The sequence below is a fragment of the Sceloporus occidentalis genome, unplaced genomic scaffold, assembly GCF_023333645.1.
Source record: "Sceloporus occidentalis isolate IW3139 unplaced genomic scaffold, rSceOcc1.0.p SCAF_3, whole genome shotgun sequence".
NCBI classification, from domain to species: Eukaryota; Metazoa; Chordata; class Lepidosauria; order Squamata; family Phrynosomatidae; genus Sceloporus; species Sceloporus occidentalis.
Genome location: NW_028316983.1, coordinates 50,084,320 through 50,223,690, shown reverse-complemented (window position 1 = coordinate 50,223,690; position 139,371 = coordinate 50,084,320). Strand labels below are relative to the sequence as shown.

Sequence of the window (139,371 nt, the reverse complement as noted above, 5' to 3'; positions counted from 1 at the left end):
TTCACTAACAAAAACAACATCTGAATAACCTCAGTTTCTTCCTCTACAAATTTGTAGCAGAACAGTATACCAGTTTCTTTTTGTACAAACCACGAGAGCAGTCTTTTTTACAGTATCATCTGTAACAATTGTCTCTTTTCCTGTTAACCCTGAGACTTTTGTCTACAGTGTCACTCGTCACTTAGTCCAGGAATAAAGTCCCTTTGCAGACATTAAGTCTGCTCACATGAGGGCTAAAGTGTGACTGAGGACAGGAGGACACAAGTCTTGCTCCCTGACTTTTGTATGCTTCAGACTAAGATCTGAAGGGAGGTTGTCAGCATGTGTAGATGAATCTGCCTGTAACCTGCCATCCAACCTCAGTGCTAAATGCATGAAGGACTTTAGTGAAGACTGCATGGAGATACATACACATACATGCATGCTTTAAGTCTCATGTGTGAACATGAACACCACCTGTATAAGGCTTGTATCTTCTGAAAATGCATTACTTTAATTCAGAGATAGGAATCATGTGGCCCTCTAGATGTTGTTGGACAAAAGTTCCCAGCATTCCACACTACTGGCCATGCTGGCTAGGGCTTACAGTGCTTGTAGTCAAACAACATCTAGAGAACTGCTGACACCCACTTCTATTTTAAAGCATTTACCAACTAAATAAAAATAAATAATGATAATGAACAGAAACCACTGTTAGATGTTCACAGACATAAACTCTAAGCTGTAAAAGAATATGACAGAGTTCAAAAAATGTTTACTTCTGGAACAAGCCAAAGCCCCTTTCCCTTAAAATAGTCTCCAGTGTTCATCACTAAAAATGTAGGCCAACTTGTGCACAAATTTCCTCATCTTCCCTCTCAAATTCATTGATTCTCCAAGACCTTAGCTTTCTGTTTCTTAAACATTCAGTTGGTGGTGCACTCCCTTCTCCACCATTTTATTAGAACTTTGAATGTCTGGCAAAGCAAAATTTTATGACTAGTTGGGTTTGACCCAAGGTCCTCTGTAGCAGATTATTCAACATCTGCTTATAAGAAGTGGTTGGACATAGTTCTGCATGAGGTAGCAGCATAACAGAGGTTTTTGTTGTTGTTGTTGTTAAGTGCCTTCAAGTCATTTCCAACTTATGGCAAGATATTAAAGTCAAGACCACAAATAGCCTTTGTCATCCTCAGATTATTAGCACATTTGTGAGAGGGAAAACACAGGCACATTCTTTACTCAGAATTCCCATAAAAGGAATGATTGACAAGAATAACATGTGGATACAATGAATAGCCCTGCTAATTTAGGCTTCATTGGAAAGGATTAATTGATTAATGTTTCATACCATAATGGTGTGGCCATGTACAAACTAACTGCTATAACCTGGATCTTCACAGACACTACAATTAGTCTTAACTGACAGAAAATATATTTTTCTGGGAAAGCTGCACACATTCCAATGCTGAAAACTAATAGTTGTTCAACTGCTAAAGGAAACCTCATATCTATCTCTCTGTTCATGTTCCCAAGAGTCTAGGTTTTCAAAAATGAAAATATCACACAAACCATGCAGGAAAAACTTTAAAACAAAACCCATAGCAAGGAAGTGGATAAATAGTATTTATATGGTGTTACTCAGTGGACATTTCCTGAAACAGGAATAAGTCCTGTTGAGTTCAGTTGAGATCTTGGCTGAGTAGATTCTCTGACATGTATGCATCCTTAGTCTGTTCGTGCTAATAACTAACTGAGAGTCAAACTGCACCAAGGGAAGGCAACTGTCCAGAGATCAATTTTCTGCCCTTTACATCCTGTTGGGGAAAGATTGCCCAAAGTGGGGGGAGGGGGGCAGGGGAGTGAACAGAAGTCTCACTCCTGTTTTTTAAATAAATATTTTCCACCTAATAGTCCCATCAGGAACATTATTATTACAATTTATAAATGGCAAACATCTTTCATAGATGGTAAGGCATCCACTGGTTTATAGCCCAATATTCAAACTTCAATAGGATCAAAACAGTTTGGTTTAATTTATGTGGTCTGTGGATTGAGCTGTTAATTGATAACTCTAATCTCTTTGAAAGCTACTTCACTGTTAACATTAGGCTGACTAAACATTTTTGCTCAAGAGGAATCAGAAATGTGGATAGCACTTTATTATCCATTGTCCCAGAAGACATTGGAACTGTAAAAATAATCCAGTGTGTTTTGGACCCATGCTAGGTAAAATGGAAGTGGTAGGAAAAGAAGAGGAAAACATTACAGGCGGATAGACTCAATCAAGGAAGCCACAGCCCCGAGTTTGTAAGAACTGAGCAGGGCTGGTAATAACAGATTTGATTGGGAGGTCTCTCATTGACAGGGTCACCATAAGTCAAAGTCACTTTGATAGCAATTAATAATAACAGTAGTCTTGCACATCAGATAGTTTAAGAAACACTGGTATAAGGTAGCTTCCTGTGGACATTCCTCCATGTTACCAATTCAACTATTTTAAATGACAGTAATATAGTGTATGTTGACTGGAAATGTCATTTCTTTGGCACTTTTGCCAGATTTTTTCATAAAAGAGCCCTTTAAATAACTGGTCTGGTGAAAAATCTAACAAGATAACCAGAGGAAGCCTTCAAAGGCCAGATATAAAGATATTCAAATGCAGCAAGTACAATGTGTGAAGGTTGCAATGAAAGCATCATGTGTCTGCCATTTAGCAATTCCTCCTGGTCTACCAGCTCCTAGGGCAGAGGTTAAGCTCTTCAATTCCCTTTTTGATCTACATCTATCTCATCTTTTCCATGTTTTTGGATTCAAGCTCAAGTCTTTGAATTACTGTAATGGAAAAGAGAGGCATTAGGCTAGCAAACCATTTCTATAGTTCCTGACATTGTGAGCTCCTTGTTAGTAAGGATAAAGAAGACTTCATTGTTTCTCAAGAGTTCAAAAGATTACAACTTCTTGATCTTTAAAAATTAGTCATGTTTTACATGTATTTATATGTTTGGCATTTATTAAAAATGTATCTACATTTTTTTAAAGTGTGAATCACATTGTTTTGTTTTTATGTGCATTCAAGTTGACTCAGACTTATGGTAACCCTGTCATAAGGATTGTTTTGTAAGATTTATTCAGAGGATTTTGTCATTGCCTTGCTCTTAGTGAGGTCAGTGAGTTTCCTTGGCTGAGTGGGGATTCAAATCCCACTCTCTTAGAGCCATAGTCCAACTCTCAAACCACTACAACATGCTAGTTTTCAGCCAAAGGGATAGGACTGCCCTGAAAGCTAAATGAAACAAACACTGATGACCAGTTGTTATGTATTAATTGTATTCTATTATGCTGTTTTTTCCATTGAGTTCATGGCAACATCTGCGCCACAGAGTTATATCACTTCCATGCCACTTTAATTGTCATGGCTCCATAGCAGGGAATCCTGGCATTTGCAGATCAGAGAAGTGGACTATAGTTCTCCAGAAGAAAATTCTAACTACCTCACCACCACTGTTATCCACCCAAAATGCCTGAGTCAAAAGACTTCTCTGGACCATGCGTTTCAGGACTCAACAAGACAGGACACTACAGGAAAAGTGCAGCATAATTAACCATTCCAAGTCATCTATTACTTGAGGCAAAATTCTCAATCTTCCCAACTGGATAGCTACATCTTTATAATACATTCATACTGATAAGCAGTGGTTTTAAAAAAAAACAGCCTGCTAGCTGCCCACAGAACTCAGCAGATAGTGAGCCTATCATGGAATTTCTTGGCAGAATTTGTTATTGCCTTCTTCTGAGGCTGAGACAGCGTGATTTGCCCAAGATCACCCAACAGATTTTCATGGCTGAGCAGGGATTCAAACCTGGTCTCCAGGGTCATAGTACAAAACTCAAACCACTACAGCTGGATCTTCTGCCTGCTGGTACAATTAAACAAAAAAAAAATCATGAAAACACCATTGTTACTCACCATTCTGGGAAATTAAAAATGGTGGACTGTAACAATGAGAAATGAAATGGAGTCCAGGTATATTTCATGGTCCCACATGTAACATTCCATAAAATATGGTCCAAGGTCTTTTTGGTGCTGAGTGCCCACCCACCCTCAAATTTGGCAAGAAATAAAAGTTTTGACAAGTACTCATTAGAACTGCCTCCAGACTATGTGACTGCTGGGGTTTGCTCTGCAAAAGTGAACCCTTTGATAAGTATTATATAGGATAGGGTGAGCAGATGTTTTTCTGGAAACAACTGAGCCAATACCATATTACAGATTGCTTTTCAAACTCCTTTCAGGGGAGAAATTGAGAAAATATATCCCCCTTCATTGTTTGTATTATGACTGCAGTTTCTTCTCTTCTTGAACACCCTTTCCTTTGTTAAAGGAAACACAGAAAGCCACCTCCTGCAGCCTGTACCACTCCCTTCAAAATCTATTTCCCCCCCACACACACACACACAAGTACTTCTCTGTCCTCATATTTCTACCCCAAACATTAAGACTCCAGGATCCCATATGCCAAAGCTTTGGGAAAACAGCCAAAAAACTAGGTGATCCTTTGATGTGCCTCAAGCGGCAGAAGCTTTTGAAGCTGGTATGGGAGCACTAGGTTGTGCTAACTGGATCCTTCCTTGATCTAAAGCATCATTAAGAACAATATCATATCAGAGGAAGAGTTATTAGGATTAGTGGCAATGCAGACATAACGTGGGACATCAAATTATTCAACCAAGTCATAGTTCATGCCCGAGATTTGATGGCACATGATAACTTTATGTGCAGAAGGTAAAAGCTTTTCAACAGGTAGTGCTCTTGTTGTTTTGAAAGCACTTCTTATTTCTTCTGTTAAAGGGTGATAAGAGAACTTCACATATTTGTTCCCAGACTGCTATCTGATGTGTATCTATGTGGAGGAACTTGGCGAATGTATTTATATCCATTACCGACTAATGAAATGTAACTGGCTGACAACAAGGTAAAGCACTGCCAAAATCAGACATGAGGCTTGCAGATGTCCCTGGGAATAGAAAGCAAAGCCTCCTTTGGAGGGGTTAGCACAGCACAAAAGGTTAGCCTTAAATTTGGTACAGATGCTAAACTTGCCATTTGAAATTCATTTTGTTAGTGGATGGGGGTCCTTTCGGAGAGAAAAACATAAATTCCCCTTCCAAGCCCAGGCACTTAACATTTTCTGCTGCCTCAAATTATGTGACTCAGGTTGTTTCGATACATTACAATTTGTCTCTTACCCAAGAGTATGGTGTGTGCCGAAGGATGGGGGGTGAGGAGGGAGGAAAGGGGGAGAAATAACAATTGACTTTGACTCAAGGAGAGAATAGGCTCTCTAGTTTATCATTAGTTGAACTAATATTGTTTTCTACTTGCAAGGTTAATGGTGGAATCAAATAAAGAGTAAATTGTATTATTTTCTTCCCTGGTGGGGGAAAGCATAAGTTAATTATTTGTGATGGGTGAGAAGAAATTGATGCTCAGAAAGCCAAATAAAATAAGGAATGCTAAGGCACTGACTAGGACACAAACTGGAATAGTTGCTTTTTTGAACCCTACGCCATGTTCATGTAGGTTGGTGGATTCAGTGATAGTTGTCCCCAAAATTATTCAACAGTTAGCCAAGCTCTGAGGAAATATAATAGAACTATAACCAATCTGTAGTTCACCCTTGCAATCACTGATGGCTGGCAGCTAAGTCGTCCCTGTCTATGGGTTGGTGAATCTGCTCTGGGTTTGGGGTTGAACTTTAATGCAGGATAGGTTTCAGTACTTTGGATAGCTAAAGTTCAGACTGAAACTCAGAGCAGATTGACCACTCAATTGAGATGAAAGACTTTACTTCATGTAGTGCTCATCATATGAGTATTACATCATCCAGAGTAGACTGTACTGCATGAGACCAAGAGCAAGCAAGGAGAAACAAAGTGGAAAGCTGCTACTGATACTTGTGTTGAACCTATCTCAGTTAAGCCAGACAACCATGCTGTGAGCTTAAAAACTGATGTCACTACTTGCCTTTAAGGCTGAAAGAATCATTTTCTTCTGAATTCCAAACATCGTCATTGGTCAGATCCTACCCTGAAAAATATGACTATATTTTTCCTCCTTGCAGAGAAAAAAAATGTTAGTACAAACAAATCAGATCCATTAACAGTGCCACTTCCAATTTGTGGTCCTCTGTGATATCTCAGAGGGCAGGTGTAAAACCCTGCTTGGGTTTTACATCATAAAATATACTCTTTTCCTCCCGCTAGAATGACTAACATGCAACATGTAATAGGCCCAGGCAGCAGGGGAGACACATACCTATGGACCTTAACCATTGCCACAGTTTCAAAGCAACTCGTAATCAGTGTAAACCAATAGGTTCACCAAAAATGCTAAAGGGTCCCTGCCATTCTGTGTCATTGGGAGAACAATAGCAGAAAGAGATATTGTGGGGAATTTTTTCTCTTCTCCCTCATATATTGGAAGAGTAGCCACATTATTCGGATCATCTGAGCTCTGTTCAAGCATTCACATAAACTGGGGATGGGGACATGACTACATACATAACCCCACCTCCAAACATCCCAAAGCACCTTAAAGTATGTCAGCTTGTATCAGGGCCCCAAAGATGGCAGCAGTGTAACTGCATTCAGCTGAACATGAATACAAAGCTGTGACACTGCCAGCAGCAGTCAGGTGTGGAGCCTAGGCCTCCAACATCCATTTAGCCTTCCAAACAGACAAACATATGGTCTTTTTTCTCAATGGAATGGAAGACTTTGAATCTCTTTGTGGCATCTCCGCAGGATCAAAGTCTATCACAACTGTATTTTAGCCTTTGCATGAAACTCCTGTAACTTGCTTTTTATGTAGCACAATATCCTGTGCATACATGATAAGGAGAAACAGAAGGCAGAGGAAGACAAACAATGAAAACTTTTTCAGCTTAACTTCTCTAGGGGATAAGTTTCAGAGTAGATGCATGCTCAGGGGCAAATGCATGCTCTTGGGCAAATTATGTGTGTAGGTCTTTCCTTCAACATTTTCAGCTATCAATGCCACTGGATTTAAGGAAATTGGGAAAGGAATATGTAAAAAGTAAGGAATCTATTAAGGTGATACTAGGCATCAGTACAGTATTGCTTGAAGCAATGGCAGGAGAAGATGGTGGCTTCCATGTCAGTGATGTGGTGAACTTGCTCTTGATTTTATTCTGAAATTTATAGGAACAACCCAAACTAATGAACTCTACTCTTAAAGTAGGTCCAGCCCCTTGGACAGCTCTTTTAAAGTTCAGACTCACAGGTGAAAGCAATTCATCATCCCACTGAAATGGAAACTATGAACTACCATCATCTATCTGTATTTATAGAATCATCGAGTTGGAGCCATCCAGTCCAACTACCTGCCATGTAGGAATGTACAGTCAAAGCACTCCTAACAGATGGCCATTCAGCCTCGGTTTAAAAACCTCCAAAGAAGGAGACTCCATCACATTATGAAACAGCATATTCCACTATCAAACAGCTCTTACCATTGGGAAGTGTAGGTGGAATCTCTTTTCTTATAGTTTGAATCCATTGCCCTGTGTTCAAATCTCCAGAACAGTGGAAACAAGTTTGCTTCTTCCTCAATATAACTTCCCTTCAAATATTTAAACATGTCTATCATGTCACCTCTTAACCATCTCTTCTCTAGGCTAAACATACTCATCTCCCTAATCAACTCCTCATAGGGCATGGTTTCCAAATCTTTCATTATTTTAGTTGTCCTCCTCTGGACACTCTCCAGTTTATCAATAATACTTTCGATTTGTGGTGATAATGGAATGGGTGGGTTTTTTGTATTGTTGGGCTATGTATTGGTTTTGATGATGTTTTTGTAAACTGCTGTGATCTGCAAAGAATAGCGGTCGAGAAATAAAATTTCATTCATTCATTCATTCATTCATTCATAAAGTGTGGGCTAGATGATAAGCTATCTCATGTAGGAAGCTGACAATGTTTTCCCCTAATGTTCCATAGGTTACTATCATCTTTGTGGCTATTTGTTACAATTGTTGGGTTTTTTGTTTTTGTTTTGTTTGTTTTTTAATTTAATTTAATTTTTTTATGGAAACCCACCATTGATGAGCAACTGGTGGCTCAGAGACCATTGTCCACTACTTTGAGTAGTACTGGGCTAGATAATATTGCTGTGTTAAGTGGATTTGTGTTTGGTGGACCATACCCAATGGTAGCTCAACAATTGCTCCTTGTGAAAATAAAGAAGAGAGATAAATGGGTTGCTTCACAGATCTATTCTGGGCCCATTGCCAATCAACATAGTTTATAAATAGTGTGGATTAATAAGGGATGTTCATCAAATTTGAAAATGACACTAAACTGAGAGGGGGAGCTAATACCTTAAAAGGAAGAAACTAGATTCAAGATCATCTTGACAGGATGAAAAACTGAACCCAGAATAATAACAAGGATATATTATATGTAGGGAAAATAATATTCACTGACATAAAATGAGTGGCACTTGGTTTGGCAGTAGAACAAATAAAAAATAACTGAGGGAATTTGTGGTTCACAACCAGTAGAATGAAGTAGGTTTTTTTAAAAAAATTAGAGACCTCACCTGGGGGTCTCTGTGTTCAGTTGTGAGCAGCACATGGAGATAATGACAACTGGAAAGCTGTGTAAGATATGGTGACAAAGCTGATAAAGATGATGCCAGGTCTTATGAAAAACAGTTGAAAGTGTTGGACATGTTAAGCTTGGAAAACAGATTATTAAGAAATTATACAACAGTCTTCTTCATATATTTGAAATGCTGTGACACATTTGTTTTCTTTTGCACCAGAGGATAGAACTTGAATGAGTGCATTCAAATTATAAGAACAGTGATCTTGATTAGCTTTTTGGAACAGTTCCCTGATAGTGTGAGCTGTCTGACAGTGGAAGAGACTGCTGTGGAACATGGTGGAATCTCCTTTCATGGAATGCACCTACAGAGTTATAGCTATATAACTTGAGTTGCCATGGCCCCCATCCTGCAGTATCATGGGATTTGAAATTTGATGGGGGAATTTAGAATTCTCTGCTAGAGACTTCTAGAAGTTGTTACCCCAAGGTCAGGCCCCCAATCACCCCCTCAATTGTGATATCAATTTAATATTAAAAGGGATGCTATGGTGGGTAACCTGGAAAGGCAACCCCACTGTGGAGACCTGGTCATCCCATATTTGGAAACCTGGATAGTTGCAGCATGGGAGGAGGCAAGAGCACCACAATGAGATCACCCAAAGATATCAGCATAATCCCTTTGTCTATGGAGGGCAACTCTTTTCTAGTAGTAGTAGTAGTTTCTCTTGTTTAAGATATTCATGCCAATTGTATGAACATTTGTCTCCCTTGGAAAAATCATTTAGCAGTGAAGTAATCTATACAGCCTGAAATGGTTGCCCCAGGACATGATTTTGTGTATATACACCACTACTTAGACAGTAGCAGTTAGGTCTAGTCTGAAGCAGGACAGAATCTCTATCTCTGTTACTAGATTCCTCAATAAGCCAGCCTCCCCACATGCCATGGCAGCTCTTGAGCCATCTCCATTTTGGACACCCCTTCATTGAAAACATCAGCACAGTATTACCATTAGCAAGGCCTCCACTTTTGATCTTCTCCCACTTTTGCTTCATTAGTTCTTGTGTGTGTGTGTGAGAGAGAGAATTGATTATTCACTACAAAACCTATCTGGAATTGCCTTTGGAGTTCTGTGTGATTTGTGAGTGGGTTCTGTGTGAAAGGATCCCAGGCTGAATGTTGTCCCAGTCAAGGTATTTTTATTTGAGCTATTAAAATTATCCTAAAACATATTAATCTGTGGGTTCCCTCTCAGGACCTCCAGCCTTTTGGATAACAAGGTGTTGTTCAAGGGAAAGGCACAAGATCTATGTACCTCACCAAACTAAAAATCAGACGACTCTTTAGGAGGGAGCCATGGCAGTTAAAATGGTATCAAGTTGATACAAATGATAATGTAGATACTGTACTTGTAGAGATTTTTAAACAGAGCAGGAAGGCCATATTTCAGAGATGCTATAGCAGCAGATTTTCTGCAGTGACAAGATACTGGAATAGATTATCTTCTATGTCCTTTCAGTTCTTTGCATCTATGGTTGTGGGACTTATAACAATCATAGAATCATAGAGTTGGAAGAGACCACAAGGGCCATCCAGTCCAACCCCCTGCCATGCAGGAAATCTCAATAGCAAATAATAACAAAGTTATTATAGCTATATATTTATATACTACATTTATATACAAAGTATATATTTATATACTTTGAACCAATGGGATTTACATAGGTGTTGTCTTACATTCAGCAATTGGTTCATTGAGTCTAACTGTAGCTGGGATTAGTAATCAGATTTAAATCGAAGAACTAACTGGAGTGGTATTTGTTGCTGCTTCTCTGATTTATGATGCATTATGTAAGAGCTAATCTTTCATATGTAGGAAGCTAATTCAGAAATAAATATTAAGAATCACATGTTGTAATGTCTCTATGTTGACTTCCAAAAACCAGAGAGAAACCTGGTACCTCAATCATTTCTCCTGATATGCCACTTTTCCACATCCAGGGAATATTTTGACAAGGAACAGGATACAAAAATGAATGAGCTGAACTGTGTTCAGAAAAACAGGAAAAGGATGAGTACTTTCATCTCTGCTAGTCTATGACAGTAATAAAGATTCTGTTCTAGTACTTTCATCATGCAACACATGTATTTTATTTATATGTGTAATTTATTTTTACTTTCAGATTTTGTAAAGTAAGAAAATAAAGCAAAGCTGCTCTTCTTTCAAAATAATATAAATGGCACATTAAATTATTTATATCACAACACAAAATGGTGGAATGTTAACCAACAATGTACAAAAGCTTTAACACCTCATCTTCTTTTCAATGAAAGGCGAGGAGAGAACAAAGAGGAGGTTTGAATATTGAAGGTACCGGACTCCCTGCGGTCAGCATCACAACGAAAAGATTCATGTCAAATCTTCCTTCTTACCAGTCTTGTAACATTCTTAGCGTATTTGGTGTCTTCTTTGGAAATTAGTATCAGATGTGATTGGAAGAACTACACATCGTATTGGCTTGCCATTTGTCAACTTCCTTCTGATGAAACAAACAACAGGCGGGGATTAAGGCAAAGAGATTTATTTCTTCTGATGGGCTAGATGTGCTCCTCTATTTTTCTTCATTATTCTTGACATGTGTCCTGTCATCTGGAAGGATTGGTGAAACACTAATGTCAAAGCAGGCAAAAGAAATAAGTAGTGGAACTATTCTTCAGTGTTTGAGCAACACAGATTTTGGAAACAAACAGGAGTGGAGTCAAGAATTAAGTTGAGTCCATTCAGAATTATATTGTCACTCATGTATTTTTTCTGAATCATTTTTAGAAATGTTTATTATCACAATGTTTATTACCACAAAGATCATCAACAGTTTTGCTCAGACTAATAGTCAAACTAGATCAAGTTTAGAACACTTTTTGTAGAGGTGTCCCTGCCCAAGTGGTGAAAGGCATCTGTTTGTCACAAGACATGTTTTTCCTCACCTCTGTATCTTTCACTGCAACATACTTTGTTTTGTCATTAGTCATTCAAAAGTAAATACCCGTTTGATTTGCACATCTGATTTCTGGCCATATGTCTTATTTTGGATATGGTTTAATCCTAGGAAATTCTCATTTTCTTGAAAATCAAGTTTGAGCCTTGAGTTTCATGGTCACAGAAGATTATTAATTGACTCTATCTATATTTTCAATATTTACAGATATGTTGTAACACCTTTGAAAACTGCTCAGGGTGGGAGTTGTGGTGACACAATATATAATTCATAAAAGTTTTAGAAATATTTATTGGCAAAGTCAGTCTATGAAAGCCAGAATTCTTCTCTTTAATCTACATCTTGAATATTTCAACTTCCTTTAAAAACAAACATCTATCTTTCATAAACTGGAATATTTGCTTGTTAAATTGCATATTCTTTAATATATTTTCTTCACCTGATTTTCATTTGAACAATGTTTCCTGCAAAATCCTAGACTTAAGACTGAATTATATGAGCATCCAAGAAGAATCTGTACTCAAGGCAAGCCCCAGCATTAGGCAATTGCCTCAAGTAGTAGATACTATGCAGTGGCAGCAGAGTGATGAAGGAGGGCCATGAAACCTGATCTATGTCCCCTAATCTATCCTAAAGCCATTAGTATGGTGGGAGATGCTCTTCTGTTGTCAGCGTTGAAGAAAGATGCAGCTACTTGTCTACTCAGCTTTAATATATGAAATAGAGTAGTTGCTTATTTTTTGCCACAGACAGCAAAATGTCTTGTGCTGGCTTTGCTGGTCCTTCTGTCTACCAAGGCTCCAGCATAAAGCAAGAATGTTTCTTGAAAGCAATAATAATAACAACAAGAACCACAATTTTCATTTATAATGCCCTTTTTGCCAAAGAATGGAACACAAGACATATAATGAAAGACAAAACAAGAAAACTAACACTACCATATACTAAAAATAAAATCCCCACCACCCCACCAGTTGCTACTCGTCTCAGCAGCCTTAAGCACATTTAGCAGCTTAATCTGGTGAATTAAAGAGGACAGTCTTCAACCCTTCACAAAAACAGGTAAGATCTCCTCCATCCAGCAATACAAAGAAAGACTGTTCAACAAATGTGGAGCCAGATCCTGAAAGGCTCACAGTCTTGACAGAGTCGTGCACATTGGTGAAACCACCAATAATCTTTTGCCTGTGGTTCTTAGAGTCATAGCTGTGCCTCAGGTTCCCTCACCATATGGCCAAAATTCTCTTGGTAACTTTCAGTAGTACAGTTGGGAGTTACAATAATATAAGTATGAGAGAGAGAAAGAGAGAACACAACTGTTTTGGAAGACTATGCAACAGCTCTCAGAAAATACTCAAGTGCTGTTCCACTTCCTAAAACCTGGATGATAAGTGCAACAATCATATGACTATCACGGTCTCTGAAACAGTGAATAGAATTGTTTTTATAGAGACTGATTTTTATGAGGCTTTCACTAATTCTGTTTTGTGCTGAACAATGAGTTGAGAGATATCAGCAGATCTTTACATTTGGGGCAGGGAGAGATTAAAAATAAATAAATTAAAGAAGCTTTTCACCTCACATAAGAAAATATTTGAAGGCATAGCTTTATAGAGAACATCCATCATACTAAAGGTGATGGTACTTGTTGAGAAATATAAGCAAGTCTGAAGTGTCTATGGATGACTCTAAACACTGTCTTCTATTTATCCTATGTGTCTTTCATGAATGTAAACCATGGCTAAGCCTAGAGACACTACCATTTCCACCACCTGTCAATCCAGCACTTTTCACCATCATTAAGTTCACTGTTTCAAAATGACAGAAGAGTCTGCAAAAACAAACATAGTCCTTTCCTGTTCTTGGACAATGGCAAAAAGTCACTGGAAAGGTATGTAAAATCACCTACCACCCTACAGATGATAAGGCTGTGTTTGTCTTTCTGTGTGAGGGCTCAGAAGAGTGAAATGGTGTACCTTGGAAAAGCCATGGGAGCCACAAAACTCCCTGCTTTGGAAACTATATGACTGGTGATCCATTTTGCTAGTATGAGAATAGTCAGTGTTCATTATATGTCACCACAAAAAATTATAAGGGGAAACATTAATGCAAATGTGGAAGTTCTTGCTCTTATGCAGCATCTGAGGCAGTGCTACTCAAAGTGGGGATGCTGGTCCCTGAGCCATTTCTCAAATGGGACGGGAGACTCTCAATTTCGAAAGAGAAGATAGTGCAGGCAATTCGAAAATTCACACAATTATGTGATTACTTATCACACCTTAAATTCACTGTAATGGCCTCCCTGAACGCGACCCAGGTTCTGTGCAAAGTAAGCCATCACATCGGTGGGTTCTTGCGCATGTTCAGTGAGACTCCAGATGACTGGAGTATAGCATATTTAAGCAAGTGAAAGAGAGGAACCAAGGAACCCCACAATTTACAAAAGAGGTTGAAGGGGGGGGGGGGCAGGAAGAATGCCTATTCACCTTAAAACAAGCATATATTCACTCTTGTCACGTTAAAACGTGAATATAATGGTTATCCAATAGCTCCCAGTCCATCCCTCTTAATTAGCAGGCAGCAGCCCTCCCTCAGCAATGCTGAAGGACAGGCGGAAGCAAAATTGAAGCGGAATTGCAGCGTGGCTTCATGGGAAACCCCCCTTCCAGATTGGCGGGGGGGAACCAGGGGTAAAGGAGACATGCACATCACACCAAACAACAGCACACTGAGTGCGAAGTTGCCTAGGAACAGGGTTTGTGACTTTGCTAGTTCACTGAATTTACTTAATTGTGGATTGACGCATGATTGCTGTCAGAGTGCATTCGGACTGCCAGCAATCGCCTTTCGCACAATAATGTGAATATGCATGATTCCGTTCAGGATAACACTGGATTATACTTCCAATTTCAGTTGTGTGATATTGTCCATTGGCAGTGAGTACCTGGTAAGTTCCCAATAAAGAAAGCATCAGCTGTAGCCAATGGACACAAATACGTTTGCAGTCCCTGGCAGACTGGGAAAAAATAATTGCAAGTCCATCACATCAAATAGCCAGAGAAGCACTGATCTAAAACATGGGTAGGCCAGAGTTTGGGTGACTGATTGCCAATCCTATGTGACCATAGGGGGCACCCCCATATTTTTAATTTAAAACAATAATACCATACATGCAGCCTCCTGGCTGATTTTTGGAGCTTCTGAAGCTACTGCCAGTCTCCTTAAGCCTCCTAACTCACGTAAAATATGTTATGTAATGGGACAATTTTCACCCAAGAACTGAATGCAAATCAACCCAAATGTGAAAAAAATGAGCTCCAATAAAAAAATACACCCCACAAAAAGCCCTCTGGACCCCCCCCCCCCAATAGTTGCACTCTCAGTATCTGTATCCAAGCCAAATTGGCAACCTGAAGTGATATGGCGTCATTTCATCTATCCCTCCAACTGTCCCATTTTGTCAGAGACAGTCCAGTTAATCCACTACCATCCCACATTTTCACTCACTTTTAGAATGTCCCAGTTTCTGTCTCCTTCCCCTGCATTCCCTCCTTATCCTGGACTCCCTTCAACTGCAGCAAACTGAATTCAAAGTGCAAAAGTAGTTTTCACTTAATTAACCCAACAATAGGAAAAGAGAGGAAGCCACAGCATCTTGCCCTTCCTGGTAAGTTCAGAAAAAGTAGACTGCTGCAACTTCTTCTAGCTTGTGTGTTCTTCCTTATTAATGACATTTGCCATCTTGAACAAATGCTGATGTTGCTTGGCCACAGGTATCATGGTTTACAGCTTTGAAATTTTGCCAATATGTCTGGAATATTGCTGATGGATGAGATTTGTTTGGGCACTGTGAGGTGTGCTGTGGCTTAAGATGGGGGGAATTGGCATCCAGTGCCCATTCACTTGTCCATCCCTGAACTACTATATGTTATGAAAGATATTTTAAAAGAAAACATGCTCTGAGGGGTCCAGAGTTATACAAAATGGACTTTCTGAAAGAAGAAAAAATAATTTTGATAAAACTAAGATGTCCTTGTTTTTAAATCTCTATATGGTTATTTAGGCTGCATCTGCATTGCAGAAATAATGCAGTTTTACACCACTTTAACTGCCATGGTGAAATGTCTGTCAGAGAGCTCTGGTGTCACAACAAACTACAAATCCCAGGATTTCATAGCATTGAGCCTTGACAGTTAAAGTGATATGAAACTGCATTATTTCTGCAGTGCTGATGAGACCTTTCACATTTTTATTTCAGAAAAATTGAGCACATGAGAGAACATCCCCAGACCATGCTAGGTGACTACTTCACATTCTCTGAGCCTCCATCTTGGCAAGAAAACTGATTTCCTTTACCACACAGGACACTTTTATTTAGTTTTGTTCACTAATTTTGTATCCTGCCCTCCTGCTAAAAACAGTGCTCATGATACAGTAGCTAGCAAGAAAAAAAACAAACAAGTTTATAATAAAAGTGAAACCCATCAATTAAAAAGACATTGAAGGGTTTTTTTTAATCCCATAAAATTACATTCAATAAGATATGAATGAAAATAAAACAAGAAATTAAAAACATGTTGGAAAGAAAGAAAGAATAGCACACACCAGGTTACAAACCTAAATCCACAGCAAAATCTGTTTAGATACCAAAATCTTGCTTCTATTTGCTTTTGAAATGAGTTCCAAATGCTGACACCAACCAGTATTTATGGTTTTGGTTTGAATGGGAGGAATTTGTTGGCATTACTATTTAAACTAGAGATGGAGAAACTGTATTTCTTCAGATTTTGTTGGGACTACAATTGCCATCATTCAGCAACCCATGCTGTTTGGGCTGATGAGAAATGAAGTCCAATGTCTGTGGGCCAGAGGTTCTCTGCTTCTAATTTAAACAGTAAGAGGAGTGCTCACCAAATCATAATGAAACTGCCATGAGGAATATGGTTATATGACTGGAAATCTAAGATAGAAAGAGGACCTTTTGAGCAGAAAGGTTCTGATGTGAGGAAATCAGTTTCGCAATCTTTCTGTTATGGAAAAATAGCTCAGATTTATTTTACACCCAATTCTATCCCATAGCTGTGTGAATAACTGATGCACAAAAGGATCAAATCCCTTTTAATGAACAAACTTGATGTTGGTTTAGCCATAGAGAGAGAAAAGGGACTCTGTGTATAAAACATGGGACTGTCAGTTCCGTTGCACATGCCAACCAATTCATTAGGTGAGAAGGGTTAATTTTAAATTGCAAGACAATACAAACTAGTTCCTGTCAGTATGAGGATATCGAATGGCCAGGAGGTGAATAGAACCACAGCCCAGAAGACATGCTATAAGGTAATGTTTATGCTAGAAACTGAATCAAGAAGCCTTGAGTTTAAATTTTAATTACAGTATCCCGTTTTCTTAAGCTTGACCAAGGCATGAAACTTCCTGAGTGTTAAGAGGAGCATTGTGCAGAAAGGCCCTACTAGGGAACCACACAGAAATTGTATCAACAGGAACAAAGAACATTTCCCACCCTACTTAAAGAGTAAAAAAACAGGCAGGAATTGCTTTGGATGTTACACTATTTAAGTATTCTTAGATGATTTCATTAAGATGTCCTACATATCTGAAGATGGCATGGACACAAAATAATTTCCTGTCAGTTCCTACCCTCTTTTAAAGATCAGACAAAAACCCACAGTGACTCAACCACCACCAGGTGCCTGCTAAGCTCCCTTACCTATCCTAAATGAACTTTGAGTCAATTCACATATCCAAACTAGGAGGTTATTCAGATAGTGAAAATAATCCTGGTAGAATATGGGTTGAATCTTTGTCATTCACATGCATGTTGAATGCATCCAAGTAAGTTTCAGGGTGGAGGCTGCCAAAAACCCTCCCACTTAATTCAGTAATTCAGAAATGGAATTAATATTCATTCATTTTATTTTGCTGTTTCATCTATTTATATAACAGAAAAGCCATCTAAATTATCTCAACAAGCATTATTTCTTACAGAAAGGTTACAGGTAGATGGGACTGAAGGGCACAACTGATAGATATAAAATTGGATCTACAAAATAGGGATATCTTATGTAATTTATGGCTACTGCTGAAGTTTGAAAGAATGTAATTCAATAGTTGAATCTATTGCATTCATAATGGCTGTGTATACACCAATCTTGTGTAACTGTCTAACCATTTTTTTAGCATTTACAGTTTTCACATTGAGATTATATTCATATAAACACAATAAGATCGAGAAAGAATCGTGAATTTCTGTCTGACATCTGACTGAGAAACATGAGCAGGTTACAGCTTCTAAGGAGATAAATTCACCAATCATCACCAGTCCAATTTATTTCAGATTTAACAGACCTGATATCCCAGAGGCAGAGGATAGTGGAATACAATGTAATACCACTCATAGAGAGAAACCACTGTTACAAACAGGAGATTATCTGCTTCTCTCATTGAAACCAATGGGATATCTCAAATATGTGCTACCTGAAGTGAAGCTGATGGGCAGGAAGGAGCAGCCTCTGGCTGCGCCACCTGCAATCGGCCGGTGACTGTGGCGAACAGATGGCCAGCTCTCAAAGCAGGCCACCATGGCAGTCCCCAAAGGGCCAAGAGCAAGGAGTGGTTTTTTGCCACTCATTTTGCTGGCAGCTTCAGGCCACCTTAGTTGGCCTCAGAGCAGCTTCGGGCTGCCATGGCCTGAAGTGGTTGGAAGCCACTCTATTTGGACTCTGTTTTGTGGGTCTCATGCATAATAAGGCTGAAAAACATGTGGAAATGACATGCCAATTAGATGGAAAACAAGGATTCATAAGGACAATATAGGAAAGTCACTGTCTCCCAATGAAATGAAACTTTTTTAAAAAACTGAAAAATATGAAACGAATTCAATTTCATTGATGGAAAACAAAATGGACGAATGTGGAGTCGAAAGCTTTCATGGTCAGCATCCATAGTTTTTTTTTTTTTTGGGGGGGGGGGTTGGGCTATGTGGCCATGTTCTAGAAGAGTTTCTTCCTGACATTTCGCCAGCATCTGTGGCTGGCATGTTCAGAGAATGCTTGCCTGGAAAGGAGTGGTGTGTGTGTGTGTGTGTGTGTGTGTGTGTGTGTGTGTGTGTATGTGTGTATATATATATGTGTATATATATATATGTGTGTGTGTGTGTGTGTGTGTGTACACACACACACACTGTGTGACCCACAGTGAATGCCATTGGATCCCCCACATACGACGTGGCCAAGTTTCTGGCAACACAATTACAAATCCATATAGCGCAAACCCCCCACTACATCAAGGACTCAGCTCATTTCATAGGAAAAATCAAGAACCTTGAACTGAAACCCAGAGACATACTAATTAGCTTCAATGTGGTCTCCTTGGCCTGTTACAGACCGCCCAAAAGGGGCGGTCTTGGGTCGCTGCTGGTTGCAGCGCAGATAGGGCTGCCATAATTGTCCACTTTTACCAGGGACAAAATGTAGGACAAATTCAAGACCAAACTGTAGGGCAACTGCAGGACAAAACTCAGCTCAAAATGTAGGACATTTAAGGTCCACCATTTTTCTTCAATGTCCTACATTTTGGGCTGAGTTTTGTCCTGCAGTTGTCCTACAGTTTGGTCTTGAATTTGTTCCACATTTTGTCCCTGGTAAAAGTGGACAATTATGGCAACCCTAAGCAGAGGAGTCGCAGCAGCCAAACCACGCGACTCCTCCGCACTGCAAAGAAGGAGCGCGAAAATTGCGCTCCTTCCGGCAACCCAGAAGAGACGCCGCAAGTGCCAAAGCACACACTCACGGCATCACTTCCGGGCAGCGACGTGCGGACGCAGAGCATCCGCTATGTCAAAATGGCGGTGGCCATGTGGAATGGCCGCCACCATTTGTTCCGGACTCTATCCGTAATAGGAGTAGGGGTGTCTAGAAGAGCGCCCCTTTTTCAAACCGGGACGTCCTGAGGACGTCTGAAATGGCGGTGTGTAACGTGCCCTTGTTCACCAAAGTCCTCATAATGGACACCATGACACCAGTCTGACAATTTTTTCCAGAAGACATCACAGCCCTGTTTGAACATTGCCTCCCCACAAGCTATTTCCAATAGGACAATGGATTCTGCGAACAGAGAGATGGGGTAGCAATGGGAAGCCCTCAAAGCCCTGTGATAGCAAACTTTTACATGGAATACTTTGAAAAGCAAGCCCTGGAAACAGCACCGAAAAAGCCCACAACTTGGTTCGGATACGTGGATGACACTTTCACCCTTTGGAGCCATGGAAAAGAAGATTTGGCTGTGTTCCTGAACCATCTGAACTACATACACCCTAACATCCAATTCACCATGGAAAAAGAAAAGGAAGGGACACTGCCATTCTTCATCCGCAAACCTAACCAACATTTGGGCCACACAGTATACAGAAAACCTACACATATGGACAAATACCTGCACAAGAACTCCAACCATCACCCAGGATAAAAAAGAAGCACAATCAAAACACTGGTAGACTGGGCAAAACACATCTGCGAACCCCACTTCTTGGAAGATGAACTGGAGCACCTGGACTGGGCTCTACAGGTGAATGGTTACTCCAGCTCAGACATCAGAAGGGCTGCCAGGCCCAGAAAAATCCAGAGGAGGGAAGACAAACAACCTCCCAAAGGGAAGGTATTTTTACCATACGTCAAAAGAGTCACAGACAGAATAGGAAAACTGGTGAGGAAACACAACCTTCAAATAGTTTACAAACTGACAAAGAAAATACTGCAAATGCTTTGCTCAGCCAAGGACCAGACATATCCTCTCACAGCTGCAGGAGTTTACCACATACCATGCAGCTGCAGACAAGTCTACATAGGGACCACCAAGAGCAGTGTGCAAACAAGAATCAAGGAACATGAGAGACATTGAAGACTGGGCCAGCCAGGAAAATCAGCAGCAGCAGAACACATTACAAACCATCCTGGGCACAAAATACTCTTCAAAAACACTGAAATTCTGGACCATGCCAACAGCTACCATGTCAGGATGCACAGGGAAGCCATCACCTGGATAATTTCAACAGGAAAGAGGAAACTCTTAAAGTAAACAAGGTTTGGCTACCAGTCCTGAAAAATAGCAAGAAAAAAACTCAACAAATGCAAATGAGAAATCTCCCAGGGTCAGGGGTTTCCCAGTAGACAATGAGCACTAATAAAGCAGACACTAATCCTCTTTTGCAGACCCTCCCTCCCTGAGGCCTGCCATCAGCAACAGAATAATATACATGCAAATCACTCCTGCCTTTCCAGGTCACACAATATATATACCCAACTCCTTTCTCTGAAGATACCAGCCACAGATGCTGGCGAAACGTCAGGAAGAAACTCTTCTAGAACATGGCCACATAGCCTGAAAACCCCACAAAAAACTAAAGTGGATGAATCTTTTAAAATAAAATGTATGAATAAATGAAACATGGGAGGGGGGAAAACCTTGAAAACCCTTATACGTTACAACTGTATAATTATACCACAGATTCTGTATGGATCACATAATAAAAAACCCTTGAGAATATCTCTTTCTCTGAAGACATAGGCAAATACTATCCCCTCAGTAGCCTCTTTCTGCAAACAGCAAAGTATATATCATACATGATGCTGTCTGGCTGAGGAGCAAACAGCTGATCCCTGTAGAATCACACCAGCAGTTTTTCCCATGTGCAAAAAGGCTTATGTGAGTTGCCCACACCCTGATATCTGGCCCTATTAACTGCCCCAAGAAGCTCTTATTGAAGAGCTGCTCTAATGAAAGAGCAGTACTGCCAATAGCTGGAAGGGAAGTCAAGGGGGACAGGTGTGGAGCAAAGGATGCTATAGTGCAGTGCTTATACTAGGAATTTGTTGAATAGATAAATCATGGATGGGTGAGATGTAGCTCATAGGAAATTATTGAGAGACATTGCAACTAGCCATGGTGACAATAGAATGTTGTTGCAGCATATCCAGAGCATTTTCAATGCACCTGCTTTAAAGAGAGGGTCTTTAAAAACAACTGTAGTTGTTTCCCTCTAGTGCTAGTAACAAGACCACATAAGCAGATGAAAAATCAAAATTTTAGAAGCTCAGGGACACTCTCCATGAATAGAACCAGCTCTCCTCTGCAGATTGTTACTTTGCATATGTAGAGGAGCTGGTATACTCCAAATGAAATTTTCATTTTGCAAAATTTTTAATTTGCTCATTTGGCAATTTAGCAATGTAGCAGTATCAAATACATTTCTATATTGCTTATCAGTGAACTAGTGCTCCCTAAGCAGTTTACAATGTGTAACCTAATTTCCCCCAACAAGCTGGGTACTCATTTTACCAACCTACAAAAGGATGGAGGCTGAAAGGACCTTGGATCGAAATCACAACCTTGTGGCTGCAGTACCAGTATTTAACCACTATGTCACTAGGGCAACTCGACCTCAATCATATGAGTCCAACCAGGATTGGTTTTTTGTTTTCTTTTTTTTTTTTTCTTTTTTTCCTTTTTTTAAAGAGTCCTGGATAGTTAAAGAGCACTGTGCCGATTATTTCTCCACGTTTTAGAGGAAGCAGAGATAGATCACTCTTCCATTTCTCTTTTATCCTGTGGTCACTTGAAGTCCTGTCCAGATGATTGCCATCAATAGTTCTGCTAAATATCGGGCTATTCTGTCTCTGAATTTCACATCTTGTAACTGTTGTCCCCATCCAGTTACATCCTATTGATTGACTGATTGGATTGGATTTATACTTTTTTTTTCTTGCTTCAAGTGTGCTTTACTGCACTGTGGATAGGCTTTCCTTCCCTCTCCATCACCCTCTCCATGCTCCTCCCCAGTAGGCAGTTTCCTTCTCTCCTTCTCTCATATATATATATATATATATATATATATATATATATAACACACAAAGTGTCTTAGTAAAAGAAAGGAAGGAACCACAAATAGACTGGGATAGCAGGTACATTGTATGGATTTAAAATCCTGAAAACAATACAACTCCCATGAAATCCTGAAGCTTTTGGCCAGTCTGCTTAAGCCCTGCATTAACCAAAGGAATCTGGCCCTTTGCCCACAACATGGTCAAGTCACTTGACATTTGTACTCTGCCAGGCGATTTAATCATAATTTCAAGTTTTCATATAGCTGAGCCTGTTCTGTTGGCTGTTGATATTTATCTTGAAAAGATGTCATCAGAGGTTAAAGTTATCTTTACATAACCATCAATACATTCTTATTTGACAATGTAGCTTTGAGCAAAAGGCCCTAAAGATCTGTTCAGATATAATGTGTTCATGTAATTCTTATTGTAATATTCTTGCAGTTTGACCAATGCCATACCCTGGTTACAAATACTACATTAAATAAATGTTATTAAAGTCAATTGTACATTTTTTTTCTTCCATCTATTGTTCTGACCCCAAGCCCCATGTATGTTCTGAAGCTTAGGTGTAGCTTCGCTGACCATATGGATTCACCATTAACTTAATCATAAGTGACATTTTCACAGAGAGAATCAAGTCTATTTGCAAGTGGTTTTTTTCTGAAGCCACATGATGCTGAGCAAAGGATACACTTAAGCTACATTCCTCTCACCTCCACAGGGTTTCTGGATCAGAGTGAATATGGTTGTTGTGGTGGTGGTGTGCCTTCAAATTATTCCCAACTAATGATGGCGCTTAGGTGACTTTATCATGGGATTTTCTTTGCAAGATTTCGTCAGTGGGAGTTTGCACTTGCCTTCCTCTGAAACTGAGGTGAAGGAATGTGACTCGCCCAAGGTCATCCAGTGGGTTTCCATGGCCAAATGGAATCTCCAGAGTCCTAGTCCAATGTCCAAACCACTATGCCACATTGGGTCTCAATATGATTAGGACACAGAAATGTGCAATTGCTGCATTTTATATATAGAGGGGCCAAGTTTCCTCCAATAACATGCCAGCAATAGGGGTTATGACATACATATCCCCCCATCAGCTTCTTTCTTTCAAATTTACCTTACAAATTTCAAATTTACCTTACAGCCTAGTAGTGAAATTGAAGAATGCAGTGTAATGCCTGCTGTAGTGAAATCATTTTCAACTTTGATGGAAATTAATATTGCTCAAAGTTCCTACAATTCTGTTCTTTGCTATTTAGCCTTACAGCTTGTTTTCAACCCAGTCATCACAGCAAAGGGGCTGGCGACCAGCCACGCAATCCTGCCCCATAATTCTTTGCTAAAAATGCTTGGCTGAAACCTTGCTAAGAGATATGACAAGGATGGAGTTGAAAACGTTTGCCAGACCCTTCATAACAGGCATGATATATAGCTTTATAACCTATTAATAACACACTACACAGGTGTGAGAAATATGTGTTTAAATGTGTGTATCATGTAGGGATATTTTGCTATGGGAGAACCCAAGAAGTGTGAAATACAAAGTACAGCCAGCCAGTTAAAACTAAAGATGAGACAATGACACTTTGGTCAAATCAAAACTTGATGGGAAATGTCCTCTAAAACTCAAGAGAAGCAGGAATTAGGAATTAAGATGTACTGAGGGGCAGTAAAAGTGAGGCAGATATGAGTTCTGCTATGGTACATCCAGATCAGGGATCAAAGCCTTGTTCTAATGGTGAAGCAGCCACTGAAAACTCAACAAAATTTAAACAACAGTTTATGTAGATATGTGGGTGTCTGAGTGAGATTATATAGCACCTAAAACCTCTAGTTCATGAAATGATGAAATGTAAAAAGAGGGGGTGGGAAAAGAGAGGGAGAGCAGAAACACAGTAAAGATTCTTGTGGCATCTCAAAAACTAACAAGCTTTATTTGGCACACACTTTCATGCAATGCAGCCCTCTACACCAGATGCAGCTGATAAAATACTCAACTTTTAAAACTTCCCTTCAATCTGTTGATTTCATTTTATTATGCTTTATTTGGGAGGAACTTTGTCAGTTAGACTGAGAGATTGTGGCTGGCCCAGAGACATCTTCTAAGCTTTGGAAAAACTTTAATTGTATTTTATCATGCTGTGCTTTAAGGCTCCCAGTGAACCATGTAATCAGAATGGTTTATAGAAATTTAGTAAATAAAATAGTATAATGTGTGACAGAGCAGAGATTTGAACGGGCATCTCCTTAGTCTAAATCCCAATCTGTAACCAATAGATGACAACTGCAGATCATACTGGGCATGCAAACCAAAGAAGCAAAGTCAATATGTACTCAAAATTAATCAGGCAAGTTGTCATCATATGAGAACAGACACAGAACAAACATGTATCACTGCCAACCAGTCATTTTATAATATTATGTAACAAAGTGATCAATCTCCCATTCAAATTCAGCCAACCACATTCCTGAAAACATTTGTCCCAACCTTTTGTCCTCCAGATGGCACCAGGTAGCCACTTCCAGATTATATTCTCTTTCTGCCCCAGTTAGAAACAAAATTAGGATGTGCAAGCAAAAAATAAAAAAGACTGACCAAGATAGAGGCAATAATGTTATACAGAGCCAGGTCCTGAGAAGTAGGTCTTCTAATTCAAGGGGAAGGAGAATAAACATTTTAAATAGTGGTGTGGAATGGAAGTTACATTCAAACAGAGGTTAGAAAAACTAATTATAGAGTACGCTTCCCAACCCATCAATGGCACTAACTTTCCATAGTGGTGGGACTACATGATCCTAGAAGACAAGGGACTGAGCAGTTGGTGGCATTGTTAGTAGTAGCTGCTCCCAAGTCAGACAGGCTTTTGCTGAGAAAACAAACGAAGGCGCGTTACAGACCGCCCAGAAGGGGCAGTCTCGCGCCGCTGCTGGTTGCTGTGTCCGGGAACCGCAGCATCCAAACTGCGCGGTTCCCGGACGCAGCAAAAAAGAAGCGCCGAAATGGCGCTTCTTCTTCCGCCCCGGATGAGATGCCGTGAGGCACTACTCGCGCACTTGCGGTGTCACATCTGGTGCGCGATGTGCGGATGCTATGCATCCAGCACGTAAAGATGGCGGCGCCCGTGTGTATAGGGTGCCGCCATCTTTACGCCCTCATCACGTGCTAGGGGTGAAGCTGGTGTGGACGCTTGGTCCTCAGCCAACCCCTAGCACGTAGCGAGGGCGCCGGAAGAGCCTGTCTGTAACGGGCCTAAATGTGCTAAATACCTTAAAGTGGTGAGCAGCAGAAGTAGTGGGAAGTGACACTGCTGGAGGATCTCACGGAGACAACAGCAGTGATACTTCAGTTAACAATTGTCAACAATATGCAGGAGGAGGCAATGGTATACCACTTCTGAACATTTTCTTTTCTTGGAAATCCTATGATGAGACAATCCAAAATTAAGCAAGAGTTAGTTCTAGAAGATGTTATTCCTACTGATGATGGTTGATGAAATTCTTTAAACAGCCAAGGACAGGAAAGGGGGAAAAGTAATTGAAATAATGTCACAATCCTGAATGCAACTGCTAAGAAAATATGGGCTATTAGGGACTGTCCACACAGGACAAAAAGCCTGCATCATCCTGCGTTCAAACAACGCAGGCCAAAACCTCAGGGGCAGGATAGGGGCAGATTCTGGCAGACTGGATGTGAATCCAGTGGATTTGGCCTGATCCTGAAGCAAAAGAGTCTTTATATGGGTCAAACTGACCTGCCATTTGTTGTGGAGTTTCTTGGAATCTCCATGGCAAACCCTGGCTGATCAGCCAGCCTTCTATGCCCCTTACCTCCGTTCATTGATGCTGCTAATGAGTAGACCTCTTTCAATCAAGGAAGCCAAAAAGCTAGTCCTAATCTATTTCTTCCTAATCTAATATGAGGTTGTTGTGAATACAATATGGAGTAAAGTACTTGAACTCTTTGGAGGAAGTGGGGAATGCCACTATGATGCCAATCAAGACCATCAACCCCATGTCATCCCTGATCACACTGCTATTCTGTTTGCCTCACCCCAGTCTGTCAAAAGCCTTTATTGTACAGCTTTCTCTTTGCTGGAGGACCATATGGGACCTGTTAGCTGAGAGCACATAAAACTATGAGCTGTGTTTGCCACAAGTCCTGATGTGTTTGCCCCACCATCAGGAGACACCACTTTAGCAGCGGGAGAATGACAACTGCTTGTATTTCCACTGTCAGTCCCAATAAACAAGAGTATATTTAATATAGCAGGAGACAAGGGTGGTCAGGAGCACTATCCAGAAATAACACCTTGGGAGCTTAGGGCCACTGCCAACCTAATGGCCAATAAGATGCATCACACTTCAGGGAGGTTAGTCAGTGGGATATAAACTGGCACCCATAAATCACTGACCCTTTTCCAAGATGTCCTTTTAACAGTGTTCCAAGATGCAGCCGCCTCACTGTTGCACATTTTTCAGCATGTAAAGGCCTTGGAAACATGTGCTATTAACATTCTCAAAGTGACATTGTTGGGATAAATTGGTTGCTGGGTGATTTTCTCAGATGATTAGGATTCATTCTTTGGAGGTGAGCTGGCATGGAGCCAGGACTGCCTCTTATGCAGACTAGTCTCATTCACAAAGGCTAGCTCCATTTCCCCACACCCTCCACTAAACCATCCAGGACTTCAAGCAATCCCAATGTCTGTGGTGCTGGAGAGATACAGACCCCATTAGAAACCCATAAACGGGCTGTCATTGGGAAGGCTCATAAAAGGCTTAAGTACTTGGGAGAGGTAAGATAAACAGAACTGAGCTGAAGGTACACAATGGCTAGGAAGTCATCAGCTTATTTAGACTAGTTCTTGCTGGATGAAGGGAATCATCCTTTGGCAGTTTTAATCAGTAAAGGACCACTTTCCCTGTTACAGTTTAAAGATACACACAAAGACCCGCCACAAGACATTTTCATGACTATGTCCTGTTGTAAAAGGTCACTGAGAGTCTGCTAAAAGAGAAAAAAAATCATTTTTCCAGGGTCTTGGGATTCATATGTTGTTTCCAGATTTTATATAATGCACTTTATATATATATTCAAAAAAACTTGTCACCTGTGGTCCACGTGGTAGTGGTGGAGTGTCTAATACACCACTCCAGGACCAACCCCCCCCCCCAACTCCCCTTGGAGGATGGGCAGCTTGTCATAAGAATCTTCCCCATACGCTCACCTTAAGGGGATGGCTGAAGGCACAGACATTATTTTCACATACTTTGATCCTTTCTTGTTCTGTTTTGAGGTTTCATCCAGCTGCAGAGAAATCCACAAGGACAAAATACTAGCATTCAGATGAAATAATTAGCCTCTTTCGTCTTCAAACTAAGGTTTTCACAGAGTGAAGCATTCATATGAATGCCTACAAGAGGGAACTAGACATCTATTATTTAAATGTTAATATGTATTAATATGTATTATGTTTCATTATTTTTGTTGAAAGTACGCCACAGGCAGATGTATTTTATTTTATTTTCTTCTATTTTTAACTGATTGTATGTATAGTGCTGTGTAAACTGACAGCACTTTATAAATAAATAAAGCTTAATAATAATAACAATAGTAATGAAGATTAATCTAAATTTGCACCATCCATTTTAATATAAAATGACTAGGTAAATGTAAATGTAAAGGGAGTCCCTTGACATGAATGTCTGGTCATATCCAACTTTAGGGGGCGGTGCTCATCTCTTTTACACAACATATACACATACATACATAGTTCTCAACTTTGTGAGAACATCAGCTTTGTCAACATCGGGAGCATCTGCATCTAGTTTGACGTATATCTCACACTTAGGACATTAACTTAATTTCTACTTTAATTGTCCTTTTTGCTGAAATAGAAACAATATGATAAATTCAATTCAATTCATTTGGAACCAAATTTCCCTATAAATTATCTTGGAATTTCAAAGCAGTAAAATCTTAGGCATGCTGAAATATTGTCTGGCCTTACAAAAATTGACCACAGGGGCTCCACAATTTTACAATTAGACCATAATAAGCTTAAACCATTTCCACTAAAATCAAGGAAACTTAAAAGTGCTTACCTTTGGTTGCACAATGTCCAAACTATTTTCCAATAAGGTTTCTTCTGACTGTGAAAATCCCAGTTACCTTCGGTCTTAGCCTTAACTACATCCACATTTGTGGATTTGTATCTAATCTGAATATCAGAAACAGATCACTTGCCCCAAAAACTTTGTACCAGTTTCTAGGCCTTGGAAATGAAGCAGATATGGCCACTGAAATAAACAGTTAAACTAGACTTAATGACTATGATTTTCCTTCAGTATTAGTTCTGGTTTAAATTAGACTGATGCACCATCATCAAAGCATATGGGAGCCACTTGTTGTGTATAGGAAAGGTTTGCTCCCACCATAAAACATTGCAACAGCTGTAGAAAAGAAAAATGGCTTCTTGTATAGAGTGCCCAATCCAGATGTCACCACCTCGGCATTAAGACCTTCCTTGTTTTTTTAGCCAGTAGGCTGTGCAGAGCAGAGTTTTTCCATGTGGATTTATTTGGAAGAGTTATTTGTAGATTGCATTGAACTGAATTCCCTTTCATCCTGGTAACAGCTTCATTGATGTTTACAGCTGTCAGGGCATCACAGTTATTTCAGCGTAGGGGGAGAAGGATAGGAGTGGAACAAGAGATTTACACTAAATATAAACTCTCCACATCACTACAGTCTGTATTGGGATGCACAGGGTAACAATGTAATTTTTTAAAAACTAATACCTATCAAAACTGAAGATTTTGGCACATCTTACAAACAATGGCTCTGTTATGGATGATGACAACCATAACAATGGTAAAGGTGGTGGTGGTGGTGATGCAAATACATTTGATCAATTGTGGGCTTCCTGTGAATGTATGTCATAAGATATGTTAAAGCAGTTTCTTCCTCTCTTCAGTCTTCTTGATTTACCAATAACCACACTTTGTAGTTTTTGTAGTATTCTGGTTTTGAAAAGCCAAGAGTTCTACAGCTAGCATACCTGCATTATGACTGGATGCTCCAGGGGTCCATCTGCTTGACAGAGTTATAGTGCTGTTATTCCACTTTAACTGCCATGATTCCATCCAATGAAAACTTTGACTACAGGAACAATAAGAACTCTCAGCAAGAGAGCTCTAGTGCCACCACAGACTACAAACCCAGGAATCCATAGGAAGGGACCATGGCAGCTAAAGAGAAATAATAGTGCTGTAATTCTGTAGTGTGAATGTGCCCCTGACTAGTCATAGAATATGTGGTGAGCCCAAACAAATCCTCTACAATTGCTCTCACCTTGGGGAACTCCTTTCTATGGGGGGCTATGCAGACCTCACAGTTGCCCTCTACCAGCAAGAAAGTTCCTATTTATTCATGCAGAGCTCCTGAAGAAGGGGCTTTTAACAGATTATTGCTCTCATTTCCTTATTGCTGTGCTTTTAATTTCCTTTAATTCAATTCTGTGTTAATAATAAAATTTGCTATAAATTGTTTTTAATATTATATATTTGTGCTGTTCTCACTTTTAATTTTCTCTTTAGTTATTCTTGCTGTAGACGAACAAGGGTTGCATCTACACTGTAGAAATAATGCAGTTTGGCATCACTTTAATTGCTATAGCTCCATCCTATGGAATCCTTGGGTTTGTAGTTTTATAAGTGCTGGTGCAGGGAGGAAGAACTGGAGAAAGCATCCGCCTTCTAGAAGTATCTATCTCTCTTCAATGATGCAGCCACCTGATGAAAAACCATGATCCAAGATTATAGCACCGGCTTTTTGAAGGGACATTCCCATTCAATTGACTTCAACAAAATAAGACCAGGACTTGTAAACATTACTTTTGCATTAGTGTACATCTCACAGAATCTCCTGCCAGCATGACCAGCTTTGAAAAGTTACATTTTTGGATGATACCTTCAAGGATCCTACTGCCAGTATGGCCAGTAGCTAGAGGATTCTGTAAGGTGTCACTCAAAAAAGTAAATTTCCAACTTTTGCCAGGACATTTGTAAGATAGTAGCCAAGATAAATATGCATTACAGTATTTTTAAAGCTGAATTGTACACATATCTGTGAACACACATTAGACACAGAATGACAGTCACACATACGCAGCACACATCTCAAAGCCACATACTGTAGATGCTTTTGCATATTGGGATGTATCAATTTGTACCTTTAAGTTAAAACCTACAGGCAACAGAGGCAGTAAATGCTGGGCAATTTCAATCTCCATCATTGTCTAATTAACTGGCCCATTGGGATCACCTCAGATGATCTCAGCAATTAGCCAAAAGCAAAAACAGATCCAGTTTGTAAACACTGAGAGATCTCCACTTCGAAGGAACAGATCTGACACACAGCCTGAAGCTGCGGTCCCTAAAAACAATAAACAGCTGGAGAGGCTGACAGATATGGAAAGAAACAGAACTTAAAGCAAGGCAAGGAGGAGACCAGAGGAAGTGGTTCAGGGAAATGGCAAACAAATAACCATCAGAAGTTATTGTTTCTTTTCCACTGCAGACAGCATTTCAGTCCAGGGTTGGCTTCTCAGTTTCTTACTGCAACTCCTGAGACACATCCCAAGAAAGCATAAGATCTGGAGCAGATAGCAGGAGGATCTAATGGAGAAGGGAACAATGAATATAGAACATGAAAAGTAACTAGCAACTGACAGTTATTTGCAGCTCTGGGACCTAACCTTCTCTTTGTCATCTACAGTATTTTCTTTGGCTATCTAAGCAATGGCATTCATGCAGATGGGGAGGACAGAAGACTGAAACCATGTAGTTTTCACTCACTCACTGTAACAAGGAATGAAAGTGCATCCTCAAAGTTTGCATTGTTGAACTGCAGCCCCTAAAATACCCCAGCCACATGGCTAGTAGCCATGCTAGCTGGGGATTCTGGGAGCTGTAGTCCAAAGAGGTAATTTTGCTAAATCCTGTGCAGTCTCCAAGCTCACTGGATTTTGCTCAACACTCTGTGCTATTCTCTTCAAATTAACCATTCCAGGGAAATAATCCATTTCTTTGGTCTAACTAGTTGTTCTTGTAACAATTGTGCTTATTTTCTGTTCCTAATAAACTATCTGAATTGTTCTTGGAACACAAAGTGAGAGATTTTGCTCCAAGCAATCCAGAGATGGTTCCAGGTGTGAGCTCCCCATCCTATTAATGATATACTCTTTGTGGGTGCTTTGGCATCATCCTCCCAGTGGGCTTAGAAGTGTTAGACGGAAGCACTGAATGAGGTGGGGGAGTATGTTTTGAGTTATCATAATTATTCACAGTGCCCTTTCATAGCATTACTCTCTGTCATTATGAGCAGAAAACTACTGGAATTGCTCAACCTGTGAGCTGTCCTTTATTACTTAAGGGGAAAAAAGTATAAAGAGCATTTTACATGCAGGATGTTAATTCATATAGAAATTCTCCTTTCCAGTAGGTCCCACATTTTACCAGAGGGAATAGCTCTTTCCCTCTGCAATGGATCTACAGGTAGATTTCTGATGAACAGGAATAGTGCTGGCTGCATGAAGGCCTTCTGTGGGGTGTTGTTATTGTTGTGTGCCTTCAAGTCATTTCTGACTTATGGCGACTCTGAGGCCAAAACTTTCATGGGGTTTTCTTGGCAAGATTTGTTCAGAGGAGATTTGCAATTGCCTGCCCCTGAGGCTGAAAGCATGTTGCTTGCCCAATGTCATGCCTTCAAGTTGCCAGTCAATTTATGGCAACCTCATGAATTTCATAGGATTTTCTTAGGCAGGGAATATACATCAGAAGGTTTGCCAGTTCCTTCCTCTGAAATATAGCCTACAGCACCTGATATTCATTGGCAGCCTGCCATCAAAGTACTAGCCAGGGCTGACCCCTGCTAGCTTTCAAGAGCAGACAGGATCTGGTACCTTTAGGATATTTAGGATCTTTCTGTGGCATACTCATCAAACGAAACGTGGGATACATATGGCCGAGCTACATCAAAATGTGGTTAGGGTGGCAAAATTATTAATGTTGAAGACTATATAGGATAGGAGCATACCCTCCAACATTTCACAGATAAAAAGTGGGACACATGTAGCCAAGCAACAAAAGATTGTGTTCAAACTGGCAAAGGTTATTAATGTGGATGATCACAAAAGCTAGGAGAGGCTAAAGCATTTTGCTTCTACTGGATTCTACTGGGACAGGCAAGATCCTATGACCTCTTCTCCCCACCCCCCCACCCCACTGAGGTGAGGGCAAACTACATTTGTACTTTGAACTAAGTTTGCACTAATAGAGGTAAGCTGAAGACAAAAGGAGAAAGGCAGGAGGAGGAGAAAGAAACTGGGATGTTTAAAAAACAGCTGAAAGGTAAAATGTCAGTGGATTGATCAGGACTGTCCCTGTGAAACTGGACAGTTGGAGGGTATGGTGTGCCCCTGGAGACCCCAGAGCCCTCACCATTGGCAAAGCTGTTTCTGCTCAGTAACAGATAATCACTCCTCTAGAGACCTACAAGTGGCATGATTCTCCGTTTAAATACTATTTCCCTTTCCTCCCCATTCCCCAGCCTTGCTTAGGCCCTGCATAGCATTTTGAGGAAACTGGAAAGGACTGGAATATATTGTAGAAGCACTTTGCTTAATTGCTTGTTTCACCTATATCTTGCCTTTCCTACAGTGAGCTCAAGACAATAAACATGATGCCCATCTTCTCCACATTCTCCTGACAACCATCTTATAAGGTAAAATGTGATATGATAGTTCTGTTGATATTTGAATCGTTGTCATATTGAGGATGGAACAAGCTTGTTTTCTGCTGCTCCAGAGAATTGGCCCCAAAGCAAACAAACTACAAGAAAAGAGATTCCACATCAACATTAGGAGGACCTTCCTGACAGTAAAAGTGGAACACACTCCCCCAGTGAGTGATCGAGTCTTCTTCTTTGGAGGTCTTTAAACAGAGGCTGAATGACCATCTGTCGGGGGTGCTTTGATTGTGAAGTTGGACTGGATGGCTTTTGTGGTCTCTTCCAACTCTATGATTCTATGATTCTAAGGTACACCAACCTGAAAGAGAGATTGATCCCAACAATTCACTGCTCTAGGGAATCTGATGCTGGGTCTCTCACATTTCATCCAATGCTCTAAGCAAGAAGTGAGCCACTGTGCAGGGGCCAGGAGCCAATTTTCTTTCTTTCTACTCTTCCAGTAGTCATTTTTAAGGAAGAAATTGAGGGAAAACAAGGAATTTGAAAAGGAACTGGACAGGTGGGTTGTCTGCACACACTTTTCAGGCAATTTCCACCCAAAATGGGTGGCGTTTGTAGGGTTATTGGGGACTGGTGGGGTGGATTCAGAGGCCACAAAAGTGAGGTCCAGGGGATTTATATGACCCTTTGGCCACACATTTCCCACCACTACTCTGAGGACTACTCCAAACTGATGATATTCTCCATATGTTAATGGAGATCATAACCATTGCTACTATACAATACACATATATTATTCTGAACAGCCAGTGTTCCACATAGTAATGCAAATAGTAATAGAACACAGACAAGAAATATTATTGCATGTTGCATACATGCGAATTTCCACTGTTGATTTTATTTTGACTTTTCTTTAATGCATAACTGTCATTTCTTTATTGAATCTGGCAATAATACTCCTAGACTTGCTTTTCTTTTCAGGTTAGTTATCCACAACAGAGGACATGTGGTTTTCCCTGTGGGAACAGAAAAACCAGTTATTTGTGGCATCACTGCATACATGGTCATGTAATGTAATTCACAGGGCAGACTGGAATATCTGGTGCTTTCCAAATGAATTCAAGATAACCAGTGCAGTGGTTGTTTATTTGCAAAGACTTATATGTGGAATTACGCAATGGATTGCCTGAGTAGCTATACTTCATTGATAGCTATTTGCAGTCAGTCTGAAAAACTGAAACAGGGAAGAGGAGTTAAGAAAACTTGTTTGGGAATGTTATTTCTGCTTAGCCAATAAGTTTCAAGCCAGTATAGGATATCATAAATAGATAAAAACAGAGTTCACAACCCGGTTTGGCCACAAATCTTATGATGGACCTTGGGTCCGTGACTATCTTCCTTCCTAACCTAGGTTACAAGATTGTTGTAAAAATTAACTATACATTTCCCTGAGGGTTTTTTGGAGGAGGTGTCAGATAAAAGTGTAATGAAATATTAGTGCAGGCTAAATAAATTGTTTCTTTTAAAGGTATGTATTAGAGTATGTGATCTAAATACCCTAAAGCTAAGCAGGGTCAGCTGTGGTTAGTACTAGAATGGGAGATTGGCAATAAATACCAAGTGCTGTAGGCTATATTTCAGAGGAAGGAACTGACAAAACCACTTCTGAGTATTCCTTGCTTAATAACACCTTATGAATTCCATAGAGTCACCATAAGTCAACAGGCAACTTGAAAGCACATACACACACACATTAGAGTACAAGTGGACAGATTTCAGGCTTGTAGAATTTCATTTGTGTTTTACTAGAGGCCTGAGATAGATCAGCCAAAACCAGCTGCAGGACAATGTCTCAGGTATGTGGTGGTGGTGGTGGTTGTTAACTGCCCTCAAGTTGACCTGAACTTATGGTGACTATGGATAAGACATCTCCAAAAATCACTGCTCTGCACAGATCCTGCAAGTTCAAGTCTATGGCTTCTAACCATGTAGCATGTGAGCTTCCTCTCTTTCTACTGCCATCTACCTTTCTCAGCATCATTGTCTTTTCCAATGATTCATGCCTTCTCATTATGTTGCCAAAGTACAACAGTCTCAGTTTACTCATCCTGGCTTCCAGGGAGAGTTCAGCCTTGATTTGTTCTAGAACCCATTTGTTTGTCTTCTTGGTGATTCACAGTATCATCAGCATTTTTCTCCAGCACCACATCTCAAATGAGCTTATTTTCTTTCTATTGGTTTTCTTCATTGGTGGTGGGGAATATACCTTTGCCATTTGAAAACCATTCCACTTGGCCAGGAAAACCACTGGGTGACTTTGGACAAGCACAATCTTTCAGCCTCAGAGAAAGGCAATGGCAAACCTCCTCTGAAAAAGCTTGCCAAGAAAAGTTTGGCGGGTTATAGACCGCCCATTTGGGGCGGGCTGCACCCACCCCTTTCCCCAGTGTATCGGGGCCTCAGTGTGCAGAGCGGCAGCCGCTGAGGCCCCAATCTGCTGCTTTTCAGGCTGCAGGGAAGCAGCAAAACACCGCTTGGCCCCTTTCTCTTTTAGTCCGTCTGAAGGCTGCGCCCAGCAGACTAAACTAGGAAGGAGCTCTGAAACGGAGCTCCTTCCTGCTCCGTGTTCAGGGTGCACTAAGCGCCCTGGCGTGAAGCAAGGACGTCACGTCCGCGCCGCCCCATCTAGAGGCGGCGCGGCCGTGACGTCCTCACGGTGGCGGCCATATGGAAGGGCCGCCGCCGTTTAGTGCATGACGAGCACGCACTAGGGTTAGGGCGGTGCAGAAGCACCGCCGTTTTGTAACCCTAGTGCGTGCTCGTCATGCACTAAAGTGCCGGTCTGTAACCGGCCTCTGTGACAGATTTGCCTTAGGGTCGCCATAAGTTGGAAATGACTGGAAATGACAACAACAGAGATATGTCACATCTGTTTTATAAAAAAATATAGTAAGGGTAAGTGTTCAGAAAAACTCAAGAAAACAGCTATGACAAAGTGCATCTATATAAAACATATTTTATTATATTTTAATTGTAGGCACTTTGCTTTGGAAACCTTTGGTACAGAAGTTTTAAACTTTTGTACAGTGTGCTCATATCCTCTATGCAGTTTAGGGTGATCTGTTTAGAATTCTCAGCCAGAGAGAACTAGTGTCTTGTATCCTAGGATTTATAAGATGCAGTGATGGCAAATAAAGGCCCTGTACAGACGGGCCATTCCGTACATACTCCATACATACGTCTCTTTTAGACGCCCGCAACCCTAGTACGTACGGAGTATGTACAAAATGGCGGTGCCCTGTTCACATGGGCACTGCCATTTTGATGTAATGGCCACAGCACGTCCAAACGGCGTGGCGTAGCCGTTACATCATGGCGCTGCTGTAAGTTGCTTGTGGTACCCTTTCAGTGGCGCCAAAAGGAGCTCCATTTTGGAGCTCCTTTGGCCGCGCGTATCACTGGTGCGGCCTTTAAACAGCCGCGCCAATGATACAAAGAAAAAGGGGCCGAGTGGCCCCTTTCTCCCTTTCCCTGCCTCTGTCGGGGTGTCCTTGGGGCATGAAGCCCCAAGGACACCCCTTTCCAGGCCGCAAGGAAGCAGTGTTTTGCCGCTTCCCAGCGGCCTGGAAAAGCGGTGGATTGGGGCCTCTGGGGCTGCTGCTGTGGCAGCTTAGGCCCTGATCCATCAGGGAAAGGGGCAGTCTGTATCCCGCCATAGTGGGATCACAGTATTAAAATTGCATACAGTCAGTCCTCCTTATACACAGATATTTTTTATACATGGATTCACGCATCCACGGCTTGAAAATATTAAAAAAAAAAGTATGAATTCCTGATAGCAAATCTTGATTTTCCATTTTATATAAGGGACACCATTTTGCTCTGCCATTATATTTAATGGGGCTTGAGCATCCACAGATTTTGTTATTCACGGGGGATCCTTGAACCAAACCCCAGCGGATAACAAGGTCCCACTGTAGTTGCATTTTAAGACAGAAGAAAAGGAAACATCCAATTATTTGATTAAAATATCCTTACATATGCTGATCATCCATCTTTTTGATTTTCTGGTCAGTTTACTTTAAGCCCAAACTGAAGACTTCAAAACAGCCAAGGGAGAAAATTGTTTTCTAAATCCACAGATACAGTCTGAGTCTACAGAGCTATTAAAAGCACAAGGCAAGGCTGATAAGCTTGTCTAATGTAAACTTTTCAAAGTATAAAAATGTTGAAAACTCCAGAAGAAGTATATGCAAAAAATTCCTGGTTACATTGCTCTCCTCCTCACTTTTTAACTTCATCATCCCCAGCTGCAAAGTTAAGAAGTGTGTTATCACTGCTTCACTCCCCACCCCCTGGAGAAAAAAAACAGCCAGCTGTGGTATCTGTTGCCTAAAACAGCCCTTTTCCTTTCATTTTCACCTGGATTTAGTTCAACTTGGTTATTGGGAGCCAAAGAGAGTTTGCATCCACTTTGACTAAAGCATGGGCAGCAAATGGTAGACTGTGATTGCTGAGTAGATTCTTAGGTGACTTTCAGCAGATGGGCAAGGGATCTTTACTCCTTATTATCTCTCAAACAAAATTTCTCCAGATATTAGAATACTGGAAAAAAATTATTGTGAGGATCTCATAGGAGTTGGTTTTTGTGTGAGACAAATGTTGCATTTGCTTCTAACACTAGGCACACCTTTCTGGCCTGAGTATACACTTAGAATAAAAGGTGTAGACTTCAGCTCCAGGAATCCTTGAGCCAGCAAGGAAGCACCTTGTTCCTTTAATTTAGTGTATGCATGTACAAGAGGCTGCCATAAGAACTGAAGAGTGAGAAACAATGTGTGTTGCTGTTTAGCCTTCAAGTCGTTTCCAACTTATGGCGACCCTAAGGTGAATCTGTCACAGAGTTTTTTTGGCAGGTTTCATCATAGGGGGTTTGCCATTGCCATCCTCTGAGACTGAGAGTGTGTCACTTATCCAGGATCACCCAGTGGGTTTCATGACCAAGTAGGGATTTCAACCCTGTTCTCTGGAATCATAATCTTAGGATCACCCAGTGGGTTTCATGATCAAGTAGGGATTTCAACCCTGTTCTCCAGAATCATAATCTAACACTCAAACCACAACACCATACTGACTCTCACATTAAATATACAAAAGTTTAAAACTTCTCCACCAAAGGTTTCCAAAGCAAAGTGCCTACAATTAAAATATGTTTTATATGGATGTACTTTGTCACAGCTGTCTTCTTGAGTTTGTCTGAACACTTACCCATACTATATTTTTTATAAATCAGATGTGACATTTCTCATTGGGATATATTTAAAGGCAGAAATCTTAAGATGTTTGTCATTCTTTTTTTAAAAAAAATAAACAAATAAGAGTTTTGTCCCTGATTCAACAATTATGACAGATTTGTTAAAGGGGGGATTCAATGAAGAGGAAAATGCAGACCTCCTATCCATAAAATCACCCAATAGTGAAGATTTACAGCTATGCATGACTCTTTCCAAACTATTTAAAGGTAACACACCCTTCTCCTCTGCCCTTTTGAAGAATGGTACCAATTATACCTACCTTTGATGCTGCTTTCGTTTCTTTTCTTTTAAAAAAGTTCAGTGTCTGGTCTTAGTTTCAGACCCACATATATAGATATGTACATGTTGTTCTTGTTCTTCTGTACCTTCAAGTCATTTCCGACTTATGGCAACCCAAGGTACTGTGTGCTTTTTAATGTACATCCTGACTTTCCACTAAGACTCAAGGCAGGTCTCAAAAAGATTAAAACACGTACAGAGAAGGGCAGTGTAGATGTAAACAGAATAAAAGCTGTACCAAAAAAAGTACAATTTAGATGAATTAGTGTTTTAAAACGCTAATAAAAACACATAACAATGAAAAAGAAATAAAAGTAGCACCAATCCCTTTTTATTTTAGTTATTTATTTCACGGATTTTTATCTTGGCTTTCTCCCACAATGGGATTCAAAGCTTTCTGCTGAAAAACCCTTCTCTTCAACAGCTCAAACCCTTCCTGTTTTTTTTAGAAAGAGATTTGCTCAAAACATTACATGATCAGTTCACTCTGTCTGCCGACAAGCTGCCTTCCAAAAAAAGAAACAAGCACTCTTGTTAAATTATTAAATCCTGGCTTGGATTTTCTGCTTTGGTGACAGCACAATGGAATAATGAAGGCATTTCACTTGCCTTAATATCTCTGTGACACAAAGTTGTTAAGAGGCATCTTCAATTGGACCATTGCCTGTAGGTGAAAGTACACAGGTTTTCTGCCCTGCCCTCTTACCCAGACATATCCTAGGCCTGGTTGACTCTGGAAAGCCTGAAATCTGGTTAATTAGCTACCTTTGAAAGATCAAAGTAGCCCACACATTCTCACCCTGTTTTCTAGAAAGACATCAAACAATTTCCTGCCTTTGCAGACATACAGCTCAACATTTCATTGCAGGCAATGTGTAGAGAAGGTCCTCTTCTCTTTTTTTTTTCCACCACATATAAAAGGTGACAGAGAAGGATAAGAATGCACTCTGTTTATGTCTCCATGCCTCAAGTGATCCAGGAGTCTCCCAGAAAAAATCTCCCTTGGAAATGGGATAATGCGCACCCCTGCTGCTGGGATTAGCTGCCATAGAGGGACAGCTGAATCAGACACTCTGACTTTAATAGGATTACTCACTTGGGAACTCCAATCAAATCAAAGCTCAACTGGGCTGCAATTCAGCTCATGGCACCCTCCCTGTGCTGGCTGGGATACCAAAAACTTCCCCAAACATGAAACACAGTTGCTTTTCAATTGAAAATGTCATAATAAAAGGAGGGGGCTGACTATTTAGTTTTGATATGCAGGCAGAGAAGAAGGTATAGCAGTTTGATCTCCTATTTGTGTTCATAGGGATTAGGCCAGTCTTACTGGGCCACATGCAACATGAAACAACAGGTCTCTTGCTCCTTTGCAAACAAGACTCTGAACAGAGGGGGGTTGGCTGAAAGACGGGGAATGAGTCTATTTCACTTAGATGATATCTAACACTACAGAGAGGAAATGATGCCATGCAAAAATCAGTAGTTGCCAGGAGTTTAGCTGGGTGAGGGGACAAGATGAAGACATTACCCTCATTGTCATCTTGAACCCCATCTTGGCAGAAAGGTGTTAGAAAATCAATAAAGAAATAAAAAGGTGTCTTTCCTTTTATTTTTGGATAGTTTCATTTCATTTGGTACTCAAAAAGCAGTTTGTATTCATAGCTTTCACTGCTTGTTTTTTTCCCCTTCCTTCAATAAAATTTTTAAAGGGATCCCCCCCTCCATGCACACATATACACACTTTAGTGCCCAAATATCTATCATTCTATGGACTGAGACATTGAACACTGTTCACACCAAGGATTCTTATATTGGCTGTATTCAGATACCCTTGGTAACTTTAGATCCTGTTGTCCAACAACTCTGGTGCTACAACAAACTAAAAATCACAGCATTCCATAGGATGAAACCATGAGAGTTAAAGCAGTATCAAACTGAATTAATTCTGCAGTGTAGTAACAGCCATAGTGCTATAACTGTGAGTATAAAAGCACCTTATTACTTGAGCACAATATGATTTGCCTGGTCATTCGTCCTCAGCAGGGTCCTGAGAATCTGGGCCATCCATGTCCTTAATGCCTTCATTATATAATCGTCCAGAAATGGTACTTTGAGATTTACTGGTTCGGCAAGCAATTTACACCTGCTTCATATCTTTGTAGCAACTTTCTTTGCACTTCAACAGCAGTGGTTATTGGAGGAGCAAATAGTTAAGATCTTGGCATGGAAAAGTCTGCAAACATAACACATCTAGCCTTGATTACCCCTTAGATTTCTGGATAGAGATTACCAACTGGAAAAGCACTTGGCTCAGTTTGCAAAGATGTTGTGCATTATCTAGCAGTGTACTGCAGAACTTATAAACATAGTCCAGCTGTTCTAGTCTTGCAGGATGCCTGGCCCCAACGCAACAAAAAGTGCTTGTAGGTGAAACTGTGCAGATTTTGGATAGTAAAGTCTGAGGTTTTGAGGCTTCACTCTTGCCATTCTGTACATGTAGGAACCCTCCTTGCCTGAAAACCAGGATCTTGTGACTATTGAAGACCCACAGAAGTTCTAAAGTTGCCCATCATTGTGTACTTGTCTATAAGAACTCTTGAAGTTTTGATGTGTCTGTTGGTATATCTCCTTGTGCATTCTCAAACCAGGCTATTCCAATAAACATGACGGACTGGGACAATTATCTCCCAGGAACATGTCTGGTTGTTATGAGAATTTTTTTCTGAATAGGAACTATGATCTCTCTGCAGAGAGAGAATTAAATATCTGCCTACTTCATTTTGGTTATATGGCTACAAGGCTGCTATTTAGTCCCACTTAGAGTAGACCAATACATTCAACTGTTGAGTGGTGAGTCAACACATAGGTAAATCCAACTGATTCAGTGACTACTCTAAATTGACACTACCAATGGGATTTAGGCCACATATTGAAAAAGACAGGTGATAGATGAATATATAGTTTGGTGACTGGGGGGCGGGGGATACAGACTGGCACTTAGTGCCAGCCTGTGGGCAGAGTCATGACATAGCATCAGCACGCTCAACACTGTGACTCGGCCCCCATGGCATCATTTTAGTGCACATCCATTTACACAACACGCTCCATGATGACGTCACTCTGGCAGTGCAGTGCCTATGACATCCTTTGCGGAGTGAAAAAAGAACCCGTCGTTAGTGGGTGCTTTCTGCACTGGGTTGGGTCGTGGCATGCAGTTGCCACATCCCTAACCTGGGGCTTGCAGGGGCGGCATACAGCCGCCCCTTACGGGCTATCTGTACAGCCCCTGTATCCTTTTACATTGAATAACCTGGCTGCAGGGATGGCAAGAGCAGCAAATCCACTCCTGATTTTATTGCTGTTTCTGTTCCAGCTACTCCTGGTTGAACTGGAACTTTACTCCTCATGCTGAACCACTAAGGAGGTAGGATCCAGTGATTGAACACCCATAGAGCTCCCATACAATTCAAAGCAGCTGTCATTTTGGAGTCACCACCCTAGTTTGCCTGCCTATTTTTGGCTATGGCCTACATTTGGTTGCCAAATAAAATGGAGAGGGGAAAAAATATAAAATGTAAAATAATCATTTACAACTTCCCAGAGCTAGGTTTTATCCTTTGCGCTGTGAATATGTGAAAGAAAATTTCTTTGAGTCTTACTAAGAAGCTTGCATGTCTTCCAGCTACCCCACAAAATACAGATTTACCTGCTAAACCTGAAAAATGTTCATTATTTTTATTGAATGTTATTATTTATCTTTCTTTTTATTGTTGTGCACCACACTGAAATCAGAGGATGAAGACAGACAGACAGACAGACAGACAGACAGACAGACAGACAGACAGACAGCACAGTCAGGCATTAAGAAATTTCTGCACACCAATTGTAACAGAGTGCCACTACTGGTTGCATCCCTTCCCCTTGTCATTCTGGATAAAATTAAATCCCACCAGCTTCTGTAATCCTTTGATGAGAAGCCAACAATGTTAAAGGACAGTTTAGATTTGAGATTTGAGCATGGTCAAGTTAATCTTAGTGGAATGAACTGAGATTGAAATAAAAGGACTTGTTGTACATAGCAGCAAGACATGTTCAGTGAATATGTGTGTCCAAGGGGTGGAGCAGAGGTTGAACAACAGGATCTCACGCACTGCCCCTACTCCAAGCCTGCACATGTTCAACTGAAGGTCAGAAGAGAACTCAAACTTCATTATAAATACCTGAACTTCTATCTGCATGATTGAGAATCCATAGACTGTGTTCAGACATTCAGATTACTTTATGAATACTGAGGATAGAGACAGCAAGCATGATTCTAGCCATATCAGTGACCAAGGGATTTCATAAGAATTCAATTTTCATTTTGGAAAAGAAAATCAATATAACTAATCACCAGTAAAGAGATTGTTTGATTTAACCAAAGCTTGGTAAAATGACTTTTTTGACCTACAACTCCCCCAATCCTCCAACCAGCATTTGGGAAGATTCCAGCAGTTTTCGTTCAAAAATTCAACTTTTCAAAGCTCTGAACACAAAGAATGATTACCTGTAACAAGCAAACCAGGCTTACATGTTATTCTGTGTCTATCAAATACAAATTCATTTCTGCATTGCTTTTGTGTATTGTTGTGTTTCTACAAAGCAAAGGAAGAAAACTGCTCAGTAAAACTCTTTAATTCCTGGTAATAAGATTCCTGGTCTAGCTCTAGAAGGAAGCAAGCTGCCATATGCCAGAACCTCACACCTACTTTTCGGTCGGGAAGTGAACATGTATTCAAAGAAGTTCAGTTCCCACCAACTGGGCCTAAATCATAATACTATAATCCACTCATATCAATAATTCCGTCCCCTCATCTGAAACTAATCCTTGCAATAAAGCGCTTGCCCAATCAGTTTCACAAGCCCCACCATATAAAGGTCATTGCCCACTGTGAAGCGAAGGACCCGCTCCATTACGATCAGATTATTATCTTTGGTTGGTCTTCTTTGCAATTAAGAAAGAACTGCCATGGCTCAGCAAGGATTCCAGTCTCAGCTTGCTCTCCCTCCTGTGGTCAAAAAGGATTTGTAAAGAAAATCATTATGCAGCATTCCAACCATTGCTATGGCATCACACTAGGATACTGTCACCCCTAAGAATGGGACAGCCAATGAATTTGGAAGCCCATTATCCCTACTCCTGATGTTAATTCCTAAGTTTGTTGTGATCTGTTCCCAAATGGTATCAGCATGAGATACTTGGATATAGAGAACAGGGTAATGATGGCCTGTTTTGCCTACCTAGCATCTGAAACTCTCTCTGTGTGTGTCTCTCTGTCTCTCTCTGTCTCTCTCTCTCTCACACACACACACACACACACACAGAGAGAGAGAGAGAGAGAGAGCATAATCTTCTTCTGAGAGGGAGAGAGTAGTAGGACTGGAGGCAACTATTGCCTTCCAAAGGCCCCCGGTATCTTTCATAGGGCCTTTTTTAGCACTATGATTCCACTTTAAATATCATATTTCTGCCCTATGGAATCCCAGGGTTTATCCTTCCCTAAACTGCAAACCCCTGGATTCTACTTGATGTGGCCATGGCAGTTAAAACAAAATCATTATTATTATTATTATTATTATTATTATTAACCTTTATTTATAAAGTGCTGTAAATTTACACAGCGCTATACATACAATCTTTTAGACGGTTCCCTGCCCTCAGGCTTACAATCTAAGAAGACATGACACAAAAGGAGAAGGGAGTGGTGGTGGGGAATGGGATCAGGTCCAGCAGTTCTTCTCCACCTCCAAGGCCTGGACCAAGGCAGATGGACTGGAGGAAGGGCTTGGATTCTTAATTAATGGTTAAAAGGAGGCTTCCTGGGTCAGAGAGGGGCTAGCCTCTGGGAATGCTTCTCTAAACAATATAGTCTTTAACTCAGTTTTGAAACTGGGTAGAGAAGTGATGAGGTGTGCATGTGCGGGAAGAAGGTTCCAGGAGTAAGGGGCAGCAAGCGAGAAGGGACGAATTCGGGAGGGGGCAGTGGTAGTCCTACACTGTGACAGGAGACCTTGACTACAAGAGCGGAGGGTGCGAGTAGGAATGTAAGGAGAAAGAAGGTCAGATAAGTAAGGAGGGGCCAATCCATGGAGGGCTTTGAAAGTCAATAATAAAAGCTTGTACCAGATGCGGAAGGGGAAGGGGAGCCAATGAAGGGAGGATAAAAGAGGTGAAACATGGTCAAAGCAGCGAGCGGATGTGACAATACGGGCAGCTGAATACTGGACAGAGATTAAAGGATGGAGGTGTGAAAGAGGAAGCCCTGTCAGAAGGAGGTTACAATAATCAAGTCGTGAAACCACTAGGGCATGGACTAGGGTCTTGGCAGTAGAGGCTGAGAGGAATGGACGGATCTTGGCAATGTGGTGTGGAGAAAGAATCTACAGGCCTTGGCGGTGGCCTGGATCTGGGGAATAAATGACAGAGAAGAGTCAGAAATGAAGCCAAGACTGCGGGCTTGATGAACCAGTTGAATAGAAGTGTCGTCGACAGAAACAGAAAAGGAATAGTGAAGGGTCGGTTTAGGTGGAAAGACAAGAAGCTCAGTCTTAGACATGTTGAGCTTCAAGCGCCGAAGCCGCATCCACTGAGAGATGGCAGTAAGACAAGAAGAAACTTGCTGTTCAAGCCCCGTCGAAAGGTCAGGGGTGGAGAGATACAGCTGAGTGTCGTCGGCGTACAGATGATAGGAGAAACCAAAAGAACTGATGAGTTTACCTAGGGACAGTGTATATAGAGAGAACAGAAGGGGACCCAAGATAGAGCCCTGGGGAACTCCAACAGATAGGGGAACAGAGGATGAAGTCTGACCACCCGTAACCACTGCAAAAGATCTGTCTGACAAGTAAGATTTAAACCAGTCGAGAGCAGAGTCGGAGAACCCAAGGTCAGAGAGTAAACCAACCAGGAGACAGTGATCAACAGTGTCAAAGGCCGCAGACAAATCAAGAAGAATGAGAATAGAGTAGAGGCCGTTTGTCTTGGCTCGCAAGAGATCGTTTGAGATCTTGGTGAGGGCTGTCTCTGTAGAGTGCCGTGGGCGGAAGCCAGACTGGAAAGGGTCCAGGATGGAGTTGGCTTCAAGAAACTTAATACAGCGAGAATAAACGACCCGTTCTAGGACCTTAGAAAGAAAAGGAAGAAGAGAAATTGGACGATAGCTAGACAAAGAAGAGGGGTCGAGAGAGGGTTTCTTCAGAATTGGGGAAACGAGAGCATGTTTGAAGTCAGAAGGGAAGGAACCCATAGAGAGAGAGAGATTAAAGATATAGAGGAGCGAGGGCAGAAGAGAAGGAGCTATAGAGATTAGGAGACGGGAGGGAATAGGATCAAGAGAGCAGGTAGTAGGTTTGGAATAATTTAGCAGCGTAGAGAGTTCATCCAGAGAAACAGGGGGAAACCCAGAGAGTTTATTAGTAGAAGGTACCAGGAGGTTAGTGGTAAGGGGCAAGTCGGGAGGAACTATTTCAGATCGAATAGTAGTGACTTTAGTGATGAAGTAGTTGGTGAAGTCAGTGGGGGAAAATGATGAGAAAACAGGGAGAGAGGAAGGTTTTAGTAGTGTATTGAAGCAGGAGAACAAACGCTGCAGACGCCTCTTATTAGCGCAGATCAGCGATTTAAAATAGTTCTGTTTTGCCATAGACAGAGTGCGTGAAAAAGAAAAAAGGATGAATTTATAATGAATGAAATCGGCCGGTTCTCTAGACTTTTTCCAAAGACGTTCGGCTGCTCGAGAGCAGGACCGGAGGAACCTGATAGTGGGAGTGAGCCAGGGCTGAGGCCTAGTCATAGGGGAAGATAATCATAACACAATAGTTGTGAAAGCATCTCATGAGAGTTGACACTTGATGAGGGATCAAAGTCAATGCATCCCTTGCCGTGTTATCCAAACTAAGACTCAAGAGACAGAAAGGAAATTACAGGCACATTCTGTATGTACCCACTAGAACAGATTCCTATCTGTTTTTCCCGGGAACCATACATACATTTCTCATTTGCAAATGTAGAGTCTAAACTCAAATCCATGTTATGAGTAAGAAAGCCATCTGCCAGATGCAAAAGAGAATAGGGCCTCTAGTAGCAGAGCTGTTCATATTTTCTAAAGTGTTGCATGGCACTGGATGTGACTCATGATCAGTATGAAGGGAAAGAGGAAGGACAGGGAGGAAATGACACCCTGCATATTTCAATAAAAAGACTGGATGCAGTTCATCAATATGCAGGTGCAATATATGGATTTGTTGTAATTATTTTTGTTTTCTTTATAGTATAATATTTTGTTACATTATTATTGTATGTAATTATTGCTTTATGTATAATTATGTTTATTGTTTTGCGTTTATTTTTAATTTCTTATTTCTCTGTATTTTAAATAAATAAATAAATAAATTGCAGGTGCAATTGGAACAAAAACAATCAGAAACTCAAGACTTCCAGAGACTTTCTCTCCCCAGTCTGGAGGCATCCTGTGCTGAGAATCCCATTTCCTAGAGTCTTCCAGGAGTGTGATTCTGTTTGTAAAGAGAGTACACAGGGAACTCATACTTAGGATGAAACAGTTCTTGTTTTAATTGCCACAAGCAAGAAACTTATAGTAGGAAGGGATAGTGGAGGCAATAAAAAACACTTTATCTTTAGAAAAATAAGGTGTGTGCTCCACATATGTGGGATTTGTAGGTAGAATTGTGATGCTAGAAAACTGGGTATGTGATTCTATTTGTAACCAATATGTACAGGAGAGACTCCATGTGATTTTAAAAGGAAAAGTAGCTCCTCCCCCCCCCCATCACCACATCGATTTGGAAGTAAAAATAGCATATGAGGAACTTGAATGGGGCATAAGACCAGTCAAGGGGTCATGTGGCCATGTTTTGCCCACCCATTAATGCTCAATGTTGACTGGGCTGTTACTTAAACCAAGTTCAAGATCTTGTTGCTGATATATAAAACCCTGAACAATTTGAGACCAGCTTATCTGGAAGATCAGCTTCCACACAATAGATCCATGCATTTGCTAAAATAACCTGAGCAGGACTTGCTGGTTGAATGACAACCTGCAGGTCGCCATTGGTGGCAACCTGGTAATGAGCCTTATCCATGGAGATATTTTACACCCATCTTGTGGAATTTCCTTCCCATATTTGGGAAGAACCAACTGTGGTGTGTTTTAGGCCACTCTTAAAGACCTATCTCTTCATCCAAGCCGTCCCTGAAATGATTGTGATGACCAACTTTATTTATTTACAGTACTAATAGCCTACTTTTCAGCTAAAAAAAGGGTTATTCAGACTAGAGTGGCTGATTTTTTACTTGCTGGTTCTTGGGTTTCCTTATTTAAATGCTTTAGTTTAACTGACAACAATTTATAGAACACTGTTCTAAAATATAACCTACTTCTGTGTTGGAAATGGATAGTGGTTTTTTTTCATATATGGGCTATAAATTGATGACATCATCATCATCATCATCATCATCATCATCATCATCATCATCTAAATGTAAACGGTTTGTGTTTCCCAAGTCTTTTAATCTGTTTCAGCTTTTAATTTTTTAGATTTAAAAGCTCAGTGACTTGTGTTTTTAAGCTGTTTTGGTATTTCATTGCATTTCTACTGGACTTTTAAATTGCTTCATTTCCTGTTGTAATCTTCCCTGAGAACTTTGTTATAGCGGGACACTATAATTGCAACAAAATAAATATGTGAATGAATAAATGTGTAGCTTTCTCTAAGCAACTGCCTGACTAAGCAGTTCACATGCTCTGAAAAACATACTGCAAAGGTGAGTCACCATAAGAAGCCAACTGCAGTTCTTTCCTAAGGGTATAAATAAAGCAACCAACAACAACCTTGGAATTGCACTGATGGACAGAAAAGCCCCTGGATGATGAGGTCATCCTAGGATTTGGCATTAGCCTGTCAGCTTTACAGTTCATCAGTTCTACTGCTGGTGACAGATCTGTTAATCCAGACATACAGACCAACCCCACCAAGACAACAGTCCTTGAAAAGGGGGGGGGGGAATCAAAGCATAAGTCTAGGAGCAAGATTTATGGCCCATCTTCCTCTCAGTTATCCCCATACCTTTTATGTAGACTGGAAAACCAACCACTGAGCTCAGGACAGGTATGTATAGGAGCAGATATAGGGAAAATTACTTTTTTTGGATGCAATTCCATGGCTGCTAGAGGTTCCAATGCCAGTGGGATAAATTTCAACCTGTCCTCACAATAGGTTCATTACCATGGATAGTTCCTTTAAAGTTCACACTAGAACCCAAAGTTCACACTAGAACCCTCATGGCCATAAACTGCCAGTACTACAAAACCCAGAATCCCCCAGCTACCACACACAGTGGAAATGGTGGATTTTGAGAACTGTACCCTGAAAACTTCCCATGTTCTGGGAGATATTCTGGAAATTTAGGTTGCAGTTTCTGGGGAGTAAGTCGTATTGAAAACACTGACATGCATAGGACTGGGTTATTAATTACTAAGTTATTTTGAGGACCAAAGGATAATTAATGGGGGAAATAATTTGCTTCTCAGAAAGAGCACCGATTATGTCATTGATGTAATATCATTTGGTAAGCATGGAGCAAGAATGTATACTCTTTGAGTGAGTTTTTGCAATAAAAAATAAATCAGGGACTGGGGTCAGGCTCTTTGGAGATCAACATTCAGATACCTTTACAAGTGTTTGTGTACTGTCAGTAAACTAAAAAGCCAGGAGCAAGGAAAGACTGGAGGAAAAAATGGTTGGTGATGCACTGTGCCATTTAGAGCAAGATAGAGTGGGGAAGCACCAGTGTCATGACTCATGTGCCTTCTTGGTGTATGAACCATGGCAAAGGCAGTGCAGGGTCTATTTTTAAAAAAATCCTTGCAAACTGACAGCGAGCCTTCCACAATCCGCAAGAGAAGCATAGGATCTGCAAAAACTCCTCATATGTCATATTTGCTGTAGGTAAGAGTTGCAAATTGCCTAGTGGGAATGGTGGCAACTGCTGCAGCTGCTGGATTCATTTTTGCTCTCTGCCAAGCATTCAAAAAATGTTCTCACTCTCATACTCTATATATCTGTCTCTTCCTCTCTCTCTCTCTCTCTCTCTCACACACACACACACACATACACCACAGTGAGTTGACAATATTACCACATTTGTTAACATCCTTTGTGTGCCTATACTCACTAAATGCTGGTTTTCTCATTAATTGATAGATGTTTAGGCACAGCATGTATTCATGCATGGAGCTACAGACTTCCACAGTTCTTCATATTTCAGCAACAAGTACTTGGATATGTTAGAATTAGTAACTTTGCATGCTTATATTCAAATTATTAATTTGCAGATTTCCTGATGGTTTGTTCTTCCATGCCACCTATCTTTCTGCATCACTCCAACCTGCAGCCTTTTAGTCCTTCTCTCACTATCCTCCATTAGACCATGTGTTTCAGTACCCACAATGTTTTGTAAGTAAAGCTACTTGTATATGTTATGCAAAAAAACAAAAAAATATATCCTATGCTTATTTCTTCTCTATTAGACCCTAGACAAAGTTGTTGTTCAACTTCTGCCTTGTCAATTTGCAGTTGCTGAGGTATTCACCACTATCTCCCACATTTCCCAACATTAACCAAGTTTTACCCAAATTTGGGACCCATTTATCTGGATTGCTGCCATGCCTGTTTCCATAATGAGCTGATACAGAAGCAGTTCCAGCCTACCTCCCAACCCTTGCCAGCCTTGCATCACCTGACAACCTTGTCAACAGGGAACAAAAAGTAAAAGGTAAAGGTATTCCCCATTGACAAGGTTGTCAAGTCGTGTCCGACCATAGGGGGCAGTGCTCATATCCGTTACTAAACCACAGAGCCAGCATTGTCAGAGACTACTCTGTGATCATGTGGCCAGCATGACTGCACAGAACGCTGTTTACATTCCCACTGGAGTGATACCTATTTATCTACTTGTATTTGCATGCTTTAGAACTGCTAGGTTTGCAGAAGCTGGGATTTTTGATAGGAGCTCACCCCATCATGCGTCACCTGGGCCTCAAACTGCTAACCTGCCAACCTTGCAATCAATAGTCAGAGTCTTAACCACTTGAACCACTGCACCACAGAGAATACTTTTATCTTTTACCCTAATGACACTTTAATCTCTTTTCATCATGACTTCATGTAAAAAAACTTTTTCACTATTGCACGATTTGCCCAGAATATTCCTAGGATAATGGAAGTTTAATGGTGATGTCATATGAAAATCTTAATCATGAATACACGATTTTCACATGATAATCCCTGGTTTAAACTTCCAGTCTTCCCCGTGTGATAGACCCCTAACAAGGGCTACTTGAATTCTACATGGGCTACTTTCCCGAATCAACCCTGGCGATCGATGGAGTGACAGATGTCACAGCCAGATCGCCCTCACATTCATGGGCTACTTTATTACATTTATATAATCAAATAATGTCTCTCAGCCTGACATTTAGAAGCAGAAGCCCTGCTACAAGTCACTGTCATAGTCTCTCTTGGTGTGAAAAGGCAGAAATGTCATCTCCTTGCATCTTGATCACCAGCAGAACAGACCTCCTTCTCTCTGTGCAGCTGGTTCATGGCTAGATAAGTTTGGAGGGGTAGTTATGTTTGTGGCAATAGTGACAAAATCTTCACTATGTAGGAATCTTGAATACAAATCAGTTACAGATTTGTAATTCTAAGTTATACACCCCATAGGTGTCATACTGAATTCCAGTCAATATAAATAAATAAATTCCCCTAACAGCATTACCTTCCAGATGGAATATCATCCTTCAGTTGATCTGTAAGGACTATTCCATTTATTATATAAAATACAAATAGAAGAAGGAGGAGAAGCAGGATGGGGAGGGGGAAGAAAAGTCAACATTAAGAAACATGAACATCACAGTGTTGTCATGGTTTGTGTTTTTTTCTTGGATAGTCAGCTTTCCAGACTAAAGTCTTGCCAAGAGATAGGAAGATTTAGGACATCTGCCATCTCAGTCCATGCTCTGTCACCTTAATGTCATGTTCCAAAATAAGCTGTTAATAAAAGGAGTATTTATATTTTAATGATCATCTCAGGGAGCATGTTTCAAATGAGGTCATGAAGTCTGATGATACCAGCTATTATTTTAGGACCAAGATATTTTCTCTAGTGCTAATGAGAGCCTTGCCAGTGAAAAGGAAATAAATGCACACACGCATCAGGTAGTCAAAGTTATAGTGCCAGCAAGGGAGGCTTCTACTGATGTCTGGCAGTTCTTTTAGGGCAGTTCCTAATGTTATCAGGATCCCCCCCCCCCCCAGATGTGTTGGGTGGCCTTCACATATGTCCTGGGATACAGTTTTCCAGCACTGTTCAGATGTACACTTGGGTGCAAAAGGAAATGAATCACTCCTTGAAAATGCATGGCAAGGACATTTTAATACAAAAAGTTGGCTGGCCCAGACCCATAGCCTGAACAGAACGTTTTTATTTAAAAAATGTTGCTTATTATTATATGATAAGGCACCAAAGTGCTTTGAGTGGTTTCTAGCAAGTGCAGATTTAATGGGTAAGTGTATTGGATCCCTGAAGAATCCCCAACATTAAAGGAAATACACTTTTAATGAGGAATAGCCAACTAGAAACCTAGAGGCCACATGTAGCTCCTGGGATTATTTTGGCCAATCCCTGAAAGTTTACAGAAATGTCAAGGATGGGCCACATTGGCCTCGTTTTAGTGGGGGAAGAATGAGCCATTTCCTTCTCCTGAAGCAACCAGTGTCTTCCCTGAGCCATCTCAGTAAGGTTACTGCCAGCAGGTGCTTAAAAGGTTTTCATAAATTCATGGGTCTTCATTGGCTAATAGTCATAAATTAGGGCCATCACTGGCTGTTAGTCAAATTATATATTAGCCCCTGTATCAGAAATATACTGATATAGCTCAAAGACTAATGCAGTTAATACAACAGCAGATAAAACAAATATGTCCAATAAAATAAATGCCTTTCTAAAGAAGAAGTTTGCCTTGTGGCAAATGTTATGAAAGAGGGGTCTGAAGAAACCAACAGGGATAAATAATTTCACAGTTTTTGTGGCATCATAGTGGATCCTCCTTGGCCCTCTCTGCCAAGTCTCAGTGTGACTGTGATGAGCCTTTTTTGTTGTTGTTATGTGCCTTCAAGTCAATTCTGATTTATGGAAACCCTATAATGAAGTTTTATTGATAAGATTTGTTCAAAGGAGGTTTGCCTAAGAGTCCTAAGAGTCCGGAGGTCACGCCAAAGCCACACTCCAGTCCTAAGGACTAGAGTGCAGCTTTGGTGCAGCTTACGGATTCTTAGGATGCATGCATCATTTAAACAGCATACCTCCAAATAGACCCGAAGCAGCTTTATTTTGGCAGTCTGTAACAGGCCTTAGTCTAACACCTAAACTAGTATACTACACTGGTTCTCAGTGAACCTTTAAGCTTTCAGATACTTTGGCCTACAAACCCCATCAGTCCCTCCTAGCATGATCAATGAAAGGGGTTTGCAGCAGTTGTTGTCTAAAATATCTGGAGGGCAGAAGGCAGAGTATGGCATATGAGGGAGTGCTTTTATAGTAACAAAGTGACATGCAAGAATTGAAAGGTGACAGGTGAAAATCCTAAGAGTAATTATTAGTGACTGATAAATAAAGTTCCCACTCTGTCAATATCACCTATAGGCTGAAATCCTGTTGGTGTCAGAACACTTGTATAAGTTCCCTTAGGCACATGGTTGTACTTTATTTGGCCTTAGCACAACATATGTGTTCAGTTGGTAGCTGTGTAAGCAGAGATCTGCAAGAGTAACTGCTGAATAGGTAAGTATGGTTTCTGGGATGGTGCAGAACTATGCACCAATACCTTCTTTATACCACTTGATTCACTGGGATTGCAGAAACAGCCATTGTGCATCCCCCATTACACAATGGGATGAGAAGCAAGCATTCTGCACAATGCTGATATTCAACCAAAGAGTGGTGAAGCCCATCCATTTCTTAATTTTATCAGTTACATACTATGTAAGCTCTTGGTTTTAATCTCTCAGCTGTTGGTCATATTTTTAAAAATGTACTTTATAGGTTGATAGCTAACTGTCCTTCATTGTTACCACTGGTGCAAAGAGTCATTGCACAGTTGAAATAATTTGTATTTAAAAACAAAATTGTTATTTCATGGCTGAGGCTGCTAACAAAACAAGGAGGAACCCCAGCATCAGCAAACGGCAGCCCCGTAAAATCAAGTCATCACCTTTTATACTGATGGAAAACTGGAGTGACTGACCTCCAAACAAGGGAGTTTATCCCTTTGAAGTTAATGAATCATGAAGGCCCTTAGAAGCTGGACTTGTTTATTTACACACACTGCAGCTCATGTGGAGAAAACAAGCACCCATTTGGGGCATGCCACTAATTTGAATGAAAGATCAAATGGAGGCAAGAAGAACAGCGTGAGGCAGTTGGAAGGGCAAATGTTCTCTCCGGCGGTCTCTCCTCACAGAACTTTGGCCAGGCTCTGAGTCATGTCAGGCTTCACTGAAGGCAGTTCTTTAGTAATAATTCCAAACAAGTGAAAGTCTGGCTTCAGCATGAGCAGAGTCAGTGGGAGACACTCCTTTCTCTAGAACAGTCTATAGGTCATACTGTCTTATATTGGCTAGGTTCTCAAGAGAATTCATATTGTGACTACAAGTCTTCTGAGATGGGCGAAGGTGATCAAGTTGGGCTGTCATACCCTTCTTTAGTCAAGGACTGTGTTTCCTAGGGAGTAATCTGGGGGACAGGAGCCATGGAAGCCACATCCCAGTGCTTCAAAGGATTGAAACCTGTGACCTTGCAGGGGCTGAGGAACTTCTACTGTGTCTTTCTTTTGTAGTGACCAGGTTGCCTGGGGCTGATGGAAAATGGAATATAGAAATATATGGATACCCACAGGTCCCCAGCCCTGCAATGGCGGGTAGAGATAAGCCAAAGTCCATAGGCTTTTACCTCCCTATTTACCTTTACCTTTCTTTTTACTTCTTCTCCCTCTTACTTCTTAGACATTCAATCCTGCACCCTGTACCCCTTTTATTTCATTTTCTGCCAACCCCCCAAACAGTGCTTCTCAGCTATTGATTCTTTAGATGTTTTGAACACAGAATGCCAGACCACTGGTCATGCTTGCTAGGGTTTCTGGGAATTAATCTCCATTACATCTGGACAATTAAGGTTTGAGAGCCCCTGCCCTAAAGGATCTTTACCATGATTGTCATAATTTTTTTTTTCTGGATCTGGAGCTCCACTACATACATGGATCTTCTAATGTAGAACAACTGTTCCAGTCATTTCAATGAAAGAGGATCCATAATACATTTTTCATACCATACATGTGCACATGTGCATACATACAAAAAAATTAAAGACAGTATGTGTATTCATATATGTGCACTAAGGTATAGGCCCATTTGTTTAAAATATAGATGGCCATGAGAGAGAAGAAAAGTCATCTTCTGAAACTCTTCTCATCATCTCTAAACAGCTTTCCTGTGATCTACAACATTTATTTTAAAGGTAGTGGAGCCAAACATTCATTTTCCTACTAATACCTGCAGTATGAGGATATCAGAACCATATTGATTCAATCAATTAATTGAATAATGAGAGATCCCATTGATAAATTGCAGAGTGCACTTCAGACAAGTTTTATTTTTCCAGATGAACACATCATTGGCCAAACACACAAACAGCCCTAGATCTAACCAATGGATTGCCTGGGTAGAAAGAATACAGATCCTTCTCAACATTCCAAGGTCTGTGATTAGTTAGTTATATATGTTGGACAGGCCTTCTGCTCTGCTAGCCATCACAAAAAGATAAGGTGCTCTACTCATGAACCAATAGAGCAGTTGCGCAATATAAAGTTATACCAGCATATCTCTTCCATAGATGCATTAGTAAGCTACATACTGGAGCTCACCATTGCATAGTCAGTGTCATCGCCCTTTATGCCAATGTGCAGTCCTGTTGCACAACTGTTGATATGTCCCCCAACTGTGCTATGGGATATACTTCAGCAACACCTTGAAAAATACAAATGCTTGCACAATGCTTACATGGGCAGAAATTTGTTTCCACAGCCATAATTAGATACCACATTTTGAAACATCCAATAAAGTGCAATCACCAGTGTATGGGGTATTTATCCTCGTGTATGTTGCTGAGAGGATTCTAGTTTCTATGTCTGGTTTGTTTTTTAAACAAAATCAAGAGTTAGAGACCTGGGTTTCTGTTGTCAGAACATCACTAATGGAAGGCAGCTTCTGCCTTTGCTTCAGCTATAACAGGACATGAACTCCTTACAAACAAAACAAAACAAACCCCTGAATGGTAACAGCCGAATGACTTTGGTTGAGTTTCTGTCTTTTCAGCTTGATCAAATTACAAAAACCTTTCCTGAGGCTGAGGAGCAACATATGAAGGGGCTGGGGAAAAATCACGACTATGAAAGTCTTAGAAGTAAGGAATAGCGTGAAATTTGAGCAGAAATTCTCAGAAGGCTTTATTGCTATCTACCATCAGCTATAGAATGGCATCTTTTGCAGATTGTATGTGCATGACATGGTGTCAGCTTTAAAATGCTGTAGCTAGACTTCTGACTGGGGGCTGATTATAGGAAGCATCTAACTCCCTTGCTGAAGCAGCTTCCCTGGCTGCTAGTCAATTCAAAATGTTGGTTTTAACCTATAAAACCCTATAAGCTTAGGTCCAGACTATCTGATAGTATGTATCTCCCCATATGAGCATGAGCCTGTCTGGATATTATATGCTTTGGAAGAGAGATTTATCTCCATCCCACCACTCTCCCAAGCTTGACTCATGAGGACACAGGAGCAAACCTTCTTGGTGGCTACTCCTGGGCTTTGGAACTTCCTTCAGAGGGAGACTCAATCTGACCCATCTCTGTTGGCTTTTCACCAGTAGGCAACATCCTTCTTGTTTAAATAGGTCTTCAGCCCTGGCTGACCAAGATGGAGTAATGTGCAACTGGATGTGATTTTTTATTACTATGTAATGTGTATTTTAAGTGTTTTGAACAGTTTAGATTTTTAATATTTTAAAAGTAGTGTTTCAGTTGAATGTATCATTTAATGGTTTTTAATGTTTACAAGTTTTTAATGCGTACAAATGTAATGTTTGTACTCTATATTTTTGATATTCTTTGAATCCCATTGAGAAGAAAACAGGGGTATAAAATTAATTAATTAATTAATGTCCTGAGCAGCCATGTAGAAGGTCAAAAAAAGGAAGCCGTGATGAAGCAAAACATATCTCTGTCCATGGTCAATACATTGTTTCACTCCAGGGTAGAATATGGTCAGAAGTGAACACCTACTGTACCAAGGCATAATGAAGCAGCAGTTTCAGGTAGCAGATTGTTCCAGCCTATTCCCAGCTGGAGAAGATCGATTTAATCAAATGTTGAATGATGAGTCAACATCCCATGTAATCTCCATGTCCCATGTAATCAATATAAATCCCATTGATTCCACAGGCATACATTAGTGAGGGCTACTGGTTATTCAGGCCTTTGTGGATCATGAAAGGGCAAGAAATTGTTATTTACTTTGTTTTTTATTATTATTTTATTTAGTTATATCCCACTTTTCTCCCAATATAGGGTCTCAAGGCAGCAAGTCGCTATAAAAATGCTCATGTTATCTTTGCATTTTTTATGGGCAGCAGGGACGTAGCTGGGGGGGGGGGGTTCTGGGGGTCCGGACCCCCCCCTTCCATTAGAAAAATGAATGGTGTGTGCTGCTGCGCTGTCGCACTCAAGCCCCATTATAATGGTGGCACTTAGTCTGGACCCCCCCCTTCCTAAAATCCTAGCTACGTCCCTGTGGGCAGAGATGAGAAGAGGCTTGTGAGACAAAACATAAAGGTAGTCAAGTTATTTTGGCACACAAGGGAAAACTTGGCTACCTCTGAGGTCTGTCTGTGCACTTTAAGTGAGGAAGAGGAGCAATGTCCTCCTCTGCCTCAGGTAGGAAAACACCTTGGCTTGGCCTTGGCACTTACATATTGTGAACATGAGTCTCACGATGAGGATCAAGAGCAGGCAGCTTAATATGTTACAGGAAGCAATGGGAAACATATGTCAGTGACAAAACACAAGTCACATAAATATATGTAAATGTAAGCACTCCCTGATGAGACCTTTAATTTGAACAAAATAGCTGAAAACCTTCCATCAAAGTGCTTCTTCCCTCTTCTGAGTTTTGGATGTGCTAACCGTCTTTTTACAGAGTGGAAGAAGGAAGATGAGCATGTTGAGAGGCTATTTTGAATAAAGAAAGGTTTGGGCAACTCCTCACTCTATCCCTACCCAGTATTCTTGTAGTTAAAACTGTACCTCCTGAATGGTGTTTGACTACAGGCCACTAACCTGTTTTTTGGACCTTCAGAGTACTGTAAAAGGGGGGAAATGCAACTCATCTGTTCCCCTCACTGTACCCAAAGTACAACTGTAAGTGTGAATACAGACTCTGTATCTTTCCCATGGCCAAGACAAAAGAGTCTTCCATTGTATATTACCCAAGAAGGGAAAAACATGATGTATGAAGTGTCTCACTCACCCAGTTTTGTACAAATGTATAAACTGAAGCTACCCTTCAATATTAATATCTTGTCCCACATGGATAATCCCAGGACCATGACCACTACTTCCATAACTAGCTCACTCTATTGTAACTTGGTCTCACAGCTTGGTTATTGTTATTGTCATTTGCTGTTACTGCTGCTACCAGGGTGGTTGTGGTGGTAATGGTGGTGGTGCTTACTTCTGCTGCTGCATCAAGCCCAATTCTAGCTTCTTCTGGCTAGTATTAAATCAGTGGTTCCAAAACTTTGGTCTTCTAGATGTTTTGGACTTTGCCTCCCAAAATGTCTGACTGTTGACCAATCTGAGCTGAAGTTCAAAACACCTGGTGGATCAAAGTTTTAGAAGCATTGGTCTAAATATTCCTGTAGTTTTAATCCTATCCTCTATAAATGGTTATTAAGTAAGAGTTCTAAAAACCAAATGATTCCCTCCAAAAAAGGGAGACACTGGAGTATTTCCTAATGGAGAAACTGCTGAAACTATTCTGCTACACTTGGAGGGGGGAGATTTGTTCCTTCCCTCATCTCACATCATCAAAAAACAAAATCCATTTCAAAATTAGCTCAGAAATTCCACCTCTTACTATAAGCTTTTCCTACACCATTAGAGATTTTCATCTTTTTGTTGTCAGCCATATTGCTTTTTTAATATCATATTTAAAGACACTTTAGGTCTTCTCCTTTAAACAAGTTCTGATAGCTACTACCTAAACATCTAATATCTAAAATTCTTGGCATTTTGGTTGTGTCTATACGATTAGTTTTAAACCTGTTTTAAGGCCATGGATTCCATTAAAAAACCTACTGTTTAATGGTTTTGTGGGATTGTGGTTTTGTGGTTGCTTTGTGGTGACTGTCAGTTTATGGGAATGGTGTTTTGTGAGAATGCTGCAATTTCTCTTTTAGAGCCTCCACTAAACTTAATGAACTGAAAAACTCTTATTTGCTAGAGTGGAAAGTGGCTGTAATGGATGCTAGGGCAGGGGTTCCCAGCCTTTTTGACTTGTGGAGCCCTAAGGCTCCATGGAGCACAGGTTGGGAACCGCTGTATTAGGGACATGCCCAATGTGTGGAAGTTGCCTGGGGTCACTGGAATGGAGGAAATTCACTCTGGACATGTTATATTGCTTTTTTAATATCATATTTAAAGACACTTTAGGTCTTCTGATTTTTGTTTTGTTTTGTTTTGTTTTTAAGTAAAACACATCCAAGAAATGTATAGTAACAGATTGCTTTACTCTATTTGGAATAGAGCAGGAATGTAATTCTTCACTAGAGAGCAAACATGGTGTAGTGATTTTTGTTTTGGATGGAAGAATGAGCCTATGAATGGTGGAGGGAGTATTGGGATGTGGTGTGTGCAGACTGGGAATCTGGAAGGAGATGTGATAAACTGGCCAAGAGCATCCTTATGAGTCCTCAGGGATTCTCTTGGGTGTTAACCAGTGTTATAATATGTGTAGTGTGCCAGGAAGCCATTGTCTCTCTTCCATCCATGGTGGATGGACTGGAGTTTGTGGATATATTCCAGTTCAGATGTTTCTCTTTCTAATCTCCCTTTGTAGTTTTTTTGTTTTTGTTCAAGGACCATTGTCTTGGAGTCAAATATGGAATGCACAGGAACACTGAAGTGTTCTGCAACAGATTTTTGTGTATTCTCATTCCGAATATTTGATTTATGACCATTTTTCCTCTGGCTCAGAGACTAGCTTGTTTGCCCAGTGTAGAGTTCTGAAGGGCACCATTGATGAAGATGGTATATATCACATTAGTGAAATAATAGTGCTCTAATTCTGTAGTGTGAATGGATCTCTGGTTTCATCTTGATAGTCAAGAAACATGCTTTTCAGCTATTATACAAATACTTTTAAATAGTCTTTCCATCCCTAGGAAAGAGACCCAAGAGTCAGAAAATGTTCCTTTGAAAAAGACATTAAGCCCACCTCTTCCTTCTTCTCCTTTCTGTCTCATCTAGATTTTAAACCTTCAGAGCAGGATTTTGGATCATACACAGCTGTACATTGCTGTACACACACTGGTGGCCCAAATCACTTTTCAATAGTGTAATAGCATAAACACATCCGGAGGATCACTGCATATTGTAGTCACTTCCAAACAAATGCCCTGGCTCTAGTCTATATATATCAGTCTTTCTCCTACCACCCTTCCCATCCTAGGATTGTTTTATAAATAAGTTGTAATACAATCGCTCAGTTGGGTCTCAGACAAAAGAGCAGAGTCCCAGTGGCTATTTGCTTTCTAGCACTGCAAATTAGAGAAGCCTAATTGGATTATATGGAAGCATCGGTTTCTACTCTCATTTTCTCTTGGGCCAAATAGTCATTATTTCATCTGTGTAACAATTGGACAAGGAAGGAGGCTGGAGATTTGGCAAAGGGAAATGGTAGGGATGCCAGAACGCCTCCTGATATTGAAGCTCACAATCCTGATAAATTAATTTAGCAAAAAAGAAAAGGTTACTCGTGGAAAATACCCCTGCAGAAGTGTAGGCACCTGCTAGCACCCAAAACACATAAGGAAAAGGAAAAGCTTAACAAACATTTGTGAATGATCCACAAGGTAGTGGGAGGTGGGACTGGATTTTGACTTGGATTTGGATTTTGACTGGGATTTGTTGCAAATAATTGTATGGCCTTTGAACCCAGCCCAGGGCATTTCTCCCCGATGAAAAACAGTTTTGAATGACCAAGAACAGAACCAATGGGGCATCAGTTTTCTAGAATGGCTGTCCTGAAACATACGGGTCATTCTCTCTCTCCTCTTCTCAGTTAGAAGGATTTGGCAGGCTAAGGTGTGCAGGTTCCTCCACATGAAATGTAATGGAGAGATGTATCATGGAAGAAAGGGTTGAAAGATAGTAATAAGAGGAAGGACAGAGTAAGTACTGAGTGAAAGAAGGCAAAGTCTTCCATTATTTTATTTACTCATGTAGTTATTTATTCATTTATTTAAATTATGTATATATCCCATCCTCTGTCTATAGATCTCAGAACAGCAGACAGTAAAAGTAACTTACTGTAATTTAAAACAGTGAAAACAATAATGATGATATCAAAAGAAAGAAAAATATTGAACAATTTAACCATTTTTAAACCAGCTACAATAATTAAAAATAAGTAAAAACCATGTACACGTGAAGGTTTGTGCATTAGGACACTGGTGAGCAAGCATCAGAGGATGTTCTCATATGTTTTTTAAAATAATCTTTATTCAAAGTTTCAACAAATACACAAACATACACATCAGTAAAATATAAGAAACCTCACATTCACATCAATTCATCCATAATAATATTATATTATATTATCCCATTATCACATCATCGCCAATATAAATTATACATTATTTAGTCTTCTTTAATAGTTGTTTATCTCTCTCTCTATATATATATATACACACACACACACACACACACATATATATGTCCTATATATCCTTTCCTGTCTCTTCTTCTCTTCTTATATATTCTTTTCTTCCTTGATATCCATTCCCATATCTTCTATCTCTCTATCTTTCTACCTTTCTATTTTTCCCATTTTTCCTTATCCATCCCATATCCCCTAATATTTTACTCCTTTCCATTCTTTCTCTCTTACTACTTTCCTCTTCTCCCATTCCTTTCATCTACTTACTCCTTCTTTCTTCCACTTATCTACTTATCCTCCTCCTTCTCTATGTCTTCTCCTGTCTTTAATTCACTCCATCCTTTACCTCTCTTCTTTCCTTTCACTTTCTTTCACTCCTTCACCCTTCTTCTGATCCTTCTTCACCTTCCTTCTCCTCACTTCCGCTTACCTTTGCTCTTCAGATATTTTTTCTAGGACCCACATAGCCACCAAACAGATCCCAGTTTTAAAATACAGTGTCTTAGGAGCCAGACATCAGGACAGCCTCCCTGAACCTGGCATGTTCCAGCTGGGATTATGGGTCTAGACAAGACCCATAATCCCAAACAATACCCCAAGGGACATATTGGATGCAGGTGGGGCATAGTGGTTTGAGTGTTGGGCTATGACTCTGGAGACCAGGGTTCCATTCCCGGCTGAGCCAAGAAGCCCACGGGGTGGCAATGGGGATTGTAGTCCAATACTTCTGCATTAGGAAGAGTACAGCCCATAAGTGCTTCCCCTCCCCAAGGCCTCTGTGCAGGATATCTCTGAACATTTGCTCAGTTCAAGAGTTTGTTCACAATATCAAAACTGAGCTCACATTTGTGACCATGGAGGATGAGAAATCAGGAGGTGCAGGAGGAAAAGGAAGAGGAGGAGGAATGTAGCAGACAGAAAGCAGCACCTGGTGAATTTCAGCATGGCTCATTCATGAGAGAGCATATGAAGCACAGCCCATTAAGGATCAGTGAATTCAGGAAGTGAGATCCTGAGTGCATGAAAAAGGTAGAAGGAGAGTGTGTGCATAATTTTAAAGGCCACCTGTACAGTACAACAGAGTCCAAGAGCCAAATTTTACATAGCTAGCATAAGCTATTTTATTATTTGCTTTCTCTGCATTGTATAACTAATCCTGGAGATGAATCCATCCATCTTGAGGCTCCAATCCAATAGTGAACTAATTGCTGAATGGAGCAAATATTCAGAGCTATCATTTGGGGTTCCCCTTCTGGTTGCCACCTGCTTTTCCATGGTATCATCATGTGATTGTTTCCCAGCTTTTGTGCAAATTTTTACTCAATCTAGATGTTTGAATTGCCTCATTTTAAGATTGCTTAATAACAATAACAGGTTTAAGCCAAACAACCACAACCTGTCCATTTTCCTTGAATGTCCTACACTTTGCGATGCATTGTCCTCTTTTCCGGTTATGACGTCTGATCACCCTGTCCCTGGTCCCAAGTCCCCTATGTCAGATCACACACACATACTTTCCCCATGAGAGAAAAGAATTTTTTCCCACCCCTTCCAGAAAAGATGAATGCTTAAAGCATCAGCCACATGGAGACAATACTGTCATCATCTCCCCAGGACAAGAGTCTCCTTTGTCAGCCTTTTTGCCTTCAGGGACTGGATCCATCTGAGCCAAATGGAGCAGGATGGAGGACCCAGGGAGAAAGGGGATGAGTGTGTCCTAGTGGTCTGAGTCCTGGACTATGACTCTGGAGTTGTTATTGTGTGCCTTCAAATCACTTCTGACTTTAATGGCATCCTTAAGGTGAACCTGTCATGGGTTTTTCTTGGCAGGTTTCTTCAGAGGGGTTTGCCATGGCTTTCCTCTGAGGCTGAGAGAGTGTGGTTTGAGGACTCAGAAGACTAGGTTCAAACTTCCATGGCTTGGCCATGAAAACCTACTGGGGTGACCTTGGGCCAAAAGGTCTCTAAACTGAATAATAGTAATAATAATAAAAGACTAACCAGGAAAATCAGACACTTGTGAGTATGTATTCAGCAATAAAATAAAAAACTTATTAAACCATAAATTGCATGTGTTTACCACAATAACACAAGTTCAAACATCTGATGGTTTAATAAGTTTTTACATTATAGCTAAATATGTACTCAAGACTACCTGACTTGTGTGGTTAGTCTTTTTGTGTATGAGAGATACCTTGGACAAGTCACACTCTCTCAGCCTCAGGGGATGGCCATGGCAAACCCCTCTGTGGACCAAACTTGCCCAGAAATCCCCATGATAGACTGGTCAGAAATCAGAAAGGAAGGCACACCGCCACCACAAAAGCTGCTACTTCTGCAGCATCCACAAACCCAAATGACTGCCCAGTCAGAGGCCAGGGAGCCCTGGTGGTGCAGTGGTTAAATACCAGTACTGCAGCCACACGTTTGTGAGTTCGATCCCAGGCAGGGCTCCAGGGTCCATTCAGCCCTCCATCCTTTGATAAATCGGTAAAATGAGTACCCAATTTGTTGAGCTTACAGATTGTGAACCACTTACTAGATTACCGCACTACACTCGTATAGCACTGCTATTCCACTTCAACTGCTCTGGCTGCCTCCTGCTGCATTCTTGGATGTGCAGTTTAAGGAGGGGCATTTAAGAATTCTCAGCCAGAGAGCTCTCACTGAACTACAAACTTCAGAATGGCAACAGGAGGCAGTCAGAGTGGAAAAGCAGCACTAGAAGAGGGTAGTGCAGCAATGTGACTGGAGAATGCTAGTTTACTGATAAGCAGTATAGAAATGGACTCACTGTTGCTATTGCTAGAAAGGGAGGGAAGGGGAAGATCTCCTTCCCTCTTTTTTCCGGCTGGCAGCAAGAGCAGCTGGGGCAGGAAGGAAGGAAAAGGTGTGAGTGTGCAAAAGGTTGAGATGGAGAAAATGAGCTGGAGCGATTGCAAGATAGAGGGAGCTGTGTCCCAAGGACTGCAGTCGGCCCCAGCCCAGTGGCATCACTATGGGGGTGCGGACCACACCAAGTAACAACCTAAGATGGGGTGACCCCACTACTCCTCAAACACCTACCTTTTGCCAGACATGGGCTGTGGCATTCATTTACTTCCCTTTGAAATGCTTTAAGAGGCGGTGAAAGTGGGGTGAATCTCAGTGGGAGGAGAAAAGAGGCCCCAGACTTTTTTTTAAATTAAAATTTAAAATTTCAATTTTTTTAATTTTTAAATGATATTTTGAAAAAAAAGTAAATGTTTTATTCTTTTTGAATCTTCTTTAAAAACATCACATTTTAACCAAATGTTCACTGGGTATATAGGAATACATGCCAGCTGTGTGCACAATATTTTAATGTGAAGGTATAATTTTAATGTGGCTAGTTGTTTATGTCATAACTCTTAGCCTGACATGTAGTGGTATGTGGGGGTTGTGATTTGTGAGTAATATTGCAAAAAAGACAAATGGGTTCTTGAACAGGTCAAACCAGGGCTCTCCTTGGAAGCAAAGATGGTCAAGTTTAGACTATCGTACTTTGGCCCCATAATGAGAAGGTACGGATTACTAGAAAAAAACAATAATGCTAGAAAACTAGGGGGGAAAAAACCCAGTAATAATGAGTCCGATGAATGGGACCTCTCCAAGAATCCCTGTCCTCCACTGCATTCTTGCCCAGAACCTGCAAGCCCTTGCCCATAACCCCCCTGACTGAGTCTATCCATCTGGTTTGTGTTCTTCCTCTCTTTCTTCCACCTTTCCTAGCATTATTGTTTTTTCTAGTAATCCATGCCTTCTCATTATGTGGCCAAAGTACAACAGTCTCAGGTTGATCATTTTTGCTTCCAAGGAGAGCCCTGGTCTGATCTGACCATTTGTTTGTCTTCTTGGCTGCCTATGAAATCCTAAGTACTCTTCTCCAGCACCACATTTCAAAGGAGTCGGTTTTCTTTCTGTCTATTTCTTTCACTATCCAGCTCTCGCATCCTTACATGGAAATTGGGAATATAATGGCCTGAATGATTCTGACTTTAGTGCTCAATGGTATATCTTTGCTCTTCAGTATCTTTTCCAGTTCTTTCATAGTTGCCCTTCCTATTCCTAGCCTCCTTCTTATTTCTTGAGTGCAGTCTACATTCTGGTCAAGATTTGATTTTAGATATGGGAATTTTTTAACTATTTCAATTACCCCGTTGTCTAGATTGTGTATCTCTTTCTGTGGTCATGATTTTTTGTTTTCTTTATGTTCAGCACCAGACCTGCCTTTCCACTTCCATCTTTGCCCTTTCTTACTAACTGTTCCAATTCCTGCTAATATGATGGTGTGGTGTCTCACATCGTCAGTTGTTAACGTTATCTTCACTCCTCCTTTTTCTGAACCTGATTCCACTTTTCTTAGGACATGTTTAGCAGATAAGCTCAACAAGTAGGGTGATAGGATGCAGCCAGGCTTGTCTGACCCCCTCTGCCTATTGGGAACCCCCTAATTCTGTCCTGTTTGTGGCCTCTTGTCCATAAGGCTTCTGTCTAGTGTAAAATGGGAGGACATCAATGCTGGGGGGGGGGGGGTGACACCATGAGTGACCGCAATGGAGAAGAGAAGGTGAAGAGGAGATATGATAGCCCTCTTTGAATATTGTGTCTCATTGAGGAGGGAGCAAGCTTGTTTTCTGCTGCTCCAGCGAACAGGACACGGAGCAATGGATGCAAGCTACAGCAAAAGAGATTCCACCTCAACATTAGGAGGAACTTGCTGACAGTAAAGGCTCTTCGACAGTGGAACACACTCCTTCCTCGGAGTGGAGTGGAGTCTCCTTCCTTAGAGGTTTTTAAGCAGAGGCTGGATGGCCATCTGTCACAGGGGATGCTTTGATGGAGAGTTCCTGCACGGCAGAATGGGGTTGGACTAGATGTCCCTTGGTGGTCTCCTCCAACTCTATGATTCTGTGATTCACTGGGTGACACCAACCCTTGGGAGGCCACTACCCCAGCCTTGTCTCCTCTCTCTTTCGGTGGGGCTGGGAGGGCTGTGCCAAAGGAGGCGTCCATCTCCCCTGCCTGCCCCTAAGCCCACCCCTCCGGTGGGTCCTCCTCCTCCTTCCACGACGACGAAGCCCTTCCCGAGGCTCTTTCTTCCAAGGGATCGCAAGAGCAGGAGGAGCCCGCAAGAGAAGAGGAGGAGGAGGAGCGCATCCCCGACGGAGGGGACGCAGCATAGCAGCCAAGCCAAGCCAAGCCAAGCCAGCCCCGCGCCCTCCAGGGCTTCGCTTGCCTGCCTTAGGACCCCTGGGCCAGTTCCCCTCGGGCCTTCTTCCACCTTCGACGGAGGGAGGATGCTGCTGGCTCGGCCCCGCTCCAGGACGGCCTTGGCTTCCCTTGGGAGGCCCCGACGGGCTTCTCAGGGACCCCCTTCCCGGGGCTCTGCCTTCCAGCCTTGGCTCTTGCTGCTGCTGTTGAGCCTCAGGCCGCCGCCGGTGGAGACTTCGTGGTGGTGAGTCCCGGCCGGGAAGCAGCCGTCGGACAGGGCTCAGCTGGGCTCCCTTGGGGCTTTGTAGCGGGGGATGCAGGGCTCTTGGGCTTTGGGGATGATGGGTCTGTGTCTGTGTGTGTGTTGGGACCGCGAGGGGACGGACAAGGCGCTCCTGAGCATGTGCAGAGTGATTCGTCGCAGTGTATCCCGCTCTCATCTGCCCTGGAGAAATAACCCGGTTTGGACCCGCTATAACTCTGGCTCATCTCAGCGTTCCATAGGATGACGCTACAGCACTCAAAGCGGTGTGAAACTGCATTAATTCCACCGTGGAGTTGCACCCTAGGTTTAACTGTCATTGCTGTTGGCCTTTTACCAGCGGAGAAGGAAGCTGGTCCTTCTCTCTTCGGATCTCCTGGATGGTTTCTATTGTGTGTGGCATTTCTGCCACACATAAGGAGTTCTGATGCCACAACAAACACTGCCCAGAATCCCCTAGTTTGGGGCCAGGGCAGTTTTAAGTGGGGTCAAGCCAGATTCTTTCTGCAGTGCGGATACAGCACAAGTGGCGTCAAAGTGGATTCAGAGGAAGCCGCTGGAGCTGCCCTATTTGGGGGGTGGGGGGTGGAAGGAAGGTTTGCTTTGGGGGCTGCTCTTCCTCCTTGGTTTCTTCTCGACTTCGTCGAAACGGTGAAACCGTCCAGAGGTCGAGCTTGGTTTCGTCGGAGGCTGTCAAAAGGGATGGCGCTCAGGGATGGGCAGGGGTTGTGTATATTGTGTCGTATGTGTTTGTATGAAAGAGAGACGAGGAGGGGATGAATGCCTACCAGACCCTCCGGGTGACAGCCACCGACTCCTCGCCCGCCTCCGGCCGCATCATCCACACTGCAGAAATAATCCGCTTTCACCCCGCTTGAACGGCCCTGGCTCCAAGTTATTGGAAAGAGAGAGACTCTTGACCATTTTTATTTTAAAGTCGTGTTTTGTTTCAGGTGATCCAAAGTAAATCGGTTTCGGATAGATGGGTGAGAAAAACCCCATCCATGCCCGGCGTTTTTCGGTCTCTCTTTCGGAGCTGTCTTTAGGCTGTCAAAGCGTTTTAGACGGTGGCTCTGTCTAGAGACATAAGCCGGTTTGGCTCCGCTTTAACTCTTTTCTGGAGCAGAGGAGGGACGGGAGGGCTTCTCTCGGGGCAGGAGACCAGGGCTGGGCCTCCTCTCAGCCAATTCTGGGCAGGAGGAAGGCCACAAGGGCCCTCCCTTTGGAGCAGGACCAAGAGGCAGGCATTCTTGACACCTTCGGTCTTTTGGCTAAGATCAAGTGTGTAGTGTAGACACCTCTGTGAGGGTTTTCCGCTTTTTTTTGCGGCCAGGGCTTCCGTTTGTCTTGCACGTCCTCCATTTTGCGGTGCCTGGTCCTCCTTGGCGGGGGGGGGGGACATCTGGTCACCCTGGACAGGGGGGGCCTGCCTTCTCTTTCTCCTCTTCCCCCTGTTTTTTTCTTTTCCTTCACTTCCTCCTCCTCCTCCTCTTCCTTCTCCACTTCTTCCTCCTCCTCTTCTTTTTTTCCTCTTCCTCTTTTTTTCTCTCCTCCTCCTCCTCCTCTTCTTCTTCTTCCTCCTCCTCCTCCTTCTCCTCCTCATCTTCTTCTTCCTCCTCTTCTCCTTCCTCTCCTTCTTCCTCCTCCTCCTCTTCCTCTTCTGGGCCTGCCCCCCTCTCCCTAAGCCCCCAAAACCCTTCTCCCTCCTTTTCTGGGGAGCGCTGATGCAGGCGGCGTAAGCAGGGCTTTCGTCTTGTTGATAGGAGACTCGCGTGAATTTCAAACTGTTTCTCTTCTGCTTCTTCTTTTCCTACTTGGGAGTCAAACCAGGGCTCCTCCTTAAATGGGAACAGCTGTCCGTCTTCCCTCAGGGGCGAAGGGAGGCGGGGGGGGGGCTTGAGGGCTGGGCTTTTGGTCCCTCGTCCGGGGCTGCATCCACACTGGAGAAATAACCTGGTTTGGCCCCGCTTTAACTCTTTGTCTGACTCTCTGCTATGGAATTCTGGGAGTTGGAGTTTGTTGTGGGCCCCACAACAAACTCCAACTCCCAGAATTCCATAGCAGAGAGTCAGACAAAGAGTTATAGCTGGCCCAAACCGGTTATTTCTCCAGTGTGGATGAGATGTAGAAAGGAATTAAACCCAAACATTTTTTAAAGAACCATCTCTTCCTACAATTTTAGGGACAGTGGCTTACCAAATACACTATTTGGAGGGCGAGGCATTTACGGATGGATGAGTGATACCTGTTTGCTTCCTTGGAATATCAGCATTTAGGGCACATTTGGAGTGAAAACTATTCAATATATGTAAGAATATATAAAGTATTTAAAGCCTGGAGGCAGGGCTCTCTTCTCAAACCTCGCCTGAACTATTGTCCTAAACCTGAAGTCTAATCCGGCCCAGTTTCCTTCTCTAGAAGTCAAGAGCTGAGCTTGGTTTTTGACACGTTTCAAAGTGGAAATTCCGCTTCCACTCGGTAGGATCCGGCTGCGCGGGACCGTCTCGGGCTTTCCGATTTCCATCTCCAAAGGTTTTGGGTTTAAAGCACAACCAAACGATATTGAGCCACTGCATCTCGATTTAAATAACAAAAGAAGGACATCATGGTCTTGGTGGCACTGGGGAGGGAAAAGGATTCGGGCAGGACCTGTCCTTTTGTTAAAAGTCGCTCGCAAGGGAGGCACTGCGCCTTTCCTAATCCGAAACAGCATCTCAAACACTATTATTTTTTGCATTTGCAATACAGCGTTTTATGCTCACTGGCCATTTAAAATAAGGTTATGGGAAGCAAAGCCACCTTTAGTCCTGGCCTAAAGAAACCCTTGGGCAGGTCGCACTTTCTCAGCCTCAGGGAAAGGAAGGCCACGGCAAACCTCCTCTGAACAGAAGACACTTCTCTTGCATAGTTTTTTGTGGTTTTTTTGGGCTATATGTGGCCATGTCCTAGAAGAGTTTATTCCTGACGTTTCCCTAGCATCTGAAGATGCCAGCCACAGGAATAAACTCTTCTAGAACATGGCCAAATAGCCCGAGGAGTTTATCTGACTGACATCAGCTCCCTGCTTAGGAAAGAATCATAAATAAGAAGGTTTTGTGACTGGTGAAACGTCAGGAAGAAACTCTTCTAGAACATGGCCACATAGCCCGAAAAACCCACAAAAAAACATGGATGCCAGCCATGAAAGCCTTCGACTTCATAAATAAGAAGGCTTTGAAAGGCCGGCGGGGATAATGGTTACTGCAGTGGAGCCCAAGCTTTGGTCCTTCATCTAATTTGGGACCAGCTGGGTCAACAGTCAGGAATCCTGGGCGCTGAAGTGAAAGGCATCTTGGGTTAGTGATTCCCAAACTCTGGTCCTTCCAGGTATTTTGGTCTTCAGCTCCCAGAAGCCTCAACCATCTTGGTCTGGGATTCTAGGAACTGAAGTCCAAAACATCTGGAGAACCAAAGTTTGGGAATCACTGAAGCTGGGGCGACCTGAACGCAATTCTCCCCTCGAGACACGAAAGTCAATGGGTGACCTGGAGCTGGTTACTCCTGGTCTACTTCACAGGGGTGTTGTGAGGAAAGGGGAAGGGAGGCATGCACACCCCTTTGAGTTCATCGCAGGTGAGGTAGGATATAAAGGTAACCTTCCCCCGTCCCCAAAAGAAAATCTTAAGACTGGCCACTCTCCTCTTCCCATCACAGCCGCAGCAGTGCCATCTCTTTCCCAGGGCTCTGTGACTCAGGAGGGGGTTTCCCCATTGAGGATTCTGTGTGTCAGCATTCTGACAACCTTTGCTCTGGTGCCACAACCAACTACAATTCCCAGAATTCCAAAGCCTGGAGCCAGGACAGTTAAAGTGGGGCCAGACCGGATTGTTGCTGCAGTGCTGATGCACTCTTAAGTGGTATAGCCCCACGTTTTAATGCAAAAAGGTCTGACTCCAATCCTGAAGGTGTCGAGGTAGAGGTTAAGAAAGCCTCCTGACCTAACCTAAACTCTGAAAACAGTCGGGACAAACTTGGAGGGGGGGTCTGATTCGGTATGAAGCCGCTTTCTCTGTCCTTAAACTGCTGCCAGATTTTGCGGAATCCGGTCCTTCGCAGCCACAGAAAGGAACATCATGAAGCTGTTTATGCAAAAATGAGGACATTGCTCTTCAAATAAAAATTATTTCTTCCACTGCTGGCCATGAAATTTTTAATTCCCTAAATCTCTATTATTGCAATAATTATTATTATGTTTATAACTTAAAACTTTGGTTGAGCATTTCGGAAAAAAGGTGGGGTGTTTTTTTTAGGCATCCAGAGAAAAGGGGCTGGTAAAGTTACCGACAGAATGAGAACCACAGAAAACAGAAAAGTTGGAGATGTGAAAGATTTTCAGAATCTGACTCTGCAATGCTAGAAATATGGTGAGTGAAGGGACAATTCGTTAGGGAGGGCAAAATTCTCTTTGGAAAAGCAATGGCCTCTTTTTTAGCCCTTCCTCTGTAGTTACATCTCTGGAATAGAGAAGAAAACTCCTATTGCAGGGGATACCTGCATAACTTGAAACAGAAAAGATACCTGTGCAGGGATTACTTGTGTAACTTGAATTATTTTTTCTTGGCTGGGGGGGGGGGGGGTCAATATACCACTGTTTGCTTTCCAGAATTAAAAACACACTCATTCAAATCCTGAGACTTGGAGGCATCTTATCCCTTGATCTTTAGGGAGGGGGCTGACTCCCACAGATTTTGATTCATCCCTTTTTGGAATATGCTGCAGTCCCTGATACTATACATTCTTTGTTACTTTTTTTTTTATGCCCTTCAAAAGCTTACATTGAAGAGACTTTTCAGGGCAACTGGCAGCTAGCAGTTTAAAAGGGATTAAATAAACCCAAAGGGGTTTACTTCCCGGGCATATAGGTGTGTCCTGCAGCATTGAAAAAGGAGGGTGGAAGGCAAATCTACATCTACTAGTAGATCTTTGGGTTATTTGTGGCACATCAAGGAGTGTAACAACAGCAAGGAGCACACAACAGCAAGTAAAATTGCAAGGGAGTTTTAAAAGTTCTGCAATAGTTAACCTTTTCCTTATCTCTAGTTGCGATTGTGTGCCTTTGAGTCATTTCAGATTCTGCCTTATGGCAAGCCTCAAGGGAAGGCAATGGCAAACCCCCTCTGAACAAATTTCGCCAAGAAAATCCCACAATACATAGGGTCACTGGAAAGGACTTCAGGGCTCACCGCAACATGAAGGCAAACCTATCATGGGTTTTGTTTCCTTCAGAGCAGGTTTGCCTTTGCCTTTCTCTGAGGCTGGGAAAGTGTGGTTTGCCTAATGTAGGTTTCCATGGTTGAGTGGGGATTCGAACCCTGGTCTCCAGAGTGCTAGCCCAGCACTCGAATCACTACATCACACTGGCTTCCTTGTTTTTTACCAGCAGCATTAGAATATGAGTTTTTGGTCTTGGCCATTGCTTGGTCACTAGAAGAGTCTTGTGTTAGTATCCCTGATCTACAGCAATGCAGAAGGCAATGTGTATTTGTAGATACAGCATAAGGCTCATGGGATGCAGGAGATCATTGACTCTGCCAGTTCTCCACCTTCTCTAAGCATTTTGGACTTAACAGGGCTCTCTATAAGTTGATGCTGAAGTTCTAGTGGAACTTTTTAAAAAGTGGATCTCTAAGGTAAAGTTTTTTCTGACAAGCCAAAGTGGTTCCCATAAGCCCAATATCTGATCAGTCCTAGCCTAAAAACTCAGAAATCCCAGACTTGAAGAAGTCTGTCTCTTCAGTCTCCAGTCAATAGCCCTTATCAGATGAGTCTGGAACTGGGGGTCTTCAGCACTGGGCGGTTCGAATTCACATTATTTTGCACAATACCATCATACCTGGGAGTCCCTCCGCATTGGCATGATTCAAATTGGCCAATACGCATTCGCGCGAAGTGCATTCAGTGCAGAATGTTTTGTCACACCGGTGCTCAACATGAGGATTGGCCGATTCGTATCGGCCCCCTCGCACATGCTCAGCGGTGCCCTGCATGGGTTGCGACCTTAAACGCTTCCGGGGTGAAAGGGGAGGTCACGTCATGACAGCCCGGTAAACAGCTGGAGAGCCAGCTCATGCACATTAACAATCGCGATACAACGTGCCCTCTCTACATTCCTCTCTGTTTCCTCTCTACATTCCTGCTTGGTTTTAACGTTACCATGACCTTCCCTTGCAACAAATTAGCAATGCCCGGTTGTACGTGTGTGTGTGTGAGTGTGTGAATATGTATTCTGGGGGGGGGGGGGGGGGGAGGACCAGTTCCAGCGGCTGTCAAAGAGGCTGGATGGCCATCTAAGTAAATGGGGATGCTTTTTTCCTCCTCCTCCTCCCGGCTTGGGAGCCAGCATAAGCTGCATCCCAAGAAGGGAACAGGCGCGGGGCCGCTAGAATCGCGGCGATCGCTGCCGTTCCAGCGGCCCCCGCGCCTCTTCCCTTCTTGGGATGCAGCCTATGCTGGCTCCCAAGCCGGGAGGAGGAGGAGGAGGCTGCCGGAACCACGATTCCAGCGGCCCCCCGCGCCTCTTCCCTTCTTGGGATGCAGCTTATGCTGGCTCCCAAGCCGGGAGGAGGAGGAGGAGGCCGCTGGAACCGCCCCCCCCCCCCCCCGCTTCCCTGGAACCGGCAAGAGGAAAGACCCACCGGAAGTTAAAATTGGAATCTGGGGGTCTTGCGATGGAATTCAGGATTGGGTAGTCACACCAGAGCCATTCGCACTGAGATCGAACAGAGCCCCAATCCAGGATATTGCCAATCCCCTTATCAGCGCACTGGCCAACACGCTCCAAAAAGAGGAGCCAGTACGCATTCAGTTCGGCATCTCGCGCATTCACGTGAGTTCGGATTGGGCCATTCAAATGCTGGTATGATGGTATTGTGCGAAATAACGTGAATTCGAACCGCCCAGTGCTGAAGACCCCCAGTTCCAGACTCATCTGATAAGGGCTTTTAAGACATCCAGTCTCTTATTCTTATCCTTTACATTGCTTAAGAAAAGTATATATAGGAGGGAGAGATTGCCTTCTATGGTTTTCCTGATATCCCTGGCAATCCCCCTTCAAATTGATTCAAGCAATGCACATGCAGTATAAGTTGTTTGTAGTGGGCTAACCTCCCTGTCAAAATAATTCAGTGAAATCAGGGGCAAAATCTTCAAATGGCTGGATATGCACTTATGTCTTTAAGGGGGGAAATGATGGCAAGAGGGAAATAAATGTTTCTGGTACATATTATCTTTTCTTGTGTATACCTGCCAGCCTGACATGGTGGTTGGGTTATGCTGATTTCATGCCACTTTTAATTGTCAAGATTTCATGCTAAGCAATCCTGGGATTTCTAGTTTGGTGAAGCATTTAAGAAAATTCCTTCATCATAGAACTACTGTATTTAATATTACTTGGGGTGAAGAAACAGGAATTAAACCAGAATAAATTTGAGGCAACTTCTCTCCTGGGTGCAAGAAGTTAGCATTTTTCAGAGTTAACAGAAGACAGACTGGGATTTCCTGTTAGATCACTGGGTGATTTGTGGTTGATTGACAAGATTTTCTAACTTCCAAGTTATGAAAAAGGCTCTTCCAACTCAGATTAGGCTGCTGAGATGGAATATAATTCTAGTATTTTATTAGAATACTTATAGGAGTAGAATTGCAGATAAAAGGACTGATTTCTGGTTTGTTTTTGATGTGCCTTCAAGTAATTTCCAATCTATGGTGACCCTACCATGGGGTTTTCTTGGCAAGATTTGTTTGGGAGGGGGTTGCTTTTGCCTTCTTCTGAGGCTGAGACAGTGTGATTTGTCCAAGATAATCCAGTGGGTTTCCACAACTAAGTGGGGATTTGAACCTTGGTCTCCAGAGTCCTAGAACAGAGTTCAAACCACTACACCATGAGGCCTCCCTGTTCTGCTACAGAAAACAAATTCTTGGGTTTAGATACCCAAGTCCTTAATTCTGAATGTATTTTTGGCCTACAAGTGACTATTTTTGTTGCTGGATTTCAGTATTCTAATGACAGAAAGAAGAGAGTCAGCATAGTGTAGTGGTTTGAGTGTTGGATTACAACTCTGGAGACCAGGGTTCAATTTCTCACTCAGCCATGAAACCAATTGGATGATCTTGGGCAAGTCACATGCTCTCATCTTCAGGGGAAGGTAATGGTAAACCTCCTCTGAACAATCTGGATCAATAGAAGTATAGTGTCTAGATCAAGTGAAGTAATAGTGCCACTCTATAATAGGCCCCACCTGGAATATTGTGTCCAGTTCTGGGCACCACAATTCAAAAAGGACATTGAGAAACTGGAGAGTGTCCAAAGGAGGGCGACTAAAATGGTGAAGGGTCTGGAAACCATGTCCTATGAAGAACGACTTAGGGAGCTGGGGATGTTTAGCCTGGAAAAGAGAAGGTTAAGAGGTGATATGATAGCCCTGTTTAAATATTTGAAGGGATGTAATATTGAGGAGGGAGCAAGCTTGTTTTCTGATGCTCCAGAGAACAGGACCTGGAACAATGGATGCAAGCTGCAGGAAAAGAGATTCCACCTCAACATTAGGAAGAACTTCCTGACAGTAAGGGCTGTTTGACAGTGGAACACACTCCCTCGGAGTGTAGTGGAGTCTCCTTCCTTAGAGGTTTTTAAGCAGAGACTGGATGGCCATCTGTCAGGGATGCTTTGATTGAGAGTTCCTGCATGGCAGGGGGTTGTACTGGATAGCCCCTGTGGTCTCTTCCAACTCTATGACTCTATGATTCTATGATTCTAATCTTGCCAAGAAAACCACATGATAAGTTTGCCATAAGTCAGAAATGACTTGAAGGCACACAACAACAACAGCAGGAATATGTGAGTCTGAAATCTTCTCAAAGCTGGAATAGAGGACTGGAATCTGTTCTCCTTTTGCATTCTTAACTTTCTCAAAATCTGTGAAATGTACCTTTTACAGAGATTTTGTAAATGGAAGTTGTCACTGCTGCCCCATTCACTGGTAAGTCACAATGTTTGGCCCAATTTTTCCAGTGCTTTGGCAGAGATCTGGCCTTTCCTGTGTAGAGCGGTTGTCTCAAAAGTCATTTTCACAGGATCAGATCCTCAGTCATTAGGCAGGTCATCCACCCTACCTTTAGGCAGAAGCTGTTTTCATGTGGCTGGCCCTATCACTGGGCAGAAAATAGGTGCAAGAGGTCAGGGGAGAAGTAGCAAGGTGCTGGTATTTAAAGCCTTTCAGTGGCCAGTTTCTCTGCATGAAGAAGGGTGTGGGAGTGCTATTTTGTCCTTCACTTCAGGCAGAAAAAGGCTAACCAGCTTTAGGTTTGTATACAGAAGAGAGGTTTTCACTGATATCACAGTATGGGTGGTACATTATTTAATTCAGATTGCCAAATTCTTGGGCAGATTGTTGATCTCCGAGCCTGAGCTTAGAGGAAATACTTGCCATTTTCTTCTGTCAGCTTGAGTCCTGCAAATTACCAGGTCAGTTTAGATCTCACTCTCCATGAAAAGGAAATATCAACTAAATGCTTTGTCTAAACAGCAGCCAGTTATTAATTTTCAGTGACGTCAGGGACAGGGTGGATTGCTTCATAACCCACCCCCAGGAATTGTTGGAACTCTCCAGCATGGTGGCAAATGGAGTTGTGTATTTAGAAGAAGAAAAAAAACTTGTAACTCTAAATAAATGTTATTTACAGTACAACAGAAGCTCAGTTAAAATAAAATAAAAAAGAGCTGTGACAGATGGCCTCCATAAGGTAGCTGCTACAACATGAGATGGGGAATGTTCTTTCAGTATTGTGGATTTGATTTCACAACATCGCAGTCTTTTGTATACTACACTGCCCAAAGTGGCTGGCCAATGTATGTGTCATCTGTAATGACTGACTCATCAATACTTTATATACATATTGATTGCATCTAGACTCATGTGGAATTTCTCATGCTGAAGCATCTTTTGGATGGAAAATGAAAATACAAGATTTAGAGCACTACTCTGTGCTTTTACACAGAAATAAATGGCACTGGGTCCAGTGGAAGGTACTCTCAGGTTTCTTGTTCATTGCCATGAAGTTTGTTTTGCCTTAAGGTGATTCTATGAAAAAGAGAACTCCAAGACACTTTTATTAGCAACCCAACTACTAAAAGTGAACTTCAGCTCTTGTATGGGTTGTGGTGGCTTAGTGATTAAGACACGAACTCTGATGATTTATCAGAAGATCAGAAGGTTGGCAGTTCAAGACCCAAGTGCTGCATGATGAGCTCCTGTCATTAGTCCCAGCTTCCACCAACCTAGCAGTTTAAAAAATCATGCAAATGCAAGTAGATAAATAGCTACCACTTTGGTGGGAAGGTAACAGGTGCAGTCATGCTGGCCACATGACCACCAGAGTAGTCCTCGGACAATGCTGGCTCTTCGGCTTAGTAATGGAGATGACCAACACCCTCTACCACATGGTACAATTTGTTATGTCTAGGTTATGTCAAGAGACTACCATTACCTTTACCTACATAGCAACGCAAACTGGGCTCCCAGATCTCAGGGTTGGGCCCTGAATATCAGGGTTTGAGTTCTTCTTCAGTCCACAAGATAAGGTAGAGTAATCTCAGCACAAGAGAATTACATCAAAAAGAAAGACTTCAGGCCTGTATGGCTCAGCATACCATGCGAATCTATGGTAGGCTAAATCATATAATGTCACTACCACCTGGAATGAATAATACAACCTCTGAAGCCCTCTCGACACTCATATATCCACCAGAAACCTCTGGAGATCTGATCACTACTATGGGACATAACCAGACACTTCTCCAATCTTGCTTGCTCCCCACAAGGCACAGAATGGCTGTGCAGTGGGGCTTCAGAGGCAGTACAGTAAGTGAGGGGGTTGGCTTTGGATGCTGCAGAAGGAGGAAGGGAGTACACCTGCAAAAGGACCTATACAAGCATAAGCGAAACTTACATATGTCTATGCCACTAATAGGATGCAAACCTATGTGTGTTTAAATCAGTATGTAGTGGGATCTTTTAGCACCTTTCAGACTAACCAAAAGAAAGAAGCTGGTAGCATGAAGATGTTGCCTACTGCCAAGGAGAGTAGATAACCATGTGAATCTAGTATGGAAACCAGAGACGAGATGTGATAGAGCCCTCATGATTCTGCTGAAATAGAAGAATTGGAATGTATCCACAGACTCCAGTCCATCAGAAATCTAAGCTCAGGGCTATGCTCAGGAGTATACCCAAGTTACAAACCTGAGATTTCAGGAGGAGTGTAACCCTATTCAGCAGAGGCTAAATCTCTATGCCTAGTGTTTGGTGTGGTAGGGAAGAATGGTTGATCTCATGCAAAGCCTATGGAGGTGGTTGTTCAAGATCCACAGGGGCATGGTTCCTTGATAAATTATTTGTTCTGCACCCAGCAGCTTCAAAATTCATTCATTTCTTAGCATCATTAGTTAAAAAGATCTTCAGTTAAAGTTAAAGATCTCCCTTCCCTCAAAAGCAGACCTTGGAAAGGTTATACTTTTGAATTACTTAGTAACAATGCTACTGGGAGTATCATTCAACAAAGGAATGATTTCCAAGCAATGCCACTACTTATTAGTTTTCAAAGAAATAGCTGTGTTAGTTTCTTGCAACATAAAAAGAAGGAAAGGAGGGAGACAAAAAAAGGGAATGTAAAGTGGTTGATACCAGAACAGATGGAGACCCAATGCTGTACTGAAATGCAGTCCCATGTGCTCAAATCAGCCAAGAGACATATTCAGGATCTGGCCCAAAAGGTTGGCCCCAAGCCTTGTTTCAGAACTATTTGGAGAAGATTAGAGACATGTGGCTTCCAAACATAATCCATGCAATAAACAACTTTGGTGTAAATATCTAAGTAGAATTTATACATTGCTGAGAGGGGAGTGGGTGGTTCTGGAGTAGGACACCATTTTAAAGTGAAATGTTGGGTTTAAGAGAACAGCACACAAGCACATGTGTTTGTGTGACACACTCACACCACACACAGACAAGAATGCAAACACATTTCCCCACTCTATGTAAACTCTTCCACATGCATGATTAACTCATCTGTTCAGCTTCAGCTGACACCACAGTTCCTCGAAGGATCCATCCCCCATCCTCATCCAGCTCCCAAACACATCAGAAAGCAAAGCATTCAGTAGACATGCAGTTTTATAATAGTGAACTCTCCAGAGATGTTGCTATGCAGGCAGCAAAATGAAGGCATTGCATCCCCACCCCCACTCCCCACCCCGGTAAGAACTCATAAATTCCCATTATATTTTCCTCCAGTCCTCAAATATCTAGCACTGCAGAGAGTGAGATGTTGAAAATCATTGACATCTATAACTCATAAATTTGCTGTGTCACATTCCTGTGGTAACTTTGACTGCACCTTTGAATACTGAAACAAAGTGAGGGAAACTATAATTTGGAGGAGTAGGATTTTTATTTTGGGAGAAATGATCTCATTTTGCCTGCCACCTGTAAATCCATGTCCAATGACCATACTTGTCCATAGAGGTCCACACAGATGTGTTCTCAAACTGCATCACTAGGAAATGTGCCAAACTATTGTAGGTAGGTATGTGGGCATGAGGTCAATGTTCACTCAGAAGGTAGCAGGGACCCCGCTTCTCAGGAGGTTTTAAACTTCCTTGCTAGATTTAGTGTACATGTACTTATCTAATAAATAGAGCAACCCTCCCAAGGCTCTTTACAAACCAATTTATTGTCCTTTTTTAATAGAATAAAAATAAAAATTAAATTAAATTAAAAAACAAATATTGTATAAGTCTAGAAATTTTTGCCAAAAAAATGACCCCAAAAAACTGAGTTGATTTATCCACAGGTTATTTTTTATTTTTATTTTATTTTTAAAGGAATCATCCCCTGATGAAAGGCAAGAGCATAATCTGTCCTGGAAGCACTGGGACCCCTCTACTCTCTCATCCATTCAGCCTTTAATGTGAGCACAAACATTTATGGCTGCTAGAATTTTGAAGTTCTTTGGCATTGTTTTCCCTTGTCTCAATGATTTCCAAACTTTGGTCCTCCATGTGTTTTGGACTTCTACTCCCCAAATCCCCAGCCAGTTTGGCCAACAGTCAGGAATTCTGGGAGCTAAAGTCCAAAATATCTGAAGGACTATAGTTTGGTAGCCACTGCTTTAGATTCTCCATTACATGGCCCTAAGTTTTACTTTCACCTTATCCACGGGCCATAACAACATCCATAATTTTGGAATCAAAACCTGTCCTTGACTTATACATGGGATTGACTTATAGTTGAGTATATATGGCATTAAAACATTGGTCAGAATTCACTTGGGGATTTACATCTTTGTATGTGGATTTAGGTCTAGCAGTTTTGCAATGCCTGCATTCAATACCCAGCTTGTTGGGGGCAGTGAGCTTACAGTTGTAAACTGCTTAGACACTGCTAGTTCAGTATGAAGCGATATATAAAATGAAACTGTTTGTTATGTTGCTATATAAGGGAGCCAGCAAAGCGACCACAGAGTTGATGCACAATGGGACTGATGCACAACAGGTTCTGATGTGTATAAGGACACCAGCTAGGGAGTACTGATGCACATCAGTAGAGCCTATGTTCATTGGGATACTTGTTGCTGGTGTTGCTGTTATGCATCTTCACAATTCACTAACAGGGTTTCTTAGCACCTTTTCTATTTAGCTAAGTATACATAAAGTCATGTAATGTAGACAGCAACAAAGATTCTGGCCCATAATTTGTCTAAAAATTCTAGAAAATTACATAACATTATATACACCTTCCCCTCCCACTAGTGTGGTCTGTTATGTAGCAAGACATGGTCTAGTGTGGCATCTTGAGCATGAGCAGCCAGAGCGCTCTCTATTTGTTAGTTCTTTTTCCCACTTTGAGTGAAAAAGTTTGTACAGGTTGAGCCTCCCTTACCCAGAATTCCAAAATCTGAAATAAAACAAAACCTTTTTCAAGGGTGGCTGAGATAATGAGACCTTTGGTTTCTCATGGTTCAGTGTACACAAACTTTGTTCCATCTACAAAATTATTTAAAATATTGTATAAAATTTCCATCAGACTATGTGTATAAGGTATATATGAAACATAAATGAATTTTGTGTTTAGATTTGAGTCCCATCTCCGAGATATCTCATTATGTACATATATGCAAATGCAAGTATTTGTTATTGTTGTGTGCCTTCAAATCATTTCCACCCTTAAGTGAACCTATCATGGATTTTTCTTGGCACAATTTATTCAGAGAAGGTTTGCCATTGCCTTCCCCTGAGGCTAAGAGCACATGATTTGCCCAATGGGTTTCATGGCCAAGCTGGGAATCAAACCCTGGTCTCCTGAATTGTTTTCCAACACTGAAACCAATATTCACTCAAATACAGGTATCCAAAATCCAAAGCACTTCTGGCCCCAAGCATTTCAGATAAGGTAGACTCAACCCGTAAAATTCAGTTCTCCCTCCATCCTGATTTCTAACTTCAGATTCTTTATCTTGTTTATTTTCTTGCCCTCCCTTACACCTGGTTTCAGGTTAACTTAGGACATTGTGTGTGTGTGCATGTGTGCACATTTTACTTACCTACTGACTTATGGCAGTCCTATGGATTGTGTTTGATATATATCTATCTGTGGAGAACTTTGAACACTCAAATGCTATTGCTGTCTGATTATGATTTCTTTCCTTTTGGGTTTTCTCAGCCCCCTTTTTGGGTTTTCTCAGCCCCCTTGCATTCTGATATCCTTCAGTATGGTATGTGTTTTCTGATTCTCCAGCACTTCTTAATAATAGTAATAACAACAACAACATTTATTTATATCCCACCTCTCTAAGCAGATCAAAGTGGCTAACAATAATAAAACAGCATTAAAATACAGTAAAACATCGTAACCCATAAACCCTCCCATCCACAATAAAAAGTGCATTTTAATTATAAAATTAAGCAGGGACAATTGAGGGGCAATTGATGGGAGGCAACTGAGAGGCTAGTCTGGGAAAGTCTGCTGGAAAAGATACATCATGACCGCCTTTTTTCTTGACTTTATCTTATTTATTCTTGGGAAGTGGTTGAAATTTTTGTGGCCTCAGTATCTTGATTTTGTCTTCCTTAAGTCATCTAGTTCTCTCTGCACTTTTCTACTCATTTCAAAAATGAGTGGTTTAAATGTGCTCAAATTCAAACCCAGTTCTAGAAGAATATGGAGAAATTCAAGGGCATTTGCATCATGCTAGCAAGAGAGGATGGGGTTATTATCATTGGCAGTCCCATAGGATAAACAGGCTTTGTGTTGTCATATATACTCAGAATAATGCAGAAGAGCATCATATTCAGTCGTTGCAAGAGTTTTCATACATTTCCATTTTCAGACAAGTAGTGCATTGGATATGGTGTTCAAAGTGGGATTCCTGGATTCCTACCTAGAGTAGAATCAAGTGATTCAGATTTAATTTGAAGGTTTGTGAATCTCACCCATTTCAGTATGAAGCACTAGCTTTCCTGCAACTCTCACAATTAAGGTATATGTATACTTTAATATATCTTAATATAGGGCTGCAGTGGCTTAGTGGTTAAGTTGCCAATTCTGATGATCAGAAGATCAGAAAGTTCTAACAGACATGGAAAAGGCATTTGATAGAGTACATTGAGATATAATATTTGAAATTTTTTAAAAAATAGGAATTAAAAAAAGATTTCTGGAATGGATTACAGCAATGTATAAAGATCAAGAGGCCCATTTAATCATAAATAGAGAAAAAAACCAAAGTAGTAAAGATCAGACAAGGTACAAGGCAAGGATGTCCTTTATCTCCTTTACTATTCATTATGATAATAGAAATACTTATTAAGAAAAACGACCAGAATAGAGAAATTCAGGGATTAGATAATAAGGGAATTAAATTAAAAACACTAACTTTTGCAGACGATTTAGTCTTTTTTATAGAGGATCCTTTATCAAATAGTAAAATGCTACAAAAAGAACTAAAAGAATTTGAAAAAAATAGCAGGACTGAAGGTTAATGACAATAAAACAAATGTATTAACAACAAAATTAAATAAAAGGCAAGAAAAGGAATTAATGGAAATAACAGGCCATAATATAACAAAAAGGTAAGGTATTTAGGAATCGACATTTCAACAAATAATGCAGATCTCTTTAAAAATAATTATAATAAACTATGGAACCAAATTAAAAAAGATTTAGAAAACTGGAAATCTTTAAAATTATCATTATTAGGAAGAATAGCATGCATTAAAATGAACATTCTACCAAAGATTCTATTTTTATATCAAACAATTCCAATAATACAAAAAGAGAAATTAATACAAAATTGGCAAAAAGATCTGTCTAAATTCATATGGATGGGGGGGAAAACCCAGGGTCAGAATGAAAACACTACAGGACTCTAAAGAAAGAGGTGGATTATGTGTCCCAGATTTAAAAATTTATTTTCAAGCAACATGTTTGTTATGGATCAAGGACTGGTTAGAATTGAAGGATAGAAAATTACTAAAATTAGAGGGAGAAAAATTAACTTTTGGTTGGCATGCATATTTATACTACAATAAAGAGAAAATTGACAAGGAATTCAATAATCACTATATAAGGAAACCGCTATTATGGATCTGGAAAAAAGTGAGGAAAAAAACTGGTGAACCAATTACATTAGAAACTTCTCCACAGGAAGCATTTTTATGGAGAGAGAAAGGACTGGTAAAGGATTGGTTAAAATACAAAGATTTGTTAATAAAAGATGGAAAAACTTTCAGATTTAAGACAGAAGAAGAATTAAAAGATCAAAACTATAAAATTCATTGGTATTTAAAATGGCAACTAAAATAAAGGTTCAAAATAGATCAGAAGGAAAATAAGATTGTTGAAGAAGAACCAGAATTAGGGAAATTACTAAAATTAGAGAATAAAGGTTTACTCTCCGAACTTTATAAATATTTATTAAAAATAGAACTAGAAAAAGAAATAATCAAAAACAATATGATAACTTGGGCACAGAATATAGGACATCATATAGAGTTAAATCAATGGGAATATTCCTGGAATAAACGTTTAAAATATACCAGAAGTCAAAATATTAGGGAGAATTACCAGCTGAAGTTCGGAAACTTCAGCTGGTACAAAATATGGCAGCCAGATTGATCACGGGAACTTCTAGGAATTACCATATAACACTGGTCTTGAAGTCCCCGCACTGGCTGCCTATTAGTTTCTGGGCAAAGTACAAGGTGTTGGTGATTACCTTTAAAGCCCTACATGGCTTGGGCCCAGAGTACTTGAGGGAACGCCTTCTTCCCTATTGTCCGTCCCACACACTAAGGTCCTCTGGAAGAAATCTACTACAGCCAAAAAAATCTAGGCTGACATCTGTCTCCCAGAGGGCCTTTTCTACTACTGCTCCTAAACTATAGAACGACCTGCCGGAGGAGATCCGTCACATTTCCACTCTGGTAGCTTTTAAGAAAGCACTCAAGACAGATCTGTTCCGGCAGGCCTTTCCAACTTAGTTACCCTCCCCAGATATAGAGATATTTGTCCCCTCATCTGTCTATTTTCCCCCGCCAATGTTTCTGCCTATTTTTTTGGTTGTTCAATGTTTTTAATGTTTTTAATGTTTTAATATTATTACTGTTTAATTCTGTTTTAGTACTGGGAATGGGGGGGGGTGGTAGGTCTAGGGTTTGATTTTTTAACTCTATTGTAATTTGTTGTATTTTATTGTTGTAACCCGCCTGGATTCTTCATGATTGGGTGGGCTAGAAATAAATCTATTATTATTATTATTATTATTATTATTATTATTATTATTACTATAAAATGTTCTATAGGTGATATATTAGCCCAGATAAATTAGCTAAAATATATGGGACAAAGGATAAATGCTGGAAATGTTCAAAAGAAAAAGGAACATTTTTCATTGTTGGTGGTCTTGCCCGATAATTAAAAAATATTGGCATGAAATTAATAATTTAATTGGAAATATGTTAAAAATCAAAATGGAATTTAAACCTGAAACTTATTTACTAAATATAATTGATAGCGAATTAGAAAAAAACTATGGTAGAATAATCTTTCATTTGATTACTGAAGCAAGGATTGTATTGGCACGAAAATGGAAAGAAGAAAATACCCCAGACATAAAAGAATGGACAGAAAACATATACGAACTGGCCGAAATGGATAAACTGACAAGACTATTAAATGACGAAAATATGGAGGACTTCTTTAAAGAATGGGAAAGTGTGATAACTTTCCTGCACCAACAAGAAAAGGAACTATGTATAGAAGACTTTAAAGATTAAAGTATTCTTAAGTAATAGTAATGAGTATAATAGAATTAAAACGTTGATTAGAACATAAGATAATAGTTTAATAGAATGGCCACGAAGAATTAATAGGGAACTAGAGTCTTTCTTAGAAGCCTTTATTGAGATGTAGCATACAGAAAGTAGTAAATAAAGAAATAGATAAAAAAGATCATAAATGAAATGTTAAAGATTATTTCCATGTACAAGATAGGAAGGATTGTGTTAGTTACATGTAGGATATGTAGATAGAAGTAGAAGTTGATTTTATGTTTAGTTAGTGTAGTTTGTTTTTGAAAATTTGATAGAATGAGTAGAATGCATAGAAGAAAGAATGTTTTAGTATGTTGAAGAAGGAAAGTGCAAGTGAAGGAAGTTTGATCAGTAAAAAAGAGAAGCTGATAGATTAAAGAAATAAAGAAGGAGAGAAGAAGGAAGAGTAAGAAGAGAAGGTAGCAATGTTGGAAAGTTTGTATATGAAAGGTAGTAGATTTTAATGTAAAGAAGGTAAGGAATTCTAAATGTATTATGTATTGTGATTAGTAATGTGTGTCTATGTTTGTTTGTGTTTTGTAAGTTTAATAAAATTAAAATTTTTTAAAAAAATCAGAAAGTTGGCAGTTTGAGGCCCAAGTGATGCATGATGGGGTGAGCTCCTGTCACTAGTCCCAGCATTTGCCAAGCTAGCAGTTTGAAAGCATGCAAATGCAAGTAGATAAATGGCTACCACTTCAGTGGGAAGGTAACAGCATTCAGTGCAGTCATGCTGGCCACATGACCACCAGAGCAGTCCTCGGACAACGCTGGCTCTTCAGCTTAATAACGGAGATGAGCACCGCTCACTAAAGTTGGTTATGACTAGTTATTCATATCAAGGGACTACCTTTACTTCTATATCTTAATATAAGAAGCAAAACCACATTAGATTGAAAGGAAAACCAATAAATATCAAAGGGCATAATCTTGCAGAAATTTCTCTGTCCCAAGCTATTTTTATAGGTAAAAGAGAGATTCTTATCAACAGAGCTGAAAACCACAAAATCTATGCCAATTTCCAATATATTAGCAAAATTTAATCCTGATTGTGTTGGAAGTGAATTAATAGCAAATATTTCCCCATGCTAAATAGTTCTACTTTGCACAATTATCAGCAGAGCTTCTCCTGGCTCTGCAAAAGATTACACAGCATGGAGTTCTTCTGAAAATAACTTACAAAGAAAACCCTGTGTTGGTCATAAGCCAGGCTTAGGGTACCCAGTTCAATGGGCTTTGATAAACTGCAGAAATAGAAGCTGTTGTCATTGTTAGGAAGACATTTTAATCTAGCTGTGAAAACTCAAAACAGCACAAAGAAAAATACAAGATGCCTACAGCTCCAAGGCTGCTAGGAACCTTGCTAGAAAAGGGACATAATGTAGTTTAATACTCTGGCTGGCATTGTATGGTGACAGTAATTCATTATTACAGAGGACCAGTGATTTGGTGTCTTCTAGAGGACTTGTAAGTCTTGCTATTTTGCAAAAGCTTCTGAAACAACAGCTACATTACAAAGAGACATTCAGCACAATCCTTTTCAGTGTTAACTCAGAGTTTAGCCTTATTGGATTTGATGGGGTTTATCCCCATGTATGTATCCCTTGGATTTCAGCATAAGGGAAACACTCCAGATTTAGTATTATTTCTAAGAGTCTTACAGACTAAGAGCCACAATAGTTCTGTTCCTTAACACAATTACTATGCCTCATTATATTCTCCGGTTCATGCTTTGTTGATTGGAGAATTTACAGTAGGGACTGAGAACTTTAGAAAGATGTATTTAGCTTACAGGGCTGCATTTAATTTGCATCTGATAGTTGCATGTTTAATTACAATTGGTTTGCCAAGTTTATATAAATGCTGTAGCACTGCTAGGGATATGTTATGTCTGTTGTACAATTGCCATATTTGGAAACTATTATTTTCATATTTGATTGGTTGTTGACTACAATGCTTGACAAGTCTTAACACAGAGATTCATGGGATTTAAATTGCAAGAAAGCTAAGCTTCTATTCAGTGATTTTATTATAATAATAAATAATAACGTTTTTATTTATATACCGCCCTTCCAACGATCAGGGCGGTGAACAACAAACTATAATACAATAAAATACAGATACATATATCAATAACAATATTAAAATCAACAATAAAACACATCATCAACATTAAAACCCCGACAACCAGCTGCCATCGCTGTCGAAGGGTAGGGGGAGGCTAGCTGGACTCTAATTCAGGGAACGCCAACCTGAACAGGAAGGTTTTTAGCTCCCTCCTGAAGTGGGCCAGGGAGGTGGCTGAGCGGAGCTCTATGGGCAGCGTATTCCAGAGGGTCGGGGCGGCGATGGTATATGACCTCCTTGTTGTGGAGGCCAGTCTAGCCCCTGGGACCCTCAAAAGTTGCTGCCCAGATGTTCTGAGGGTGCGGGGCGGAATGTATGGGGAGAGGCGGTCCTCCAGGTATCCTGGGCCCAAGCCATGTAGGGCTTTATAGGTTATCACCAACACCTTGTATTGCGCCCGGAAGCGGATGGGCAGCCAATGTAGATTTTTAAGTACAGGTGTAATATGACTGGCCCTGGAGGTACCAGTGACCAGTCTGGCTGCCATATTCTGTACCATCTGTAGCTTCCGGGTTTGGTACAAGGGTTGCCCCATGTAGAGCGCGTTGCAGAAGTCCAATCGAGAGGTTACCAGAGCATGTACTACCGTTTCAAGGTCTCTCTGTGCCAGGTATGGACGCAGCTGGCGAATAAGCCGAAGCTGATAACAGGTGCTCTTGACCGTCGCATCCACCTGAGCTGTAAGGTGGAGCGATGAGTCAAGGAGCACCCCCAGACTGCGCACGGAGTCCTTCAAAGGAAGCGTGATCCCGTTCAGGACAGGTGGAACCACCACCATTCCTGGACCAGGGGAACCTATCACAAGTACCTCCGTTTTCTCTGGATTCAGACTGAGTCGATTTTCCCTCATCCAGCCCATTACTGACTCCAGACAGGCCACGAGAGGAGAGACGCCATCCTCGGTCACTGCATCAGTCGGAGGCATAGAGAAGACTATTTGGGTGTCATCAGCGTACTGATAACCCCGTGCCCCATGTCTCCGGATGATCTCTCCCAGAGGTTTCATGTAAATGTTGAAAAGCATGGGAGACAGAATGGCTCCTTGAGGGACCCCAGTTGTAAGGGCCCTCTTATCGGAGCATTCGTCTCCCAGCTGCACCATCTGGAACCTCCCAGAGAGGTAGGACCGGAACCACTGGAGCGCAGTGCCCCCGATTCCCACCTCTGCCAGGCGCTCCAGAAGGATACCATGGTCTATGGTATCGAAAGCCGCTGAGATGTCCAAGAGCACCAACAGGGACACGCTTCCCCTGTCGATGCCCAGACGGACATCATCGACCAAGGTGACCATGGCCGTCTCCACCCTGTAACCCGCCCGAAAGCCAGTTTGAAATGGATCCAGATAATCCGTTTCATCCAAGACCGATTGAAGCTGGATTGCAACCGCCTTCTCGATCACCTTCCCCCAAAATGGTAGCAGCGAGACTGGCCGATAATTACTATGTATCAGGGGGTCGAGGGAGGGCTTTTTTAACAGAAGTTTTATAGTGGCCAATTTTAAGCTGGATGGAAATTGCCCATCCCTCAAAGATGTATTAATAATCCGGTGTAACATCGAGGTTACTGCCGGTCCCCCCTGAGCCGCTAGCCATGAGGGACAGGGATCGAGAGAGCAGGTTGTCTTCCGAACACTTCCAAGGATCTTGTCCACATCATCGGTACTAACCAACTCAAACTGATCCAGTTTAATGGAGTCCACGGAGGCTCTGGATGCCTCTACCCTTGGTTCTGCCCTAATGCCGGCGTTAAGACCTTCGCTTATCTGAGAGGTTTTATCCGCGAAGAAGTTGTTAAATTGGTCACAGCAGGCCTTAGAAGGTTCAAGGATCTGGTTCAGGGCAGGAGGGAGCTGAGTTAGCTCCCTGACTACCCTGAACAACTCTGCTGGACGCGACTCCGCGGACGCAACACGAGCACCATAGAACGAGTTCTTGGCTGCTCGTATCGCCTCTCCGTAGTCCTCCAAAAGGCGGTCTAGGAGAGCCTTGTCGGCTAAGCGTAGGTGTTTCCGCCAGCGGTGCTCTAGCCGTCGCAGAACCCGCTTCCTCGCCCGGAGATCTTCCGTATACCAGGGCTTACGTTTGGAAGCAGGCCTGAGAGGGCGCTTGGGAGCGATACTGTGTATAGCCCTAGAGAGACCGGTATTCCAAATACCAGTCAGGGCATCAACAGAGTCGCCGTCATTTCCAACCATGTTCCCCTCTAAGGCTTCCTGGAACCTCTCAGGTTCCATCAGCCTTCGAGGGTGGACCATCCTAATAGGTCCTCCACCCCCGGGGGGGATCTGGGTAGAAGCCTTGATTTTTGCCTCCACGAGGAAATGATCCGTCCATGGCAGGGGGGAAATATTAGTTATTTCCGCCCACGGATTTTCTGCATCCGTACAAAAAACCAAATCCAGTGTATTACCCGCAAAATGCGTTGGACCCGTAATCAGCTGGGACAGGCCCATGGCCGCCATGGTATCCATGAATTCCTGAGCCGCACCGGATGGAACATAGTTGGCCGCAAAGGGGATGTTGAAATCACCCAGGACAAGTAGCCTGGGTGTTTCCAACATCAGCTCTGCAACCAGCTGTGTCAGCTCGTTAAGGGAGTCCGTTAGCGCACGGGGTGGACGGTACACCAACAGAATCCCTAGACTGTCCCTAGCCTTCAGGGTCAGGTAAATACACTCGATAAAAGAAGTTTGTCGGATGTGGTTCCTGGTGAGAGACAAGGTGTTCTTATGAACCAAGGCAACACCCCCCCGCCCGCCCACCTAACCTGGGCTGGTCCTTCACCGAAAACCCGGCAGGGAGGGCCTGTGCCCACACAGCATCTCCCTCAGGCCCAAGCCAGGTTTCGGTAATGCAAGCCAGGTCGCAATTTCTATCCTCCAGCAGATCATGGAGGATGTGGGACTTGTTGTTGATCGACCTGGCATTGCACAGGAGCAGCGACAGGGTTTGTGGCCTGGTTGGAATGACCCTCAGGTCCCTTTGGTTAGGAGGGGGACCGGAAGGAGAGATCGATATTAAGCATCGATCTCGCCTTCCTCTGTAACGCAAGTCCACCTTCCTACCGCCATACCTCCCCCTGCCCCACACCACCTCAATAGGAGCCCCGCTCACACTGATGTTACCCTCTTCCTCCCCAGCCAAGACATTCCCTGCGTCCATGCCCTCTCCCTCCCCCTTGCAGTCCACAAGAAGAGCAGAGGTGTGATACAGCAATCATCCTCTGTTCTAGGCAGACTTGGAGACAGCCCTCTCGCCCCTTGTGCCGCTATAGGATAGTGGCCCTGTCCCTCAACACCGCCGATCCGGCGACGAAGCAAAGTCCTCTGGGCCGTTGCCCAGGTGGGAGGAGGGCGAGCGGCAGCATCCTTCCAGGGAGGCCGGGAGCCGGCTTTATGGGGCCGCTCTCACCGGCCCCGCCCCTTGGGAACGCCGCTCCGGCGACGAGGCAAAGTCCTCTGGGCCGTTGCCCAGGTGGGAGGAGGGCGAGTGGCAGCGTCCTTCCAGGGAGGCCGGGAGCCGGCTTTATGGGGCCGCTCTCACTGGCCCCGCCCCTTGGGAACGCCACTCCGGCGACGAGGCAAAGTCCTCTGGGCCGTTGCCCAGGTTGTTGTGAGGTGCATCTAGGTCAGCTCTGACCTATAGCAGCCCTATCCTAAGGTTTTCTTTGGAAAAATTATTCCAAGATTGCTATCGCTTTCCTTTATGATTGTGTGTGGTTGGTGCAAGTTCACATAGGATTGATAGGATTTACATTTACCAAATTTTCACTGATTCATTGGGTCTAACTCATGGGACTAAGTATTATCTGTAACAATTCTATTAAAGCTGAATTTTTCTGAAATAAAGTTTTTTTCGTGCCTGCTTGCAAGCTCAACATACAAAATTCTTTCTTCTATATTAATGTTTTCTTTGTACCTGCCGACCCCCTTCATAAGTCTGACTATAGGAAGCTTATTGTTAACTTGCAAAATATGTTGATTTAAAAAAAACACCCAATAATAAATGATTCTATGGTTCTATATTATGATAGCTAATACAGCAGGTCTGTGAGCCTGCACTCACATCTGTTTCCAAATAGCATAAAGAGGATGTGATAAGAATAGCACAGTGCACCCGTGTCATATGCGGTGTGCCATACGTGTTTTCAGCATAAGCTGAAAGCCACACTGGAAGTAATGACATGCACCAGAAGAAGCAATGGCATACACCGGAAGAAGCAATGGTATGTATGCCACACCACACCTCAGGCACGAGCCCCATTATTTTTAATGGGGCTCTACCATACACAATATTTCCCTTACACTGGGGGGGGGGGGGGGTCTAGAATGGATCCACTGCATAAGAGAAGGGCCCACTGTATTTTTCTTCTCACATATTACAAATAATTCAAAATGTCAGATCGCAACTTGAACGTGGTCTATGGAAAAGTGTCACCCAAATTTCAAAGGCTAGAGAAATACACAGTGAAGAAAAAACTGAGTTTATGTAATAAATTATGCAGTGATATTAATACAGGAGCACACACACACACAAATACATAGTGGAGCCTGATAAACACATGGTGGTGGTGGTGGTGACAGTGATGATGAAGATTTAGAGTAGTGGATGATGCCATACCTATTATCAGTACTGAGCTTAATTAGGTTGGCTTTTGTATGTTGAATAATGGAATGGTGCTATTTATCCTCCACTTCAGGTGGCAAATTAGTTTGAGTTGGCCCTGTGATTGTCAAGAAAGCTTAAACTGCAACAGCTCTCTTTGAGAAATTGCATAATTTTAACTGGTTAAATTAAATCCATCCTGCTGCTGCCCTTCATTCCATTTGTTACAGCAGAGCACTTTTTCATTGATGGGCAAAAGCCATCAATAGTTCTAAATGTTGCTATTATAGCATAGCTGCACAGGTGTGAAAAGCCTCTTCATTGAAGTCAGATGACTAGATGGGGCCTGATATTCCTCCTCTAACTCACTCCCACTCGCTGTTTTAAAGCAGGTTAACACCATGCTTGTTGGGTTTATTTATTTGTATCTTTGCTGTGTTTGCCTACTTATGGCAAAATGATAAAATAAAAATAATTTTAAATCATTTCTACCATAGTTAGGAAAACACAGCAAAAGTAAAAATAAATAAATCAACAGGCATGGAGTTAGCCTGCTTTGGAATAGTGAGTGAGAGGGAAAGAGAGTAGGAGGATCAGCCCCCCTCGTGGCACTGACTGCTGTAATGCCGGAACTGCAGCAAAGAGATTTATCATACCTTTATTATTATTAACATTTATTTATAGAGCACTGTAAAGTTTGCACAGTGCTTTACATAGCTTTACATACCTAGGACAGGGTTCAAAGAAGTGCAGTTTCACAAAAGCAGAGAGGTATGATAAGAAATACTTTCAAAGCATGTTTCTGTTTCCTTTCATAATGCAATTGTCGCAAGACACAAGACTGGTGTGATAATGCCCTAAGTGGGTCTTGATGGGCTCCATATCAGTGGTGCAGTGAACCTGCTTGCTATCTAAGGTATTGAATCAGCACCATGGAGAGCGTTTTTAAAAAATCTGAGTAAAACCTGGAGTGAATTCACTCTTCCACCAATGTCAGAGCAACCAGCCATTACTTAGTGCTTTCTTTCAGTGGTCTGAAAACACATCGCTCTATGTTTAACATTATTGTAGAAGGAGATGGGGGAGGGGGTGATGGGAAGGAGTAAAAATAAAAGCCACTGAAATTAAACCAGGATGAGAGGTTGCTGTGTATGAGTAGCAATGCCAATTGAGAACTGTGTCTGTACATGAGGAAATTAGAGCTATTAATCATTCCAAGGTGTCAACTATTTTGGCAGGCCAAGATGGCCTCATTTCCAGCAAGGTTTAACAAAATATTAAGAGTTTATAATAATAGTCATTAAAAAAAATAATATGCATTTTTTTAAAAAGAACACACACACAACCTTACCTTCATGTAACATTTTGCATTCCAAGGTGCTTTGCAACCTCACGCAAACTGATGGCTGAAGATGAGATTTTAAAAACAAAGCAAAGCAGAATGTTTTGGACATTTTATGGCCAGAAAACATTCAGCTGGATCTCCTGCAGAGTCCAACAGGAGGCGTTTCCTCTCATGTGAGCAGCACTAGCAGCTGAGTGACCCAAACAGCTGCCTAGGACTTCATCACTATACCAACATGTTGCCCAAGTAGTGAATAGGGAAAGTGAGAGAAATGTGTGGCCCATTGCCTTGCAATTATTTCAGTGTTTCCCATGGTTCTCCCCTCTCTGGCTAAATAGATGAAACTATTGCTTCATGTAACAGGCTCTAGAAGAGGCTATTTACCCATCTCCAATGTCATCTTCTGTTGGCTATTAAAGTTTCATAGAACTATGGAGTTGAATGGGTCCACAAAGGCCATCCGGTCCACTCTTCAGCTGTGCAGGAATGCACACCTAAAGCATTCCCAAAAGATGATCACCAAACAGCTGTTTAAAAACCTCCAGAGGAATGCCCACCCCTTTGTAAGCAGTTTATTCCACTGTCGAGCAGTTCCTACCTACCATCCTACCTTTCTTCCAAAAATGTAGCTGGAATCTCTTTTCTTGTAATTTGAATCCATTGGTTCCTGTCCTACTCTCTGAAGAAGCAGAAAACAAATTTGCTCCATCTTTTACATGACATCCCTTCAAATATTTAAAGATGGCCATCATGTCTCTTCTCAATCTTCTGTTCTCCAAGTTAAATATGTCCAGTTGCCTAAGGTGTTCCTAGGGCTTGGTTACCAGATATTTTTATTATTTTCATCATCTTCCTCTGGTCACATTCTAGCTTGTCAATATCCTTCGCAAACTATCAAGCCAAGAACTGGTCACAGAGATCTGATCAAAGCTGAATAGAGCAGTTCTATTGCTTCTCTTGCTCTGGACTTTATAATTCTGTTGACACAGCCTAGAATTACACTGGCTTTTTCAGCCACCACATCACACTGTTTACTCATTGAATCTATCTATCTGTAATGTGGTCTTCCTCTTTTCTTACTGCCAAGCATGATTGCTTTTTCTGCTTCTCATGATATGTCCAAAGTACAACAGACTCAGTTCAGTAATCCTGGCTTCTAGGGAGAGTTCAGGCTTGATTTGTTCTAGGACCCATTTGTCTTTTTGGCAGCCCATGGTGTCCATAGAATTCCCCAGCTTCACATTTCAAATGAGCTGGTTTTCTCCCTCTCACCTTTCTTCACTCTCCAACTTTGCACCAACATCAGAAATAGAATGGCATGGTTGTTTCTTATTTTGGCATTCTGTTTGATGTAAACAAAGTGAATCAATAGAGTCAACCAAAAAGCACTGTTGTTTCCACTTACATCTTACTAAATCAAGGTTGATTAGGTATGTTGTACTTATAGTTAGACTCAGGCAATGGCATCCACACTACACTCTGTGTAGAGAAATATCCTTGACCTTGGAAAAGGAATAAACATTCACCCATGCCTCATCCTACCAAGAATAGGCAAGAACACCTACTCATAGTTTTCTAATCCCTACTGCCCTCAAAATAGGTTTGCGGTTCATCAATATCATTCCTGATGAAATGGTCATAACAAATGAAAGACTACTAAATCTTGACCTAACCACTCTGCCTCTCAGATTCATATAATCTTAACTTTAGAGAAGTCATTGTTCTTGAGTCACATTATTCATTTTCCATTTATGATATAAACATCTTTTATATAAAATAAGCTTCAGTTTTAAACTGGAAAGCCAGGAGGTTCCAAGGCTTCTAGATGGCTTGTATAAGGGTTAATTAATTTCTTACTGTACTTGGTCAAAATCCCTATAAATGTGGAATAGTGATGACCATGTGCCATTTTGATGTCAACAGATTTGATCAACTTCTTCAGCCTCTTAGTAATGTTCCTAACAGTGTCTTAACTTGCTCTTGGCCTTACCTTTCTGCTTATTACAAGTACATGGGTCTCTGTTTCACAAAGGCTCTATGTTTTTCCCTCTCTTTTATAAGGCTGTAAATCCATAAATAATTTAAGATTAATGAGACCAACTGAAGGGGAAGAGTTGGCCAATAGGGTGAGAGTACTTATTGGTTTTTATTATTATATTTATTTATATCCCTCTTTCCCCCTATAATTGGGACTCAAATCAGATTACATATGCAACGTGCATTGCTGGTATGCTGAACCTAGTTCCAGTTGTTACTAAGTCAGCTATATCATCATAACATATTATCACCCTTTCCAAATGGAACCTATTTTAACATAAGTACATTTAAATCAACAGCAAAGGGATGGCTATCTCAGATCAAGGTCAATTTTGCATGGTTCTGGGTGAAACACTTTTCTTATCATAGTGAATTTTGGACAGATGAAATTGGGGTGAATTCTTGTATTCATATCAGTGAGGTGGTAAATCCACTCTGTTTTAATTTGAATTTTAAATAAGCTGGTAAACTCTCCAAGCTGTTTCATATGTTTCATATCTTGATTAGCTTCTTTAAATTTGAAAACCTGGAGTGGGTTCACCACAACACCTTTATGTAAGCCAACGGCTGACACTGAATGAAATCCTGCCTTCACATAAAGGATACAGCAATAGATATGTATGTGGTCATGTGCTTGAGTATGCATACCATTATCTCTGTGTCCACCAATTCCTTTTTTATTGAATGTGTGCTTACTCATTTAAACTACAGAGATGGCTAGATGAATATGCACGTTATAGAATCACACCATCATATTATTATTATTATTATTATTATTATTATTATTAACCTTTATTTATAAAGCGCTGTAAATTTACACATAATATAATATAAGAGCTGGAGGTAAATTTGCAGAGACCATCTAATCCAACTTTCTGGTCAATGCAGGAAATCCAGAACAGTCCGAACAGGTGGGGGACTCCAGAGTCAATGGGAAACTTATCCCATGTCTAGATTGGCCCCACTGTCAAATTGCTTGTACCATTAAGCTAATATTATTTCCTGTTCAGGAATCTCCTCTATATCAGTGTTTTTGATATCTCCTTGGGGCAGGACATGCCATGAGGAAAGGTGAAGTGACCTTCTTCATGCAACACTATAAGTTGAGAACATCTGACAGTAGCATCATTTTTAAATCACTGACCCTAGCTGGGGAGTGGAATGACTTATGTGAAAATACCAAAAACTGGCACTGATTTTCCTAAACTAAGAACCATGTTAGAATTGTACACTGTCTTACAGCTGATGAAAGGTCTTGAAAGGTTCCCAGATTTTCATACTGTAAGTTGATTCTATATGGTTTGAACTATTATGAAAAAAATTTCCTCTCTTCTCAACTAAAGAGTAACCTCTTCTGCAGTTTTTTTTTCTGAATGAGATCTCCTTTGTACTTTGAACACTTCCTTAATCCAGTCCTTTAATTTTCAGTCCTTTGACATATCTAGCAGTAAAGCTAATTGGGGGTGGGCAGCTGTTGTTCAGTTTCAACTTTTAAAAATTCATACTGAAAATTTTGGTTTCTTGCTTAAGTATATATAGAAGAACTTCTCAGAAATTGCCATTTCCCCAGCTTGTTCATTCATTATTTTCATGAAGGTTACAAGGGCCACTTAAGAGTATATTAAAGACCACACATGGTCCTCTTATCCAAAACTGAAGAACAAACGCTGAATAGCATCTGGTTTTGTTTAATATGACTAGTTGTTCATACATCATTTTTGTGGTTGAGGCAGCCATTCTTGTCTTTGCTTTTTAGAATAAACCCTTAATGATTTCTATGTGGTGGTGTGGTAAACTTGTGGCAAACAGTTTCCACAGCACATCGCATTTTCTTTCTTCCTGACTCAAAGGTTGGCCCAGATAATTGTATCTTGACTTAATTGTCTGAGATACATACATGACTTTTTGTTTTTGTTCCTCCTCCCAAGAACTGAATTATAGTTGCCCATTTCATTTGAACTTGGAAAAGTAGAAAACAGTTTCAGAACAAGACAATCAAATCCACTTCAACCCAGGATTTTATATCCTAACTTGTTTAAAAACAATAGGACTAAATCCTATTGTCAGCCTCAATTAGAGTAGGCCCATAAAATCAGTGGAAACTTGGAAAATCAATAGGCATAACTCCCATTGGGCCTAAAAATTGAATTTTGGCTATTCTTTCTTGATTTGAATTAACTGAGTAATTGTTCTTAATGGAAGACTTTCTCTTTTGTTTGTTCATTTGTGTAAAACAATGGATGATGGGGCTGCACACATGGCAAAAAGGAGCTATGACTGTGGTATGGATGTGATTGCCTGTATATCAGGAATAGAAGAGTGTATATAGTATTCTGGGAGACACATCTTGTGAGCTGCCTTGGGTCCCTTCCTGGGAAAGAGGAGGCATAAAAATGAAATAAATAAATAAATAAATAAATAAATAAATAAATGTCTGATTAGCATAACCTATCCTGTAAGATTTGCTACTCTAGAGATTGCTCTCTAGTTATACATCTCAACACATCTAAATACACAATGTTATTCCTCTAAAAAAATGGTACTGATCACCACTGATAGCAATGACCTAAATCCAGTTGTTAGTACTGACTACAGCAGGCCCATTAAGTCAATGGGATTACCCTCAGAACCATCTTTTACCAACTGCATGTTTTCCATCCTGTGTTCAACCAGTTGTTAAGCTGATCAATAGAACAGAAAATTATTGTCATTGTCCCACGAACAGGGGCAGGATAGCAAACAAAACCAGTGGACGAATCTCCCAAAATTCTGACTGGCCACTTCTCTCATGGGAACATGTGCTTGACAAGAATGCTTGCTTGCTGGGGTTTTAAATGAAGCGTATGTTGCTGAGTAAATAGACAAGGCTGCCTCTGATTGTTGTGTTTATCTAAGAGGCAATTTAGGGTTCTCCTTGTTTATTGGAAGAAGTGCCAGCAGATTCTTACAAGGAAGAAAAACACAACAACAACAATAAATGGGAAGAAATGTGTGGCAGTTTTCTTCTGTTTCCTTGAGAACTGTAGCAAGAGCAGCTTGTATTAAGGGGCCATGAATAAAAATAATAATAAAAATTTTATTTATATACCGCCCTTCTATAAACCAGGGCGGTGTACAACATTCATAAAATACATAAAATATCATATACATACACAATATCCATTAAAACCGTTCCAGCCAGCTTGCCACTGCTGACGTAGAGGAGAGGGAGAAGTTAGTCTGGGCTTACATCAGGGAATGCTTGCTTAAATAAAAAGGTCTTCAGCCCCTTTTTGAATTGGGCCAGGGAGGTGGCCGAGTGGAGCTCAGTGGGCAGGGAATTCCAAAGGGTAGGGCCGAGATGGTAAAAGTCCTCTTAGAGGTAGAGACTAATCTAGCCCCTGGAACCCTCAATAGCTGCCGCCCAGATGTTCTGAGAGTGCGGGGCAGATTGTATGGGGAGAGGCGGTCCGTGAGGTATCCTGGGCCCAAGCCATTTAGGGCTTTATAGGTTATAACCAACACCTTGTATTGCGCCCGGAAGTGAATAGGCAGCCAGTGCAAATCTTTAAGCACTGGTGTTATATGACTGGCCAGTAACCAGTCGGGCTGCCATATTCTGCACTAATTGTAGCTTCCGGGTATGGTACAAGGGTTGCCCCTTGTAGAGCACGTTGCAGAAATCCAAACGAGAGGTTACCAGAGCATGTACTACCATTTCAAGGTCCCTCTGGCCCAGATAGGGACGCAGCTGACGTATCAGCCGAAGCTGATAACAGGTGCTCCTGACCGTCGCATCCACCTGAGATGTAAGGTGGAGCGATGAATCAAGGAGCACCCCCAGACTGCGTACCGAGTCCTTCACAGGAAGCGTGATCCCGTTCAGGACAGGTGGAACCACCGCCATCTCCGGGCCAGGAGAACCTATCACGAGCACCTCCGTTTTCTCTGGATTCAGACTGAGTCGGTTTTCCCTCATCCAGCCCATTACCGACTCCAGACAGGCCACGAGAGGAGAGATGCCATCCCCAGTCACTGCATCAGTCGGAGACATAGAGAAGACTATTTGGGTGTCATCAGCGTATTGATAACCCCGTGCCCCATGTCTCCGGATGATCTCTCCCAGCGGTTTCAGGTAAATGTTGAAAAGCATGGGAGACAGAATGGCTTCTTGAGGGACCCCAGATGTAAGGGCCCTCTTATCGGAGCACACATCTCCCAGCTGCAACATCTGGAACCTCCCAGAGAGGTAGGATCGGAACCACTGGAGCGCAGTGCCCCCGATTCCCACCTCCGCTAGGCGCTCCAGAAGGATACCATGGTCAATGGTATCGAAAGCCGCTGAGATGTCCAAGAGCACCAACAGGGACACGCTTCCCCTGTCAATGCCCAGATGGAGATCATCGACCAAGGCGACCATGGCAGTCTCAACCCCGTAGCCCACCCGAAAGCCGGTTTGAAATGGGTCCAGATAATCCGTTTCATCCAAGATCGATTGAAGCTGGATTGCAACCGCCCTCTCGATCACCTTCCCCAAAAATGGCAATAGCGAAACTGGCCGATAATTATTATGCATCAGGGGGTCGAGGGAGGGCTTTTTAAGCAACAGTTTTACTATGGCCAATTTTAAGCTTGATGGGAATTGCCCATCCCTCAGAGATATATTTATAATCCGGTGTAACAATGAAGTTACCACCGGTCCCCCCTGAGCCGCTAGCCATGAGGGACAGGGATCGAGAGAGCAGGTTGTCTTCCGAACACTTCTAAGGATCTTGTCCACATCATCGGTACTAACGGACTCAAACTGATCCAGTTTAATAGAGTCCACGGAGGCTCTGGATACCTCTGCTCTAGGTTCTGCCCTAATGCCGGCGTTAAGACCTTCGCTTATCCGAGAGGTTTTATCCGCGAAGAAGTTGTTAAATTGGTCACAGCAGGCCTTAGAAGGTTCAAGGATCTGGTTCGGGACAGGAGGGAGCTGAGTTAGCTCCCTGACCACCCTGAACAACTCTGCTGGACGCGACTCCACGGATGCAACACGAGCACCATAGAACGAATTCTTAGCTGCTCGTATCGCCTCCGTAGTCCTCCAAAAGGCAGTCTAGGAGAGCCTTGTCGGCTAAGCGCAGGTGTTTCCGCCAGCGATGCTCTAGCCGTCGCAGGACCCGCTTCCTCGCCCGGAGATCTTCCGTGTACCAGGGCTTTCGTTTGGAAGCAGGCCTGAGAGGGTGCTTGGGAGCGATACTGTGTATAGCCCTTGAAAGACCGGTATCCCAGATACCAGTCAGGGCATCAACAGAGTCGCCGTCATTTCCAGCCATGTGGCCCTCTAAGGCTTCCTGGAACCTTTTGGGTTCCATCAGCCTTCGAGGGTGGACCATTCTAATAGGTCCACCACCCCCGGGGGGGATCTGGGTAGAAGCCTTGATTTTCGCCTCCACCAGGAAATGATCCATCCATGACAGGGCGGAAATATTAGTTATTTCCGCCCACGGATTTTCCGCATCCGTACAAAAGACCAGATCAAGTGTATTACCCACAAAATGCGTTGTACCCGAGACCAGTTGGGACAGGCCCATGGCCGCCATGGTATCCATGAATTCCTGAGCCGCACCGGGTGGAATATAGTTGGCCGCGAAGGGGATGTTGAAGTCACCCAGGACAAGTAGCCTGGGTGTTTCCAGCATCAGCTCCGAGACCAACTGTGTCAGCTCGTTAAGGGAGTCTGTTAGCGCATGGGGTGGCCGATACACCAACAAAATCCCTAGACTGTCCTTGGCCTTCAGGGTCAAGTAGATACACTCAATGAAGGAGGTTTGACGGATATGGTTCCTGGTGAGAGACAAGGTGTTCTTATGTACCAAGGCAACACCCCCCCCCCGCCCACCTAACCTGGGCTGGTCCTTCACTGAAAACCCAGCCGGGAGGGCCTGAGCCCACACAGCATCCCCCTCAGGCCCAAGCCAGGTTTCAGTAATGCAAGCCAGGTCACAATTGCTATCTGCAAGCAGATCATGGATGATGTGGGTCTTGTTGTTAATGGACCTGGCATTGCACAGGAGCAGAGACAGGGTTTGTGGCATGGTTGGAATGACCCTCAGGTCCTTTTGGTTAGGAGGGGGACAGGAAAGAGAGATAGATATTAAACATCGATCCCGCCTTCCTCTGTAACGCAAGTCCACACTCCTACTGCCATACCTCCCCCTGCCCCACACCACCTCAATAGGAGCTCCGCTCATGCAGGAGTTACCCTCTGCCTCCCCAGCCGAAGCATTCCCCACATCCATATCCTCCCCCTCCCCCTACCGAACAGCAATAAGAACAGAGATATGACACATGCAATGAAGTCAGCAAGCCCTTGGCAATTGAGTATGTAGATTTACATTGGTAATATACTTATGGAAAAGGGCCTTGGAGAATAGAGGGACATGCAATAAAATATCATATAGTAAGACATTTCTAATATGGAGTCTTCTGAGAAGTTCCAAAAGAGATTCAAAATGGGGAAAGGAGAAGGATGGGAAATACATTTCAAAATATATTTCACTCTTTCCTGAAAGAGGCTTATTACAGGGCATATCAAAACTGTGTTTGCATTTAACCTGTCTCTTTTGCTTATTTAAAATCACAACCACACAGGGCAGGACAATCAGAATCCTCTGCATGGCAGATCCAATGAAAATTGATCCATCCCACCCCACCCCTCACTGCTAAGAGTCATTATCATTAGGCAAAGTAAGGCAGCCCATTTCAGATAACAGATGCCATATGACATAGCACCAGAAGTAAGGGCCTGGACAGACCAGCACTTTGGGGAGGCCTGGACCCAAACTAGGTTTGCACGGGGGCTGAATGTTTACACATTCAGAAACCCTACTGCGTGCCCCGGGTGCCATCTTGGTGTGTGCCCATACAGATGGGGCATGCCATGATGATGTTGCTCATGCGCAGCGCCTAAATGGTGCTGCAAATGAGAGGCATAAGAGTGTGCTGTGGCCCTTATGGTGCCCCTGTAGCACCAGGAAAAGAAGCCGCTTTTCAGGGCTTCTTTTTTCCAACGGGTTGGAGCATAGCACTGCCCCTGAATGGGCTGTTTGTACAGCCCCTAAACTGACATAGAACACAACTGCAGAAGTTACATGACTTACTCTATAACCTCTCAGCTAACCTGCCACTCTTGGATGAAGTAGAAAATGCTGTCCCAGCAGCAGTGCTGGTTCAACTCTCAGTCCACTCAGCCTCACAGTATGGAACAGAAAGCGCTACTTTGTATCCTGCCTCATTTAGCAGAATGTCCTGTTGAGTATGATTCTGAGCCTGTTCTCTTGAAAGCAAAAGAACCACTAGGAAACTAGTGTCTGGAAAAACCAGGATTTTTGTATTTGCCTCGCTTTATCAAATAATCAAACAATCAAGCCAGTCACAGACAAAGGGATGGGCAGTTTGGGTGTTCTCTGTGATGGTCTGTGTTCATTGGAGACCAGGTGAATTATTCAGGGAGGGCCTGTCAGAAGAGATCTGTTTTGACAGCCCTTTCGAAGCTGTCAAGATTGGTAATGTTCCATATCTCCTTCGACAGGCCAGTCCATAATTTGGGACTGGCCAATGAGAAGGCCCTCTGGATAACCGCGGGCAACCTGGTCTTTATTGGTTGAAGGAGGTTCTTCCCAGAGGACCTAAGTGTGTGGGGTGGGTTGTATGGAAGGAGGCAATCTCGCAAATAGGTTGGACCCAATCTGTTAACATGAGCTTTCATAGACTTGAGGCTACTTCCACAGATGCATGGTATGAAGTGGAGAGCCCAGAGACAAATTGGATTCTCCTCTGGTTTAAATGGGCTTTGGTTATACCTTTGGTTTAAATGGTATTGTTGTACAGGTAGATGTAGATCAATGCCCTGATGAAAATAAAAATTGGCCAGCCCAAGTCATTCTTCTATCAGGAGGAGAGCAATAAATAGTGCCAACCCAAGTCTCAAATGCCAGCCAAGTTATTTTGATGACAGAGGCAGAAAATTGGACAAGCATCACCTAGTAGTAAAAAATAATAATATGATATAAGAATTTGCTTCATTTTTATGGCACAAAAATCAGGTGCCGGGGGTATCTGCTTCAGTCTATCTAATGGTTAGGTCAGGTCTAGGTTTTTTTATTATTATTATTATTATTATTTCATTACCATTTTATTCACCGAGATATAGTAAAATTTATTTTGAACACAGCCTTGAAATATTTCTATAGCAAGAGGCCAGTTCAGATATGTGAACAAACTACAGCATCTGCTCGGGTTTGGTTCCAGGACCTCCCGTGGATACTAAAATCCATAGTTCCATCAAATCCCATTATATACAATGGCATAGTAAAATGGCATCCCCTATATAAAATGATAAAACCATCAAGGTTAGCTTCTTCTTTTGGGGGGATGGGGGTGTTGAATATTTTCAAACTATGATTGGTTGAAACCATGGGTATGGAGGGCTATGTATGGACTGTATAAAGAAACAAGTGTTTCTGGGCATGTACCACTATTTCTCATTCTCTCTCTCTCATTATCCCTCCCACACACACACACCTAAAACTCTACTAACTTAAATTTAGAATTTGAGAAGAGGTTTCAAGCTCTTGACCACCCCCAACTATGTGGCCTGTATAGATTTGGCTGGATTTCACATTTGTTTCTGTTACACACACATGTTAGCCACTTCTAAAACATCACTAGAGGTAACAATGTAGCAAAGAAGTATGAGTAAATAAGGAGAATAAAAAATAATTCATTTAAACAGTAATGGCAGCATGCAGCCAAAGGTAGACTTCCCTGATTTGGTATTCTCCTGATGTATTGCTCTGCAAGTGTAGTTCAACATTCCTAGAAGGGTAACAGCCTGAGGAAGACTGGCAAGCATTCAGATCCTCCCGTGGCAGACTTTGGCTCAGAGTTTCATAAAGAATCTATGACCTTAATCCTAGTCAACCAAACTCCAGAATCAATCAGACCTCCGTTCCTGCTGATTTACCATCTGTCAATTGATTCCATTGAAGTATTATAGTGGAGACGAAAAATTGAGTTGAGACCTTGGAATGGGAATCATGCAGCCCTCCAGATGTTATTAGAATTCAGCTCACAGCAGCCCTAGCCAGCCCAGCCAATCTTATCTTGTCTAGCATCTGATATGAATCTTGTCTTCTGCAGCACCTTCTCCTGTGTGTGGAAAAATCTTAACCAAGAACAATTTCTACCCAGTGACCTCTTCTGACCTCAGAATTTCATTGATATGCACAACTGAAATACAGTATTTACATTTTTATTAGCTAATGACTATTGCTATGTTAACCACAGAAAATTATTTTTGTTATGATTTTAATTCACTGCTTTCTTTTATCTCCTTTTTTGTTAACTTCTTTTTTTTCTTTACACAAATCATTCAGTCTCCTTTATATATGATCAGGAACACTTTTTGATCTGTTCCCTTACCTCACCCTATCCCAATTGGTCCCATTGTCATCAGTTTAATTCATTTTTGCTTAATTCAGTAACAGCCGCACCCCTTCATTTTCACAGCAATGCACACATGCTGAGAGACTGTCAGGGTATATCTACACTACTGAGTTTTATATCAGTGTCATGCCACTTTAATTACCAAGGCTTCATACTAAGAAGTCCTGGGACTTGTAGTTGGTGAGCTATTTAGACTTCATTGCTAGAGAATTCTAGTCTACATTCCTGAACTGCAATTCCCAAGGTAGCCTTAATACCTGACTGCATTACTGAATTAAATTAATTTAATCCTGAATCTTTTTTTCCTAAGGATACCTTGTCACTTTATAAATACCCATGACACCACAAATCTTACATTCCCTCTTAGGAGGGAGCAATGATAGTTACAGCAGGATGCAAGTGATATACCTCTGTGCAGATACATCTTCAGGTACAGCAGAAGGACATAATAATGTCAAATCCTCCACAGTTTGCTGAAGAGAGTGGTTAGTTATTTATCACCCTGCAAAGAGGGAGTGCATCAAGAAAAAGGGGAAAGGTAATGATGTGCATAAACTCTAACTATGCTAATTTATATAGATAGTTACAAATTTAGAAATAACAAGTATAACTTAAATAGAAGTACAATCCATTTCACCACAGTGAGAAAACTATTACCAAGTAACCTGTGTGTCTGTCTGTTCAAATGAAGAATACTGTCAAATGGAAGACTGTCTTCTTTGAAGCAGGACACATGGCCATTTTACCTTTGAATTCAAGAAACAGGAGAGGCCAGGAAACTGTAATTATCCAGACAGTATTCTCCTAACCCCCATTCCTTGCTTTTTTTAAAAAAAAAATAGTATCTTCATTGATTTATCACACACATAAAACATAATTTGACATATAACAATTATCCACATAAAACATACTATATTACAAGAAAAACATACACATACATACACAGAATCAATTACACACTGACAATATGAAAAAGAGATTTTCCAAATAACACAAGGATCAGCATATGTCATTGTAGTTATTCAACTTTCTTTGTAGAAACAGAAAAAGAATTGGTAATTGATAAGATACTCATATCATTTTCCTGCTTTTGATGGACTTGGATGGACTTTCCCACAAACAGGCAGGAAAGGGCTGCAGATAGAAGGTATAATAAATAAATAAATAAATAAATAAATAAATAAATAAATAAACTTTATTTGTATACCGCCCTTCGAAACATCAGGGCGGTTCACAGCAGACATCCATACAATTATTAAAACAACATATTAAAACCATCAATACAGTAAAAATAGTCTGTGACAAAACACAGATGACTCACCAATGGCTAACAGGGGAACTAACAAAGGGACTTAACAGGGACTTAACAGAGGGGGGAAGGGCTCACAAGGCAGAGGCTTAGGGATAAGCCTGCCTAAAGAGAAGCGTCTTTAGCTCCTTCTTGAATTGGGCCAGGGAGGTTGCTGAACGGAGCTCGGTAGGCAGCGCGTTCCAGAGGATGGGGGCCGAGGTCGAAAAGGCCCTTCTGGTGGTGTTGTTCAATCTAGCCTCTGGAACTTTTAGTAGCTGCTACCTGCTGGATCTGAGCGTGCGGGGCGGATTGTACGGAGAGAGGCGGTCCTTCAAGTACTCTGGGCCCAAGCCATTTAGGGCTTTATAGGTTATAACCAACACCTTGTATTGCGCCCGGAAGCGAATAGGCAGCCAATGTAGGTCCTTTAAGACCGGTGTTATATGACTGGTCCTAGGTGTATTAGTGACCAGTCTCGCTGCCATATTCTGCACTAATTGCAGCTTCCGGGTATGGTACAAGGGTTGCCCCATGTAGAGCGCATTGCAGAAATCCAACCGAGAGGTTACCAGAGCGTGTACTACTGTTTCTAGGTCCCCCCGGCTCAGGTAGGGACGCAGCTGGCGTATCAGCCGAAGCTGATAACAGGTGCTCCTGACCGTCGCATCCACCTGAGATGTAAGGTGGAGCGACGAGTCAAGGAGCACCCCCAGACTGCGTACAGAGTCCTTCACGGGGAGCGTGATCCCGTTCAGGACAGGTGGAACCACCGCCATCCCTGGGCCAGGAGAACCTATCGCGAGTACTTCCGTTTTCTCTGGATTCAAGCTGAGCCTGTTTTTCCTCATCCAGCCCATTACCGACTCCAGACAGGCCACGAGAGGAGAGATGCCATCCCCGGTCACTGCATCAGTCGGAGACATAGAGAAAATTATTTGGGTGTCATCAGCGTACTGATAACCCCGTGTCCCATGTCTCCGGATTATCTCTCCCAGCGGTTTCATGTAGATGTTGAAAAGCATGGGAGACAGAATGGCCCCATGTTAGGGGTCTCTTGTCAGAGCACACGTCTCCCAGCTGCACCATCTGGAACCTCCCAGTGAGGTAGGACCGGAACCACTGAAGCACAGTGCCCCCGATCCCCACCTCCTCCAGGCACTCCAGAAGGATACCATGGTCTATGGTATCGAAAGCCGCTGAGATGTCCAAGAGCACCAACAGGGACACGCTTCCCCTGTCGATGCTCAGACGGAGGTCATCGACCAAGGCGACCATGGCAGTCTCAACCCCGTAACCCGCCCGAAAGCCGGTTTGAAATGGGTCTAGATAATCCGTATCATCCAGGATCGATTGGAGCTAGATCGCAACCGCCCTCTCGATCACCTTACCCAAAAATGGCAACAGTGATACAGGCCGATAATTATTGTGCATCAGGGGGTCCAGGGAGGGCTTTTTTAGTAAAGGTCTTACAGTGGCCAATTTTAATTTCGATGGAAATTGCCCTTCCCTGAAAGATGTATTGATAATCCGGTGTAACATTAAAGTTACCACCGGTCCCCCCTGAGCCTCCAGCCATGAGGGACAGGGATCGAGGGAGCAGGTCGTCTTCCTAACACTCCTAAGGATCCTGTCCACATCCTCGGTACTTACAGGCTCAAAGTGATCCAGTTTAACCAAGTCCACGGAAGCTCTGGATACCTCTACTCTGGTCTCTGCTTTAACACTGGCATCTAGACCTTCACTTATCCGAGAGATTTTATCCGCGAAGAAGTTGTTAAATCTGTCACAGCAGGCCTTGGAAGGTTCAAGGATCTGGTTCAGGGCAGAAGGGAGCTGGGTTAGCTCCCTCACAACCCTGAACAACTCTGCCGGACGCGACTCCGCGGACGCGACACGTGCACCATAGAACGAATTCTTAGCTGCACGTATCGCCTCTCCATAGTCTTCCAAAAGGTGGTCTAGGAGAGTCTTGTCGGATAAGTGCTGGTGTTTCCGCCAGCGATGCTCTAGTCGTCGCAGAACCCGCTTCCTTGCCCGGAGGTCTTCCGTGTACCAGGGCTTCCTTTTGGAAGCAGGTCTGAGAGGACGCTTGGGAGCGATGCTGTGTATAGCCCTGGAAAGGTTGGTATCCCAGATACCAGTCAGGGCATCAACAGAGTCGCCGTCGGTTCCAACCGTAGACCCCTCTAGGGCTTCTTGGAACCTTTTGGGTTCCATCAGCCTTCGAGGGTGGACCATTTTAATAGGTCCGCCACCCCCGGGGAGGATCTGGGTAGAAGCCTTGATTTTTGCCTCCACCAGGAAATGATCCGTCCATGACAAGGGGGAAATATTCGATATTTCCGCCCACGGAATTTCCATGTCCGTACAAAAGACCAAATCGAGTGTATTACCCGCAGAATGCGTAGGCCCTGAGACCAGTTGTGACAGGCCCATGGCTGTCATGGTTTCCATGAATTCCCGAGCCGCACCGGATGGAACATAGTTGGCTGCGAGGGGGATGTTGAAGTCCCCCAGGACTAAAAGCCTGGGGGACTCCAGCATCAGCTCCGAGACCAACTGTGTCAGCTCGTTAAGGGAGTCTGTTAGCGCACGGGGTGGCCGATAGACCAACAGAATCCCTAGACTGTCTCTGGCCTTCAGGGTCAGGTAAATACACTCAATATAGGACGTTTGACGCACATGGTTCCTGGTTAGAGACAAGGTGTTCTTATGCACCAAGGCAACACCCCCTCCCCGCCCACCTAACCTGGTCTGGTCCTTCACTGAGTACCCAGCAGGTAGGGCCTGAGCCCATACAGCTTCTCCCTCAGGCCCAAGCCAGGTCTCAGTAATGCAAGCCAGGTCACAGTTGTTATCCTCAAGCAGATTGTATATTATATGGGATTTGTTGTTTATAGACCTGGCATTGCACAGGAGCAGAGACAGGGTTTTTGGTACGGTTGGAGCGACCCTCAGGTCTCTTTGGTTAGGAGAGGGACAGGAAGGCGTGATAGATATTACGCATTGATCTCACCTTCCCCTGTAACGCTGGTCCACTCTCCTACCGCCATACCTATTCAATCTCTATTCCTGGTATACCTAGATGGTGCTTTTGGATCCAATGGTTGTGTTGGCCTGGTACAGTTCAGGTCAGGCTGTTGCTGGTGAATTAAAAGAAAAACCAATTCCCAGATTGATCAGAGGAGGATGTATATTTTTTGTTGCTACCACCCTGTTTCTTTTGCACTTTTCTGCTCAATATCATATAGAAACAGCTGCTGGTGGTGGTTCCCATTCTCTTCTGGGCCTTTATTTATGTCTGTATGAGGCAGATAATGGAACATTTCTGCTAATGCTACATGCCGAGAAGTCCCAAAACAGGTCTTCTTAAAAATTGTGGTCTATCACTGCAGACAGTAATCACCTCACACAGCATGAAGCTGGCGCTTTGGAAGTAGGGCTTTGTTGGCAAGGTGGACGGCAGGAAAATTAAGCAATTAGTGACCTTCCTGTGCTCCCTTTCTCTCTCTTTCTCCTCAGCTTTATCCTTAAAATAATATTTGTCTCAGTCAAGACCCTTGGCTTCAAAAGTGGACAAAAGCGTAAATCGTTGGATCCCTGCATGAACTGTGGACAAATATCATACTTGAAAATTTGCCTTAAGAAGGCTCTGTTTCATGGCTCCACATAACTAAGCAAGCAAGAGTTTCCTCTGTAAGAGACTAATAGGCTGAGAAGCAGCCATCTTCCAAAGCCCACTTTGACTTACTTGCCTGAACCTCTATGTAGATATTCCTCAGCATTTCTGTACTAACAGTTTACTCTTGAGACACTTATCAAGTGTGCAGTGCTCTGGAACAGGGGTGCACAACCCATGATCCTTGGTTTTTCTTTATGCTACCCACACTGAAGCTTGAAGGATATCATCTATTTATCTCTGCTGTAGGGAGAGATACCATCTATTTATCTCTGATGTAGGGAGATAATTTTTATTCCACTGGCTGTTTTCCAAGAACTATGGGCTCAAAAATAGTGATCTCAATGGAGTTAGCTGATGAATGTAGAAGCTTTCATGATCCTCTCCCAGCAATCCCTGAATCTTAATGGGCATGAAACTAAGGCTTACACCATAACCTCCAATATTTCGCAGCTGTAAACAGGGACTGTAGAATTTTATAGATGGCAACTGTATTTTTGGAAATACAGTCAATGATTGTGAATATATGCCTAGTTCATGTTTCTATCCAATGTATCTCCCCTTCTATTTTTTTCTTTTTTCTTCTTTTACTTTCCTGGTTCCTTTATCTGTAATTATACTTTTCAAATCTAATAAAAAGTAACGTAAAGACCCGTGATGTTTTGATTTCCTAGTTAATGGGAATTCAGCAAGAGGTGTGAGCCTGCACACAGTGAGCAAGCATGATTTAGTTTCTATCCTGTCAAATCTTCCACTCAGAGGTTCTTGTTCTGCTACAATTTCAGTGGATTAAAGTGCCTTTCTGTGCCATACTTTAAGAGCTGCTTAACTGTTTTGGCACATCAGGAAGTATATTAAACCTTGTCACTGTTGTCTCTGTCGCTTTTAGCTAAAAGTGCAGCATCTGAGCTTTTGCTGAAACACTCAGAAGAAGGTTTGCTTGCAGTGGTGAACTGGAACTACAGTTGCCATCTATTAAATTCCAGCATCACAGAAAGTAACACATTGTAAATCTTTCATATTTGCTGTGTCCACATACTCTCTGTAATTTTGCCTACACCTTTTAATTAGATACCTAAGCTGTATTTGTAAATGCTCAACATAAGTTACTGCAGTGCTAGAAATTCATGTATAACTAAAATAGTAAAATCTTCTGACCAATGAACAATAGTGTGATTGGTGCAAATTGCTTTGATCAACCTGTTCTACTTTTTTCATAGTAAAATTATTAGAAACAATAGGTACCATATATAAAGAACTTTGAAAACCAGTATATTAAAAAGGCACAGTAATAAATAATGTTCTGTATTTTTAGAGGTAGCGTATTATTTATAAAAAATGTTTATATCCCACCCTTCATCATGAGACCTTAGGGCAGCATACAAATAAAATCATCATAGGACAGGATCCAGCATGATCTTTATCTATGTGTAATTATTGTAGTTACAGTGCTATGCAGTGAATTCCAGCTTGACACATACACCCATCCCCACTTACCAGGCAGCATCTGCTATGATCAACAGAGGTCTGTTCAGGAAACAGCTGCCTGCCATTTCCCCCCTATTGTGAATGAGCTTTGGTGCAACAGGAAAAAAATCAGGTCCCTGTCATGATTCTCTGGCACACTGGAGATCACTTGCAGGACAGGGAGTGGAAGCATCAGCCAGCAGCTTCATGAGTGACAGGAGAACAGACCCACTCTTGAGTGCAACAGCTGCTGCCTGTTATCATAGAATCATAGAATCATAGAATCATAGAGTTGGAAGAGACCACAAGGGCCATCCAGTCCAACCCCCTGCCATGCAGGAAATCCAAATCAAAGCATCCCCAAGAGATGGCCATCTAGCCTCTGCTTAAAGACCTCCAAGGAAGGAGACTCCACTACACTCCGGGGGAGTTTGTTCCACTGTCGAGCAGCCCTTACTGTCAGGAAGTTCTTCCTAATGTTCAGGTGGAATCTCTTTTCCTGTAGCTTGCATCCATTGTTCCGGGTCCTGTTCTCTGGAGCAGCAGAAAACAAGCTTGCTCCCTCCTCAATGTGACATCCTTTCAAATATTTAAACAGGGCTATCATATCACCTCTTAACCTTCTCTTCTCCAGGCTAAACATCCCCAGCTCCCTGAGTCGTTCCTCATAGGGCAAGGTTTCCAGACCTTTCACCATTTTAGTCGCCCTCCTCTGGACACGCTCCAGTTTCTCAATGTCCTTTTTGAATTGTGGTGCCCAGAACTGGACACAATATTCCAGGTGGGGCCTGACCAAAGCAGAATACAGTGGCACTATTACTTCTCTTGATCTAGACACTATACTTTTATTGATGCAGCCTAGAATTGCATTGGCCTTTTTAGCTGCCGCATCACACTGTTGACTCATGTTCAACTTATGGTCTACTTGGACTCCTAGATCTCTTTCACATGTACTTTCATTCAGCAATGTGTCTCCCATCCTATATCTGTGCATTTCATTTTTCTGCCCTAAGTGCAGTACCTTACATTTCTCTGTGTTGAATTTCATTTTGTTAGCTTTGGCCCAGCTTTCTAGTCTATTCAGATCATTTTGAATGTTGGTCCTGTCCTCTGGAGTATTAACTATTCCTCCTAATTTGGTGTCATCTGCAAATTTGATAAGTGTGCTCCCAATTCTGTCATCCAGGTCATTGATAAAGATGTTGAATAACACTGGGCCCAGGACAGAGCCCTGTGGGACCCCACTGGTCACTTCCCTCCAGGAGGAAAATGAGCCATTGTTGAGCACCCTTTGGGTTCGGCCAGTAAACCAGTTACAAATCCATGTAACAGTTACTTTGTCTAGCCCACATTTTACAAGCTTGTTTGCAAGAATATCATGGGAAACCTTGTCAAAGGCCTTACTGAAATCAAGATATATTCACAGCATTCCCTTCATCTACCAAGCTGGTAATTTTATCAAAGAAAGAGATCAGATTTGTCTGGCATGACTTGTTTCTCTGAAACCCATGTTGACTTTTTGTGATTATGGCATTGCTTTCTAGATGTTCACAGACTCTCTGTTTAATGATCTGCTCTATATGGGGATTGAGGAACTGTTCAAGTCCCCATGTTTTCCCCTAAACTAGGGGCTACACAGCGACCATGGCTATGTAAAATCATGCATGCGTAACTCAGGTTACACATTTATAACTGCCATACAGGATTCAGGCCAAGCAATAATTCAAGTAGATTTAAAAGGTATGGAACATCTTAACACATTAACAAATGTAAATATAACAATGGGCCTGAATTCTACTGTTAGTACCAATTAGAGAAGAGGAGACAGAGAGGTGACATGAGAGCTGTTATTAAATATCTTAAGGGATGTCATGTGCTTTCTGCTGCTCTAGAGACTAGATCACAAGCCAACAGATTCAAATTACTGTATATATTCATGCATAAGTCTAGAAATGTTAGTCAAAAAATGACCCAAAAAACATGAGTTGACTTAATCATGGGTTAATGTAAGTACTTTAATTCTTATTTTTAAAAAGAATCATTCTTGTGAAAAGCAAGTGTATAATCTGTCCTGGAAACACTAACCCCCTCTACTTTCTCATTCCTCCAGCCTTTATAGTGAGCACAAATAGTTAACCTACCCTCAAGTTATACATGAGGTCAATCTATAGTTCAGTATATAAACTTCAGAAGAACTTTTTTTTACTGTAAGAGTGATTTGACAGTAGAAGAGATTGCCTGAGAGGGTGATGAACTCCCCATCCTTGGAGTTCTTTAAACAGATGTTAGATGGGCATCTTTTAGGAATACTGTAGGCACAGTACAGAGTGCCAAAAAATGGCACCCTGCTGCCACCGCCAAAACCACCGCCAAACCATGTGGTTTCCCTGCGGAGTAACAAGTGCACCACTGGCGCACTTGTTATGCAAGCCCCATGCGGCACCATATGGATGCTGCGCAGCACTTTCGTAACAATGGCGGCTCCCATGTGTACAGGGCACTGCCATTTTGATACCCTCATTACGTGCTAGGGTTGAAGGGCATCTGGAAGTGCCACCCCAAAGCAACCCTAGCACGTGACAAGGGCGTTGGAAAGGGCCGGTCTGTACCGGCCTGTAGTTTTGTATTCTTGCATGGCAGGAGGGTCAGACTCATGGCCCTTTTTGTCCCTTCCAACTCTAAGGACATTATTGTACAAGAAATCTGTGCCGGGATAGACATGGATTGTAACTGTCTGGAACGGACCTCATTGCACAGCGAGGAGCCCCAACCCAGGTTTCTCCAGCTCCTTTTCAAGAACAGGAAGACCTCATTCATTAAAAGCTGCTGGAAAAGCCCAGGTTGGATACGGGCTGCCTACTGGCCAGGCTCCTGACCATGTAACAATATCTGTTCCAGATGGTTACAACCCATGCCTATCCTGGCTCAGATTTCCCATGATATAATCTGCTAAGATTCTCTGATCCTAGAGTAGACCTTTTTAATTAAACATTGACTGATGAGTCAACACTTATGTGCATTCCATTACTTCCATGGGTTTACTCCAGTTGGGAGTAGGATTCAAAGTATGGATAAATAGTTTTGCATAGAAACTGGTGATTTCCTATGTGGAAAACAGAACATATGGATCAAGTTGGCACATGGAATTATGTACCTAGCCAGTTTAAAGGGGAAGAGCAACATAAACCATCTGGGAGTGGAAAACCAGATACAACAATATGTAGAAAAGACTTGTGGCTTTCCAAAGACCTTTCTTGGTTGAACGTCTCAAACATATAGCGCAAACATGATTTCATATATACAGTTGAGGTACTATTATAATAAGATGTGGAAGTATATATTCTCTGTTAAAATCTGTGGGCCAAATTCAGTTGTTGATTCCAAATAAAGTAGACCCATTGAATCAAGGGAACTTACGCAAGTGTTGACATAACATGTTAGTGGGTTTCATTTTGCAGAAAAATATTTGCATTTTTGTTTTAAATTATTTAAATTCTCTTAGCTTGTGTGTTCCTCTTAATTTATAGTATAATCTTTTTCATCTTGACCACATTCTGATGTTGCTTGGACATATGTATCCCGGTTTTGATCTGTGAAATGCTGGAGGATATGCTACAGATTTCCACCTCTTCCCTATTCCAGTACAGTTTCTGCTGCTTTCTCTTTAAGAACTCTGAAGAGAAAGAAAAATGACCATTCACTGTGATATTTTACCACACTGTGCATGCAACCACTTGTCACTAACATCCTGCAAAGTGGTGAGACTTTTACCACACATCTGCACCCAAGTCAGGAAGCTGGGGAGCAGTAAAATTCTCCTCACCCTTTGGCAGGACATCATAGATGAGCAGTTTTTCAAGTGGTTGTATACACACGCTGTGGTAAGATGCCACTAAGTAAATGGGGGAACAGGGTCATTCTCAAATTTTCCTGTTCTCCAGCATAAGGGTCAAAAAAACATCCTGCCGCCAGTAGCATATTATACCAGGTTTTGATCCAAACCAGCCAGGAAGCTACATCCAACTTCTCTATCTAGTAAAATCACAACTGAATCCCCTGGTCCTTTACGTTTTGCACACATTCCATCTTTTCTCATACCTGCCAATTTCCAAGACAAGTAGTAGTCTTTCTGTTTCAGCAAAAAAACCAACCAAGACTCCCCCAGTAATTTCAAGAAGAACCCATAGAAATGGGATAAAGGTCATAAACACTTATCCCCTACTCTCCATTTGTCCTGATTTGACAGGGACAATCCTGATCAATTCCCTTTCCTCTCCACCCACCTTTGCCCTCAGGTCACTTCAATTGCTACAAACTGAGTTCAAGGTGCAAAAATAGTTTGTACTCAGTAGGGGCAGGAGAGGGAATGGGTTGAATCTTGCACTTCCCAATAGATTCAGGCAAAAGCAAATTGCTACAACCTCTCCTACTTTGTGTGTTTTTCCTCAATAACGTTTGCCGTCTTGACCACACTGTGATGCTCAGTGTCCTGATTTTCATTCATGAAATGTTGCAGCATTGAAGAATTACACTGTAATATTTTTGGGCTTTCAACTTCCAAAGGACTCTGTTTCACACTTAATAAGGGAATGTTTTCTGGAGAGCTTGGAGAAGTTACTTTTAAATGTCTAAATTCAATAGTCCTCATTAAATCAATAGTCCCCATTAAATCAATGAAACTTATATAAATGTTGGTTTATCAAGTTCCCATTGATTCATTGGGTTTACTCTTGTGATGACCAATAGGTGGATGTAAACCTTAGACTCCAGCTCTCAGAATCCTCTAGTCAGCGGGATCCCAAAAAAGTAACATTTACAGGCTCTCATTTTCTGATGCCTCTTCTTCCCCACCATCTCTGTGTGTTTGCTGGCTGCTGAACAGTTGATGAGCCAGCTTGTGAAAATAATGTGTGTTAGCCAAAACAGCCCTCCCTTGCAAAGGCTGTGGAGAGCAATGTTTATTATCCACCAGGCCAGCCCTAGATGACCTCAACTTCTCACCAGAGTTTAAACCAAATATTTTAAAAGGAGAAAAATAACGGGCCCTCGTCTGTATTTGCAGAGCTTTCCTAAGGCTGTGAGCTATCTCCATGACTAATACAAATGATAGCAGATGGTGAGATAGACAGTGAAATATGGCCCCGGCATATTGTTTCTCTCCCCCCCCCACCACCACCACCTTATTATTAAAGGGAGGGCCTTAATTCCAGTCTAGGAACTTGAAACATTTGAACCCTGCCCAAATTGTTCCTTTTTCAGCCAGAAATGCAACTTCAGAGGTATGTGGCAAAAGTCAGTCTCCAGCTTAAAAAACTAAAAATTACTGCTTTCTGTCTGGAGTGAAAAGATGCTCTTTGATGGATATGGAAAATTCCACATTTTCCGTGACTGTCTGTGTTGCTTTAAGATCTGTGGTGATGCCTTCTGGGCCCAGTTAAGGGAGCCCAGAAACCTGAATATTGACAAGTGAAATGGTGAAGTTCTGTTCATCTAAGGGAGGAATTGTATGCACAGTATTAAGGGCCCAAACAGACAAGCCAAATTAAAACTGCTTTGGGTCACTTTGGAGGTATGCTGTTTAAATGACACACGCATCTCAAGAGGCCAGAAGCTGCACCAAACCTATGCTGCAGTCCTTAGGACTAGAGCATGACTTTGGTGTGGCTTCCAACCTCTCAGAAGGCATGCATCATTTAAATAGCATACCTTCAAAGTGACCCAAAGCAGCTTTATTCTGGCCTGTCTGTTTGGGCCCTAAGTCTCTTTGGAGTCCAAGGGACATCATCCCTAGTAAACATGAACTGATTGTGTGAAGTCGAAGGCTTCTATGGCCGGCATCCATAGTTTTTTGTGGGTTTTTTTCAGGCTATGTGGCCATGTTCTAGAAGAGTTTCTTCCTGAGGTTACCCCAGGCTCTGTGGCTGGCATCTTCAGAGAATGCTAATCTGGAAGAAAGTGGGTATATATATACTGTGTGACTCTGGGTGAGAAAGATTGATTCCCATGTTAATCTGTGTATTGTTCTGTTGTCGATGGCCTCCTCACAGTAGGAGGATGTGCAAAAGAGGACTAGTGTTTGCTAACTGGTGATCATTGGCCCTGTACAAACCTCCCCAAAAGGGAGGCCTGCTGGTGCCTTTTTTCCCCCCACAGGGAAACCGCAACCGCCAAAACGCACAGCTTCCCTGCAGAGAAAAAAGAACCTGCGAAAAGCTGGTTCTTTTTATGCCACAGGAGCAGCGTAACATGTGCGCCACTGGCGTACCGTGGCACACTGGTTACGCCACCGCTTTGTGGTGCTGTGCAGATGCCGCACGGCACTTGCTTAACAATGGCGGCGCCCCTGTATACAGGGCACCGCCATTGTGACGCCCTCGTCACTTGCTAGGGTTGAGGGGTGTGTGGCTACACCACCCCAAGGCAACCCTAGCACGTGACGAGGGCATGGTTTCAGCCCCGTCTGTACCGGGCCATTGTTTGCTGGAAAAGCCTCTGACCCTGAGTGGTTTCTCATTTGCATTTGCTGAGTCCTGGTTTTGATGTTCTTCAGGACTGATAGACAAACTTTATTTACTTGGAGGGTTTCTTCTTTCCTGTTGAAGTTGTCCAAGTGTTTGTGGATTTCAATGGCTTCCCTGTGTATTCTGACCCGTTAGTTGTTGGCATGGTCCAGAATTTCAGTGTTTTCAAACAGCATGTTCTGCCCAGGATGGTTTATAATGTATTCTGTTACTGCTGATTTTTCTGGCTGACCTAGTCTGCAGTGTCTCTCATGTTCCTTGATTCATGTTTGGACACTGCATTTGGTGGTCCCTATGCAGACTTGTCTGCAGCTGCATGGTATGCAATAAACTCCTGCGGCTGTGAGAGGGTCTCTCTTGTCCTTTGCTAAGAGTAGCATTTGCTGGATTTTCTTGGTCGGTTTATAAACCATTTGGAGGTTGTGCTTCTTCACCACTTTGCCTATTCTGTCTGTGTCTCCTTTGATATATGGCAGAAATACCTTCTTTGGGTGGTTGCTTGTCTTCACTCCTTCTGGGTTTTTCTGGGTCTAGCAGCCCTTCTGATGTCTGAGCTGGAATAACCATTTGCCTGTAGATCCCAGTCCAGGTGCTTCAATTCATCTTCCAAGAAATGGGGTTCGCAAATGTGTTTTGTCCAGTCTACCAGGGTTTTGATTGTGCTTCTTTTTTGTCCTGGGTGATGGTTGGAATTCTTGTGCAGGTATCTGTCTGTGTGTGTAGGTTTTCTGTACACTGTGTGACCCAAACGTTGGTTCAGTTTGCGGATGGCTATGACATCCAAGAATGGCAGTGTTCCTTCCTTTTCTTTTTCCATAGTGAATGTTAGGGTGGATGTTGTTCAGATGGTTCAGGAACACAGCCAGGTCTTCTTCTCCATGGTTCCAAATGGTGAAAGTGTCATCCACGTATCGGAACCAAGTTGTGGGCTTTTTTGGTGTTGTTTCCAGGGCTTGCTTTTCAAAGTGTTCCATGTAAAAGTCTGCATGAACTGATTGTGCTGTGAGTCAAATAAAAGTAAGTCAAACTGTTTGTGATTCAAAAAAATTCCTGTAAGACTGTATATGATTTGGATTGAAGGTGTTCAGGACTGTGTCCTTCCCCGTATGAGCTTTCCCAGGCATTAAGACTTTTAGGGACCCTCTTCATTCAATACAGCTACCATCATAGCCATATTTGGCAGTGACAAAAGAGGGGGCTGTTCAGTGGCTGCTCCCAGATTGGGCAAATGCCCTCCAAGGGAAACTTGATTGTCCTCCTCCCTGCTGTCCTTCCACCAGCAAACAGAAACTCTTTTCTTCAGAAAGGCTTTTAGCAATTGACCTTTGCAGAAAGAGCTTTTAACTGGGTGGGTGCTATTTTTCCTCTAATGGTATTTTTAAAATTATGTTTCAGATCATTTATTCTTATGTTCAGTTTACATTTTAATTGTATTTGTTTTATTTAATTGTACTCCTGCCTTGAATCCCATTCTTAGGAGGAAGGAGGGATATAAACTGAAGGAAAGAAGTAATAAATAAAAAAATACTGGGTGAGTTTCCAGCCTCTAGTTGAAACATCACATCTGCCTGAAACCATCAAGGCACAAACCTAGGCAAGGCATATTTCTAATACTTTCAGAAATATAAAAGTAATCACCAGAATCTTAGTTTGGCCCCTTAGTTAAGGAGATGTAACCAGTGGCACCACTAGAATTGATGTCACCCCATATGGCAAACTCACGTTCACACCCCCAGGCAGGCAGACACTCCAGGGAGGCAAGAGGGGGGATGACAAAAGGAGAAGTGGCAGCAGACAGGTATGGGGCACTCACAGCCCACCTTCCCTAGCTGCCTGACACACCTACCAGGCATTCTCCTCTGCCTGTTGCTGCCACCCATCAGCCCCCAACCCCACCCCATCCACAGCTGCAACCAGTTTGTCACCTACTGTTTGTGCTTTTCTGTGGCTTTGTGATTTCTTGGCTGAGATTGAGAGAGCTCAAGGCAGTGGAGAAGCACCAACAAGATGTGATGGTAGAGCCCAGCTGTTGCTGCCTGAGAGCCCCACTCTCCATCCTATCCATGGCTCCAACCAGCTCTATGCTTCCTGTTTGAGCTTTTATGAGGCCTTAGGCTCTTTCAGCCAAGGTCACTGAAGCAGAGAAGCTGCTGACATCTGACACTGGAACAGAGAAGCTGCCATCACCTGATACCCAGCTGGGTGAGGAAGGGAGGCAATGGTGGCAGATAGGGGAAGAGGAGTCCATGACACCACTGCAACTGCTGCCACTTCCCTTTCACAGCCAGTGAGCTTGGAAGGGGCTGCTGAGTGGCAGCAGCACCCCACCCCAGCTTTAATGGGCGAAGGGCCCAACCAGGTGTCCTCCCCACCCCTGAGGTGTCACCCAGTGCAGTCCACACACCCCGCACCTTCCTAATGATGCCCTGGGATGTTACTAAGTAGCATCTCTTGTTCTAATCTCTCCATCATCCACCTTACAAGCCAGTTGCCAGAATGAATGAAAAAGACCTGTTCAGCTGATTTAAAATAAGAATCTAGTCTTCAGGGTTGACTCTTACAGGTTCATACTGAAGGAAGATATTACCCAAGAATGTGTTTTGTAAGGCTCTTTTGGAATTACTAGCTCATGGATTTGGAATTTCTTAAGTGGACAGTAGCACTGATGCTGCAAAATATACCAGGAATCTTAAACCCAAGCTGACCCCTTTTAAAAAGTCCTGCTCATCCCTCCATCTACACCTTGCTGCTTTGCTTTTTAGCTGCGCTGGGAAATCCTGCTATTCAGTTTGACTGATTCCTAACAGCAGCAATTAAACATAAAGTTGCATGTTCTTTTGAGCTGTGGCATTGGCTTAGGATAATTTTGTTAGACACAATGTCTAACAAATGATCACTCAGCAACATGCTGTCTCTGTACATGACTCCCCCTATTTCCATCTGTGGCTGTAAGACTGGCAGAAAGGCAAGTCAAATCTAAGATAAAACCAGTTTCTCTTCATTGCTGAAATAAAGGTTTGTTTGGAAGCATGGTACTCTTTGTCTGCCCGACCTAGGCTTGCCATATCCCGCCTGGGGGCGGGACTTTCCCGGTTTGGGCCGGGGCCGCACGGTCACGGCCCGGTTTGCCCCCGCCCCCGGGATTGCCCCTGCTCCCGGGCGAGATATAGCAAGCTGAGGGAGGCTTTGCCTTGCCGCTTGGGCCCAGGCTTGCAGGGAAAGCCTCCCTGAAGGGGAGGAGTCCCTCTCCGCCTGGGCTCCGCCCCCGCCAAGGGCGGGGCCCAGGCCCAGAGGGAAAGCCTCCCTGAAAGGGAGGAGGCCCTCTCCGTTTGGGCTCCGCCCCCACCGAGGGCGGGGCCCAGGCCTGCAGGGAAAGCCTCCCTGAAGGGGAGGAGTCCCTCTCTGCCTGAGTTCCGCCTCCGCCGAGGGCGGGGCCCAGGCCCAAAGGGAAAGCCTCCCTGAAGGGGAGGAGTCCCTCTCCGCTTGGGCTCCGCCCCCGCCGAGGGCAGGGCCCAGGCCCAGAGGGAAAGCCTCCCTGAAGGGGATGAGTCCCTCTCCGCCTGGGCTCCGCCCCTGCCAAGGGCAGGGCCCAGGCCCACAGGGAAAGCCTTCCTGAAAGGGAGGAGGCCTTCTCCGCTTGGGCTCCGCCCCTGCCGAGGGCGGGGCCCAGGCCCATAGGGAAAGCCTCCCTGAAAGGGAGTAGTCCCTCTCCGCTTGGGCTCCGCCCCCGACGAGGGCGGGGCCCAGGCCCACAGGGAAAGCCTCCCTGAAAGGGAGGAGGCCTTCTCTGCTTGGGCTCCGCCCCCGCTGAGGGCGGGGCCCAGGCCTGCAGGGAAAGCCTCCCTGAAGGGGAGGAGTCCCTCTACGCTTGGGCTCCGCCCCCACCGAGGGCGGGGCCCAGGCCCAGAGGGAAAGCCTCGGAGGCTCCTATTCAAATGTAGGACACAAAAAAATGTGTCCTATATTTGAACATTTTGTCCTACATTTGTCCCGGTTTGGAGGTCCTGATGAATGGCAACCCTAGCCCGACCTTGTCTACCCATTCTTTCAGAACCAGCCAGAAGGGCTTGATACCATCCAGATGTTATGGGTCTTGAATTAGATATGCACAGAAAAATAGATTATTTTGTATAAAAGAGCTAAAGTGTCAGTACTGGATTTTAGAGGAGTAATTTCCTCTATGCCAATAATACAGGCATTTTTATTGCCAGATCAGTCATTTGAGCCAGAGAGTTGTAGGGATTTTGAACATTATGTAGGAGCGCAGCAGGCCCAGCAAGGTAATTAAACCAGGATTGGTAACCATGTAGCCAGATGCTGTTGGCTGCAACTCCCAGCAGCCCTAGCCACCATAGCCAGTGGTGAGGAATGCTGGGAGATGGAGTCCAACAACATCTGGAGGGCTGTATGATTATCACCCCTGCATTAAGCACAGTGAAGCAGCTACTTCAGACTTCAGATTCTGGGTAATTAAGGACAAGGTATGTGGGGATATAATTGTGTGTCATGTGGCCTGTTCCTCACCCCCTAAACTGATCTGCAGAACTCAGGTGCAATTCAGATGCTCTTCTATTGCTAGCACTGAAGTAAGATTTAGCTGACAGGCCAGTTGATGTTTGGTACATGGAAAGGAAGTGAGCTGGGGACAGGGAAATCATCTCCTTTGCCTCAGGCAGCAAAATGTCTTGGGATGAACCTAAGGCACTCTATATATTTTCCTTCTAAATGGTCTTTATAATGTAAAAGTAACAAATTCACACAACTTTTCAACTTTTCAAAAAGTCACCATATAGCACAGGCATGGACCTATTCTCTCAGCCATGTTAAGAAAATATCCACGCAGCATATGCTAGGAAGAGCCAAAGAGAGCCAGAGTGGTGTAGGAATAGGAATAAACCTCTGGGGAATCAGGGTTCGAGTCCCTGCTGTGCCAGGGAAATTCAAATTCTCTGTGTCCAAGATGAGAGCAATGGCAAAGACATTTTCAAAACTCATGCAGTTTTCTAAGCCTATTTCAAATCTGAGATTTATTCACTACAGAATTCGCATGATTTGCTGTGTAAGAAACAGCATTCTCTGTGCAGTAAATGCTGGGTTTTCTGCACATAAAATCCTGTTTGATGAAAATTGATCTCATTGAAATTTTATGCAGAATAAGTCTCTAATTACAGAATTTTCAATGCAGACAACAGCTGTATATTTCTGCATAGAAATGTTGCTTCCTTAGCAGATCCCCCCCCACACACACACACACACACAAACCAGCTATATGTGAATTTAGTGCAGAATAAGTCCTGAACCATGAAGATGCTTGTCAATCCGGGATTCTTCTCATCAGGGGTTCTCAACACTTTAAAAAAACAAACAAACAAACATGTTTTGTGACCATTTTGAATATTCTTTTCATTCTTGTGCTACAAGTTTCTTCTTCCCTATTAGTATAAAAGGTGTTACTGGATTTCTTTATCATTGTGCTAAAAGAGACAATGGCGGGATACAAACCGCCACTTTGCGGCGCTTCCCCGCCGCCGCCGTTTGCTCCGCGCGGGAGCTGCAGCAGCCAAACCGCGCGGCTCCCGCGCGGAGCAAAAAAGAAGCTCCAAAATGGAGCTTCTTTTGGAGTCGCGTTTGCGATGTAGCGAGGCGCCAGGGGCGCACTCGCTACGTCACAAAGGACGCGACGCGTACGGACGCGACGCGTCCGATACGTCAAGATGGCTGCGCCCGTATGAACAGGGCGCCGCCATCTTGTACGTATTCAATACGTATTAGGGTTAGGGGGGTGCGGAAGCACCGCCCCTTCCTAACCCTAGTACGTATTGATGACGTACTATTTGGCGGTTTGTATCCCGCCTAAAACAGATTTTAATTTAATTAAAACAAATAAAAATAAATACAGAACGAAACATGCTAACAAGTTGCTGGCCTAATATAGAGCTTGTGTCAAGCTGAGAAAAGAAGAAACTTCTGCCTTGGTGGAGTCCATGGTTTTCCTTCTCTCCTCCGCTCCCATTCCATTTCATTTATCAAACTGCTTGCTGTTATGTGCCAGCTGAGAGAGTGTGACTTGTCCATGGCCACCCGGTGGATTTCCATGGCTGACCAGGGATTCAAACCCTGGTCTCAAGTCAAAGCCCAACACTAACCACTAAAGCATGCTGGCTCTGCAAGAGTTGCTAGACCCTGAGGAAACTGTTAATTGTGTGTGCTATCATTTTTACAGGCGTTCTTTCTATCCCTGCAGGTACATTGGGGCTCTGGGAGCAAGGGTGATCTGTGACAACATCCCTGGACTGGTCAACAAGCAGCGACAGTTGTGCCAAAGTTATCCTGACATTATGCAGTCTGTAGGGGATGGCGCCAAGGAATGGATTCGGGAATGCCAGCACCAGTTCCGTCACCACCGCTGGAACTGCAGCACTTTGGACAGGGACCACACAGTCTTTGGAAGAGTCATGCTTCGTAGTAAGTTCCCTTAACAATTCAGATTTTTTCTGGCTCAGAGTTTATTGGCAAGTTACTTTTTATAGCTGTGTGTATTCTCAATGTTCATTATAGTGTTTGAAACACAAAATAGCATCCTATTACTAAATTATGATGGCATAAGTAGACATACACCATTGCAAGTCACTGTTTGGTCACTGCATAGATTAGAATTCTGTTCTCCCCCCCACACACACACACACCTCTAACTCACTTTGTAAGCTGCCTACCAGGCCCAATATAGGTACCTACACTTTTGGATCATGACTGTTATGATGAGTACAGTCGGTCCTTCTTATACACGGATTTTTTATACACGGATTCAAGCATACATGGTTTGAAAATGTTCCAAAAAGTATAAATTTACCTTGATGTTCCATTTTTTATTAGGGACACCATTTTGCTATGTCATTATATTTAATGGGACTTGAGCATACACGGATTTTCTTATACACGGGGGATATTGGAACCAAACCACAGCGTATAACAAGGGTCCACTGTACCTGCCCTTCAAAATTTAACTAGACTTCATAAGGTGTAGGTTTATGTTTAATGTTTGCTTAATATGGAAGAAATTGTGGAAAGACATTAGAGGTTTACAAGAAGAAGAAGACAACAATGTTTGCATTTGAGGCAGGGTGATTGTACAATATAATCCTGATCCTGAAGATTGTAATCATAAGAGAGATTTTGCAGTCCCAAACTCACAAACTTCATAATGGGGCTATTTTAGATTAAGTATCAGGAGTGTGTTTCCTGTAGGGATGGGAATAATCTGGCCTGGAGTACAATACTCAACAGCAGTAGCCAGTGGTGAGAAATGCTGAGAACTGCAATCCACAAAGATCTGGAGTATCTGCTGGGTTCTTACCTTGGTTTATTTCGAGAGTTTTAGATTTTTCATATACCCATCCTGGAAAGTTCAAATATCAGTTGAGCTTTCTTGTTTTTTGGTGGGGGGGGGGCTGCACAACCTGACTAATCTTTGATTCTGGATGAATAAGTAGTCTCAGATATTTGGAACTCATTTGTGATGTGGAGGTTGGCACTCAAACTGGTCATGCAAGTTGAAGAATTTTGTGGACTTTGTTCAAAGTGGAGCATTGAAGCTGATGAGGCATGTCATTTGGAACTGTTGTTCTTGTTAACTGCTACCAAGTTGACTTTGATTTATGGCAACCCTATGAATTAGAGATCTCCAACTCACCCTGTCATCAATAGCCCTGCTCATATCTTGCATACAGGTAAAACAGATACAGTGATAAAACGTAGCCTTTCCTGTTCCCCCTTGGAAACCATTCCATTTATCCATCTTCTACCCTATTAGTAGCCTCTTGTCTAGAGTACAGGTTATGCATTAGGATAATCAAATCTTTAACAGTGGCCTATAGTTTTTCATGATCTATATACTGTACAATCAAAGGCTTTGCTACAATCTATAAAGCACAGGCTGGTTTTTGTCTGTAATTCTTTTGTGTGCTCTATTATCCAATGTATGTTTGCAATAAGATCCCTAGTGCCTCTTCGTTTCCTGAACCCAGCTTGTCCATCCAGCATTTCTTGTTCCAAATATGGCAATTCTTTGTTGTAGAATTTTGAGCATCACTTTGCTTGTATTGGGTAATTAATGCAGTAGTCCTGTGGTTACAGCAGCCCCTGCTGCCCCCTTTCTTAAAGGACTCTGATGTGATAAAAAAAAATAGCTTAGCAGTGCAAACTGTGCATGTCTATTCAGAAGTTACTGCCAAGTAAGTGTGCACAGCCATTTTTGAACAGTGAAGCACCCTTCTACCCATTGCACTTTAGATGTTACCCTCCTGGTGTCAACTTCCATCCATTGCCCTCCAGATGTGTAGGCTGGGTGGTGCGAGTTGTAGTCTAACACATTCTGAGGGCAACAGATTTGAGGAGGCTATAGTAGTGAAAAGCACCATTTAGAAAGGGAGATGTATAAAGTTTTTAAAAGGCTGAAAAGTAGAACAATAACCTCCCATTGATATATCATCATTTTCATTTCAGAAGTCAGATGCAAATTAACTCTGTGCCTTGTTACACGAAACATATAATTCCCTTGTTGAAACAGCTTTGTAGGCTACCAGTTCATTTCTTGGCAAAATTCAAAGTGCTGGTTATGACCTATAAAGTATAGATCCAAACTGCTTGAAAGACTATGGTCCAAAAACCACTGCATAAATAATCCAGTTTGGAACAACTTTAACTCCCCTGCATGAATACTAGGGAATTCTGAGAACTGTAGTTTTGTAAGACATCTGACCTTCTCTGTCAAAGAGCTCTGGTACCACAATAAACTACAAGTCCCAGGATTTTCTTGCACTGAGCCAAGGCAGTTAATGCAGTCTCAAACTGGATAATTTCTGCAGTGTGTTTTGAACTTATATTTCCCTATATGAGTCTGCCTATGTTTTAAGATCCTCAAGGAAAGATTTTCTCAGTCCCACCATTGTCAGAGCCTGTCCGGTGAGGACATGTGAGGCCTTCTCCGCAGCCCCTCCCAGGCTGCACAACTCCCACAGGAGGCTTGCCTGGCCCCATTCTCTGTTCTCCTCCTCCTTGCAGGCAAAGCCATTTTACTTTAACAGACATTTTGTGATTAACAGATTGTGCAGAAGGGGTGCATGTGCTGCCTTCTTTTATAACTGTTTTGTTTTTAAATGCTTTTATATTGTTTTAAATTAATGGTGTTTTATTATGATAGCATGTTTTAATTTGACGTTTTTTAAAAAAATCTTATTTTCCATCAGGTTGTTAGTTGTTAACCTTGAAAGCTTCCTTGAGTGTCATGTCAGGAGAAAGATGAGATATAAATAAAACAATTCAATAAAATAAATAAATAAGTATCTTTGTCCTTAACATTGCAAGGTTCCAGCTAGAAGTATATGATACTGACACTGGCTTAGGGCCTATATATATGTACCATTTTCAGCAAGTAAGAGCCCCATAGAGAAAACATTAGCAAATAGCACACATTTGTGGTTTTAAAAATCCAAATTGCTGGCTCCTGCTTTATGCATGACAGGATCAGGTCCCCATTTATAGAGACAGCCTGTTGTCATCCCATTTAGTTTGGCCCTCAGTCCATTATGAAGACGAAAGCTTCTTTGCCCGCCCATGAGAAGAGCTAATCAGTGAAGACAAAGAAAGGCCTAAAATTACACTCCATGATGTCTTGGCTTCTCTTGTATGCTAAGCAAACAGTAATAGGATATGTCACTGCACTGGGAAGTAACTACTTCAGAATGGGAGAGAACACCTCTGGAAGCATGAGCTTGAAAGTAAACTGTAACAGGATATATAAATATTTGGCTAGTGGGAGCTGGCTGAGTGTCAGATGCTGAGGGCAAAGTTTGTAGTCACCCTGTGTAGTGCAAAAGGCCAAGCCACAGCGCTGACCTTCCTCTCAGAGAGGACTCCTGGTCATGCCGTGAAATGCATCTCTGTGGAAGGCCTTGCACCTCACTTGCTAAAACTCCAGTGTGCTACATCTACTAGCTAGACCAAAAAGAACAGTTTGGATCTTCCCACAAACTCTAGCATTATAATTCCTTCCTTTTTTTTAACAGCTTGCTTTGGGGAAGAGGAGTACATAATATCATGGAAATAAAATAGAAATATTGAAGAAATGTTGGACATTAAATAGTCACAATTTTCTCTGCTGCCCATTCTGATTGAAAAAGGGCTGGTCATATATATATATTTTACCTCATCATCCTTGATGCAGAAAATAACATGGGTAATAGGATACTGCCTTTTTTCACAGTAAATGCAAGATATCTTGAAGATAGTGCTTAGTGCTCTTTTCTGCACATCTGGTATAATGTGCAATGGTGCCATCAGCTGTCTCCAAATAGACAAATTTGCAATTAGAGAGGAAAATTAGAAGAAGCAGCCAACGTACTTAGATCTAAGGCACAAAATCTTATTATGTGGTCCTAGTCTGGTTCTGTTTTGAAAAGTCAACTATTGTTGGATAGGTCATTAACAAAATAATTTTGTGTGGGGATCTGTAATAGTCCAGCTTACTTCCTGGCCTTGTTTTTGTCTTAATAGTATATTATAGATTGTTAGTGTACTAACTTTTGTATCCTCACATATATTGTGATGCAAGATGCTATGAGCTATTACTGAAGCCACACAAAGTCATAGGTAGGGGCCAAGAGACAATTCCAGTGTTGTGCATTTTTAATATTCATGTGTATGTCCTGCTCCATTTGCAACAAAGACATATTTCAAGTTAAAAAACTGCAATTGATAAAAACCAAGTTGTACTGTGTAAGCAATAGACTATAGGTATTTGGAACTCTTGGGTTGGAGAAAGGGAGAGACTACCTATCTTAGTGTAGAAAGGAGACCTACCCTTTGTCTCACCAGTTTCTGATTAAGAAAGCACCACTCACTTTGTAGCAGAATGCACCATTCACTTTGAAGCTGTTAATCGAAGGCTGTGCCTTGAGAATGCAACAGTGTGGTTTTGATTTGCAGTTGCTTTTATGGCCATTATAAAAACAGATGTGAACTCAAAGAAGAACTATAAAATACCAGCCAGCATCCTGCACTGTATAGGGACTTGCCAAGTCATTTACAGCTTCTGGAAAGAGTAGTAGTATGTGTATTGATCTACCAAAAAAAAGTCAGCAGCTTACTGGTGGAATGGGTTGGGAAACCAAGCTGGTCAGGTTCAGGGAATATATGAAGAGAGATAGGCAATCAGAAAGAATCTTTTCTGTGGATGTAATCACTGGAAATTAGGATAATTCTCAATAAAATGGAAAACAGTAGGAAAAAAGGAAGACTACATTCCAGATGGATTGACCTGATGGATCTGAGCTAGGCTCTGGACTAGGTTTTTGGAGGTTTCTTATTCATGGAGTCACTATTAATCAAAGATGACTTAAAGGTAAATAACAACAACAAATAAACAATTAAATCCAACGATGCTCCCAGATTTCAGAACTTTGATATACTGTCAACAAAAAGAGGCAGACAAAGAACACCTTTATCACTTATTCCATGGGGCTGCAATGGGGAGTGGGGAAGAGAATTGGCTTTTGTTTGGCTGGCCGAACTTTCCACATTAGGACTCCAGACCTTTAACCTTCAAGCATAATCTCCAAGACAACAGATCTCCAAGAGCTTTTCTACACAGCCAAAAAATTGGTACTCACCTTGTACCCGCAGCAGTCAGTTCATATGATATTCTGGATGATTTGCAGGGAATATATACAAGGGGGTTTTCATCTGATTTTTTAAAACTCATCTTTTACCCCAGACATTCCCAAAAAATCCAAATAATCTTGTGTGTGGCAGGCACTCCAAGTGTGGAGTTTGGTTCAGTGTGAAGTGAGGGGTAGAGTTGATTTTGGTGTGTGGAACTGGTTGGTTGTGTCACCATGTTTTTTTGTTTTTGTTTTGTTTTGTTTTTGGGGTTTGGTTTGGTTTTTCCTTTTGTGTATACTGTACATGCACCCCAGCAGACAAACAGCAGCAGGCACAGACAAGCTAAGCCTGGAATGACACCTTTCAATACAAAGATTATTTCTCCTTCTTTTCTCCCCCCCCCCCCTCCACCATTGGTCTCTCCAGAGCAAACCACACCAACCCATTCCTACCTTTGAAGCCATGAGGTAGGTGAGAAGATAAGGGATTCAAGGCAGCTGGTGAACTGAGCATCTGTTCATATCACTATTGCATACTGCTGAATATCTCATGTAGCCAAGAATGTAATTTGTGGGCAATACTCTGCCTCTTTTATTGCCTCATTGACTGACTATCCCTAAATGCATGGTTACCTGAGGCAGAAAGCTGCACAAGCAACTCAATCTTAGCAGTAAAAATAACATAACTAAACAAAATAAAAAAACCTAAATAAATAACAAGTTGCTGCCCTGTCATGACACTTGAAATCTGCTGTCTGAGTTAACTGCCTCACTACCTAATGATGGGTCCAGCCCTGCTCATCCAGTAGAATAGGCAGGAGTGAAGGATTCTAGTACTCCAGAACACAGGTGCCAAGATGTAATACAAGGGCAGGCAACTGCATGGAGGCTGACAGACAGTTTTAGTTAGTCTTAAAGTTCCTGCTACGTTCCTTCTTTTTCCCCTTCCCATCCCTTACTCCTTTTTATGTTGCAAGAGACTAACATGGCTACTTCTTTCAAAACTTTCTCTCTTTGTTCCTCTAAAAGAAGCCACCTAAATCTGCAGGAATTGTTCTTTTCAAAGAAGGAGAAACGCAAACCAATAGGAAAGAACGGTTTCTTACTGGCCACATAATTTCTATAAGAGAAAGTAGAACAGGGTTCGTAAGGTACAAAATAAAGTACACAAGATCTGTGAATTTCCCCCAACTGCATTCATACTCTGCTATTTGTTTATCATGTTTATTGCATTAGTCTTAAATTCTGAATCTTGTTCTTTGTCCCATTTACAATAAACTTACTTAATCAATAGGAATTTTGCAAAGTTGACATGTGTGCAAGTTCCAGTGTTTCAGTAGCTTGATTAATAATAACATTCTTGCCTTAGTATTTAAGGTATATCAAGGCTCTTTGTTGTTATGTGCATTGCTGTTGTTGCTGTGTGCTTTCAAGTAGTTCCTCATTTATGGCACCTCTCAGGTGAACCTAATTTCTTTACTATCATTATGTCATTACTCTTTGTAAACCATTAAATATGTCAGGATGTGCAAAATCAGATGAGAGACAAAACCTATGTTAGTGAAAGTTGCTATTATGTTTTAAATCCAATTAACAGTCTTACCTAGAGCATACCTGTTAAACTATGTAATAGGATTTACATACTTGTTGTCTTAGTAACATTTAGCTGATTCAATGAACATATTTTATTTGATTCAGTGTATTATTTGGGACTAGCAATTGGATTTAGACAAATGAATGCTTAAAAACTAGAATAAAAATTAGATTACAAAATCAGAATAGGAAGCAGGACACGAAGTTCCATAACAGCAGCAACTACAATGCTATTAATTTATTGTTATTCCCCATCCCTTAGAGATCACATATTAGCTTTTTGTGCTGTTGAAAGTTACCATCTCTTCTGAAATAAAAAAAGAGATGAGAAAGATTATAGTTGGAATTCCACTTGTAAGATTTCATAGAACAAGAAGCTGGAAGTAAAGAGCACATGGTATCATGGAGGGTGGGGGATCCCAGCCTGGTATTCACAGCACATATTTAACAGTATTCTGCTAGAATCATTTTAAAAAATAATAACAACCAGAAACTTTGACCTAAATTAAGCTGCCAATCCAAGCTACAGAAAACTCATCAAATCAGTTGCTTCAAGATAAATAATAATGCCATCCAAGTAACTATAAAGCAGGATGGCACTGGAGTTACAATATGAACTTCTGAAAACCCTCAAAATTAAACTTGCAAGCTGGTTCAATCAAAATCCATCATATGAACCTCTAAACAAGTATTCATGAAAAGATAAATTTTGCTGAAGGTTAGTTAGACAATGGACATTAGCACATATTACATTCTACAGATTATACTCTGAATGATATTCATTTTAACTTTGATTTGGTACTTCTCTTCATAGCTATTCTTGTTTCTCTCATTTATTTGGCAGGTAACAGGCAAGTAGCCTTTGATTCACATTTTGACACATTTTCTTAATATAGGCACATTAATCTGACGTATACTATTGGTCTGTTTAGTACTACTGCAGGCATAGGCATATTGTGGCCCTCCAGGTTTGCAGTGATAGGAGACAAAGCTCCACATTCAGAGGACCACAACTTGACTACCCTTGGTCTACTCAGTAGACCCTACTGTGATTGGAATTGGTTGCTCAAGATTTCAAGGTGTGCTTGCTGTCTGACAGCTGTTGAGGTCAGGGGCTGAAGATGGAAACTTCCACACATTCTAAGTATGTGTTCAACTCCTGAGCTATGACTTCTTCTGCTTATGGAGATCTCCTGAGTTATGGTCCCTCCTTCCTTCAGTAGAACTTGGTAGTATTACTTTTGGATTGTAACTCCCAGTGGCCATATACCTGAAGGATTCTGAAAGCTGATGTTCAAACATCAATTTTTCTGAGCTCTGCCCTTAATTCATCATTTACATCTTCATGAAGAACTCAGAGATAGCATAGAATTCCTCCATTCCTCCAGTGGGTTCCAAAATGCTCCAGCTCTTTTTAGAATCACTCACCTTCCACCTCTGGACTCATTCTGTTCTTGTTTCTCTCACCTATTTGGCAGGTAGCAGGGAAGCAGCCTTTGTCTATGCCATCTCCTCTGCTGGAGTTGTCTATGCCATCACTCGAGCTTGCAGCCAAGGCGAGCTAAAGTCCTGCAGCTGTGATCCCCACAAGCGGGGCCGCTCTAAGGATGAAAGAGGGGAGTTTGACTGGGGAGGCTGCAGTGACAACATCAACTATGGGATTAAGTTTGCCAAGGACTTTGTGGATGCCAAAGAGAAAACAGTGAAAGATGCCCGGGCCCTGATGAATCTGCATAACAATCGCTGTGGTAGAACGGTGAGTAGTGCCAGAGCCATTCTAAGTATTAGAGTCAATATTTATTTATTTGATTCCCATTATGTGGGGTAGCATCTTGCAGTCAAACTACTGAGAACCTTTGTCTGTGGTAACAAACTCAGTTCATTGTTGTGTTGTTGCTGTCAAGTTGACTTCAACTCTGGTGACCCCATGAATGAGGGACCTCCAAGTCTCCCTGTCTTCAACAGAAGTCTTTCAAACTCAGGGGGTGACTTCCCTGATTGAGTCTCCATCTGTAATACAGTCTTTCTCTGTTCCTACTGCTTTCTACCTTTGTAAGCATTATTATCTTATCTAGTGAGTCATATCTTCTCATGTTATGTCCAAAGTATGACAGTCTAAGTTTATAGAGAGATCTCGTAGCACCTTTAAGACTATCTGAAAGAAAGAAGTTGGCAACCTTAGCTTTCATAGACTTAAATCTACTTCCTCAGATGCATCTGAGGAAGTAGACATAAGCTTATGAAAGCTCAGGCTGCCAACTTCTTTCTTTCAATTAGTCTCAAAGGTGCTACAAGATCTCTCTACACACTGATTCTACAGATAACATGGCTATATCTTTGAATTCAGTCTGAGTTTAGTCATCTTGGCTTCTAGGGAGAGTTCAGGTTTGATTTGCTCTAGGATCCATTTATTTTAGCAGTCTATGGGATCTGTAGACCTTTCCTCCAGCACAACATTTTTAATAGGTTGATTTGGAAATGCTAACAGCTCAGCTTTAATTCCTCACAGAATCCTGAGGAATAGTTAGTGAGGGTCTATCCTTGAGCACTGAGGACAGTGGAAGTGCAGATGACACAATATTACTAGTGGGAAATGTCATGGACTTAGAACAATTGTTAACTAAGGTCAAGTGAGCTTTCTGTTGAACATAAAGAAAACAAAAATAATTACTACTGAAGACCTACATATATTCAAATTGGACAATGAGGAAAATGAAATAGTTAAAGACTTCTCATACATTGGATCAAACACAGTTCAGAATGGTGACTGCAGTCAAGAGATAAGAAGAAGACTAGGTATGGAAAGTGCAGCCATGAAAGAGGTAGAGAAGATCCTAAAGAGTAAAAATATACAACTGAACACTAAAGTTAAAGTGGATGTGAGAACTGGACAGTGAAAAGTGCAGATATAAAGAAAATCAACTCATTTTAGATATGGTGTTGGAGAAGAGTGCTAAAGATACCATGGACAGCCAAAAGGACAAAAAATTGGGTCCTTGAACGGATCAAGCCTGAAATATTCCTAGAAGCCAAGATAATCAAATTGAGGCTGTTGTACTTTGGTTACATCATAGGAAGGCATGACTCTTTAGAAAAGACAATAATGCTGGGAACGATTGCAGGTAGAAGAAAGGAAGGAAGCCTGCATACCAGATGGCTAGATTCAAATACGGAGGTCACAGGCCTGAGTCTGCAAAACCTAAGCAGAGCAGTAGAAGAGAATCTTGGAGATGTCTCATCCACTGGGTCACTATGAGTCAAGGTTGACTCAAGAGCACTTAACAACCACAAACCCTTGTGTACAGAACAGATACATTTCCTCACCTACTGTTGGCCTTGTTCAGAGGGAACTTTTAGCCCATGGCTGTCCTTGATTGAGAGGTCTGGTGACACAATGGTCAGGATCAGGGATGTAGCTCTAGGGGAGGGAATGAGGGCATTGCCCCCCACTAAGCCTTCTTCCTACCCCCAATTAAAATTTCTATCAGTCCTCAAATTTCTAGCGTTCAGATAACTTAAAACACCAGTTGAGTACTTAGAAATGCAATTTAGGCATCCAAAGAAAAGAGGAATACAGAATATTCACATGGGTGTAAATGATTTTCCATGTCTCATTCTTTGTAATGTTGGAAGTTTGGAGAAAGAAGGAAAATTTAATTTGGGGGGGCAGATTTTTTTTTTACAAGGGGGCAATTTCCTCATCCCCCTCCCCCCATAGCTACACCCTGGCCAGGATCCAATAGAAACTGTACTTTTCCTGGTGGTACAGTTTCTGTCTGCAGAACTATATCCTCCTCCCCTTCATGCATCAGAACATTCTGCTGTGGAGGACTAAGGGACTAAACAGACCGACCCGTTGGAGTGGCGTCCCACCACCCCTTTCCTCGCTAGATTGCGGCCACAGCAACTACATGCTGCAGCCGCAATCCAGCATTTTTCTGGCCCTAAAAAGAATGGCAAAATGCCAGTCCTTTTGGAGCCATAAAAAAAGCACTTTTGCCGCCACAGTGGCACTTTCTGGTGCTCCTTTTGGCACGTGTCACCTGAACACCACAACAAAGGAGTGACATAACACCACTTGGGGATGGAGTCGGGGTGTGTGTTGTGCAGCCACCACGCCTCCACTCTGCCCCAAGGCTGGCATTAAATGCTGGTCTGTTCAACCCCTAAGCAACCAGTTTTGGGGTGACAGTTTTCAGGTGGTACACAGGAGTACTGTGAGAAGAGAATGGGAGCAAAATGTCTGTTGTACTAGCAGTCAGGAGCTAGTGTGACATGATCTTTAACTAAGTCTCTTTAGATAAAATGTATGCAATATGGGAAAACTGAGGCAGTGCAAAGGAAGGACTCCTTTCCCAATTTCTCTGTCTTGTTTTCTGCTCTTTGGGTACAGGGAAATGGTTCTTTACACAGCCTCAAATATGCAATGTGTTTTGGTTCCATCAATGCTGGCACATTTTTAGAGAGCCTAAGACATAAATTCCAGTCAGGCATGTCTCCTGAGCATCATTACAGAAAAGCTCCTTCCCTTGATGCAGTGATAGTTATGCCTTCCAGCACAAGCATTTCCCAGGAGGTCATTAAAGGTTACCATGATTTGCTTTCAGTTAGGAGGAATCTCAGCTCTAATTTACCAGAGAGGAATTTATCACAAAATAGGCACTTGCAGGTATTGTTCAGAGGTCTTGCAGGTCTTCACTATAACTAGTGGAAATGGTCTAAACAAAAATTCCATTACAAGGCAAAAATTGTCAGAAGCAGCAATGCCCATGTACCCAGTTTTATCAGAACATTTGTTACTTTAACTAGGAGCCTTCTAGGTCATTTCAAGCTTTGAGACTGGCTCTTCTAATTCCAGGCTGTGAAGCGTTTCCTGAAACTAGAGTGCAAGTGTCATGGCGTCAGTGGCTCCTGCACCTTAAGGACCTGCTGGCTGGCTATGTCGGACTTTCGCAAAACAGGAGATTACCTTCGGAAAAAATACAATGGTGCCATCCAGGTAACCATGAACCAAGATGGCACTGGATTTACTGTGGCCAATAAGAACTTTCGAAAACCCACAAAAACCGACCTTGTATATTTTGAGAACTCGCCTGATTACTGTGTGATGGACAAGTCTGCAGGTAAAAGAATCTTGTGAAACCCAATCTGTTTAAAATGGGGTGAGGAAATATGTGGCCCTCCAGCTGGTATTAGAATGTAACATCTATCATTCATAATCACCAGCTGTAAATAATGGAGCTAATAGTAAATCTTGGTGCTAATGGGAATTGGAGTCCAACAACATCAGAGGGGCTGCTTTACATTCCTCCTTGGCTTGTACAGTATATGGGAAGGGGTCCTCTTCCGCAATGCTGCCTTCCAGAAAATCCATGCAAAAAGTGATAGTTGAGATGTAGAATGTGCACCACTGAGAACTGTTTTGTTTTTATTTAATGGCTCATTTCTACCCATCATGATTATGCAGATAATTTAACATACATAAACAATACAATCTCTGGCTCACTATTTTATGCTCACTATTTCTATCCTGCCTTTTTCCAAGTATCATAACCAAGACAGCTTCCAGTATAAGAGAGAGAGAGAGTGCGCAAAGACTGGAATTACAGTATGGGTCTTATGTCTGCAAGAAATAGAACAGCTGTTTTGCAACATCCATATTCAGCAAAGGACTGTTGTGACATTACTACATAGGAGAACCAACAAAGTAACTGTTGTACATCAGGCCCATTGCACATCAGTACATTGGGACACCAGCTTGGGGAGTACCAAAGGACCTCAGCAATGCCCAATGCACATTGGGACACTCTGGCTTGTGCCCAGATATATATCTTTGTAATTCACTGAGAGGGTTCCATAGCACTGCTGCTACATAGTGAAGTATGTGTTACACAACACAGAACATAATATTGAATCATGACCCTTGTTTTTAATGCATTAAAAATATGATTACAATATAAAGATCAAAGTCCATCACACTCCATTGAAAAACCCTTCTGCTCAACCAATTGCTATAACAGCTGAGGTCTTGTTGAAATACTATGGTGTCTGCCTTGAGTGGGGTGGAGTAGGGAAGGTGCTTAGGAGTTTCTGCAGTGCAGACTCAGTCTTCCTCATTTACTGAGTTTGCTCCTATATATAATCTGGAAGAGATCCCATTATTTAAGCCAGGGGTGGGCAAAGTGTGGTCTATGGTCTGCCTGCAATCCCTGTGTGCCCCTTTTGTTGCATCTGAAATCCCCCATCAGGGTAATTGATGCTTGGCCCCTCACACAGTGACCCACTCCTGACATAAGCAGACACTAGTTGAGTGTATAAGCATTTTAGAATGGTAGCCCATCTAACGTTAAAATATAACAAAAATATTGTTTCCTTTTTTAGGATCATTAGGGACAGCCGGACGAGTGTGCAACAAGGTATCACGTGGGACTGATGGATGTGAGGTTATGTGCTGTGGCCGAGGTTATGACACCACCCGAGTGACACGAGTCACAAAGTGCGAGTGTAAATTCCACTGGTGTTGTGCCGTCCGCTGCAAGGAATGTGAGGACACAGTGGATGTTCACACATGTAAAGCACCGAAGCGGGCAGAGTGGCTTGACCAAACCTGAAACAGTGCTGGACAGAGCCAATGAGGGAAAGTAAAACTGGCACATTGCCACTCCGCAGGCCTGGGCATTCTGGGAGTTGTAGTTCAACTGCATGGCTTTTATTTATATTTCTTCTGCAAAGCACTGAGGAGAAGATTACATATCCCATGGGGGATAACCAACTCTTCTGTTCACCCAGCAGAACTCTTCCTATTACTTTTTTATTTTTAAAAAAGGAATTTTCAAAATGAAGCTGAAATGCAAAAATTGCTATGCTTGGTGAATACTGTGTGGAAAACGGTGGGGGAAGAAATTAGTTGCACAGGAGCACAAGAGACTGAGGATCAGGTTTTGATTTAGTTGGAGAACTATGCCTCTATCTAATCAATATGTTTGGGCAATAAATTATAAAATGCGCCCACAGGTAGGAGAGGAGAAAACACCTTTATGTCCACCTTGGAAGAAGGAATTTCTCAAAGGAATGGCTGTACAATCCTAAGGAAGCTCCATGATCTTCTAAGATCTTCCCTTATACAAAAGTCATCATTCCAACATGATGGATAACAGGTGAACATGTACAAATCGACCTTTATCATCTTTCCTCTCCATCTGAAAATGAACTTGGAGTTACAAATTCTGTAGCCTGGTGGGGGGGAAAGATCAGTCTATCAGGAGAGGAGGAAGGAGAGTGGAAAGGCTGAGTGATATTTGTGTGTGTCTGTGTTCTCTGCCTGTGTCTATGGACATGCTGGTAGGTTCTACGGAAACTAATATAACAGTGACCTTTTTTGTACAAACTCACTTGTACACTGTATACACTGCTTTAAATATTTTAAATGCCCCTCAAAGAATATATATACATATATCAGATAAAGATATTCCTTGCTTTGTGACTTTCTACATTCATAAATATAATTAGGTGAGCAATGGGAACATTCAGACATATCTAATCAATCCAAATCCATAATGTCTGTGCTTTGAACCTGCACAGTCAAACTAAATTTCTGGAAGCCAAAGACAATATCTCAGCATTTTGATATTACCCAGATAATTAGTTGTATAGTTTTTTGTGAGTTTTTCAGGCAAAAAACTATGGATGCCAGTCTTGAAAGCCTTCGACTTC

At 42.1% G+C, this 139,371-nt stretch overlaps 1 protein-coding gene across 1 annotated transcript; it reads left to right on the top strand.

Annotated features, from left to right (window-relative positions):
• Positions 1-67,428: 67,428 nt before the first annotated feature.
• LOC149315906 (protein Wnt-2b) lies at positions 67,429-139,084 on the top strand. Its single transcript, XM_089518568.1, has 5 exons — positions 67,429-67,439; positions 124,653-124,873; positions 133,137-133,414; positions 136,517-136,781; positions 138,040-139,084. The coding sequence occupies exons 2-5, from the start codon at positions 124,747-124,749 to the stop codon at positions 138,267-138,269; spliced, it is 900 nt and encodes a 299-aa protein (XP_089374694.1). The 5' UTR covers positions 67,429-67,439; positions 124,653-124,746; the 3' UTR covers positions 138,270-139,084.
• The last annotated feature ends 287 nt before the right edge of the window (positions 139,085-139,371 follow it).

Coding starts and splice junctions, on each gene's coding strand:
- LOC149315906 (XM_089518568.1), top strand. CDS start 124,747: ATGCAGTCTGTAGGGGATGGCGCCAAGGAATGGATTCGGGAATGCCAG. Junction 124,874..133,136: donor TGGAAGAGTCATGCTTCGTA/GTAAGTTCCCTT, acceptor CCTATTTGGCAG/GTAGCAGGGAAGCAGCCTTT. Junction 133,415..136,516: donor ACAATCGCTGTGGTAGAACG/GTGAGTAGTGCC, acceptor TTCTAATTCCAG/GCTGTGAAGCGTTTCCTGAA.